At 39.2% G+C, this 143,785-nt stretch overlaps 1 protein-coding gene across 3 annotated transcripts; it reads right to left on the bottom strand.

The window, feature by feature from the left end:
- Nucleotides 1-10,070: 10,070 nt before the first annotated feature.
- On the bottom strand, nucleotides 10,071-112,372 carry HYCC1 (hyccin PI4KA lipid kinase complex subunit 1). Of its 3 annotated transcripts, XM_051962229.1 has the most exons (12): nucleotides 109,479-112,372; nucleotides 70,098-70,176; nucleotides 55,861-55,962; nucleotides 52,152-52,331; nucleotides 47,203-47,283; nucleotides 46,059-46,174; nucleotides 45,552-45,647; nucleotides 42,325-42,441; nucleotides 38,183-38,270; nucleotides 37,567-37,726; nucleotides 15,357-15,652; nucleotides 14,359-14,456 (listed from the first exon to the last, which is right to left on the bottom strand). In XM_051962229.1, exons 2-11 carry the CDS (start codon nucleotides 70,146-70,148, stop codon nucleotides 15,384-15,386), a joined length of 1,260 nt encoding a protein of 419 aa, XP_051818189.1. In that variant the 5' UTR covers nucleotides 70,149-70,176; nucleotides 109,479-112,372; the 3' UTR covers nucleotides 14,359-14,456; nucleotides 15,357-15,383. The 3 variants fall into 3 exon arrangements, with proteins under 3 accessions (XP_051818188.1, XP_051818190.1, XP_051818189.1); XM_051962228.1 differs by lacking the exon at nucleotides 15,357-15,652 and having other exon boundaries at nucleotides 10,071-14,456; nucleotides 109,479-109,573; XM_051962230.1 differs by lacking the exons at nucleotides 15,357-15,652; nucleotides 52,152-52,331; nucleotides 55,861-55,962; nucleotides 70,098-70,176; nucleotides 109,479-112,372 and adding an exon at nucleotides 48,021-49,964 and having other exon boundaries at nucleotides 10,071-14,456.
- Between the last annotated feature and the right edge of the window lie 31,413 nt (nucleotides 112,373-143,785).

Genomic DNA, 143,785 nt, shown 5'->3' on the forward strand with positions numbered 1-143,785 from the left:
GCCTTGGCAGATAGACTCCCAAATATTTTATATTATTGTCAGTTATTTTTAATGGAATTTCTTTTTGTATCTCTTGTTATTGGACTTTATTGGTAATATATAAAAATGATGATGATTAACAATTTGATTTTCTTCTTTCCTTTTTCTCATCATATTAACTAAAGTTTATTTATTTTGTTGGTTTTTTCATAAAACCAACTCTTAGTTTTATTTATTAATTCAATAGTTTTCTTTCAATAGTTCTACCATTTTAAATTTCTCTTGTCAATATGATTGACATTAAGTTGTGAATTGTTTCTAGTAGTTTTTTAGTTGACTCTCTAGAGTTCTCTAAGTATACCATCATATCATCTGCAAAGAGTAATAATTTGGCTTCTTCATTACCTACTCTAATTCCTTTAATCTCTTTTTCTTCCCTTATTACCAAAGCTAACATTTCTAGTACAATATTGAATAGTAATGGTGATAGTGAGTAACCTTGTTTCATCTTTGATCTTATTGGGAATGGTTCTAGTTTGTCCCCATTACATATGATGCTTGCTGATGATTTTAAATAGATGCTATTGACTCCATTTATTCCTATACTCTAGTGTTTTTAATAGGAATGGATGTTGGATTTTATCAAATGCTTTTTCCACATCTATTGAGATGATGATATGATTTTTGATAGTTTGATTATTGATATAGTCAATTAAGCTAAGAGTTTACCTAATATTGAACCAGCCCTGCATTCCTGGTATAAATCCTACTTGGTCATAGTTATTATCCTGAGGATGACTTTTTGTACTCTTTTTGCTAATATTTTATTTAAGATTTTTGCATTAATATTCATTAGGGAAATTGGTCTTCTTTCTCTGTTTTCACCCTACCTGATTTAGGTACCAGAACTATATCTGTGTCATAAAAGGAATTTGGCAGTACTTCTTTCCCTATTTTTTCAAATAGTCTGTATAGTCTTAGAATTAATTGTTCTTTAAATGTTTGGTAGAATTCACATGTAAATCCATCTGGCCCTAGAGATTTTTTTCTTAGGGACCTGATTAATAGCTTGTTCTATTTCTTTTTCTAAAATGGGACTAAGTAATTTATTTCCTCTTCTGTTCATCTGGGAAATCCATATTTTTGTAGGTATTCCTCCATTTCACTTAGATTATCATATTTATTGACATACAGTTGGGCAAAATAACTCCTAATTATTGCTCTAATTTCCTCTTCATTGGTGGAAAGTTCTCCATTTTCATTTTTGAGACTAACAATTTGATTTTCTTCTTTCCTTTTTCTAATCATATTAACTAAATGTTTATCTATTTCGTTGGTTTTTTCATAAAACTAACTCTTAGTTTTATTTATTAATTCAATAGTTTTCTTTCAATAGTTCTACCATTTTAAATTTCTCTTGTCAATATGAATAATAATCAATGTGATCCTAAGAACACAGACTTTCTAGATCTAGAGTTCTTAATGGGGAGAGGGGAAAGAATGGTCAACTTTTTAAAATGTTTAATAATTGTTATTTCAATATAATTAGTTTCCTTTGTAATCTCATGAATTTTATTTTATGGATTTAAAAAATATCATTCTGAGAAGGAGTCTATAGGCTCCCCAGATTGCACAAAGGACCCATTGCACATAAAAGTTAAGAACCTCTGCTATAGAAGAGATGAAGGAAAAGGAATAAACATTTATAGAGCATCTACTATGTGTCAGGCACTATTCTAAGCACTTTGTGAACATTATCTCATTTAAGTCTCACAGCAACCCTGAGAGGGGGATGTTGTTATTATCCTCATTTTAAATGAAAAAAATTAAGGTGAAGTGATTTGACTTAATCAGTTTAGTTAATTGACTTAAATCATCTGCTCCAATTCTCTCAATTTTATAGGTGGGGAAATTGAGGCCCACAATCAAAGAGATAATCTCTCTGGTAGATAATCCAAATATCATTTTCAGAGCAACCAGTAGGAAACATGGTTATCATCCTAGGAATATTTCCAAATGTCTTCTTGACATCCAAATTCACCATATTTTGGCAATTCTGAGGTTAAGAAGATTGTTCTTGAAGTTCTGCTATCTGAGGAAAATGCCCATTTTGCTCATATGTAAATCCAAATATACATAACTTCCATTTCTGCACAGCCCCCATTCTTTTAATCTAGATGCAGATCTTGAAAGGTAATATATCCCATTGATTAAAACACTAATTTGATCGTCAAATTCTGTCAAATGGGAATAAGGGAATTTTAGTTAAATTAATTTTAAGAAATTAATTTTAAATCTCTTAAAATTTGACAATTAAATGTAAGACAAATAAAAGGTGTTACTTCAAATTGTAAATAGATCAGATCATGACTCAGTAGATGGAGTGTGAGACCTGAAGCCAGGAAGTCAAATCCAGTTTCCAACCCTTAAATATTATTTGCCTCAATTTCCTCATCTAAAAAAATGGGGATAATAATAACAATAGCTTGTGAGAATAAAATGAGATACTTATAAAAATGATTTCCTAATCTGAAAAATGCTATATAAATGCTAGCTTTTATTATGATGACTATTGTCATTCTCCTATTCAATTAATTCCTGCAGTCTCTAGGATAAAATATAAACTGCTCTATTTAGCATTTAAAGGCTATCTCAATTTGGCTCCACTTATCTTTCCATTCTCTTTGAATCTTATTCCCTTTCCCAAACTCCAAAATCCAAATGGACTGACCTTCCCTCTATTCCTCACGCACTACATTGCATCTGCATCTGCAGCTCTTCATACCTAAAATGTCCTTCTTTTCTTCCTTCAGGATGAGCCTCAGCACCGTCAGCTGCATAAAGCCTTTTCTTAGTCCCAACTGCTTATTTTCCATCCCCATCCCCAGCTTGCAATGATAATTTCATAGAAATGTTTAAGAAGGGAAATGAACAAATTATATAGCAATGGTGAGGAATCTTAAATAATAATATAAATAATATAATATTGTATACCATAATAACATTTATAATATTATATATAATAATAGATAGCCCAGATGTTGTATGGGAGCCCACAGAATGTAAAAAGATCTTGAAGGCCTCAAGCACATGGACAGATGTTCTGTGAAAGACCTGATGAAATCATAGATCCACTGAAATAGAGATGTGTAAGTACTATTTATTCAAGTATTTGTCTTTAGAAAGTTTCTGACTTTGGTTGCCCCTAACAGTAACTTGACTGATTTCACTTGTGCTTTTATGCACAGGAATATACATTTGTTGAAAATATGATTTTAAAAACTTGATAATTACAATGAATAAAAAAATCCCTCTATTACAGGGGTTCTTAACTTTTTGTATGTTTGTATCATGCACCCTTCTAGCATTCCAGTGAAGCCTGTGAACCCCTTTTCAAAATCATGTTTTAAATAATTAGAAAAAATGCTAGAAGTTAGGAAAAATAAAGATATGATTATTTTCCCATTCACATTTACAAGTCCCAAGTTAAGAACTCTTGTTCTAGAGAATGATGATTTATTGTTGTTGTTTTGAAAAATGACAAACGTGGATCTTTTGGGCATCAAGGAAAAAAATAAGGTTAGCCCTCAGTCTCTGCAGTTTTTCTGGCCAGGGAGGGATTTCTATCCCAACTACATGGGTGATTGTTTCAATATTATCTCTTCTTGGTGTGTGATGACCTTGTCTTTATCACCTTATCAATCTGAATTTCTACTGGTTAAGGTCATGATTGACACCTGCCACACTTTCAGGTGAGGAAGATGCCTTTGAAAGAGATGGTTCAGGGACAGAGGATAAATCTCCAAACTTTAATGGAGGGCATGATTCATGTCTCCTTATCAGGAATTTGGTTTGGCTTTTCTGGCAGAATGCACAGAGATCATTCATCAATGTTAATATTAACATGTCCCAAAGACAGCAAGCTCCTGCATTAATAGGAGTCTCATAGATCTAGAAATGAAAGGAACCCCAAAAGCTGAACCTAATCCCATCATTTTATAAAAGGGAAAACAGGTACAGAGCAATTTAAGTGACTTACTCAGGGTCACAAACTAGAAAAAGAGAATTATAGGACATGGCTTTAGGTGGATTTAAAGTCAGTAATGATAAGAAGAATGACTTGAAGGTGGGATTGAGAGAGAGTAGACATGCACTTGATCTGGGCTAAAAAAAGAAATTTTGGTTAAATACTTTGAAGAAAAACTACATTAAATAAAATGATTTGTGCTTCCATTTAGTTGTAGAAGACCCTGAATGTGAGAATGAAAACAAGTTAAATTTGATGCAAAAGGAACCCAGGGAAGTAGCCAAGAAAGTAAAAGAGAAAATGCCCTGAATTGAGGCAGGATTTTTCTTAGAACACTTTTTATGAGGATTTGAGGATTCCTTAGTTGAATTTAATTCAACCAGTGCTGTCCATGTGGCAGAGTGACAGATGCCCTGGATGGATTTTAGAGAATAAAAAGAAAGAAAAAGCAAGAAAGGAAATGCTAAGTCACCATCACCATCACCATCATCATCATCATCACCATCACCATCATCATCATCACCATCACCATCATCATCATCACCATCACCATCACCATCATCATCATCATCATCACCATCATCATCATCATCCTTATCCACACTTATCTATTGCCCCAACATCTGCAGAGTGCTTTGCAGTCTTCTCTCATTTGATCTTCACAATGACCCTCACAACAAAGGAGGCGCCATCTTTAGCTCGATTTTACAGAGAAAGAAACTGAAGCTGAGTGACCCATGGGGTGTCAGAAGCAGATTCAAACTCAGATCCTCCCAAGTCTCTGTCCAGCGTCCTACCCATCATGATCCACTGCCCCTGAAGTCATCCCAGAGAGTTTTAGGGCCGGAGGATCTTGTGACAAAGTACACGAAAGTGGGGCTCTCAGGGTCCCCGGATTTGGACCGAGAAGGCTGGGCTCTGAGCTCTGTATTTCCCGTTTAAGAATCGAAGGGCTGAGACTAAGGTTCCTTTTACCTCGAAATCTGGTTAAACCAAGTGGACAAACACCAATGTGCGTCAGGTGCCATCTGGCCGGATGAAGCCCGCCGAGCGCCTCAGTTTCACTGGCAAGAGCAACCTCCATGCACAGAACGGGAAAATTTGGGGACAGGCCTCGTGGCACGAGGAGGTCACGCCTGAGAGGGATAAAGTGGCAGCTGGGAAATGGGGGGCCGGCTGTGCTGTTCCCCACACTCCCCTATCCCTAAGCCGCCACCGATAAACCCCAGCCCGCTGTGTTCCTAAGAGACTTAGTGTGGAGGGCCCGAGTGTTTAAGTGGATCCCTCTTTAAAAACCCGCTCGTGGGCCCCAGGTTGGCCTGCAAAGCTCTTTCTCCCCGCTTTCTCGGGTTCATTTCCTGACGCGGGTTTTCCTCTGTGGGGAGGGATGCCATGTGTGCCCAGGGCCTGGTTCTCTGGCCGGCTGCTTCCTCTCTCTGGCCCAGAGAGCGAGCGCCCCGGAGGCGGCTGCTTCCCGCCTGATGGATGGCCGGCCCTCGCTTGTCCCCCGCGCTCCGGAAGACCGGCCCTCTCATCCCACCTTGCCGGGGGGCACCGGCGCTCAGCCGGTGCTGGGGAGACCCTGCCGGAGCGCGCCCTGCTTTGAGCCTCACTGGCAGACAGGGCCTGTCACTGGGGTCACGTCCAGCCTCGGACCTTCTTGGACACGGAGGCCGCTCGCCTCGGTTTCCTCCTCTGTAAAATGAGGATAAGTCCAAATCCAGGGCTCACAGATCTACGCGAGGCGCGAGGGAGCGCAGCCTGTCGGGATAGCCCGTGAGACGGCCATGGCCAGAGCCGGCCTCCGATGCTGCTCCCGCGGCGTGGCCGCGCCATCCAGAGACAAGGAACCCAGAGACCCACCCGGGCAGCGAAGCCACATCAGGCGCGGGAATCGTCCTACCTCCCTGACCCTGGGCGGGAAGCGCGCCCGCTCCCCCGGGCAGAACCGAACTCACGGCCACGGTTGGGCAGCTTCAGGGACTCAAAAACAGCGGCTGCCTCAAGTCCTCCAATATTAGAAGGGAACTCAGCACGACCGCACTGCGCATCACCGAGAAGCTTCAGGGCGACTTCCCGCCTATTATTTTCCACCAGCGCTCGTCTGGACAGCCGTGAGTCAGTCAAATAAACCCCATTGTAGGAAACTGACTTCGAGTTATCCTTCTTATGAAGTTCGCAGAGCCAGAAAACCCAAACTTCCTTTAAAAGCTGCAGAGATCATTGCTCATTTAAAAATCCTCTTAACAGATTTCCGATATACCTCCTTCCCTCACGGAGAATCCGCCCGTCTTCACAGCCTTTTGGGGTTTTGTCCATAGCAGTGGTTCTCAAACTTTTGTTTTCAGTATCTTTATCCTATTAAAAATGATTGAGGGTCTCTCCTAAGCTTTTTTATCTGGATTATATTTCTAGACATTTACCATATAGGGAAAAAAAAACTATTTTTGAATTTGTAGACCCTCTAAAAGGTTTCAGAGATCCCCAGGATTCTCTAGACCATACTTTGAGATCTGATCTAGAGCATCTTGTAGATCCTTTATGGCGGGGGAGGGGGCAGGGCAGATCACGGTGGTTGATTGCCCTATGACAGGCCGGCTCCCTCTCCCCAGCCTCCATGCTAGGTGTGACGGTCCTTATGACGCTCCTTTGTGCAAAGGCAGATCACTGTTGGAAATGGCCTTCAGTCTACTGACATCCACTATGTATTCTCTGTCATCTCTGCCACTGGAATCCCTCATGATTCTGCATCCTTGGGAGACAAACCTATGGCATCCCCAGTAGAAAGGATTCTTATTGCTGGATCAGGCCATTTCCCTTCTATCTTGGCGTAGGGGGCCTGACCAGTACAGTTCCAGCACACAGTAGGCATCATATGGCTATTGGTTGGATGACCTGTCTGTTGTAGGAAATGTCTTAGTTTGCCTATTTTCTTCTCCTTTTCATCAAGAATGCCTCTGCTATCTGTGAAGACCCTTTAAGAAACAAGAACTTGGTCATGTGAGTGGATTGCTAGTTGCTGTTAAGTTTTCCTTAGGTGTTTTTTTTTCCATTCTCCTAATTATCTTCATCCCTTGAGAGATCCAGAAAACTGATTCCTCAGTGGGTTTTAAATTGTTTCACCAAGGGGTTTTTCTATTTGTTTTTAGTCTGGTCTAGTCACCCTTTCCAATGTTATTCTCTTAGGTGCCATTTCTGCTTCCTCATAGAGCACAAATGTGATTCTAATATTACAAATAGGGAGAATAGTTCAAGAAAGAAATGTTACCAAATCAATTCCATTTTAAATTTCAAAGGCTCTCGGACAAGCTGGCTCGGATGGTCTCACACCAAGTTTTTGTCGGGCTTGTTTTTGCTTCCACTGTTTAAGGCTATAAGTCTCTATAAGTTTCAATGATCTTCCTCCTCAGTATCTTATAGATAAACCTAAACTATAAACAACGACTGGTCTTGACTATAAGACTATTTGGTGAGACTGAGGATTTGTTGAAAAAGATAGTTCTGGTTTTGTTTTGGACTCATTGTAGTGATTGTCTTAACACTGTATTAAATTTTCTCAGAAATTGTAATCATCAAAAATTTTACCTTTATCCATTACCTATTTTTCAATGCTAACAACTCACACAGGTTGTTTTTAGAGCTGTTTTAAATAAAGTTCTATTTTCTAATCATTAGCTATTCCTTAACTCAATATTTTGATTTGTCCTAATTAGCCAATCATCTAACTGCAAAAAGTCAGCTTATTCTGAAGGGACACTCATGCTGATAACTAGCTGTTTCCCTCTGAGATGACCAATTTATTGATGTGCGTGTGTGTGTGTGTGTGTGTGTGTGTGTGTGTGTGAGAGAGAGAGAGAGAGAGAGAGAGAGAGAGAGAGAGAGAGAGAGAGAGAGAGACAAAGAGACAGAGAGACAGAGAAAGAAAGTTTGAGATTCTATGTCCACCAGGTCCAGAAGTTTTTGATTCTCTTCTTTCATAAAGTATTCATAACAAACAGATGATAAAGTTTCTGAGTAATATATTTTAGTTTGGACCTCCTTTTTTTTTTTTAATCTTGAATCATTATTTTCCAATCTGTTCTTTGCCATCCTCCCATGTGCCTACTTTCTTACTCAAATCAATAGCTCCATTTGTACTACATCTGAGGATTCTGCCCAGTCCTTGTAGGATTTTCTGTACTGCACCGACTACAACATGTCTTCATGTTGGTCTTTTTAACCTGAACCATACCACAAAGCGATATTGTTGCTTTAGGGTGTATGAAGCAAACAGCTCATTCCCTCTTGGAGAACCTATGAACTATCCTTCCATTTCGCTTTAGCTTCTTTATGCCTTTTCATTTTATTTAGACAGACCATAAAGCTAGTGCTGAAGGGAACTTGGTGCTGACCGAGCCCAGCCTCATTGTGTTACAGATGAGGAAGCCGAGGCCCCTGGGTGCTAAATAATCTGCCCGAGGCCACTTAGAAAGTAAGTATCAGAGAAAAGATTCGGAGCCACGGCATCCAGAGCCAACACTGTTTCTGCTCTACCATGGCGCCTTCCAATGTTATTACTCATAGTCTTTAGTCTCCCATTGGACTAGTAATAGTTAAATTCATGCTTAGTGATGATCTAGAAACTTTATGATTCTTAATCCCCCCTTTTCCACAGCTCTCCTACTGATCCTAAAGAAACAAATGGACGCTACATCTGAGGTGTCATTTTGTATTTTTCTTGTCCAGTAGTCAAAGAATTCATCATTTAGGAAGTGGTTTGCTGGGGATAGTTTCTGAGTACTTAGCTTGGCTGGTCCTTGGGAAATAAATAGGACAACCACATAGGTCTGTCTGTCCAGCTACACATTTATCTCTTCAGCTTGGTAAAAGCTACCAGAATTTGCTCTACTGGAAAAAGCTCCAGGAATTTATGATCATTTCTGGGTCACGATTAGGCAAGAGAGTTAAGCCCTATAATGCAGCTTAAAAATAGAATTTCTGTTTTTATAGCTCCTACCACATCTCTAAAGTAGAAATACTTAATGAAAGATAAATAATTTTTATTCTGGGTGAAATCTAACCGAGCTAGTTAGAAAGGGAAAGAAAAGACCTATCTTCCTTCCCTACCTCTTTCCATTGTTTTTGCCTGGAAAAATGATATGTGGTTTGCATATATTGATATGTTTGGATGTTGAGGACAGACTGATTAATCAGATCCCATCAGGTGATTCATGTTAGTTAAAGCCATTACAGGAAATATCTCAGCTGAACAGTATGACCCTTACTAAATAAATTATACTTGGGAGTTATTTCCAGAATAAATACATTAGTTATAAAAAACACTAATTCTTTGGATAAAAGGTAATTTTTTAAAATACAGTTTTACAATATAATTAACAAAGTACTGTTATGGTACCTAGTTAGAAGTTTCCAATTGTGTCCAGAGATACACATTCATTTCTCCATAAGAATAATACTGTTAGTAGCATACAAGACTCAGGTCCAAAGATGACATTTTAAAAGAATTTCTATTCCCAATAAACTGCAAAATACTGGCTCACACGTCTGCTTGCAACCACCCAAAAAGCATGCACTGAGTCCCTGTAATTTGTAAAGCACCGTGTGTGCCAAGTAAAAATGGGAATATAAGTCATAAATTACGGTCCCTGCCCTCTAAGAATTTACAGTACTCTTAGGGGAAAAAGATCCTTGCATCAGAATTAAGACAAGACAGAAAACACAGTTACTCTACATGTGTTTTTCTAATACAACTTGTCAAGCTTTTAATATTGTCAAGTACTAACAAATGTCCCAGGGGTCATTCAGTTCACTTCCTTTTTCTGAATCAAGGCCCTAACAGACACATTAAGTATGACTCCTTACAGTACATGTCTCCTAGGGTGGAACATCAGTTCAGCCATCTGTCTTATCCCAAAGACCATCCAATGAATGGCTTATCCTGGGAACTAATTCTCCACGTTAACTCAACTCATCTAATTCCTTTTCTTTCTTTCCACTTTCCTTAAATTCTACTAATTTTCAGTAATGGGGATTTTTATAATGAATACATGATCTGGAAGCAAGATTTTAGTTCAACTTTTATTTTATTAAAACCTATTTATTTGCAGCAACATTCTGCTATAGAAAGGACTGTGGATGGAAAACACACAATATACAAAACTTCAAAAAACTAAACTCCAGTTTATTTTCATTGCCATAAAAAGGTAAGTAACACATAAAAAGTATTTCAACTTGTGATTGATTCTTCAGGAATGTAAACTCTAGATATACAATTGAAAACAAAATCTTTACTAAGAAAAGGTTAGTATCACTACACGATCAGAAGAGGTAACAAGGGAAGTGGTGCACAACAAAAACGATATGAGAAAGCAATTTTAAGAAATAAGATCTTAGATCTGACTTATAAAAAAAACCAAACTTCACATCAATGTATATATACTCTTGCACTAACTGGTCCTCTACTATTTAAAAAAGTAACAATACATTTTCCACTTTGTCCCGTGATGTATTGTAGTCTCTGTAGATATGGAGTCGTTATAAAATACGAGAATTACATAGTACAAAAAGACAAAATATACTTTATATCTCTAATGGGGAATTCCAATGTACTTATAACACTGATATGAATAATGGACAGTACTGAGAGTAATTTTACTAAGGAAACCTGGAAAAAATCTATCCCAATCAAAAGTCATCTTCCTTTTTCCCATGACTGGGAAGGTTCCATCATACAATCTTTAAAAACTACGATCTTTAGTAAGAGTATCTAAAGGGCCACAAATTATTTTCTCTTCAGAATCAAAGGACCTATATATATAATAAAACACCTATCTATACCTAAGCTGAGATTTTTAAGCTACAAAAAAAGGTTGAGCGATTTAAAAGATACAGATTTTTGCGGACTCTCAATGGTAACATATCTGTCAAAGTCTTGCCCTTCCACAAAGTGGAACTTGGGGTCAGCTTCTAAATTTGAGTGTCAGACTCCATCACTTTCTCAAGTCTTCATAACTGCAAGAATGCCTTCTGCTCCAGATTACTAATAAAACTGACCACAGTGCTACTGCTCTCATTTTGATTTTCCAAATATCTAATTTCCAAATGTAATCCCTTAAAACTGGGATGGATTCCAAGTGTTTAGGTTCAAATACATATTTCCTTTTACTTAAAACATTTCAAATAATGTTTAAGAAAGAGTACTATATGATGAAAGTTTCAAATTAAAAAGGATAAATATTCCTTCTCTAAAAGGACCTTCAGCCAGGCTTCCAAGGTGAGAGGTCCCTAGGAATCAGCCCTTTTCCTTAAGCCTTGGCTTAAACTCTGATTTCCTTCTGCCCTGAGAGCTCCTGGTTTCTCTGGGATGGCATATAGATCCTGTTCTTCCTAGCACCTCAAAGAACCTGTATGATGCTCTCTTGAATCTCCCACTCAAGAGAGAATTGCTTTATTCTTATACTCTCATGGATCCTCCAAGCTGAAGTGGAAGGAGAGTAGCAGGGTGGGAGGGATATTCCTAGAGCCCCTATAGACTGGAACCAGAAATGTCCTTAAGTCCTTCTGGGTGACTGGGCGGGGAGGGAGATCAGAATCTCGACCCAGTATCTCTGCTAGTTGTCAGAGACCATTACTGTAGGCCAGAGATAGGGTCCTGTAACTATACCCCCATGTCAAGATAACCATAGCCCAGCTGTCATGTTTTATGTCAACTTGCCAAGAATGAGATCTAGGGTACTATTATCCGTTATTTTACTGCTGTAGTTGTTATCATTATATGCTATAAGTTAATGTCAAACAAATGTAACGTATATAAAACTACTCTAAAATTTTCCTATGTTTTACTCTCAAGTAATTTTTCCATGATAGAGCATGAGAATAATGGGATGAAAATACTGAGAATTCTAAAGTGAAAGAGCTCTAATCATTAGCCTACTGACTGATCTGCATTATTATTCCCAATACCAAAATAAGGCTTCATAACAGTGTGAGAATGATGTCAGGCCTACAATTTGCACCTCCTCCATATCAATGCTTTCTTCTGAGAGTTTGCAGCCTGGGGCACCAACCACCAAAACGTCCTTAATCTGCATGAATTTCCCTTATGAGACTCCAGCAAAGTAATAAACTGCTTGAGATTAAGACTAAAGCTATGAAATCATTAAGGATACAACCGTGACAATTATGGAAAAAGCCCTGCAACTCTTTGTTTTCCTTACAGAGGAGGAATAGGGAGGGAATCCCCAGTGATCTTGGCCAAGCACTTGTAATGGCCCCCAGCCCTCCTTGCCGAGGGATACAAATGCTCCTTGGCCCCAGGAGCTTTCCCCCCCTGGACCTCTTCTGTTCATTAGCTGCTCTACAGGCCTAAGAGCTCACCCCAAGTTTAACACCTGAACCTAAAGAAAAGAAATCTCTATAATATTCCAACTCAATGGTATTCAGGGCTGAAAGTCACCGGTTTGTGCTTTGGTTTTTACAGATTTACTTCTGACCTAGGCTTTATTAAATCAGTACTTTAATGGACACTCCTCCCTTCCACAACATGTTCTTCTCATGCTTTTGACCCAGGCCTAAAGAAAGACTGATACAGGAAATATCTAAAGTCATCATCATTTTTCTTTGCAAATGACATTTTACTTTTAGTAGAAGAGGCTCCAGAGAGGAACAGGTAAAAAGCTAGAGGGAGAAGCCCATCATTTTGGTCATTTTTTTTTCCAATAAATATAAGGACTATTTAAACTATAAACAATACATAAAATGAAGCAGAAACAAACACAAAGCCACCACTTGTCCCTATGTGGTGATTTTAAGTTTACAGGCCCAAAGCAGGAAAATGATAAAGCTCAGTTACAGTCACTATGTAAATACCTCATATGTTCTTTTATAGTTTTTTTGTTGTTGTTCTTTATTCTTTTCATGACACTGTGTAATTGTAAAACTTTTAACATCTAAATTCCTTTATTTGCATAGAAACTTCACACCGTACAAGAGTAAAAATGGACAGTTATCTTGCCATTTAAACATTTTTTTTCTTTTCTTTCTTTTTTTAATGTTTTTTGTTTTTGTTTTTTGCTGGAATGATATTCAGAGATTTACAGTGATTTTCCAGCCATCTCCAGAAGGGCATTTTCTTAACTAGAGGATCAAACTAACAGGAATTTCCAAAGTAGAAGAGCTGGACAAACATGCTCCTCCTCAGTTCCAGGGCCTACTACAACATGAAGGAAACCATGAAAAGAAGGTTGACCTGCTCCACAGCAGCAGCAAACACAACAAAGCAATGGGCCCTCAGGCAGGTGCTCTCGGGCTCCAGCTGGAGCCCACTACGGCTACATCCTTCCTTCACCTTTTGGGGCCCGACATCCAACAATACAGCCAGTCCCTAGGCTTCTGATCAAACTCTGGTCCCAACTGAGGGAGAGACTTTCCTGGAGGCCGGAGGCCCCAGCACCGCAGGCTTGCTCCTAGGCCCGACGCCTCTGCCCAACAGACGCACTAAGAGGGAGGTAGGATTCCTGGCGTTTCACTACTGCTTCCCCTTTTCATCACCAGTAAAAAGCATGGGGAGAAGCTGTCCCTCCTCACTGAAGGTCACAATCCAACTAACAAACAGTCAGCCTCAGCCAGGCTGTGGCCAAAGTCATCAGACAACCCGCCAGAACTGCTCCCCGACTTCCTTCCTCAAGCTGGGGGGCCAGGGAGAAAGGGGCGCTGTCCGGGAAAAGCTAAATAAACTAGGCTGTAACGCACTGCAGCGGAGACACCGCTGGCCATTCCAGCTGACCTCCAGAATTCTCAACAGTTGTGACTTCTCAGAAACAGGGATGAAGCACATAGAAGGGAAGGAAACCTCTCAATTTGCTGCCTGGCGGGCCGTGTCCCAGACGCTAGTCACTTGACAGGGTGATGCTGATGCTGGGAGGTCTCGGCTGACTGGGCGGGTGTTTGAGTGGAGCTTGAGGCTCGGCTCTTTCCGAGATGTAAATCAGCTTTTCCTCCTGCAGACTGCAAGCCGAAAACCTATTGGCATCTGTCCCCGACCCTCCACTGCCCACGGCAGCCGGGTGGGGGGCAGTGCCCCCGCTGACTTGTTCAAAGGACTTGCTGAAGACGGTGGCGGCGGTCCTGGCCAGGCTGTGGCTGCCAGGCTTGGGCAGAGACTGGCTGGTGGTCAGAGTGAGCCTCTTCAGAGACAGCAGCTCGAGGTTCTCACTCAGGGCTCTTGGGTTTTGTTTCCGAGCTGAGTGCTCTCTGCCCGATTCCTCCTTTTCTTTTCCTCCGGTTCGGCTTCCTCCGGACCTCCGTGGATTCTTTCCTACACTGCTCTTGCTGGTGGTGGTGGTGTTTGATAAGGCAGCCTGGCTGGTGCTAGATGCAGCCCTGGAATAAAATCCTTCATCTACTTCAGATATTTCCATTAGCTCCTCTTGGCCTGTTAAATCTGTATTACCTAAACAAAGAAACAACATTAAAAAAAAACAAACCATTAGCATTCAGTAATTCACATAGGATGATTGGTTTTTTGAAATCATTGTAGATTTGAGGGTTTTTAGTGAAAATCCCTAAAGCAACAGACTACATACAACAGAGCAAATTTCAGAGAATGAATCAAAACAAGCACTATTCTACTACATTGTGGAAATGCTCCTATGTGATTCAAATGGCAGTGATTAAAGATGTATTTAACACAAAAGCAAAAAAGGCATGCTATTATCACACTCCATGGTATCTTGAGAAAGATCTCTCCTACGATTCATGCAAAAGATTAGAAAGATTAGAAAAATATCATGAGTAAAACTAGGGGCAAAAACCCTACTAATGTATATACTCTGATTAGCAAATCTTCAAAATACCCAATCTCCATTCTTAAACTCTTAGTAAATATTTTAATAAAAGACTGAAAAAAATGGGAAAAGTCTCTTTCTCGGTTAGGCTTGGCTGTGTCAATAGATTGGTATTTCAAATATAGTCTGGCCTATGAAAATCAGAGTTGTATTTATTTGTTTTGGGTTTTGGTTTTTGGTTTTTTTTTTCATTTCCCACCATTATTGAAGGTAGATCCTACCTTAAAAAGTACTTTGAAGCTTTATCTGTCATAATTTGAGACAGACAGCCTTCACAGCAATGGTGATCGGTAATATTCTCGAAAACCGAAAGCAGAAAATGCCCGCTTCCCTGTCACTTTCTGCCCGTGTTTTTCCAGATCGGACCCTTCCAAGAACTGTGCAGAATCAGGGGAAGGTGCTGCCTCTAACCCATGCAATTCGTGTTTAGTGACGACATGCAAGGTGTCTGTGCCTGTGCCAACGCTCTCCAGCATGCAGCAGTGCCCTCGCCACCGGGCGGGTACCTGGGAGGGCAGCTACACAGAGCTCTGCTAAAGCGGCCCTCTGCCGGGTGGGGTCAGTCCATCCTCCATCACTCTCCTCACAGACTTTTGCCTCCTGAGCTCTGGCAAGCCTTTGCTCTCGGCTCTAGGGTCTGGGGCTGGGTCCTGCACCCCCTGCACATGCTGGGCATCATTCTCTCCCAGGACTTTGCTTTTTTCCCCATTCCCCGGTCTCTCTCCGGCCACCTTTGTGACACTAAGCTCAGGTATGACCAGGATGCCTGGGTCAGCAGAGTCCTGACTGTTGTCATCTTGCTCTAGAATTGAAGATGATAAGACAAAATGATGGCTGCAAACAAACAAAACAAAAACGCAGAACGAGGAAAACAAAAGGGACCAAACGGAAGCCGGATGCCTGCAGACGGACGGACTGAGCCTCCATGATTCACGGACTTTGTCACCATCCAACCAGAGTGGGGAGTTTGGACACAGGGTCACACTCGTGCAGCTGTCAGACATGCTCAAGGGAGAAACCCACATTGCACATGAAGAGGAGTTCTTAGTGAAAGCCCAGAAGAAGCTTTGAGCCTATGGGGGCCCTTGGCCTGCCCTGGTCTGCTCTAGGAAACATGTCTTCGTGCACCAGCCTTGAAAAACAGAGCCACAGGGACCACGTGAGAAACGGAGACCTTGGGGGTCACCCCATTCAAGGAGCTCCCTCTGACATGGGAGGAACCTGGGGCCCTAGCCCAAAACTCTCCCAGGCTTCCCACACAGCCTCTTCCCTAGGAAAGTTCCCTGTCATCAGTGATATTTACGGCTCACAGTACTTGAGCCCACCTTGCTGCCTCACCTCTCAGATTTTCTGCTAGCCCACTGAAACATTCTATTTACCCCATATGTAGATTAAGTGCTTTTGAAAAAAAGACAAAGCAGGTTAGAGGGTCTGTTCTCTATTTTAATCTACTTTAATAATCACTGTAAACACTTAAAAAGAATTCCAAGGAGGTTCAGTGGAAGAGTTCTAAGAGATTCACTGACCGATGGAGCGAAAGTCCGACAAAATTAAGTTTCATAATGGAAGCGCTTCACTGCTACATGTTTCGGTCCAACTCACCATACAAACTTTTTCTCCTTAAAATCATCCCTCCAGGATGCTGGCAAACCTCTCCATCAGCTTGTTTAGCACAAGCCCAAAGCTTCTTTCTTCTACCCCTCATGTTTGCCAACACTTTGAGTCTGTTATGGTTTTTCTTTAACGTAGGGGTTCTAAAACCATCTCAACATAAATTCATTTTGTTTGTTTTCCAACATAAATGGACAACCTTTGCTCAGGAACTATGTTAAAGCCCCATTAACTGCCTCTGCCATGCTCCCTGTTAAGGGGCTCATTGCATTGTCTTTAAAAGAGTATAAACATGTCTATTGGAAGCCACACAGCTGCCCCTTAAGAGTGTGTACAGGAATGATGGAGGCCCTATAGTCCACAATCTGATGAATAATGATGAGAAAGTCCGCTCCCACTGGGTCAGCACTGTCAAGTCCAGAGTGCTTCCCACTGACCTTTATGCTGACCCCCAGAGCCACATCGGGTCACAGTCAGGGCTCTCTATTGGCACATGCCCTCCCACCTAAGTTACAACAGCAAATTAACCAAACATAATGAACTTAAAGTGGAAATGAGGTGAGCTAAGATCAAGACTATATTGTAGAAATACTAATCACATCAAATTATATCATTTAAAACAGTTAAACATTTACATTCTCTTCCCACCATACCTAATCAGATTGCTTAGATAGATTTCAATAGTACTGTTCAGCTATTTCTTTAGTTGAAATAGAAAATTTAAGTATTATATTTATTTTTTGTAGATTATAATAGGAGAGATTTCATTTTATTTTTGGCAAGGCAACTGGGGTTAAAAGATTTGCCCAGAGTCACACATCTACTACATGTCAACAGTCTGAGGCTAGATTTAAACTCAGGTTCTACTGAGTCTAGGGCTGGGGCTCTATCCACTGTTCTATCTAGCTGCCCTCGTGGGGTTTTCTTAAAAAAACAATTAAGGCAGTTGGTTAAATAGGCTGTGAGGTCAAAGTTTCTTTAAGGCACAGAGATGAGTATTATTTAAAAACTGATCCAAAAAGTATTTCTACAAAATATGAGTTATGGATGATATTTTGAAAATGAGCTTTGAAGTGAAAATGTTCAATTTTTAACAAATTCTAATGAGAGATGGACAAGAGTATTACCAAATAATTTAATTTTAACTACAATTATCTGTGTAGAGATAAAAAGATCAGGAAAAATAAGAGAGAAGCATCCTTATTAAAAATGAAGCTAATTTATAAGTAGAAACATAAGAATTCCTATGTTTTTCTATAAACATATACATTTAATTAAATGAAAAAAATGTACATGGGAAATAGTGAAGTAGGGGGACACAAAGTAGGCACTTGATTTTTTTTTGGAAATGGTAGTGCCTTTTTAAAAAATATTTTTCAATTTATTTTTTATTTTTAAAATGCTTTTCTTTTTTAGATTTTGAATTCCAAATTCTCTTCCTTCTTCTCATCCCCTGCCCTATCCACTGAAAAGGCAACCAATATGATCTCAATTATACTTGTGAAATCATGCCAAAAAAAATTCCCTATTAACCATTTTTTAAAAAGCAAGAAAAACAAAGAAAATTATACTTCAATTTATATTTAGACTTCCTCAGTTTTTTTCTCTGGAGGTGAGTAACGTTTTTTCATCATGGGTCCTTTGGAATTGTCTTGGATCATTGTACTGATCAGAGTGGTCAAGTCTTTCACAGTTGAACATCATTACAACAATAACAGCAATGTTGTAATGCAAATGTGCAAAATGATCTCCTGGTTCTTCTTATTTCACTTTGCATCAATTCATATAGGTCTTGCCATTATTTTTTTGAAACCACCTCCCTTATCATTTCCTACAGCAAAAGAATATTGCAATCATATACCACAACTTGTTCAGCCATTTTTCAACCGATGAATTTCCTCTCAATTTCCAATTCTTTGCCATCACAAAAAAAGCTTCCATAAAAGTCTCTGTACAATTAGGTCTTTTTTCTTCTTTCTTTCTTTCTTTTTTTTTTTGTTCTCTTGAGGATATAGACCTAGTAGTGGTCTATATATTACATCAAAAAATATGAATTGTTTTATAGCCCTTTGGGCACAGTTCCAAATTGTTTTCCAGAATGGTGGGACCAGTTGACTATTCTACCAACAATTTATTAGTGTACCTATTTTTTCCTTATCTCCATCTATCATTTGTCATTTCTGATAGCTATAAAGTGGTACCTGAGAATTATTTTAATTTGCCTTTCTATAATTAATACTTAGAACATTTTTTCACATAATTATAGTTATCTAGCTTTAATTTCTTCATCTGAAAATTATCCTTTTAAATCCTTTGACCATTCATCAGTTGGGGAATGATTTATTTTTATAAATTTGACTTAGTTCTATACTCCATATATATTTGAGAAATACGACCTTTACTCAGAAAAACTTTTTTGTGACATCGTCTATGGTATCTTTTAGCAAATGTAATTTCCCTGATTATTCCTTTTAATTAGGTCTGTTTTTACTTTTGCTTTATCTGAAATCAAAATTTCTACCCCTGCCTTTTTTTTTTTTAACTTTAGCTGAAACATAAGAGATTCTGCTCAGGCCCTTCATTTTAATTCTATGTGTACTTTTTTTTTGTTTGTTTTAAGTATGTCTCTTGTAAGTAGCATGTTGTTAAGATTCATTTTTAAATCCATATACTATCCACTTCCATTTCATGGGTGAGTTAAACTGGTTCACATGCATAGTTGTGATTACTAGCTGTATATTTCCCTATGTCCAATTTATTTTTGTTACTTCTCTTTTTATGCTGTCCTTCCTCAAAAGTCTATTTTTCTTCTAACTACTGCCTCCCTTAATTTGTCTTTTTTATTGTTACCACCAATCCTCCTCTTTCTCTTTCTCTTACCCTCCTCTCCTCCCCTCTCTATTTCCCTATTAGGTAAATTACATTTTTAAACACACACACACACACACACACACACACACACATACACATACACATATATATATATATATATATATTCTTCCCTCTTTGAACTAATTCATATGTGAGATTCAAGATACCTCACCCCCCAGTCTTCCCTTCACTGTAAAAGGTCTTCCTTGTGCACCTCCTTTATGTGAAAAAAAATGTTCCTCCTTGGACTTCACTTCCCCTTTTTCCTAGTACTATTTCTTTCTCATCCCTTCATTTTTGGAGAGGGAAGGGGGAAAAAATCATTATAGCATAATCAACTTAAACCCATGCCTTCTATGTAAATTCCTTTTAATTGCCCTAATGATGATGATATTCTTGGAGGAGTTACATGTATCATATTCCCATGTATGAATGTCAATAGTTTAACTTTTATCAAGAGCCTTAAAATTATGCTTTCATTTTTATCTTTTTATGTTTCTCCTGAGTCTTGTGTTTGTATATCAAAATTTCTATTCAGCTTAGGTCTTTTCATCAGAAATGCTTGAAAGTCCTCTATTTGATTAAATATTCATTTTTTCCCTGAAAGATTACACTCAATTTTGTGGGATAGGGTATTCTTGGTTATAATTCTAGCTTCTCTGCCTTCTGGAATATCACATTTCAAACTCTTTGATTCTTTAATGTGGAAGCTGGTAAATCCTGTGTGGTCCTGACTAGAATACTTCTACAATATTTGAATTGTATTTTTCTGGTTCCTTGAAATATTTTTCTCTGTGACCTGGAAATACTAGAATTGGGTTTAATAGTCCTGGGAGTTTGTATTTAGGGATCTCTTTCAGAAGATAATAGGTAGATTCTTTCAAGTTTACCCTCTAGAACTAAGATATCAGAACACCTTTCTATGATAATTTCTGGAAATATGATGTCTTGGATCTTTTATGACAATTTTCAGGTATAATTTTCAGGTATATTAATCAATAAAATATCTCTCTTTGATCTATTTTCTAGGTCAGTTATTTTTACAATGAGATATTTCACATTTTCTTATTTTTTCATTCTTTTGACTTGGTTTTATTGTTTCTTGAAGTCTCACTTAATTATTAGCTTCTATTTGTCCATTCTAATTTTTAAGGAATTATTTTCTTCAGCAAATGTTTGTTTCTTTTTATCATTAGGCTAATTCTGCTTTTTAAGGTCCTATTTTCATTAATATTTTTATGCCAAGATATTTTTTCCCATATTTTTTTTTGCATTACTCTCATCTCCCTCCCCAATTTTTTCCTCTACCAGTTTTATCTTTGTCTTTAATTCTATAGGAATTCTTGTTGGCCTTGACTTCAATTAGCATTTTTCTTTGAGGCTTTGTTTATAGCTGCTTTCAAAGTTGTCTTTCTGAGTTTATGTCTTGGTCTTCCCTGTTACTGTAGCAACTTTTTTATGCTCAAATTATTTGGCTGTTTGTTCATTTTTTTCAACCTATTTTTTGATTTTGAACCACATGTGAAAATTGAGCTCTGCCCTTTTGGGATATCCCAAGCTTTAGGCTTTTTCATGCTGGTGTTTTCAGAACCACTTCAAAGGGCTGCAAGTTTTTGGTACTCCCTTACTTGCATTCTGGCCTTTACTCAGAAAGGGTCCCTGGCCCTCTGCAGTCACAAGCACTAATGCTCTCCTTGCCTTGGAACTGTGAACAGTACTCCTGCTTCCTTGTGATAAAATCCAGCCAGTATTCCTTTCTGCCCTGAAAACGAGACTCAGAACTACATATGGCTACAGAATTACCAATCAGCATCAGCTGTACCTACTTCCAGTGCAATCTCTTTCTGACCAGTTGTCCAACCCCCTTGCCATCTCTGGGCTGAGATTTCCCAAAGGTACTGTAGCTGCTCTTATTGATGCTATGTGTATAGGCTCTATACAGGCCTTTACCCTGGTCTCACAAACTTCTCCTGCCCCTCTTGGGTTTTCTTTGGGCTGGAAAAATAGTTCACTCTGATCCTCTGTTGGTTCTGCTGCTCTTAAATTTGGTGTGAACTAATATGTTAAAATTGTTTGGAGGGGAATGATGAGAGAGTTCAGCTGGGCTGCCTCTATTCTGCCATCTTGGCTCCATACTCCGTCCCAAATAGGTACTTAATAAATGATTGTTGAGTTGAATCAGAAAAAAAAAACTTTCTTCAAGGGAAAGAGGCATTGATTTTAGTTATGAAAAGGGAACAGAATTAGATGCAAGAACTTCCATAACAGCACTTTTTGTTATAGCAAAGAATTGGAACCAAAGTAAATTCCCATAAGTTGGATTACAGCTAAAGTGTCAGTCAACAAACATTTATTAAGTATCTTCTGTGTACCAGGTTATGTTCAAAGTGCTAGGAATAGAAAGAGAAACAAAAGAGGGTCTTCAAGGAATTCACAGACTATTGAGGGAGACAACAAGCAACTGAAATATAAACTAGCTACAGAGAAGGTAAATAGGAAATAATCAACAAAGACAGGCACTAGGATTAAGGAGGATTGGGGAAGATTTTCTGTAGAATAAATTGTGGCATATGAATGGCATCTAGAAAGCACTAAACAAATGCTCATTGACTTGTTTTTCTGCAGCATAAGAAATAATGAAATTGATAGACTTAGAAATAATGGAAAGACCTGGTTTGACTTGTGTGAACCTAATGCAGAGTGGAATAAGCTGAACCAAACAACAAATTGAGCAATGATCACAATAATAATGTGAAGAAAAATAACTCCGAAGGATTTTAGAACTTAGGTCACAGCAGTGATCCATCTTAATTTCCAAAGAGCAAGTCAATACAGAGGTAGAGAAGAAAAGATCTGGAGGCATGCCATAAGGCATATTTTTTCAGACATGGCCAATGGGCTGATTTATTTTGCTTGATATGTATGTCTGTTCTAATAGAAAGCTTTTATTTGGAAGGGAAAGAGAAGATGTTATGTTAGTGGATAGTGACAGGAGAAAAGGACATCAATAATTTTTTTAAACCACCAAAGAAAACAAAAAGTATAGAAGAGGACACAGAGTAATTCTGTTACTATCTTGTTAACTTACTACATAATATATATATATATATATGTGTGTGTGTGTGTGTGTGTATGTATGTATATATATGTGTATATATGTATATATATATAGCTTTATTTTTATAAGATTTTTCATTTCAAATTTTTTTCCTTCCCCTCCCCTCCTCCCTAAAGTGGGAGGCAATTTGATATAGGTTATATATGTGATATTATTATGTAAAAGACAATTCTGTATTAATAACAATTATAAAAGAAGAAACAAACCAAAAGGAGGGAAAAAGCACAAAAAAAGAATACAGTGAAAAATATATGCTTCAATTTGCATTCAGAGTCTATCAGTTCTTTATTTGGACATGGATAACATTTTCTTTCATGAGTCCTTTGTATTTTTCTTGGATCATTTTGTTGCTGAGAAAAGCCAAGTCACTATATTATTACACAATATTGCTGATACTGTCTACAGTGTTTTCCTGGCTCTATCATTTCACTTTGCATCAGTTTGTACAAATCTTTCCAGGTTTTTCTGAAATTTCCCAATTCATCATTTCTTACTACACAATAGTATTCCATTATATAAACTACAGTTTGTTTAGCCATTCATCAATTGATGAGCATCCCCTCAATTTCCAATATTTTGCCACCATGAAAAGGGTTGTTACAAATATTTTGCAAACATATGTTTTTCCCCCTTTTTATAATCTCTCTGGGATCCAGACATAGTATGTGCAATTTGGTTGCCCTTTAGGCATAGTTCCATACTGCTCTCCAGAATGATTGATTCAGTTCACAACTCTACCAATAGTCCATTAGTGTCCTAATTTTCCCACATCTTCTCCAACGTTTATCATTTTCTGTTTTTGTCATATTGGCCAATCTGACAGGTATGAGGTGGCTCCTAAGAGTTTTTTTTTAATTTGCATTTCTCTAATCAAAAATGACTTAGCCTACTTCTTCATATGGCTATAGATAGCTTTGATTTCTTCATCTGAAAATGCTCTCTTCACAACCTTTGGACATTTATCAACTGGGGAATGGTTTGTATTCTTATAAATTTGACTATTTTCTATCTATTTGAGAAATGAGGCCTTTGTCAGAGGTCCTTACAGTAAAGACCGTTTCCCTGAGTTCTGCTTTCTGCCTAATCTTGGTTGCATTTGTTTATGCAAAACCTTTCAATTTAATCAGAATTATCTATTTTATATTTTGTAACACTCTCTATCTCTTGTTTGGACATGAACCTGTAATTCTATACCACTTAGTGCATGTATGTTTAGTACTGATATTATTTCATTGTCTTTGGTATTCTTTAGCAAGATGTAAGTTTCCTTCCTCATCTGCTTTAATTAGGTCTATTTTTGTTTTTGCTTTGTCTGAGATCAGGATTGTTACCCCTGCATTTTTTTTTAATTTCAGCTGAAGCACAATAGATTCTACTGCAACCCCTTATCTTTACTCTATGGTGTGTGTGTGTGTGGGTAGGTGGGTGTGTTGCTTGTAAACAACATATTGTAGGATTCTGATTTTTGACCCACTTTGCTATTTGTTTCCATTTTATGGGAGAGTTCATCCCATTCACATTCACAGTTGTGATTACTGTGTATTTCCCACCATCCTCTTTTTCCTCCTGTTTATCTTCTCTCTCCTTTTACCCTTTCTCTCCTTTGACCCTTTCCCTCCTTCTATCTACTACCTTCTCAGTCTCCCCCACTCCCCACTCTTTATGCAATCTCCTCCCTTCCTAGTTTCCTGTTGGGATAAGGTAGATTTATATATTCAACTGATTGTATATATTATTCCTTCTTTGAGCCAATTCTGATGAAAGTAAAGTTTAAGTGATGCCCATCCAACCACCTTTCTTTTCACTGTAATAGATTTTTTTGTACTTCTTCATGAGAAACAATTTACCCCATTCTACCTTTCCCTTCCTTCTGCACACAGTGTACTCCTCTTTCTCATCCCTTAATTATTTTTATGTCATTGCCTCAAATTTACCACATACCTATACCCTCTATCTATGTATAATCTTTCTAGCCATACTATAAAGTGGTAAAATTATTAAGAATTACAAGTATCATCTTCCCTTGTAGGGATGTAAACAGTTTAGCTCCACTAAATCCCTTATGTTTTTTTTTCCCTTTTTCCCTTCTTAGGTTTCGCATGGGTCTTGATATTGGAGATCAATTATTTTTTTCCACAGTATATCAAGTTCTTTATTAATACAGCCAGTGAATAGATTCATTTGGAGACAGAGGATAGAAATGGTTATGTCCAGTAGTCCTCCTGCCCACCCACATTCTTTCTCCACAGTCCCTTTCAACTCTAGTCCTCAGAGTCCAATAGACCCAATAAGAATTCCCAAGATGTATACCTAGAAGTTGGAGGAAGCCAAAAATCAATGAGATTTCCAAGACCATTAGCAAGAAATCCATTCATACTCTACATAGTGTTCTGGTTAGGATCTATTTTCTTTCTTTTCTTTCTTTTTTTTTTTAGATTTATACAGGTGCAGTTATATAGTCATGCAAAACATTTCCATTTCCATCATATTTATGATCTCTCTCTCTCTCCATATATATAATATGTATATATATGTACACATATATACATATATATACATACACACACACACACACACACACACACATATATAAATATATATATGTATATCTATATAAAGACCAAAAATAGAAGGGAAAAAATAAGGAAAAAAGAAAGTTTAAAAAAAAAGAATATGCTTCAATCTGTATTAAGATTCTACTAGTTCTTTTTTCTGGGGATGGATAGCATTCCTGATCATAAATCTTTCAAAGTAATCCTGAATCACTGATTACTGAGAATAGCCAAGTTGTTCACAGCTGGTCATCTTACAATATTGCTGTTACTTTGCATATCACCTCATGGAAGTCTTCCCAGGTTTTTCTGAGAGCATCCTCCTCATCATTTCTCATAACCCAATAGTATTCTATCATAATCACATACCTCAATTTGTTCAGCTATTCCCCAATTGATAGGCATTCTCCAATTCTTTGTCCCAGAAAAGAGTTGCTATATTTTTGTACATAGAAGTTCTTTACCTTTTTTTAATCTATAATCTTTAATCACTACCTGGTAGTGGTATTGCTAGGTCAAAGGATATCCATGGTTTTATAGCCCTTTGAGCATAATTCTAAATTGCTCTACAGAATGATTAAACCAGTTCACAACTCTACCACCAATACAATAAATATTTCATTTTCCTCACACACACTCTGTCCACCATTTACCATTTCCCTTTTCTGTCCTATTAAGCAATCTAATGGGTATGAGGTAGTACCTCAGAATTGTTTTAATTTGCATTTCCCCCAATCAAGAGTGAGTTAGAGCATTTTTTCATGACAATAGATAGCTTTGATTACTTCATCTGAAAACTTCATATCTTTTGATCATTTGTCAAATTGGCCATGGTCTTATTTTTATAAATTTGACTCAACTCTCTACATATTTGAGAAATGAGGTATTTATCAGAGAAACTTCAATTTTTTTTCACAATCACTATTGCTAATTATATTTCTCCCCTATTTATTTTTTTCTCTCTCCCCTTCCCCAATCTGCCTTCCTTTCTATAACACCTCCCCCTTCTCTTATCCCCTTTTCCCTAAATATTCCTATAGGGTAAGATAGATTTCTATATCCAATTGAATGTGTGTGTTATTGCCTCTTTTGAGTCAATTCCAATGAGAATAAGGTTTGCTCACTTCCCCTTAAATTCCCTCTTCCCTTCCACTGTAAAATCTTTCCTGCCTTTTTTATGTGAGATAATTTATCCATTCTACCTCTCCCATTAATTTCACCCCTTAATTTTATGTTTTTAGATATTATCCTTTTCTACTCGACTCAAATCTGTGCCCTCTGTCTATATATTCCATTGTCTAATTCCCCTAATAATGAGATAGTTCTTATGAGTGGCATCTTCCCAAGTAGGAATGTAAACAGTTTAACCTTATTAAGCTCCTTATGATTTCCTTTTCTCATTTAACTTTTTATACTTCTCTTGAGTTTTATTTAAAAGTCAAATTTTCTATTTAGCTCCGATCTTTTCATCAAGAATGCTTTTTTCATTGAATATCTTATTTTTCCCCTGAAAGATTATACTGAGTTGTTGGGTGGGTGATTCTTGGTTGTAATTCTAGCCCCTTTGTCCTTTGAAGTACCATATTGCAAGCCTTCCAGTGCTTTAATGTTGAAGCTGCTAAATTTTATATTATCCTTACTATGATGCCATGAAATTTGAATTATTTTCTTCTGGATGTTTGCAATATTTTCTCCTTGATCTGAGAACTCTGGAATTTGGCTATGATAGTCCTGGAATTTTCATTTTTAGGAACTTTCAGGAAATGTTATGTTGAGTCTTTCAGTTTCTATTTTGTCATCTGGTTCTAGAATATCAGGACAGTTTTCCTCAACAATTTCTTGAAAGATGATATCTAGGTTCTTTCTTTACTCCCCTCCCCCCTTTTTTAAGTCATGACTTTCACAGAAAGTCCAAAAAATTTTAAATTATCTCTCCCAGATCTGTTTTCCAGGTCAGTTGTTTTTCCAATGAGATATTTCATATTGTCTTCTATTTTTTTCCCCATTCTTTTCATTTTGTTTTACTGTTTCTTGAGTTCTCATAAAGTTATTAACTTCCATTTACTCAATTCTAATTTTTGAGGAATTATTTTTTTCATTGAACTTTTCTACCTCCTTTTCCATTTGTCCAATGTTAATTTTAAAAGTTTTTTTCTTCAGTGAATTTTTGTGCTTTTTCCATTTGGCCAATTCTGATTTTTAAAGCATTCTTCTCCTTGGCTACAAGCTCTGTCGTGCTAGTACCCCTCTTCACCCCAGGATTGTCACCCAGAACTGTGATCTGGATCTGAACACAAGCAAAACAACACAGTCCTACCTCAGTGCTATAATAAGAGACCCCTGTAATCTCCTTCTGACCAGCTGTTCAATCCCCTTACCACATGTGGGATGAGAGCTCCTGAAAGTCACTGCTACTGCTAATTCAGTGGCTGCCAAGATCTGCTCCTGGTATGCTAGGGCAGGAGCTGTGTGATCATGCTCCACTCTGTGCTGGACTATGCTCCACTCTTACCCAGGTGTGACAGACCTTTCCTACTGAACTTCTAAGTTGTCTTTGGAGACTGTGCTTGAAAGGTCTGCCACTGATTAGATCACCCCAAGGCCTGCTCCCGGTCCACAGGATTCTGGTCTATGCAGATGCAGCCTGTGCTGGACTGTGCTCCTTTCTCCCCTGGTACAAAAGAGCTTTCTTGCTGCCCTTCTAAGTTGTCTTGGGCTAGAAAATTCACTCCATCTTCTTCTGGAGTTCTGCCAGTGAAGAATTTGTCCAGAGTCATTACTTAATGGTATTTGGAGGGGCTTGGGGGAGACTTCAGGCAAATTCCTGCTTTACTCCACCATCTTCAGAGATGGAATGTTTTTGTTTGTTTGTTTAATTCTGTTTTCCTTATGAAAGCTTGAGATCTTTCTATTTCATCAAGTGACCATTTTTTCCCTTGAAGTATGATGCTTAATTTTGCCAGGTAGATGATTCTTAGTTATAGTCCTAGCTGCTTTGTCTTCTGGAATATTATGTTCTATGGTCTCTGATCTTTTAAAGTTGCAGTTGCTGAGTCTTGTTTAGTATCCTGATATTTGAATTGTTTCTTTTTGACCATCTTCAGTATTTATAGTTCTGTAACTTGGCTATAATATTCTCTGGAGTTTTTATTTGGGGATCTCTTTCCTGAGATGATTGGTGGATTTTTTCAATAACTATTTTGCCCTCTAGCTCTAGGAGATCAGAGCTGTTTTCCTCAATAATTTTTTAAAAGATGCTGTCTTTTTTTGAAAGCTCCTCCTATTGATTATGGCTTTTATCCAATAATTCTGACACTGTCTTCTCAGTCAGTTGTTTTTCCAATGAGGTATTTTACACTTTTTTCTATGTTTTTCATTCTTTTGAATTTATTTGATTGATTCTTGATGGCTCAGGAGTCATTATATTCTACATGCCCAACTATAACTTTTAAGAAGTTGTTTTCCTCAGTTAGCTTTTACACTTCCTCTTCCATTTGGCCAATTGTTCTTTTTAAAGAGATGTTTTCTCTTCAGTGGATTTTCCATTTGGCCAATTCTACTTTTTAAGTAGTTGTTTTCTTTTTCTAAGCTACTGACACTGTTTTCATAATTACCTTTCATCATTTTTATTTTTTTCTAATTTTTCTTCTATAGCTATAATAGCACATATGTTCATTTTAAAAACTCTAACTTGCATGTGAAGGACATTTATTCAGTCTACATCTAATCTATTTATTCATTATAGACTCTGTCCCCCATCCTAGGTCCATAGGCCCTGCCTCCTCTAGAAGATATCCTGCAAACAATGAGGATGAGGCCCTAAAGATTTTCTCAGAAAGGAAAGTTACCTGCATACACATGTGCCTTAGCACAATGAGTTGGGTAGTAACCAATGCATCTTGGTGTGCTTTAGGATAGAGACCTGACCTACTAGGAGCAAAAGTCGTGAGTCCAGTAGAATAATGAAGAATGAAGGGACTAAACAAGGGCAATGGGTGGAAGATGTTTGCAAGAAAAAAACTTAAGGGAATTTTTAGTTTTTAGAGCAGTTCTAAATTTATTTCAGCTGCTTGGAAAATCTGGGGTACCAAAGCACAGGTGTCTATAACATAGAAAATATTCTCTAAAGTTCTCAACTGACTAGGAAAAAATGGGTACAAAACTTGAATCAAAAAAATTGTGTTGCACCAATTTAACTTCAAATTCCCCTCCATACTTAAAAGACTGCCTATATTAGGACCACAGTCACCACCTGCCTAAACAAAGCTAAGTCTAGTAGTGCCTGAAGGGCAACTGTGCAGCCAGGGACCAATGGATTCAGGGACTAAGGCTGAAAGAGTCTAACAGAAATGAATCCAGTTTGCTCTTCTTGCTGCTTTCTTTTTTAGTTCCATCATTCAGTTAACGTTTATGTCCAGGTAGGGTATGTGCATGTGTGTGTGTGTGTATGCATATATACATGTGTGTACTTATCTGTGTGTGTATATGCATGTACATATGTGTGAATGGAAATTAAAGTATTTTATTTTAACTCTATTCTTGTCCCTCAAAACTATACTAATTATTGCCTAGGTAAATAGCAAGTCATCACTAATTATAGTTTGTAAATGGGGAAACTGAAGTACTGAAAGCAATTTTTTTTCTAAAAATTACATAAATACCAGTCAAAATAAATTAAGCCTGATATGTCTTTATTCACTAGAACCTGCTACTCTTTAATTAATATTTTAAATAATGTTTCTAAGCCTGTTTTAGAATGTGTTAAATATAAATAATTCTATTTAATTTTATAAATAAATAGCAGCAGTCATTATAGCTTCATATAACAACAAAAACAAAACAAAGCAATTACAGAGTAGGTTCAAATTTTCCCAGAATAATAACTTTATATAAGTGCCCAGTTTGACCAGTTTATTAATTAGCATTAGAATTTTAATTTTGCGCACATTCATTTTTTTTCTATAAAAAGGAAAGTTTTTTTTTTTTAAATTAAGAATTATAGTGGTCCACATCAACTCCTTGAACAGTACTAAGCTACGTTGGTCCTATAAAAACAGCTGTCAGATGTGGAAAGCATCCCCACCAAGATCCTGAGGTTGTCTTAAGCCTAAACATCACCAAGTAGGAGTCCCTTAGGGAACTTCAGGGCCTTAGTCTTTGCTCCTAGGAGGCAGAGGCAGAAATGGACTAAGCAACTTTTTTCACTTGCTGTTTGAAGTTCTAATTCAAATGTTTTCCTCCAACAACATTTCTTCCTGCCACCAAGGCCTACTCTCCGTGCAAATGCAAGATCCTTGTCTCTTTCAGGGTCTTTTCTCATTTCTTCACTCTTCCAAGTCTGTGCTTTTTCACATTTAGAAGTGTTCACTTCTTTAATCAAGATGCTTTCTGTTTATTATTAGTTCTTTTTATTTTTTATTTTTTGGCAGGCAATGGTTAAGTGACTTGCACAGGGTTATATAGCTAGTGAGTGTGAAGTATCTGAAGTCACATTTGAACTCAGATCCTCCTGACATTTGCCATCACTGCCCCCTTATTAGTTCTTGTGACTGTAAACAGCTGGTCATCCACTGATCATTATGCAGGAGGCAGAGACTTGGAACTGCCTTTAGATCCAGCAGCTCTTTTGATCTGATTGAAATGGTTTTGCCTGTTTTTCTGAACTTCCAACATTCCAGGAAATTAAGCATCCTCAAACTCAGAGAGCTTAGACTGAACTGTCAAATTGGAAAGTAGATTTCTTACCTTTGGATTGCTTTTCCCTACCTGCAACAATGACAATAGATTCCACAACTGTGGTTCGGGCTCCTGAGGTTGTCTAAACCTACACATCCTCCTCCTCTCTCTTCAAAACAACTCAGTTGCACTGAATATAACCGTCAAAGAACAGGACAAAATTCCATATCCAATCATTGAAAAAAGGGCCTCTTTTCCATCTAACTCTGCTCCTGCAGTGAATCCTGCTCCCAAATCCAGACTGCATTTCCTATACACAAGTCCTGTGTAGGCTTATGTTCTTGTGCAAACATGTCACTCACTTCCCAAAAAATGAAGTAATAGATAGGAAAGGATTCTGAAAAGTCATGTGCATAATGCTTTGCATTATAACAAATATTAGATAATCGAATTAATAGGACAATCTCCTCTACAGCTGCAAACATATTTCTACCTAAAAGATCACTACTTAAATGACAATCTTAGTCTCATGCATGGTACTGGGCTAGATGATCCTTATGTGTGCCCTTCTTTAAGCAAATTCAACATATACACATCCAAAATTTCAGAGTGGTGTATTGAATTTTTTTGGTCTTAAAAAAGAATTTACTATAAAATCACTTTGAAAAGTAAGCTTCCCCAATGATTTCAAAATGAGACTTGATTTCTGAATACCTAATTCATAGACCATCTCACAGAAATAACTATACTGTGAAAAACAAAAACAAAAACAAGGCATCAGTGAAACACAGTCTATATTCTAGAGTAAGGGTGAGGACCCTTTTTTCTATCAATGGTCATTTGGTTATATTCATAACATCATTTGCATGCCATACAAAATGATCAACTTATAGAACTCAAGCAGTGAGAGGTTTTTGTACTTAGTTTTCAGTTCATCATTGCCTGGAGTTGCCTTAGCAAATGATTTCATGGGCCTTATACTGCTCACAGGCCAGATGGTCCCACCCCTGCCCTAGAGGCACTGATACACCACAACCACAATACAGATATTAGCATCCAAATTACAAAAAAGACTGAATAATAATAATCAAGACTTGGGGTTCCATTTATTTCCTACGTGAATCTTTTGGCTGGAGAATAATCTGGTAAATAAACATATACCAATCTTTTCTAAATATACCTTAACTAAGGCAAACCATAATTTTGACACTCAAATATTTCTTGAAAATACTTTAAAAACCACAACGGAAGATATTTAGAACATTAGAGGAAGAGAGAGCAGGATTAGGAAAGAAAAATGATTGAACAGGAAAGAGACAGAGAGCACAGAAATGAGCAATAGAGGTTTAGGAGTATGAGGGAGCAGAAGATGAGTGAGGATGACTTTATCTAGATAGTGCTCAAATTGGGAGGCATTTAGGATTAATGCTTCTTTTCTTCTATTTTTACCCTTCTCTCAACCCTTTTGCACCTTCATAATCTGTCTTTCTTGCTACTAGCCTCCCTTCCATCTAGAGCTGCCTTGAAAAGCTAGTCTGGCTATTTCCCTCTCTCCAAAAAGTTTTTTCTCTCCCCCAATCCCTCTTCTCCACTCTTGAAGAAATAAAATAAACAGAAAAGTGTTAATGATAAAGATAACTCTTAAACTGTCATTTAGAGGTAAAAAAAAAAAATGACCATCCCATGTTTAAATGCTATCATTCTGCAAACATCTGCACTGAAAGAGAATTATTTCATTTTAAATAACTTCTCAAATCTTCAAATTAAGAAAAGCTTTAAAAATCAAGATTGAATAGTTATATCTAAACAACATTGTTTGAAAAGTGAAAAACTGATGATGAGTTCAATTTCCTGACACATGGCCCCCAACGCCCCAAAAACTGCTAGTCTGGGTATTTCCCTCTCTCAGAGAAGTTTTCTCCCTCCCCTAATCCCTCTTCTCCACTCTTGAAGAAATAAACAGAAAAGTGTTAATGATAAAGATAACTCTTAAACTGTCATTTAGAGGTAAAAAAAAAAAAAATGACCATTCCATGTTCTAATGCTATTATTCTGTAAACATCTGCACTGAAAGAGAATTATTTCATTTTAAATAACTTCTCAATTCTTCAAATTAAGAAAAGCTTTAAAAATCAAGATTGAATAGTTATAACTAAACGACATTGTTTGAAAAATGAAAAACTCTGATGATGAGTTCAATTTCCTGACACATGGCCCCCAGTGCCCCAAAAACTGCTAGTTTGGATATTTCCCTCTCTCAGAGAAGTTTTCTCCCTCCCCCAAGCCCTCTTCTCCACTCGTGAAGAAATAAAATAAACAGAAAAGTGTTAATGATAAAGATAACTCTTAAACTGTCATTTAGAGGTAAAAAAAAAAAATGACCATTACATGTTCTAATGCTATTATTCTGCAAACATCTGCACTGAAAGAGAATTATTTCATTTTAAATAACTTCTCAATTCTTCAAATTAAGAAAAGCTTTAAAAATCAAGATTGAATAGTTATAACTAAACGACATTGTTTGAAAAATGAAAAACTCTGATGATGAGTTCAATTTCCTGACACATGGCCCCCAGTGCCCCCAAAACTGCTAGTTTGGGTATTTCCCTCTCTCAGAGAAGTTTTCTCCCTCCCCCAAGCCCTCTTCTCCACTCGTGAAGAAATAAAATAAACAGAAAAGTGTTAATGATAAAGATAACTCTTAAACTGTCATTTAGAGGTAAAAAAAAAAAATGACCATTACATGTTCTAATGCTATTATTCTGCAAACATCTGCACTGAAAGAGAATTATTTCATTTTAAATAACTTCTCAATTCTTCAAATTAAGAAAAGCTTTAAAAATCAAGATTGAATAGTTATAACTAAACGACATTGTTTGAAAAATGAAAAACTCTGATGATGAGTTCAATTTCCTGACACATGGCCCCCAGTGCCCCCAAAACTGCTAGTTTGGGTATTTCCCTCTCTCAGAGAAGTTTTCTCCCTCCCCCAAGCCCTCTTCTCCACTCGTGAAGAAATAAAATAAACAGAAAAGTGTTAATGATAAAGATAACTCTTAAACTGTCATTTAGAGGTAAAAAAAAATGACCATTACATGTTCTAATGCTATTATTCTGCAAACATCTGCACTGAAAGAGAATTATTTCATTTTAAATAACTTCTCAATTCTTCAAATTAAGAAAAGCTTTAAAAATCAAGATTGAATAGTTATATCTAAACGACATTGTTTGAAAAATGAAAAACTCTGATGATGAGTTCAATTTTCTGACACATGGCCCCTAACCCCTCAAAAACTATCTCTCTGAAATAAACACATGAATACACCCTCATACATATGCACATACACCCGCACACGTGCACGCACACACACAATGCAGCAGCAAGCTTCAGTTAATGCTGAGAAGACCTGTGAGAACATCGGACACACAAATATATGTTTAGCCAGATAGTGCCCACTGCATCTAATGCCACTTGCCCGGCAGTCGGGACTGGAAAGGGAGAGGTAGGACATACGTGGTCAAAGGATGGAGTAAGACAAAATGTAATATTAAGGGAGTGAAATGCAGAGACATAACAATGATAATACTACCCCAAGAAGTAGGAGCTATAAAACAACATGAGCCCTCCAACACTTCTTGAAATCTGCTGTAAAAAAAGGCTTTTTGGGAGTGATAAATGTGCTTTCCTCTCAGAGACACTGTTTAAATGGTTAAGTTCCTAAAGATGCTTGGGTCTTAACTGAGTTCCAGAATACATTTTTAAATAGTCATGAATTAAAATAATTCATAGGAATATAGTTTAGAAGGTTAAGACTGAAGTACATTTTCAGAAGCCACAATAATAAATGGCTTTTCAGTCCCTGAAAATCACATATCCTCTAATTCATGGACCTAAGTGGAGGACAATCTTTTGTGGTCCTGCAATCTCGGACAGCAGGGCCAAGGCCTCTTTTCAGAGGAAAATCACCTTTTCTCCCTCCTTTCTTTCCCCTTGCTCTCTTCTGGCTGGAATTTTTGTCCTGTCTATCACCCTATCTCTTTCACATACTTCTCACTTTATATCAGCAAATGTACAGCAATGGGTAGAGTCTGTGAAAGGAGGGAGGATGATGGAGAGGGAAAGAGGAAGACGGAGAAGAAATAAGAAGCGGAAAAAGTGGCAGAAGGGTTTGAAGAAAGAGGGAAAGATGAAAGGAAGTGAGGAGAGGGAATCCTTTAACTTCCTGAATAGGAAGTTATCACATCTCCCGAAGCTGGAGCTTAGCGGCTCTATCCTTCAGACCACAGAGATAAAGACCACAATAGAGTCAACTTTTGTCATTCAGCAAAATTTGAGGACCAAAAGGGACAAAGAAAGATCAAAAAAGGGAAATAAGGTTAAAACTCTACCCAAAAAGAAACAGCACAAGGTACCTGGGGAATCAGGAGAAAAGGTCCTGGGTACAACAGAGCAGAGGCTCCAAGAGAAGGAGCTGAATCTCAAGGCCAAGCAGGCCCTCACTGCTGAAGAGCTTCCTGTGCCCCAAAGGCTAATGCTGGACATATTCTGTGGGACTGAAGTCCCCTTAACTGTATACAAGATGAGCCCTCATAGATCTTTACCAGTAGGACTATTACACTTCAGAAGACCAACCTCTGTGCTTCGGCTGGAGGGAGTGACCAGTTAAAAGCAAGAGGGGTGTGGGAGAAAACCATGGCCATTTTTCTTAGGCCACACAATAAGAAAGAGCTGGTCAAGAACTAGCAACGATGACAAGGCACTTACTGCCCTAAAACAGGATCTGTACAAATCTGATAGACAAAAACCAAAAAATACATGGAAGAGGTGACTGACAGAGCAATCTCTTTTCTCTTGAAAAAATTTAGGCTTGCAAATAATACATGTGGCTGGGTTTAAATTCTCTGGGGAGGTAAGGGGGAGGGAAGGAGGGAGCATTTTTTTTTAATGAAGATGTTTAACCTAGAGAAGATTTCCCTTAGCAGGGAAATAGAATGATAACTCAGAAATGCCAGAAGGGATGACATGTGGGGGGAAAAAAACAGTCTTATTTTACTTGATCCCAGAGAAGAAGAGCAGAACCAAAAGGAGCAAGCTTCAGTGAGGTCAGCTGCTCCCACAATGGCACCGGGCTGCCTGGAAAGGTAGGGAGCTCCCTGTCACTAGGGGAGCCCAGACATGGGCTTGCTGAGCACAGGTCAGGAATGTTAAACCTCTGACCAGGTCACTTCTGGGTCTCTTTCAATACTGAGGTGTCAGGTCCTGGTTTCTAGCACCTGGGAAAATTTCACTTGCAATATGATTTTTCTCTGTTCATCTTGGTAAGATGACAAAGCAGAAAGGAAAGGCAACGTTCCTCCTGCGGGTTTCTTTGGTAGAATTTCCAGCTAATCTCCTAGAAAATGAGGCACTTGTGGATCCTGGGGTGGGCAGCTCACCATCACTGATTCAGACTAGATGGAATCCACAGCCATACTTGCCAATGATTACATCAACATGCAAGCCAATCTGCAATGTAATATCCCCAATAATCAAGTGGGTTTCCATCTTTTATTCTGTTTCCTGGGTTTAGGACAACAGCATAGTTTTCTAAAATGACAAATGCTTGCAAGGAAGTATCAAAATTATCTCTAAGAGTATCTGCTGTTTTAGAACCAAGAGTCTCATCTGGCTTGGGTGGTTTAAATCACCAAATGATGTCTTACTAATGGGATATATTACCATTTTTATACCTTTCTTGAAGTGCTTTCAAAAATCTGGGGCACTATTTTAAACTGTGGAAGAATTCATTTTAAAAGAGAAAACTTCTTTACTTCAATAGTCATTTAATCAAGCTACACAGTTCTATCCATTGATCACTGTCCACCTCCTCACTCATTGTGCCCCCCCTCCCCCGGGGCAACCCTTATTTCCCATTTACCAGCACACTCTCTTTTGTCTTCTTTGCTTATTTTTCTTCAGCCCCAGAGAGCAAGACAGCAGCTGAAACCAGATTCACCACTAAAAAGAGGAGCAGCTACTATTACCATCTTGGTCAATAGAAAGAGGTTGGGAAATAGATTATTTCTTTTTTTTTTTTCTGTCTCCAAATAAGCCCTTTCATAGTGCAATCTGGTCCCTAGGAAGGTCTTGTTCCTTCCTCTAATCTGGGATCATTCTTTGAAGAAGAGGGAGGAGTATAATGATGAAGAGGAAGAGAAGGAAGAGGATGATGGGATGAAAAAGAGAAAGAAGAAGCAGAGAAGGAAGAGGAAAAAGAAGAAAGGGAGAGAAGAGAGCCTTAAGAAAGACTGTGGCAAACACCAGCAAAATATAAAAGTTATGAACTACTGAAACAATGATAGATTTTACAAAGAAAAATCTCATTCCAAAGAAATAGAAAGGCTCAAAGCTGCTGTTATATTGCGATATTCTTTAACTGCAAAAAAGAAAAAAAATGTCTCAAAACCACTTCTATTTGTTCTGTCTCGACCCCTATGTGTCTATCTGCAGGTGTGGCTATTTAGCAATCAAAATCATTATTAAGCAACATTGAGTGCGTAATCATTCACAGAAGTACAAAAGCCAAAATATATAATGAGAGCAATTACATTTTTCCATTTGAATTACATCTCTTCCATTTGAAGTAAAAATATTTGTAAAATAAATCAAAGCTAATTTTCCTTCCCAAACATGTTATGCAGAACACACATATGCACAAGGCGTGTGAATTCTCCTGGTGCCTCAGGCATGTTTTGGTCAGAAAGTAAGTAGATACTCAGAGCATCATTAACACTTTCCAGGTCCCTAAGGTGCCATTTATTTACATAGTAACAATATAAGGAAAAGCTAACCGGGCTTATGAATATTTTGCAATTAATAATACTCCTGTTAGAGCACATGTTTCTCACCATGTCTTTTCCATCTATGCCCTCTTATTGACATGCTGGTTACGGCATTTCTGGATATTCTCGAGGAAGTTTGGGTAATTTCAACCTGAATGCTTCTTTTACCCTCCTTACTAGATTTCATGGCAACCGCAGGCAACGAAGTCTTTATTGCATTAGCAACCTGAGGAGGAAAAAAATGACTTCAAATTATCAATATCAAATAAACAAACAGGGATACAATTTCAAGCCCGTTACACTATTAAGGAAATGCATGTGTGAATAAATACTATCCAGAAAACATGAGCATTCAAAGATGATGCTAAAATTTCTGTATGTTAATTAGCTGTCAGTATTTGTGGACAACCACACACACACCCACATGCGCCCGTAGAAAACATAATGGCTTATTACAGAGTCAGGAGGGCCCTCAGTGACAGGCTCAGGACACTTTTAATAATGATGGAGTTTCTTTTCATGAATAACAATGCATTGCCCTATAAGCCAAGGTGCTAAATATCTGAGAATTAATTAACAGTGTATTTCATACTTTGTGAACGCTGGCTCCACTGCTTATCATAATTCAAAGTGAAAAAGTCCCCGTGTCCAGTTAGACTCGACCGAGTCACGAAGCACGTACCAGCAGCGGTTCAGGATACAACTCCAACTGGGCTCTGTACAGGATATCTTCCAGGGCCGTCTGAGCCATATCCCATTCTCCATTATAACTACAAAAATTAAATCCAAAGAATGTAACTCTCTTCATTAATTCTCTCTATACCAACAACATCACAATTAGCCATTATAGCGTTCATCTTCTGTGAGAGTGACGGCTAGCAGAGTGGTGTACTGCCTCTCTATTCCACTTCCTGAAATAGTTTTAAACCTTTGAATTCCTTTCTAACGCAGTAAGAGGCCCGATGTTTTCTTTTTTCGCCAATGTTTTTTCTATTTATAGAAGGAAAGTCAGATAAACAAGGTGCAACTTCCAAAGGGTCCAAAATGTAGTAGATTACATATCTTTTGAATGAACATTCAGAACACTGTGTGGTGCCATCATTTCCCACAGCCTTTAGTAGGATATGATCTGTAAAATTTTGATATTTTTGTTCCTGTTTTGATAAAATCCTTAGGAAGTACACAAGTATACCTTTTAACTGATATACTAATTATTTCAACTAAGTACAAGCTGCAAGTTTTACAGAGATATAAGGGAAAATCCACTGACAGTAGACATGAGAGGACCACCGTCTGCACCTGAGTCCAGGGGCAGTGCAAGAGCAGGCTGGCCTGGCAGCTGGCCTGGGAGCAGAAGGGAACATCCATTTTATGCCCCCTCTTTCTATGGCCATGTGCTGTTCGGGGGCGGCACTGGCAAAGGGAACCATTAGTCACCCACTTAGATTCACTAGGCAGTCCCTGGGTGCCATGGACTGGCAAGCCCATAGGGATAGAAACACAAATGTAAAAGAATCCTCCCCTCATGAATCTTCCATTCTGTTGGATATTAAACTATCTACACACAGAAAAGTAAAACTTAATTTTGGAGGGCAGGGGGAGGCAGTAGAGATGGAAGGAAGCGATGCCGAAAGGCCTCTTGGAGGAGGGGGTGCTTGGGGAGGGGGGAAGGCAGACCCTGGGCCAGGCCGAGAGGCCAGAAAGAAGGCTGCACACAGGGAAGGGCAAGGGGGCCAGCTGGACCAGAAAGCAGAGCTTGTGAAGGGCAGAAGTGGGCACTTAGCCTGGAAGCGGAGGCTGGAGGCGGAGACTGGAGGCAGGATGGAGAGGGCTTTAAATGCCCAACTTAAGAAATGAGATTGGATCCCAGAGGGAGCCAATTAAGCTTCTGAGTGGGAGAATGAGGTGGTTGGCCTGGGCTTTAGGGCTGGCAAATTGGCAGCCATGTGAAGGATGAAGTTTTAACAAAAAGACTTTTTTAAAGTCTTTTAAAAGTTTAAAAAACATTCTCCAATCCTCAGGTGGGGATTGGAAGTGCTCTAGGTGGCAGGTGGGGAGGAGGAGGGGGAGACACCACGAGAAAACCTGGAGGATGATATGGCTTCAGGTGATGAAATGTTTCAGAATTTGTCTGTGGGCCTGGCCCAAGAGCATCTTCTACTGCAGGGTTTCCCCAAACTTTTCTGAGAAGTGGGTTGAAGGTCTGTGAGAGAATGTTGACCCTGAGTGTGCTTTTCCCTGTTAAACAACGAAGCACACCTCTGCCTCCCCTGGCTTCCGGCCAGGCTCAGGCCAAATCCCACTTGCTCTGGGAAGCCTTTCTCCAACCACCTTTATGTTAGCATCTTCCTCCATGGGACTCATTCTCCATTTATGCTTCGTATGGCTTGTTCTATGTTGTCTCCCCCATTGTCACTGCCTGTCTAATTAGACTCCCTGAAATCAGGGCCTGGTTTTTTATTTTCTTTGAGACCCTGGGTGCCCAGCACAGTGCCCGGCACTTAATAAACCCTTTACAAATACTTGGTGACTGACAAATTATGTACCAAAAGTACTACAAACACCCAACAATCTGGGGATACAAAACAGGTTTAATTTCCTCTGTTTGACTTTAAAATTTCTGACTTTCCTTTATGCTCAGGTTATTATGTAGCAAGATCCCCAGGGTAGGCATTTTTGGATGTGAAATACCCTGGACTGGCAGAACTCCACGTGCTTGGTGGTCAGGTTTGTTTGTAGCCGGAAGGGAAACTAGGGACAGTAAAAAGGGAGGCAGGGACCAAGGATGGCCATAGGCGGGAGGGAGGGGGAGGAAAAGAAGGGAGGCAGGACCCAAGGAGCTAACTTCAGTTGTGACAATGGTAAGAATGGTTTGAGGTATTCAGGCTTTGGGGACCTCATGGCTTTATGAGAAGAGGAACAGACAACCCTTTCACACTTTTCATCAGCATCTCTCAATCAGAAAACCCAAAGTCCATGCCCATTATTGCGGGGAGTCAAGGCAGACAAGACTTAGGAAGGATGGGAGAGGTCCTTCTGAGGGTCTGAAACCCCGTCAGGTACCTTTGAATAAGACTTACTCTGCCTGGCTCTAGGTAGAGAGACAGGAACGGGGGGAGGGAGTGCTGAAGGGTGGCAGGTCCTTCTTCCCCAGAGGTCTCTGAGTTGAAATTGGACAGACATTGTTGGGGAGGCTGCCAGAATGCATCCTTATTCAGATGTGGGCTTGACCATCTCTGGTCCTGGGAGGTCAGGCAAGCCCCTGTGTCTTGGAGGCCTTCACTTCTAAGAACCCGAGAGGCAGAATTAATGGAAGGCTGAGAAGGACCCTGCGGGTGGGAGTGCTGGAGGCAGGAATAGGTAATACAGGGGACTACCTAGGGTGTATACTCCTATACCAGGAGGGTCTCTTTGGAAGACAATTCTTAAAATAACTTCATGTGCTATAAGGATAGAAAATTCTCCTCTCTATGTCATGTATAAACCTCATAGGTAATTGATAAATACTGAATTGAGGGGCAGCTAGGTGGTGCAGTGGATAGAGCACCAACCCTGAAGTCAGGAGGACCTGAGTTCAAATCTGACCTCAAATACTTAACACTTCCTGGCTGTGTGATCCTGGGCAAGTCACTTAACCTCAAATGCCTCCGCAGCAAAAAAAAAAAAAAAAAAAAGCTGGATTGACTGATATAGATTATGTTTGCATATATGTTCCAATAAAGACTCAAAACTCCAAATGGACAATAACACAAATGAGGTATAAATTTTCAAAATCTTGTCTAGGGCAAACAAAGGCCTCATCTTGGTTCTGATGGCTGAGTGCTCTAAATACACAGCTCTCAGGGAAGGTAAGAATAATTATAAATGACACCTGTCATATCTTGGGGAGGATCAGAAGATACTTCTACAAATCACATGAAATATGTAAATAAATAAGGTTTGCAGTATTCCCAAATTGCAGAAATATGAAGCAAGGGCTCGTTAGCCCAAGTAAATATTATTGCTCTCAGTAAATCAATGAAGACTTTTTTGCAGACCTAACAGCAATACTTTTTTTTTCCTTAAGCCCTGTCCAGACTTAATTGTGATTCTAATGACAGATCTTCCTCGATATAGCAGGATGAAAGGAATAAAGAGACCAAAGAATAAGATTTTTTCACTTCCACTGCCATACTAATGGTACAATATCTCATTTCCTCCTGCTGGCCAAATGTTCCTTTGTTCAACAAACATTTATGAAGCATTTCTAAGAGGGATAAATTCCAACTAACTAGAAATTCACTTAGGTTATATAATCATGACAAACAATGGATTATAAGCATACTGAACTATTTATGCTCTTAATTTGTTACATAATCAAGAGAGGTTTTGGAAAGCTATAGAAAAGATCATGAAGAGATCTTTGTAAGAAGCAAGGTACTTTTGTGAAAAACTTGTAAAATAAATAAGAGATAGAAAAGAAGAAAAGAGTTGTATGGGTATTTAACTACCCCTTAATAAGACTTATGGTATCCCTGAATGATGCAAGATTTAGATGATTTTGCTTAAAATCCACATCACAAGATATATTAATATTGCTATAATCTATTTCTTGGTGACATATATAATCTTTCAAACATTCTAAAAAAGTTCACTGAAGCAAGCTTTGTCAAGAGCTCAATTCTATATCCTTCTATACAAAAATACTTAAAATGTAAATTGAAGAAGACTAATTGAGTCCTTCAACTTTACTAATATAATCTAATTTAATATAGATTATATTAACTGAGACTATTTTTTCTAAAAGATCAAAAGTTGTATAATTCGTACATGGGATAAACTTACAAGGCAAAATAAACTCCTGTTAACAGCTGCACCATGAATTCTGAAGAAACTGGAATCCTGCTGTTTATACCTTTGTATTTTCTTACATGTTGTCGAGGGTATCCACAAATGCAAATTCTAGAAAAAATAAAATATCATGTTCACAAAATTGACCAATTAGTTCATGCATTCTTTAACATTTATAAGGTAATATACTTAGTACATTTCTATCAGAAAATTAAAATTTATGACCTTTTCCAAAAAAAGTTTATTTCTTAAATGAATTCAATTGTATACATACCCACACATGTGCATATGTACATGTGTGTATAAGGGTGTATAACCATATGTTTTTGTAGATGTGCTAGCTAAGGCCATCTTAACATGTTGGAGGGGACCCAGCCTTTGGTATGACTGATCATTTTGATGGCCTCAAATAATCAATATTCCTGACTGCAAATAAATCAACTGAATGGGGATCAATAATTAATGGATCAATTGAGCCATGACTCATTTCCCATGAGTAGGCAGAAAAGTGAACTCTGCTGGGAAACTCAACATCTTCTGTTCCACACTAGGTCCGGCTCTCAGAAGAAAACTCAGACAAAGGAGAATATCATGAAGTCTAACATACAGGCCTTCCCTAGAATAAGTTCTTTTCCTAACAAGTTCCTGCAGAAGGAGGAGGAGAAAGAGGAGAAGAAGGTTAATGGATGTATTCTCCATTCTCAGGGTCACTATGTTCCTAGGACACATTAATAGAATTCTTAAGTCTTCATTTATTTCCATTTTCTTAGCTTTTGGCATTCATTAAATATGAATAAAAATGTACAGACTATCTCTAAAACCTTTCTTCAGAAATGCAGTCATGAATTTTGTTTACATGATCCATAATATTATATATGCTAAGTAAACTACAGGAGATAACACTTGGAATTTTTTGTTTCTCAAAAAAAACCCCTTTAAAATCAATATTAATTTATTTCTTTAAATGATCCCATCTTGCTTCCTAGAGGCATTATTAAACAAACCCTAAGCGTCCTCTTTCTGTACTTCTCCTTTCTAGTTCTTAAGAATTCTAGAATCTCTTCCTTGTATCCCACTCGCATCTTTCTTGGGGATTTTCCTAGGAATCTGTCCAGTCCCTCTGGCTCCAGATTCTCCATTTCTTCAATGTTTTCACAAAGTATCATAGCCATTTGATTTCTGTGTTAAATTCCCATATGAAGTTCCCAAAATAAAGCCTAAAATCATGTAGTGAAATAAGGCTTTTGGAAAGAGATCTCAGTGGTCCTGCCAGCAAACTCCAAAAAGGAACTTTGGGGGGAATTTGTGCCTCCACAGAAAAAGGGACTCTTCTGGTGATCACTGTCAGCAACTTACCAGCTCTTGGAGCAAGCTAGCAAAGACTGCTAACCGAGTTTTCTATTTGTATATTTGACAAACTCATTTAGAAGTAAGATACATTCCATTCATTTGTGACACAGATAAGAGAAAAAGAGCTCATTGAGACACCAAGATAATGCATTTTCAAAGCAAAAACTGCCTATCTCTTTCTTTTTTGCTTCCCTGGTCTTTATTCTTTCCCCCTCTCCAAAAGAGCTCCTACCCAAACTACCCCATGGGAGTTAGTAAGACTTCCTCTTTCCATTTCTTGACTTCCTCTTTCTATTTCTCCACTTCCTTCATTAAGTGAGCAGTTTTCAATCAATTCCACTCTATAAGCCATTTCTCAAGAGACAGATACAGCCATAGGCCTAAGGCGCAAAAAGATGCTGTCAAGCCAAGCCTGATACCCAATGTCATCTCCCTGGGACTTGCCAGATATAAAAGACAGGGCTGCTGTGTGCAGAAAAACAGCAGTGTCCACCAAAAAGGCTCCTTTATTGTGCGTTCATGTGAAAGTGGCCTGATTCTGAACCCGAGACCAAAAAGCCGTTCCAAAGGAGTCAGTCCTGCCTGCACCTCCTTGGAGAGCTCAGACTCCCAGAGCAGAATCCAGGCTCTTTTCTCAGAACAAACCAGAGGATCAGCACAGGCTATCCAGCCCCAAGCCAGACCTCACAAAGGAGTGGGCTGAGCTTCCCAGATTCGGGGAGAGCAACGCCACCTCAAGCTGTGACTTCAGGGAAGCCTTTCAGGCAGGAGGCTGGCAAAGGCACTGGGGCGACAGTCGGGACACACTTCGGGAGCAGGGAGGAAAACTGCTGAGGGTTTGGGCCAAGACTGGACCACCTGCGTCCTTAATAGTGGAAGAAGCAGAAGAGGACAGACTCATCCTTTGTGGCCTGCTTTCATTTTATAAGCATAGCATCCCCCTGGGACAGAGTAAAGCATGTGAAGGCAAGGGAGCTGAATTCAAAACCTGTCTTGTGACCACAGACAAGGACTCTACTTAGCTACTGGGTTAGAGGTGATGATGAGAGGGAAAGTTCATGCTGATGGAACCATGGGTCCTGGAAAAACTGGCATCCACATATTTGGTAAAGAAAGACAAAGGATGTAATTTCATATCATTTTAAGAAGAGGAAACATTATTACATTCTATTAAGGAATCATAAAAGTTAAGGCATGAATCTAAAAACATGGTGAAGTTTTCCCAAGAGTTTTTAGTTGTTCTTGGCCGCTGACTTCCTGCTTGCCTTCTCCTCTGATCCTCCCATTCCTCGTCCGCTTTCTCTGGATTTGAGTGCTGGCCAACGCTTTCTCCCTCTGGCTAGCGCCCAACGCTCCACAGCCTCCACAAGAATTCCCAAGATCTAAATTATCTGCTCACTCCTTAAACTGACTTTCACCGGTGCCAGGTTAAGACAAATCAACAAGCTTTTGTGAAGGCCCCATTAGGACACTGTGCTAAGCACAGCTGCCAGTGTCCTCCCCACTCTCACCCCTACGGCTCTCTAATTGGCAGGAGAGTTTAAAAAACAAAACAAATACCAGTCATCACCCCTCTTCTCACTTCTATCATGGTTCCTAACAAGCACAAATTGGATCCAAAAACATTACTAAGGGAATACAGCAATCACTCCATTGAATGAACATTTGTTAAGAGAGCCTACTATGTGCTAGGCACAGTGCTAAGCACTACCAACCGTATATATTTGTTATATTTTCTTTATTTAGCTAAATTTATGCCTCTTTTTTTGGAATTTTTAATTTTTAAAATGTTGGGAAAAGTTTAGCAAGGAACTTATCATTGCAAACAGTGAATAAGCACAACATGTAAAAACTGATAGTTTTTAGTTTACCTTGAAGAAATTTGACACAGCGATTGAAGAGAAACACTGGGCATATAGGTTAAGGCAGCATTGTAACACAATAAAAGGAATGTCAACACTTCAAACCTAGAGAAAATAAAAAAGATTTCACAAAATGTTCATTCCAATGTAATAATAAGAAGAATAGCTAACATTTATACAGTGTTTTACATCTGTGTTCAAAACTAAAAGGAAGGAGCAGAATAGTATACAAATACTACATTGAAACTCTTCAAAATTCATGCTAACTTTCTGAAGAGAATGAACAATGACAATTTTTTAAATTAATTTTTTCCAGATGAATTCTGAAACAAGAGTACTATGATTAAAGATGAATTTTCCCTTACAATTCCCTTACAATTTTCCCTTACAAATTTCCCTTACAAATACAATCATATTTAAATTGTTCAAATTAATAGCATGCAATGGACAAATTGTAAGTGTGATGTAAAATAATTTTCTGATTTTTATACAACAAATTCTATTGCTTAATCTTACTTATTCTGAGCTGTTAACATCTCTCTTTGAGGATGAGGTCCACTGTAAACAACTTTTGATAAACCATGCTGGCTTAAAGCACTCTCTGTCAGAGCCATGGAACCAATGCTGGAAGGCTAAAAAAAAAAAAAAAAAAAAAAATCTGAATAAAGTAATCATAACAAATGCTTTTAGAAGATATGTTATTAAAGAAAAATAATATAATAGGTATATTGTGTACTGAAAATAAGCAGATAGTTTAATAATCAATGTTTTACTTTTAAATCTTCTTTGATATTGACTAATAAATACAAACTAAGACAATAAAAATTCCAGGTTGATAAAATTCGATTGCTTCAAAATATAAAACTATCAACTTGACAAAAGATAAGAGAAGATCAAAAAAGTCATCTAGTGTGTGAGCTATTCTTCTCTTAAGCTTTGGCGCATCTGTGAACTGGGTAAATATGACACCTTTGTGACAAACATGCCATGCCTAAGGCATTCTCCTGTATGCTATGCTAATAACTCTCCTTAGGCTCCAGCCATTCAAAACTTTTCTAAATCTGTCTCAATGTATTCTCATCTCACCCATATTCATTTATGTTTTCCGGAAGATGAGCATTATAAAGAAAGATTTTATAAAATATTCCACTAAAAATATGGGGCAGCTCTCCCAGTCTCCTGACCCACCCCCAACGTAGATGATTCTACGAGCAAAAGCACAGAGGCCAAACAAACACATGGCCTATTCATGACCTGAATTTGGTTTCTTTGAGGTGGAGAATATGTTTGAGGGATATGTAGGATAGAGTTGGAAGCAAAATTGGAACAATATCACATAGAGCCGTCAGTGCCAGGCTAACTTAAGAACACTGGGCAGAAGCCATCATACATTTGTGAGCAAGAGATGACAGAAGCATGTCTGGATATAGAAAGAGGTGATCGGTGAGCAGACACACAGAAGAGATTGGGAGAGGGAGACACAGCAAGAAAGTTCACCTACACTTGGAAAGCATTTAACTTTGGGCAAAGCCCAAACATCAGGGCCTTCCTATCATGCCAACGGTGAGTCCCTCTTTTCTGCCCTATCCTGGTCATAACAATGGAATGGAAAACTTCAGAGGCCAGAAATGCTACATTAACGTGGATCAAAGTCACTTACTTCATGATATATTGATGGCTTAGATAAAGATGGGATTGTAAAACTCAACACTTTGTTATGTCCCTGTTTGTCAACTATTTCCTATAGAAAAGAAGAGAAAAAAAAAAGATATGTAAATTAAAGTCTACAAGACAAATATGCATATACAGGCACATATAATTTCTACTTTCTTAGCCTAAATAATTAAAATTATCTAAAAACTTAAAATGCCTTTCCACTCATTGAACCAGAAAAATAAAACTGTTAGGAACTTGCATGTGTATATATACATTCTTTAAGCATCAGAAATAATCCCTTGATTTGTTTAAATTTTCCTGATTTAATACATGTAACGTGTTTACGGTTATTTTTCCCCTTAAATTGGTTAAAAGAAAGTAGCTAATGAACTAATTAGAGAAACCTGACAAGCTAATCACCTCCCTTGAAAAGTAGTAATAACCTATATTCCTTTAAAGGAAGGAGAGAGATTGAAGCCTTCGTAATTTCCTTACAAATAACATAATGTAGAAAACCAAAACCACAAAATTTAATCTGTTCAAATAATTCATGCAAAATTCAGAAGTAATCCAGAGTTTAAGGAATCTGGGAAAGTGTGATACAATATGTAAAGAATTCATAAATATTCACTTCCCTAGAAAGAATCTCAAATACCCACAACCCATGGATCTTTTATTCATGAATTTCATCTGTGAACAAAAAAGGGGAAAGACAAAAATCACAATGGAAACTCAAAGGCTTCACAGATGGAAATATCCATTTACCCTATAACCCTTTAACATCTGATGTGCTCTTTTCTTCTAATGATGCACATTGTATACCTTCACATCACAGGCAGTTTTCATCCATGTTGTCTAATACATCTTCACAAAGGATGTCTCCAATGTGCAGGAATCACAGATGTGTGAGGGTAGATGGGACTTCCAAGAGCTTCCAAGGCTCCCAATATGTTGCTTGAAGAATCCAGTGAGAGCACACAGCCCAAACACTGAAAGGAGGTATCCAGGTGACTCAAGCCTTAACAGGCCTCTGCAGCCAGATTGCTTAGCATGCTACTTCCAGAGGACAAGCAGAACAGGTTGAAGGCTTCTTCTAGGTGACAAACCATGCTTCCCTGGGTCAAGCATCCCCAGCTCCTTCAAAAGATCTTCATTTGGCAAAAAAAAAAATCAAAGTTCATTTCTATCTCCTGGTCTCTTTCTAGTTTATCAATGATATTTCTCAACTGCGACATGCAGCTAGGGCAGGGCAGGGCAGGGCACAGCAGCTTCTCTCTGGCCAATGCTCTCTTAGTACAGTCTCTGAAGGGAAGCTTCTCAAGGCAATCTGGGATCACCTTTGCCTTTCTGGCACACAACTGATTCATATGGAGTTGAAGTCCACCAAAGTCCAGGCTCACTGTCTTCCTTTAGGGCCCAGAGCCTACTCTCATAATAGCTAAGATATTGATGCTGATATCGAACATCCTGAAGTCCATGACCTCCTCTTCTATTCTCCTGGAATCACACACAGGGACAGCCACCCCTTACACCTGCCCATTACCTACAAGTGTTTTACTTCCATAGCCAAAAGTTCTGATATTTCTCAAACTGATCACAACCTCTGAGCATCCATTTTCCCTACGTCTTATCTCTCTACATCCTCATCATGACCCCAATCATTTCACATCTCAGAGTTTTTCCGGAGGTCATCACCCTTTCTAATCTTGACCCTAGAGTTATTCCTATTTGACTATATGTATTCTACTTTCAAATTCCTTGTCCCCTTATTCTATCATTACTCATACTTTGCCAAAACCCAAACTTGGGTTTCTCCCACCAACTGTCTCCTTCATGCTACTCCCATGCTACTAAACAGAACTAAAGAAGTTATAAAGGGGCTGATTGGATCTAATCCTAATTTTGCTAGACATTCTTAACTGGGTCTTCCTCAAAAATGCAAGGCTATCCTTTTACTCCTAACTGATTCTCTATCCCATCCCTCAAACAGGCCATTCCAAATCTTTTATTCCTTCTCAAACCTCTCACACATCCAATTTTTTGACCCCATAGTCTGACAACTTGACTATACTGAGAAAATAATGATTCCCAGTGAACTCCTTTATTCTGCCTTTTTTATATCACAATTCCCTGACATCATCCCCCATTCTCTGTACTATATTACTCTGTATTATAATACCCTCCTTGACAGAGCCAACATCTTTAAGTGCCCTCAATGCCCTCCCCTTCATTTTTCCAGTAGTTTGTCCTTTCTCTCTCTCCATATGCTAGGTTATTTCCTGCTGCTTACAAATAAAAATATCTAAATCTTCATCTTTAAAAAAAAATCTTGATTGAATTCTGCCATTTCCTTCAAGCTATCATTCTCTATTTCTCAACCAAGATCCTAGAGGAAAAAACAAACTTCTTCCACTCTTGCCACCATTTCCATTCTTCTCACTACCTCCTGGTACTTTTCAATCTGATTTCTAACCATATCATTTGGCAGTCAGATTGAATGGCCTTTTCTCAGGCTTCATCCTTCTTGACTGCTTTGCTGGTCACTCCTCTTGCATCATCTCACTTCTCTACACCTTTCCACTGTCTATTCTTCTTGCTAGAAGATTCTCCCTCTTTATCTCTACCTTCTGGCTTCTTTGCAGACTTGGCTCCAAGCCTGCCTCTTATAAGAAGTTCTTCCTGGTCTCCATCAAGGAGAGTACTTTCTTCTAAGGTTACTTCCAAATGACTCCGTACATCATATATATCCCACATTAGAATGTGAATTCTTTTGGATGCTCATCAGTTGGAGAATGGCTGAATAAGTTATGGGATATTGTTGTCCTGTAAGAAATGATCAGCAGGACGATTTCAAAGAGACCTGGACAGACTTGATGAATTGATGCTAAATGAAATGAGCAGAACCAGGAGATCATTGTACATGCCAATAACAACACCAACAACAAGATTACACAATGATCAATTCTTCTCTCTTCTCAAAAAATGAGATGATTCAGGCCAGTTCCAATGATCTTATGATGAAGAGAGACATCTTTACCCAGAGAGAGGACTATGGGAACTAAGTGTAGATCACAACATAGAATTCTCACTCTTTTTGTTGTTTGCTTGCATTTTGTTTTCTTTCTCAATTTTTTTTCCTTTTTGATCTGATATTTCTTGTGCAGCATAACTGTGGAAATATGTAGAGAAAATTTGCGCATGTTTAACATATATTGAATTACTTGCCATTTAGAGGAGAGGGCAGGGAGAAGGGGGTGGAAAAATTTGGAATACAATGTTTTGCAAAGATGAATGTTAAAACTTATTCATGAATATGTTTTGAAAATAAAAAGTTTTAATAAAAAATGTAAAAAGAATGAGAACTCTTTGAGGATATGGATAATTTTTGCTTTTGTTCTCACTCACACATTTAATCTTCCATTTCATCCAGGGCCATAATCTTATCTCTATCTGGCCACTGGATTCCAAAGGAGAAAGAGAGGTAGGAGACCTAGCACAGCCTCTTTGACTTCAGTCCAATTCACTTGCATGTCATGGCATCACCTCCCTGATGTCTTTGAGAATGAAAGACAAAAAACAGCTCTCACACTTAGTAGAGCTCCTGGCATACAGTAAGCACTTCATAAACGCTTGTTGATTTAATTTGGCTTTTGCAATTCTATTTCCTGCTCAGCCACAACTTTAGTGTCTTTTTTACTGGCTCTTGTTCATAGCAAACATGCTAAGGGTGAGTAACTGTCCAAGGCTCCATTCTGGGCCTCTGGTTGCTCCTCAGTACCAGGGGTTGTATGATAAGCTCAGGGGCGATGACTCCCAGCTACATCGAATTGCCGCCAGTCTCCCTCCAAAGCTTGAGTCCCACATTGCTATAGCACCTTTCGAACATCTCCAACTTAGCATGTCCACAACAAAGTTAGTTATTCTCTCTCCCCAGAACTTAGTCTTTTGGGAATGTCTCCAATTCCATCAAGGGCTCTGGTCTCCTAGGCTGAGGGTTACCCCATTGCCTCCGCTATCTAATCGGTTGCCAACATCTCATCTCTCTCTGGCAGCTTGCTTCTCTCTCTTCTCAGCCGAAACCCTGGAAAAGGTTCTCTATGGTTGCAAAGCCCACTTTTTTTCCACTCACTTTGCACCCTGTGCTTCTGCCTTCTGACTGAGTTCCCTCAGCCAGAACTTGTCAAAGGGAATCCCGACTTCTTGGTGACCAGGCTTGGGGTCCTTTCTTGAGCCTCATCCTTCTTGACCATCTGAAGCACATGATGTTGAGCTCCCCAGCCCCTCCTTTCTCCTCACTCTCCCACCACTACCATGGTGCCCTCTCAGTCTCCTCCGATGTGGGGCTCTTTCCAGGGCACACTTTCCTTCTCGACTCAGCTCTTTCTTTTGGTGACCTGCAGGGTTGAACTACATCTGTGCAGAAGACTCCCAGATCTCGCTCTCTGTCTCTTTCTTCCCTGATCCCTGCTGAGTCCCAAAAGAAGCTAAGGAGAAGAAGCAGAAACCAGCCGGGCCCAGAGTGCTATGGCTGAGGAAGAGCAAGGGCAGACGGGTGGCAGAGACTCCCCATTCAGTATAACTGCAGTTAGGTTCACGTTTTGAGACTATCAGCCAATGGGAATTCTTGGCAGTCTGTGGACACTTCACTACCGCCACACTTCTCCCTGCAGAAGCAAAGGGGACTGAGGGCCTTCCAAATACCAACAGCTTACAATTTGCATTAAGACATGAAATTTCAATGTGCTCAGAAAAGAAAAAGCAAAAGATGAGTGGAAACTAATTCTTGCATGTAACAGAAAGTGAAACAAAAGAAAGTCTACAATATGTTCATGTAAATAAAGCTGCTCTCAAAACAAGAAGAAAAAGATGGACACCAAACTCAGAGAAAAAGGGAGTCGTCGGGAGCAGGGATGGCCACAGACTTTGCAGGCGGGCCCTCCCCATCATACAAACCAAGTTGTAAACGCCTAAAAGGAGAGCTTCGACACAGCCCGTGCTCTGCCGCTTCCAGGCAGTGGACATGGTCAGGTAGCACCACATCAGCTCCGGGAGAAACTGCAGAGTGAAGAGGAGGAGCTTCTTCTCTCCACTTCTGTAGAACTCAAAGAGCTGGTGACACACAGGTTCGAGTAACTGAGGAGAAAGAGGAGCGTGGTCAGGGACAGTCAGAGTTAACAGATTGAGTGACAGAACAAAGAACTTTCCCTGCTGGAGCAAGCCCTTACAAGAAAAAGGGGGACATTCAGAAGCAGACCCTGGGGAATTTTCATGGCAAGAGCAAAAGCCAGGCCATCAAGGCTTTTCCCTCTTTCCTATAGAAAAGTGTACAGCATTCCCCTTCAAAAATAAAACAAAACAGAATTGAGACCATTCCCCTTCAAAAATAAAACAAAACAGAATTGAGACCACAAAACATATAATTACTCTCTTAAGCCAATGAAACACCCAAGCCCTCAGTGAGTGCAGGCTGAAGGGGAGCCCCCCTACCTATAGGCTGGGCCCCCCAAGTCTTGGATACTCGGTGGGTTGGCGACCCTAAACTCTAACTTCTCCAGCTCTTACCAGGGCACTTACCTGTCAGATAGACCAGCTCAGAATAAAGACATTGCTAATGGTGGGTCAACAAGCCCAGTTAGTCCATTCCAAGTCAGTCAAACACAACATAAATATATTAAGCACTTACTGTATGCTCAGCACAGTGCTAACCATGGAGGATATAACAAGGATCAAAAATGCTTTGCCCTCAAAAAGCTTACATTCAGATAGGGAGCTATCATGTAAATAGGTACATTCAAGATACCTAGAGAGTAGTTGAAAGGAAATCTGAGAGGAGAAGATCCCAGTAGCTAAGGGAAGGCCAACAACCAAAGGGCAGGTTTGAACTGAGCTTCAAAAGAAGCTAGAGTAACTGTGATGCAGCATAGAAACCAGGAATAGCTAGGGAGTGACAGCAAGAATAAGGAAGAACATCTATAAACATTAATTTAACTATTTGTACTTTTAATATGCAATCACTGCCTAACGACTTCATATCCTACTCTAAACTAGACAAGTTGATGTTCATCTTAGAAAATAAATCTGAACTGACTAAGAAGACAAGAAAAGGTAATGATAAATGTTGGAGAGGATGTGGGAAAACTGGGACATTAATACACTGTTGGTGGAGTTGTGAAATGATCCAACCCTGCTGGAAAGCAATTTGGAACTATGTCCAACGGGTATCAAAATGTGCCTACCCTTTGATCCAGCAGTCTCTCTTCTGTATCCCAAAGAGATCATAAAAGAAGGAAAAGGACACAAATGTGCAAAAATGTTTGTAAGCAGCCCTTTTTAGAGTGTAAAAGAATTGGAAACTGAGTGTTTGACCATCAGCTGGAGAATGGCTGAATAAGTTATAGTATATCAATGTTATGAAATATTATTGTTTTATAAGAAATGATCAGCAACATGATTTCAGAAAGGCCTGGAAAAAGTTACATGAACTAATGCTAAATGAAGTGAGTAGAACCAGGAGAACAATGTGCACAGTAACAACAAGATAATGTGATGATCAGTTCTGAGGGATGTGGCTGTTTTCAACAGCGAGATGATTCAGGCCAATTACAATGGACTTGAGATGGAGAGAAACATTTGCTTTCAGAGAGAGAACTATGGGGATTGAATGTGGATCAAAGCACAGTATTTTCACCTTTGTTGTTGTTGTTTATTTACTTGGTTTTTTTCTTTCTCATTTTTTTCTCTTTGATCTGACTTTTCTTGCATGTTTAACCTATATTGGATTACTTGTTACCTAGGGGAGGGGAGAACTGGGGAAGGAGGGAGAAAAATTTGGAGCACAAGGTTTTACAAAGGTGGATGTTGAAAACTATCTTTTCATATATTTACAAAAATAAAAAGCTATTATTACTTTAGAAAAAAAAAAGAAATCCAAAAATATAAAGAAATTGTAGATAAAGAAAAGAATGACTACCAGAAGAACTGAGAACAGCATGAGTCTCTTAAGGAGAGAAAAGGATTCTTGGGTTAGATATTTAGAGCTTTCAGAGTCAAGGCTAGTCCAGAGCTCCTCTTGTCCAATCCCTTCATTTTTAAATGACGCACTCAAAGTCCTGGGAGGCCAAGTGATTTGCCCAACTCCAGAGCTCTTTCCACTGTTGTGATCTCCCAAAGCTTTTGACTAGACAAAAAGGTCACAGAGGCAATTTTACCATATGACCAAAGGCAATAAAAAACACTTAATAGAGTCCTTGATCATCTTACCTATTTTACATTCACAGTAAGGATAAACAGTATAAACTGTTATATAAACAGCTCATGACTGTTCATGACAAGTCTGTGACATGTACCAACAATGGTTGCAGAGAATGAAATTCTACAAAGAATTTAACAAGATTCTTAAGTCCCCACACATACAGCCTGATACTCAGGGAGATTTTAATTTAAGTACAAGAGATGATGTCTAAAAAGATGCTGAAAAATAATCATGGGCATTTAACTGAAAAAAGCTCAGAGTCTGTCCAGATAGCTCTTGTTGAATGTTTTCAGAAGTCTGGGCAGCACAACAGATGAGAAAAATGGGAAAGCAGTAAAACCCTGAACAGCCCCCACAAAAGAACCTCAGAAAGGGTGAGGGGTTCTGAGTACCAAAAAAGAAAACACCAAAACACGAAAACACGTGGTCAATGCATCGATCTAGTTTGAGTCGTTGTATTGTTACAAAGAGATGTCAGAGTACTCTGTCAGCATGGAGTATATATCAATGACATTTTTTAAAATGAGGCAGCAGGGTAAAGTGGAGGTTCTCGGCTCTCAGCTCTAGAGCCTGGGTTCCAATCTCTCTCTAGTAATCTTGGGTAAGCCACTTCCCATCAGTGGGTCTCTACTTCCTCATATATAAAATGAAAAGGGAGAAGGAAATGGCCTCCGAATTTTCATCCAGCTTTTGATCAGTGATGTTAAAATGAGAAAAAATGTACTTTTAATGAAACTGTCTAGAGACCAACTGGGTGGTTCAGTGGATAGAACTGAGCCTGGAGTCAGGAAGTCCTGAGTTCCAATGTAGCCTCAGATGTTTCCTAGCTATGGGACTCTGGGCAAATCACTTAACCCTTGTGAGCCTCAGTTTAGGAAAATCCGTAAAATGAAGATGAAAACAGTACCTATCTCCCAGGGTTACTACGATGATCAAATGAGATAATAATTGTAAAGGGTTTAGCATATATGCAAATAATTTTGAGGTTTATAAATAATCACTTAGGTAAGAAGTAATTAAAGTCCAAATTAAATTACTGGAATTGAAACAGAAATAAGAGAATGGAGGAGCTTTATCCCTGCCTCGGATGTAGCCAAATGCAGCTGTGGCTGGCTGCAGCCCTTGGAAAAGAACACACAGTCAGAGCCAAACTCAGTCACGGGATTGTCAAGCATCACTTAAGCACCTACTATGGAACAGGCAGAGCCTAGAGGCTGAAAAGGCAAACAAAGATGAGCCAATCCTTGCCTGAAAGGAGTCTTTGGATAAGAGAAAAAGCCAGCAAAGGGCATCAAGTAAGGCTCTCTTCAAAAGTTAAATTTTATCAGTTTCTAAACAAAATCAGTTTAAAAACTGACCCCAATGCACAACATTATGGACACAACTTTCTAAAGAAATCCAATTACCTACCTCACTTTGTGGCTCCTGGATAACTTTATATAAAGATGAAACCAAAGCACTCTTATCTTTCAAATTTCTGGCATACTCCGATATAGATGTTTCTGGTAGTGTCTAGAAACAAAACAAAAGCACACTTGAATTGATAATCACCTTGTTATTTCCATTGTCAGTGTTGACGTAAATCAACTGAGTGATAAAAATAATCTAAATGCCACCGGCAGTCAACTTTTATGTTCACTTAGGCAACCAAAATGAGAAGAGAAGATTAATAATTGTATACAACATGGAAAGCTGCAAGTTCTATTATTTTTATTTTTTATTGAAGTTTATTTTCAGAACATATTCAAGGATAATTTTTCAACATTGGCCCTTGAAAAACCTTATGTTCCAATCCCCCCCCCCCGCCCTTCTTCCCACTCCTTCCCCTAGATGGCATGTAATCTAATATATGTTAAACATGGTAAAAATAGATGTTAAATCCAATATAAGCATATATATTTATACAATAATATTGCTGCACAAGAAAAATCAGATCAAAAGGTTAAAAAAAGAAAGAAAGAAAATAAAATTCAAGCAAACCACAATAAAAAGAGTGAAAATGTTATGTTGTGATCCACCCTCAGTTCCCACAGTCTTCTCTCTGGGTGTAGATGGCTCTCATCATTATGAGATCATTGGGACTGGCTTGAATTATCTCATTAGTTCTATTATTTTTAAACTGAAGAGATTCAACTGCTGTAATTCATGGTATTCAATTTCTGATAATTTTGTAAACATAGAAGTTAGGACTTCAGTTTATTGATACAACTAATATACTTAGAATGTCATATATAAGAAAATTTAAGTTTAAACTCAACGAAAATATCAGATTCTCTCTATTTTAGAGAAAATAAAGATTACAATAGTTATGTCAATTACTCTTCTACTATCAAAGACTGGTTAATAAATCAGGTTGTTCATTCATTTCAGTTGTGTACAGCTCTTTGTGATCCCATTTGAGGTTTTCTTGGCAAAAATACTGGAATGGTTTGTTACTTCTTCCTACAGATCATTTTACAGATGCGGAAATTGAGGCAAGCAGGATTAAGTGACTTGCTCAGGGTCACACAGCTAGGAAGTATCAGAATTCCTCTGAATCCAGTCCTGGCACTCTATCTACTTTGTCATCTCTTCTCAAGGCAACTTCAAAGCAGGAAAAGGTACTTCTGTCACTAGCACATCTTTGGTAGAGCTATGAAATGGCAAGTGACTAAAATTTCACTCAGAGAGGCTATCAATAAGAAAATAGTCCTTATATAATCTAAAATATTTATAGCAGCACTTTTTGTGGTAGTGAAGAACTGGAAACAAAGTTTGATTACCCCTAGATTGGAGAATGACTAAATTGTAGTAGATGAATGAAATGGAAGATGCTTGTACTATAAAAATGTATATGATGAATACAAAGAATCCTGGAAAGATCCCTGTCAACTGATGCAGAGGTGATCAGAGCAATAAAAACAACCTACAGCAATGTAAATGGAAAGAAAAAAAATCACAAGTAAATGGAATACAATTATGTTCCTTCAGGAAAGACTAAACTAGAATATTCTTTATTTTTCTAAATTTTAATAGTATTTTATTTTTTCAATTATGTTAAGATAGTTTTCAACATTCATTTTTGTATGATATTGAATTCTAAATTTTTTTTCTCCTTCCTTTCACCTCCTCCTCCTCCAGACAGCAAGTGATGTGATACATATACAATCATTTTAAACATATTTACATATGAATCATGTTGGGGGAAAAAATCAAGACAAAAAGGGACAATCACAAGAAAAAAACACACACCCTCTTAAAAAAAAAAAGGTGAAAATAGTATGCTTCAATATGCATTAAGTCACCTTAGTTCTTTTTTTTACAAGTAGATGGTATTTTCTGTTAAGGACCATGCCTAAGTGAAGGGGCACAGGTCAATTCTCTGAGAGCCTCCACAGCTGTGAATCATAACACTTGAAGGAGTTACAAAGCAGCCTTCGCAGAAGATGTTGCTTGTGGATTGGGAATGAAATAAGTTGGAGACAAGAGGAGAGAGGTCAGAGAACACAACTGCCTCTCAGTCTCCTTGTATCATCATCATCATCCTCTCACATAACAAGATCCATTAAACAGGTCTGAGTTAGACCTCCAGCAGCCACTGGCAGGTGTTGGAATCTTTACAAACTGCTAAGTCATTAGAGTTGATAGAGACAATAATTATCTAATTTAGCATGGTTCAGTATCACTGATCTGATCTTACAAGGAGATGTTTTGGGCCAGAACTTTGAATGTGGTGTTCTTTTTCTTCTTTAAAATATATAATATGATGGTTCTCTCTGGAAGTGAGCAGGTTTCTCAGAGGAGGTTTACCAGAGGCAGCCTTAGTTGCAGTTGAAAGTAATAATCACCTCAAAATGTAGCCAGGTGATAAAAGTTCAGATCTTTTATTGCCTCCAATATAGCCCGGTTAGCTTAGAGGCCTATCTCTCTGCTTGGTTCCAAGAGCTCCCTCCGAATGTCTCCAAATCCAAAGGTTTATCCTTCAGCCCAGCCAGCACCAAGGTGAATCTGTCTTGCCTCTGAGAGAGGGCTTCTGGCTCTCAATCTTCCAGAGTGCTCCTCTCTGACCCCAGTCAATGCTCTGAAGTAAAACATCTCACTCAGAGAGGGCTTCTGGCTGAGCTCACTTGACGCTCCCCTCTCAATCTAAATTCAGGTGAACTCTTGACTGAGTCCGCTTCTTATATATCATCTCCCAAAAGTTGACTCCTCCTTCTGGAGGCACACCTAAGGGAGGTGTGAATTCACAAAGTTACAAAGTTTGCTTTGTGAATCTCCCATACTTGTGAATTCCAATGAGTACTGGTGTGAACACAAGCAATTAGTTTTACTTCAATTAGTTCTACTTAGAACCTTTCAGGTTCTGGCCCAAAACATCTCCTTGTAAGATCAGATCAGTGATACTGAACCAAGCTAAATTAGATAATTATTGTCTCTCTCAACTTTAATGACTTAATAGTTTGTAAAGATTCCAACAGGCAGGTGAGTCATATACACAACAATTGTCCATTCAAAGACTATTGGAATTATCTTGCATCACTGTATTGCTGAAAAGAGCTAGATCTATCATAGTTGATCATCATACAATCTTGATGTTACCGTTTATAATGTTCTTTTGGTTCTGCTCACTTCAAGCAACATCAGTTTATGTAAGTTCATGAAGTTCAGTCTCTTCATTATCTCTTACAGAACAACCGTATTTCATTAACATTATTTGATGGGAAACCACTCAATTTCTAATTCCTTGTCACAACAACAACAACAAAAAAGCTGTTACAAACATTTATGGGTCCTTTCCCCTTTTTTATGATTTCTTGGTATACAGACCCAGGAGTGACACTGCTGAATCAAAGGCTATGCACAATTTGATAGCCTTTTGGGTATTGTTCTATATTGCTCTGCAGAATGGTTGGATCAGTTCACAACTCTACTAACAATGATTAGTATCCCAGTTTTCCCACATCCCCTCCAAATTATTATTATCTTATCCTGTCATCTTAGCCAATCTGAGAGGTGTGAGGTGGTAACTCAGAGTTGATTTATTTGCATCTCTCTAACTAATAGAGATCTAAAACATTTTTTCATGACTAGAGATGGCTTTAATTTCTTCATCTGAAAACTGTTCATATCCTTTGACCATTATTATTTGAGGGATGACTTTTATTCTTATAAATTTGACTCAGGTCTTTATATTTTAGAAATGAGACCTTTCTCAGAAACACTCAACCTAGAATATTCTTAATAGTTATTCTGAAACACTACCTGTAGCACATCCCCTTTCTTGATACTGCATTGATGGGTTTAATCTAATTGAGAAATTCAATGTCCAAACAGAGATAGATGAAATGACACAGCTGGGAATTTTGTCATAAAGATATTCAATTCATTTCTCATTAAAGGTAAATAGAACAAGAACTCGGTCAAGGAAACTATAAGTATCTACTTTCAAAAGATGATTTAGAAATCCTTTTTTTCATATAACAAAATCAATTCCTGTCTCCCATTCCTAAGATAGGCATTTCTTTACCAGAATGCTAAGTAAATGTGAATTAGTTAAGGACCTTCTGCCTTTCTCCAAAAAAGAGAAAACTGTTTGTTCTGACACTATTTACATAAAGACAAATTAGGACATTCGTCAATATTTCAAAAGCATGTAACAAAAGATCTCTAGGCAACATTCCATTTAAGTCATTTGATCAACGGTAACCTAATAAAGGAGGAATTTATATAAAAGGAAATGGTTATCAAAAAACAAAACCAGAATGGTCGGATCAGTTCAACTAAGGTTGGAAGCCTCAGTTTGCTCCTTGAGCCTAAAAATGTATCTAATTTAAGACTACCAAAAAAAAAAAAACCTGTTACCAATCATAATCATAATTTTAAAAATATATATAAAAAATTAGAGTAAACCAAACAAGGGTTACACAAAAATTCAAAAAATATTAGAGAAACTAAAATTTTCTGTTTGTAAAAAACAGAAAAGATCTTGAAATTAAATTACTTCCTGAAAAAATTCAAAGTTATAATCTCTGGGAAATATTTTTAGCCCAGAATTTATTATCATTAATAAGAGGAAAAGTATTCTAAAATAGATAAATGAATACAGTCAATACTTCCAGATTTCTTGCCCAATTCTGTTATTAATTGACTTTATGAATATGGAAAAAAGATGCTATGAAAAATGAGAAAAGATGCCTGCCCTGATTATACAGTTTTCAGAGTAATGAAAATCTTAAAATGTCATTACATTTAAATATTATAATGATATTATAAAACTTTAAAGCAATAAAGCATATCAAAATTTGTTTCACCAAGTAATTATTATCAACTATCTAGTAGAAGCAAAGCTCTACCCAGAGATAGTGGCCTTTCATATGAAAGAGGTACTTATCAAGATTCAGAAAGCCCAATCAGAAACCTAAAAGTAATGATGGAAAACCATGCTGTAGAAATTAATGCTTGGCAAGATCTGAAAAAGAAGCCAGATGCTCCACAGAAGCATCATTTGGCAGATGGTTAAGAAGCAGACTTAGAATTAATTGCAAGGATGGGGGGGATAGGGGGCATGGTGCAAAGGGTATAGAAAAGAGGCATATGGTAAAGACTGAACAACAACCAAAAAAAAAAAAAAACAAAAAAAAAACAACCCTTGTCAATCAATCACATATATGATAGGGCAAGATTGTTGAGTCTTGCCATATCATCGGCCACCAAGAAACAAGGACAAATTAGAGGGACGAAAACAAGTTAGATGAAATTATACAGTACATTCAAAAGAGCACAAGCTAATCTGAAAGACAATAATTTAAAAATAGATTTTCAAAAAGCAATCACTTTACAAGCTGGAAATGAAATACAAAAACAAATTATGAAGCCCTATTTATATAAAAATTTCACTCACTCATGCTGTGAATACTTAATGGTTTTCCCATTAAGATAATCTATATATTTTGAGCTATTTTTTATGTAATGGAAATGTTTCAGTAGTGATCCATCCACTTTAGCCCTTCAGAGATCCTCCCTGGAACTAAAGACATGCCTTTCCAAAACAGCAACATAAGTCTGATGGTTCCGAACAGGAAAATGGACTCCTTTACCACTTATTAGCACCAGAACTCCATGGCTCATTAGCACTACACTTGTCCCAACTAAGCTACCAGTTCAAGATGTCCCTATTATAGGACCCCGGAGGGTAAATGCTCCAGTCAAAGGCTAGGGTTTTTTTTGTTCTAAGGCTAACAAACTGGGTCTTTCACACATGCAATGACAGCTATGGGCAAAATCCTCTTTTTTGCCCCACCCTCTTCCCCATATCCTTCCCTCTGGCACCTGATTCTGTTCTACATATTCTTTTTCATCTTAGACTTCTTCCTATTAAAGTCTTGCCATTTTCTTGCAAACATGGCCCATCTGGAAACTAACTGCATCCTTTGCTACCATCTCCTGAACTGGGCACATCTGCTCTCATGCTCCCCAAAGTACTTGACCAGGAGGAAGAATAAGCTTATTCCTTGCTTCCCATCGCTATTACCGGACTTCTCCATGTTGTGATCATTAGCAACTTCTCCTCTTATAAGATTTGCTCCATCTCAGTCAGTCAATCAACATGAAGTGCCTACTAAGTGCCAGGCACCATATTAAGTGCTGAGGATATAAAGAGTCAAAGATTGTCGCTTATTTGGAGAAGGCGATCCATCCATCTGTCCATATCACCCCATCCAATCATCAACAAGAGGCCCCATCACTCTCCCTCCTTTCTCCAGAAACTCAGTCTTCTCACCTTGACTTCTGCCCACTTTGAGCAAGAATTAAGCCCTCATTATGTGTCACGTACTGGACCTGTCCTAGAGGAATGCATATTTTATCACGGGAAAATCAAGGTCACCATCTATACACAAGACACCCAAAGAACAGACAAAGTAACTGGGCCAGGAGAGGCCCTAGGGCTATGCTTTTGAGGAGGGGAGAAGGGGAGGCCAGGTACAGGCCGGGTGGGAGCAGAGAAGGGAGGCCAGCTCAGAGGTGCAGAGGGCTGGAGGAGGGCCTGCAGAGCTGGCAGTCTGAGTGGAGAGCCACGTGGAGGGGGCAGGTGGGGAGAATGGGAAGCCCGGTATGCCCCGTGAGGCCGCAAGGCTGAGCCCAGCCCTCTAGATTGCTCCCTTGCTCCACTGCTAGATAGGGTGTCCGTCCCCTCCAGCTCACCTACCCTCAGGGCCGCCAGCCACAGCCCCTGTCCCCCGTGGGCCATAGCAGGTCTCTTCGGCAATATGGCACTCTCCACATTTTATCTCCAGCCTGGCCACCAGATATTCACCTGCCTTGTTCTCAGGGAGATCTCCGGCCCTCTCCCTCTCCTTCCTGTCAGCCCATGACTCCTTCCCCCCAATTCAACTGGGACCCATCCTTCACCCCTATACATTTACTGCTCACATTTTGCCAACCACCAGTTCTAGAGTATCCCTCATCATTGACTTCTATGTTCTTACTCAGCTGTTGAATGTTGATGATGTCCAACAACCATGTCAGCGAGTAAGTGAATAAAGGCTGATTACCTGTCCTGGCACTGTGCTAGGGAAGGAAGGCGGCATTCCCTGCTGCCCTCAGAGAGCTCATGCTGTAACAGGGGAGACAGCAGGCACATAACCCAGGACACCCACGCCCGCCCTCATCTCTGCTCTTTGGAAAGCAATCAGAGGAGAAGCACCAGCCAAGAGGAGAAAGGCTCCTGCAGAAGGGAGGATTCGAGCAGTATTGAAGAAAGCCTGGGGCTTGGCTGCTAGGGTGAGAGGCAGCCAGAGTAAAGCCTGAGGGAGCTAGGGGGGAAGAGAAGAACAAAGGAGAGGGGAGGTCAGAGGCTGTGTTTTGCCTTAATTTGTATCTCCAGTGTTCACAGCTAAATGCCCCAAAATGATGATCAACTGATTGATGTCGATTAATAACTAAAGAACTACTCAATATATTTGGTTGAGTTTTCCTCTTAGAACTTTGGGATTCTCACAAACATCCTTAATAAGCTAAAATCTATAAAAATACTAGAGCTAAGGAGTACTTCGTGAACCCATGTGGAGTCACATAATGTGGGGGCTACAAAATTATGATTTATTATCAGTAAATGTCTGATTTGTAGACCTGGTATATACCTATATACGCAAGGTGGCGTAAAATTTCTGACAAAAAGGATTGAAATTGGAACAAGTTTAAGAAGCCCTATACAGATTTTTACTAGTGGCCAGCAACTAATGGCATCACTGGCAAGGCCCACAAGATTCTGGGGGCTATTTACTATGCAAGTCCAATTTCTCCTGTCCTGAACAAAATGGAATTAAAGTATAATTTATATGTGTTATCCTTTCTAACAAACCATGATGAAATTAAAGTCTGATTTTAACATTTTGCCGCACTGAAAATGAAGTGAATTTAATTTTCATGACTCTCTTCTTACAAAAATGAATGGCTTTTTACTTTATCGTCTTTCAACTTTTCCATCAGTAAGAATTTCTTCCTGTCCCCCTTTCTATTACCTTAGTTTCTTCTGAGGGAAAAATAAACTGCTAGGCCTAAGGAGAGAAAGAAGTGCTGAAAAAGTAATTCACATCCCTCAGAAGTGATCACCACAAAATGACTTCAACCTAGAGATAACTGCAGGAACAGCCCTACTGGGCTCCTGGGGCAGGGGAATATTGACATCCATGACCATTTAACTGTCCAGGATTAGGACAGGGCCAGCTCCCCTGAGAAATGAGGTCATGTTGTACAACTGTAGTCAGAGCATATCACAGCCCAAAGTATCCATCTAAGTATCCATCAAACATGAGTAAGCTCAATAAGAAAAAGAAAGGATAAAGACTAAAGTAAACTACATTTCAATTTTCTATGAGACTTCCATTTTTTAACAGCTTATTAACATGCAACAATAGTTTGGTATCTATAAAGAAAGAACTTCTAAACTAAAAATCACTGCAAATGCAAAACTTCAAATTCAAATTTATAAAAAAGATGATATATGACTTCTGAAAGGTTATAAATCCATATCATCATCATCCATTTGAGTGTGGTTTTAGGTATCCAGTATCCACTAGAAAATACCCCGATCCTTTTCCTTGAAACTTTCAAGCTTCCTTATGCCATCCCAGGAAAAGGAAATCATACACAGAACTACTGCAGCCTGAAGGACATGAAAGCAGTCCAATTCTGCCCTGCAGAATGGAGGGAATTCTGTTTCCTGAAATAAATGAGTATATAACCTTGCTCATTCTGATGATTACGGGCAGATACGTAGTGTCTGAGAATCAAAGAAATGAATTATTCCTAGTTTTCAATTATTTGCATTAATGGTTGCTTCTGTTATTATGAAAATAGATGACCGTCTTTAAGTTTTTAAGTTTCACCACTGCAATAAATAGGAAAATAGTCTAACTAGGATGACATTCCATTGAGCAAACATAACACTTGAGGCAATCTGCACCACTTCGGCTACTGCCAAGAACTCATGATTCTGTTACAAATGAAGCATTCCTGAAGTGGAAAATAAAGACTAATCATACCTCTAACACAGAGTGCAAATATGTAGACACACATACACACAATGTAAAAATAAAGGGGAGGCATATATATGATTTTGCTGAGCAATTAAAAATAGACAAACTCTTCACTCCAGGATAGTGTATGACATACTAGATAGACTACCCCACCATAAGCAGAGGTACAGCTCAGGAACTGGAATGACTCTGTAGTCTTAGCCATAAGACTCAAGAGTGACCTGCCCACTCTCCTGGGCACGTCCTCCCAGAAATCCTCCAAAGGAACACCACCCAATGTTGCAGATCTTTGCTCTAGATCTGTGGAGCCAATCTCAAATAGAAACAAGGGGATACTAACTCATTAAGATAGATTCCTTCAGACACACTGACTTAGGAAGCCACATTTTAACATATCTATGTTTTATTGTATTTTTTTATATTGGGGGTCATTGGTAGATTACTGGGGTACCAACAGAAGCACAAGGGCTGCCCATCAATCATCTGTCTGGTAATGACATGTTCAGCCCATTTTCTCGTCTCTCAAATGAGATCCTTTCTCCTGTTTCTCCCCGTGCAGTGTGCTCATGCCTACCATGGACCTCTCCACTGCTCCTTGAGCAACCCTCAACTTTAATTCTTGAGAGACTGTAACGTCATGCTGCAAAGACATGTGTCCCTGGAAGATGGAAGCCCAAGGTGACCAAACAACTCAGTTTTCTGAAGACAATCCAGCCCGGTCTCCTCCTGCTGCTCAATTCTGGTCCCAGCTCTTTTTCCAACTGCACTATTCATGCAAGATACACAGAGCATTGGGCAACTGTTCTAAGAAGTACTTATCACAGACTAGACAACAAGACCCTCTGCATGCACTGGTGCTTTGCTCTGTGGCTAGAGGTAGGTAAGCCTAATCCCCATAATAGGACTTTGCAAACTTTTAGAGCTTCATACAAACAACACAATGAATCTGCAAACAGGAGGAAATGGAAACTTTAGAGGGAATCTCTCTTCTGAATACTTTTTGGCCATATATCATGAAAATGGAAAATACTTTTTCCAAACTGTCTCATTTAATATTACTAATTGGAGGATGAACTTTTGTTGACATATCTTCCAAAGATTCTTATTTACTTTGGCATATGTACAAGCTAGAAAAGAGCCTGTTTTGATTTGAATTAGATGGACCTTTTTTTTATATAAGCACAAAGATAAAATTTTCTATACTTTAAATTGTGTGACTATAAAGTTGAAGTTTGCTGTATGAATGAATGAAAAAATGCTTATTAGATAGTAAGCAATGGAGATATAAATATGAAAGATAGTCCCTGCCCAGAAGGATAGTCCCCAGATATAGCAGAGAGACAGTCCAGAATAATTTTTGGATCTCAGAAGTTACAAAGGTGGTGATCAAAACGGGGCAACCTAGACGATGGTCATATTGGCTTGATTACAGTTCTCAGAGCAAGAGTGAACAGGGAAGACACAGTAACAGTGAAGAAATGTCAGGTTCAAGATAAGGATGCCTGGTCCCATGGAGGGCATCACAGGGTAGCTTGTGTCTGAAGTCCAATTTATCTCTGAAGGTCCAATTTGGAGCAGATTAAGCAATAGAGTGGGGGAAAAAACATTTAGAACATTTGCAAAAGCCTGCCTGTTCTCTTTTTATGTCTTCATCAACTTTTTTTTTAAGATGGTAAAGGGGCATATGAATTTGTAGTAATTGACATTTTCTTCATTGTCTCTTTGTATAATATTAAGATCTAATATTTTGGGGAATCTTTCGCCTCTTTCAAATACCTTAAGAATCAAATTTTCCATGATCTCAATAATGTCTCCTCCTGCAATGAGCTTCTCTATAAATTTTGAATCTGGCCAATTCTTCCTAAATTTATTTTCTTCAGGGACATTTTTTGTTTCCCTTATATAACACAACCAGGATTGTGATACTAGCATGCACAGTTTTTAATGCTAGAATCACTTATAAATTTATAGGGATCATTCATTTTTTGCCTGTTAATCTTCTTTTAGTTTCATCCATAAATGTTCTTGGAACAAAAGCTTAGTTGAAAGTCTTACCAAATTTTCTATCCACTGACTTTTCTCCACTGTTTCCTCTTATTCTTCTAGTTTTTATTGAGATTTTGCTACTTATATCACTATAGTTATCCTAAATATGCATCCCCCCTCCATGAGAGTCATCCTATATGACAAATTGTATTTTTTTAAGAGAGAAAAATCAGCACAATTGATCGATTCATTGAAAAAGTCTAGAAACATGGGAATTTCCCTACACAAAAGCATAGGCTGAAAGTGTCTTTTCATTTCTCTTCATTGGATTCCTTGTGATTTTTTAGTGGGTCACTGTTCTCGCCATTTACATTATTGTGGTCACTGTGCAGATTGCTTTTGTAGCTTGGATCACCTCTACATCAGTTCACAGAGATTTTTCTAGGCTTTGTATTCATCATACAAATTTGTTGTTATAACATAATCATCTTCCTTTCTATTATATGTATCACAATTTTTCCAGTCATTCTCCCAATCAAGAGTATCAAACTTTGTTTCCAATTCTTTACTATCACAAAAAGTGCTGCTATATATATCTTTTGGATGATATAGAAACTTTTTTCTTATTTCCAACCTCTTTGAGATATAAGCCCAGTCAAAGGATATGAATATTTTACTCTATTTGCCTATTTCTAAACTGCTTTCTAAAATGGTTGCACCATTTCACAGCTCCACCAAAGATGCATTAGTGTGCCTTATCCTTTGAAAACTTTAGTAATTTGATTGGCATAGTTTTTTTAAAGTATAAATCAAGTCCAGCATTATTGTCATTTTTATTAAATTGCTACAGCCTACCCATAAAGAGTGAATATTCCTCTACCTATTTAGGATGTTCTTTATTTAAGAAGCACTTTGTAATTGAATCTACATGAGTCTTTTAGGTGCTATGGGAGTGGATCCCCATATAGTTCATGCATTTTGTAGAGATTTGTATTATATAGATATTTGGAATTTGTCCTTTTTATTACTGCTTCTTGTGTTTTCTTCTAATTACATAGAAATACTATTTATTTTTGAGGATTTAATTTTTAGCCTGAAACTTCGTTGAATGTGGGAGTGGAGTATGTGTGTGTTGTGTCCTTTGGTCTGCTAGTACAGCCCCACTGCCAGTAGCCTGGAAGGTGAGGAGTAAGCATCAGCTCATAAGTTTGATGGGGTATTTTAAAATATGAGTTCTGCATATCCTAGACTACAGATCGTTGAAATTGCTTCAACTTGGGTGCGTAATTTCTTTTTTTTGCAAGGCAATTAGGGTTAAATGAGTTGCTTAGTGTCACACAGCTAGTATGTGTTAAGTGTCTGAGCCTAGATTTGAATTCAGGTCCTTCTGACTTCAGGGCCAGTGCTCTATGCATTGTGTCATCTACCTGCCCCAGTGCATCATTTCTTTACTGGAGAGGTTTGCTATGTTGGAGGTTACAGGGAAAAGATCTAGTCCAGTATCGTGTTTCTCACATGACTCAGAAATTACAATAATCTTCTAATTGGTCTCTCTTCTATAACATTCATTTTTGTAAGATTCTGAGTTCCAAAGTTTTCTCCCTTCCTCCTTTCCCTCCACCCTCCCCAAGATAGCAAACAACTTGACAAAGGCTGTATTTGCGCAATCATGTTAAACATAGTCTTTCTTCTTCTTGTTTTATGATACTGATCATAACTACCCACTATTCTCCTCCATATGATTTTAAAACAAATGTATATTCTGAACTGGTATTATCCTCAGCTGACAGATGTTTCCATTGGCAAAAAGATTAAGCATTTATTTACTGAGAGTTTCTAGATAATTTTGGTCTACTCTTTATGTCAAGTGGTTTGCCCTGGTTAAAGTTCTTTAGGAAAACGTGATAATATGTATTGGTCTCATTTTTTGGCATCAATAGCTCATTTAAAGCTCAAGACACAGTTTTCTCAATTGAATGCCTTATCTTCTTATTCTTAATCTTTCTGCTAACTTGCTTATGGATTTTGATTTTTTTTTTTTTTTTGCTACCAAAAGTCACAATTTTTTCTTCATTTTCTACTGACTACACTCTTGGACTGCATCATTATCTCAAGAAATTCATCATTCTGCAAAACTCTGAAACATCTCTTTTTAAATAGGGGGCCAGTTCACTGTCCTTCAGACTGTTGGAGGGCCGGACTATAGTAAAAACAAAAACTTTGTTATGTGGGCTTTTAAATAAAGAAACTTCATAGCCCTGGGTGAGGGGGATAAACGTCCTCAGCTGCTGCATCTGGCCCATGGGCCATAGTTTGAGGACCCCTGGCTACCTCTTCCATGATACTCACATCCCCTCCCCCTCACTCCCTTACCCATTCTCCATTTAGAAAGGTCACAGGAGTAAATCATCTCCTCATTTTTCTGCCTCATTAAACTCCTCTGGACTTCATCATCCCTCCCCTTTTACCACCTTGTTTTTTTGTGTTGTTTTCTCCCATTAGCTTGTTCCCTCTCTGAAGGAATAGGACTTCCTTTATATCTCCAGCACTTGGTATAGTACCTGGCACATGGTTAGTGCTTAATAAATGCATACTAACTACTAGTGACTGTTAACTGACTTCTGAAGATCTGCGTTGCAATCACAGGTGATACATGTCCACAGTTGATTCCACTCATACATCATTGTGTTTACTACACAGACACAGCAATTAGGCTTAGTGAACATAGCTTGATGAGAAGGGGATGAAAAGAGTAGTTGCCTTATTAAAAGAGGCAAAGTTCAAGTATCAAAGAGAAAGCAGGCAATAGGAAGAAAGAGTTAGTTCTTTCTATTGGTATATGGTTAGTAACATCACCAGAATATAACTACAGAATTAACCAAACTGTAGATGAATACTTTCTTATCCTTGTTGATTACTTCTAGCATCAGCATAATACCGTTATGAGTGGGAGAAAAGTGAAGCAAATCAACTTATTTTCAACCAGAAGGGAAGGAAAAACAATTGTTCATAGCAATTTTCTAGGCACCCACTCTCAGGATTTAGACAGATTCAATTTGCTGACGTCACAAGCAAAATGATTAGCATTTTATTTGGAAATGAGCTTTATTTAGTATGTTTATATTATTGAATAATGAACATTACCTTGAATTCTGACAACCATTCCTCCACAACCCCTTTTTCTGTCGTCAACATTTTTTCACATCTGTTCAAAGCCTTTCACCTAAAATGAATGGACAAAATTGTTAAAACTTGAGTGTTTTTCTTATAGCCAACTGACAGAAACTGTACAATTTAAATTATCTAATTCCAATAATTATATCATGTTATGAAACATAAATTATTCAATCTTTATTGATTTCTTCTAAGGTAAAAATTTTGCCCTGGAGGTTTTAATGCCCTTTAATCTCCTGAACTTTGGCTTTCCTCTACTATTCTCATCTCAACTGGTGACTATGTCACCTGGCAGGTTTTTTCAAGCAGGTTCCAGTCATGTGTTACTTTATTACCTACTTCCTCTGTTTATCTTTTCCATAGTATTATCAGCAATCGTGTCCTCTCACTATACCTCTTTCTAGTCTCTCCATTCCCTCCAGTTTGAGAACCATGACCACATCAACTCTGCTACTAATCTTAGAGAGATAATATGTCAAACTATTCCCCACATACACAGGATCTCTTGAACTTTCGATCAATCCTCCAATACAGGCACTATTTCCTTATGCATGTGGTTTCCCACATTATTAAAATGCAAATTATTTTAGAGTAGGTACTATCTTTACTGTCATAATTGTATTACCACAGCTTAGTGTAGTACTTGGCACACAACAATACTTAAGACAAGTTTTTTCATGCATTCACTATAGATAGATAGATAGTCTTTTTGTAGAGTATTTATAAAATGTATTTCACTGCCACAAAAGACTAAAATATTGTTTTATAAATAGTTTAAATTTCATTAGTACTTGGTTCAAAATTAACTTTGGATGAATGTTTTTCTTTTTATACATTTGTATTTTCAGTGTTTTCCCCCAATCAATTTCATTAAATTTCCAATTAATTCTGGAATTTTAAAATTGTGATCAAGGGAACACACACATACACACACACACACACACACACACACACACACACACACAAGATGGAAAATGTTAGGATCCTGACAAAAGCACCACAATCACCATGCATAAGCTGATCCCAAAATTTTTCAGTAAGCTTCAGTAATAACAGCTGCATGGCATATTAGACATTTGTTTTCCCTTGATAACAAGTTTTAAATTCCAGAATTAATTGGAAATTTAATGGAATTGGTTAGGGGAAAACACTGAAAATACAAATATATAAAAAGAAAAACACTCATCCAAAGTTGATTTTGAACCAAGTACTAATGAAATTTAACCTATTTTAAAAGCAATATTTTAGCCTTTTGTGGCAGTGAAAAGCATTTTACAAATACTCTACAAAAAGACAAAGGACTTCATAACCATAAATTATGAGTTATCTTTTGCCACGCATGTGCCTTGTTACAACTATATCCTATATTGGAATCCATCTTTCCATAGACATTGTATTTGAGGACAATGTGGTCCATGATTTGGGGGAGAAGGTCTTGTACCAACTGGGGCACAAGCCCATGAGTATAGTGCAAATTCTAAAAATAACCAGAGAGAGTTGTTAAATAGTTAAAACTCTGAAGAAAAACTGCTAAAGGCAGAAGCTCACTCTATGACTGTCTAAAAATACTAAACACAAGACAGAATGAATGGCAATAGCCTCTGATAGCAGGCACCTATCAGCAACTACTGTAATAGTTCAGGCATAAAAGTGATAAGGGTCTGCACCAGGATAGGTTTACATCAGAGATGAGAGAGGGGATACACCAGATATGCTACAAAAGTAACAACAAAATTTAGGAGCAAAAAAGAATAAGCAGTTGAGGATGATACCTAGGCTGGGAGCCTTGTGACTGAAAAGATGGCCATGTCCTTGAGAGGAACAGGAAAATCAGGAAGAAGAAAAGGTTTGAGGGGAAAGATAACAAGTACATTTTTGGCAATGCTGAGTTTAAGATATATATGGGCAATTATTTGGTACAGTGATAGATCAGAGTTCTTGGAGTCAGGAAGATCTGAATTGAAATCCAGCCTCAGAAACTTATTGTATGATCCTAGGTAAGTCTTTTGAACTCCGATTGTCTCAACTTCCTCGTCTATAAAATGGGGACACACTGGAGAAGGAAATAACAAAACCACTTCAGTAATTTTGCCCAAAAAATCCCACGGATATGAGTCACATAGAGTCGGACATGACTGAACAATAAATGGGATGTTCCATTTGAGATAGCCAATAAGCAGTTGGAGATGTAAAAGAGAAGCCCAAAAGAGGTTAGAGTGGATAAATGGATATGGGACTAAGTATAAAGATGATCATTGAATTCACAGGAGCTGATGAAATCATGAAACACAGAGAGAGAAGAGGCCATGGACAGAGCCTTATGTGACCCCCATGGTCAGTGGGCATGAAAATGCAGCAGAAGAGAATGAAAAAGTTAGGACTGAGAATGGGGAGTAGAGCTTAGGAGAGAGACGTGTCATGAAAAGCTAGAGGAGAATATATACTGAAGATATAATGATGGGGTCAAAGGCGAAAGAAAGGTTGAGGAGGAGGAGGACTGAGAAGAGGCCAGACAACTGGACCATGAAGAGTTCACCAGTGCCTGGAAAGTGCAGGTTTCCAGGGCTGAGGTCAGAAGTCAGACCACTGAGAATAAAGACATAAGGAAGGAAAGGGCCTGAAGACCGCAGCTGTGAAGGACCCACCCAAGGGGGCCTGGCTCAGCCCAAGGAGGGAAGAGGGAGCCAGGGAGAGGCTGGTCAGCAGCCAAAAGGAGGCCTTGTACTCCAGCTTCTTCAACATAAGCAGCCAAGGTTTTCCTTAACCCAAAATTAAGCAAACAAAGGTGCCCCCATTTTGTGATGCCCTTTTCTAGTACATCCTATAATTTGACTAGGTACAGAATTTCACTGCATCAAAGAATTTGAAACTTGGAAAGGATATCAGTGCTCATCCCACCTCGCCCATACTTAAAGCTTTATGATCCAGCGGCTGTCTATGCTTATAGCATAGGTGAGGACCCTTTTCAAAATGTCTGACTTCTAACCAACCATGTGGTTCTACAAGACTTTTAGAAAACTGATTTTTCTCTTCCCCTATCCCCCATTGTTAGGCTTTTTTGAGATTCTATGCTGTGAAGATTCTTTAAAGATAATGACAGTAAGACATAATGACAGTAAGAGCTGCAAGTTTCTATACTTAAGTGACTTGTCATTAAAAAACAAAGCTAAGCTCTTACAGGACGGGGGCGCAGGGAAAGAGAGAGGAGACAGGAGCCTATTACACCCCCAAAATTTCTTCATACAGGATTTTAATTCTTACAGGATTAGTTAACTATATTACCATATGTCATCTTTCATTTTCAAATACTGTGCTGTGGACATCAACTACTATATCTCTAACACAAAGATGTGCCTGAGAAGACAAGACCGACTAAAGTTAGTAAAGTACATTCTGGTTAAGTGAATGTAGGAGAATGGAGAGAAGACTGTTAAAGGAGACAGAATGGGATTAAAGTTTTTCTCTTTTTTTAATTAATATGCATTGAGAGAATTTAATTTTTGCTGAGATTTTACTCTTCCCCAGTCACAGCCACTATTAAAATGACAGCATGATTAAAGAGAAGTGGTATGTTACCTAGCCATTTAAGAGAAAGCAAAAAGAAAGGATGGAAGCCAAAGATGCGGGATAGGGTATATAAGGAATAAAATATGCAAAGAGATAATGATGATAACCTCACAGTTAACTAGTATGAAATATGACAAATTCTAATTCCATACACATGATTATTTTAATTGAACATTCCCTAGTCATTTAAATAATTTCAAAATGAGAATGGTTTCTCCAAAATGACAGCAAATAACTATTCCTAAAGGGCTATAAAACTGCATAAACTTTGACTCAGCAATACCATGATTAGATCTATATCCCAATGAGATCAGAGAAAAAGGAAAAGGACCAATATGTACAAAAATATTTATAGCAGCTTTTTAGGGGTGGCAAAGATTGGAAATTGAAGGAATGCCCATTAATTGGGGAATGGCTAAACAACTTCTAAACAACTTGTAGTATATGACTGTGATGGAACACTTGTGCTATAAGAATTGAAGGGGATGGTTTCAGAAAAACCTGGGAAGACTTAAATGATGAATTCTAAGTGTAGATTAAGGCATCTTTATTTTTCTTTTCTTTTTCTATAACATAGTTAATACAGAAGTACGTTTTATGTGATACACACACATATATATACATATATATATTGAGTATTGTATTGCTTTTTTTCTCAATAGGTGAGGGAGAGTCCTCAAATATAGCCCAGCTCTGAAGGCACTCCCATTCTAGAAAGAGACAGACATGGAAATAAGACATCACCGGCAAGGAGGAATTGTTCTGTCCCACAGCCTTGCTGCCAGTCTGTCCCCCACAGATATAAGGGGCCACCTTTCCCATCACCACCAATATCCATTGCCCACCAACGAGCAGAAAAACTCACGCGCCAGGGCTGTGTTGGTGCTGGCAGATCACCTCCGAAGATGTGGCTTAGTGACTATTTTCATAGATACTTCCTATGGTACAGCTACCCAAGATCCAAAAGGATCTTCTTTTGCCAAGTTGTCTATTACCAAATCCTATGGCCCTACCAAATGGTTCAATGTCAGAAATTGATATGATTTTATCAATGAAAGTGATATTAAAGAAAAAGCCTGACCATCTGCTTTGTTGCTATGCTCTAAGACCATGGGACCTTTCCATTTGACTTAGTGTTACCTTCTCTATTTGAAGCTGAGCTTTTAAAAGGACTGTCTTCCTTTTCATTTATTCTCAGCACTTAGCATAGAGCTTTCTGAATTTTTTGTTCAGCTATGTCTGATTTTTCATGATCCTGTGCTTCACAGCACACCAATACTGGCCCCAGTGCTTTCCTGGCAAAGAATCTGGAGTGGTTTGCCATTTCCTTCTCCAGTGGATTAAAACATCTGCTTTATAAAAAGTAAAAACTTAATTAACTGCTTTTTCGTTCACTCATCTCATCTGAACCTCAAACAATCCTCTGACATAGGTGCTATTACTTTCCCTTTTCACAGAGGAGGAAATAGTTTTCAAGAGGTTAAGTGCCCAGAGTCACAAAGTGTCTGAGGTATAATTCTAAGAAGAATCTTCCTAGATCCAGTGCCTTAATTATTAGGACATCTCATTTCCTCCCCTTAAAAACTCAGTTAAACTAACTATACCTTAGAGCATTGTGCTCATTTTTTATCTGCTATAATGGGAGTCATAGTCCATTCAGATTTGGTCTAACAGACCAAAGGTAGAGCAGTCAGAATTAATAACTGCCTAATTAGGAATCTCTCTTTAAAAACAAACACCCAAACCAACCTTTATTTGACCCTGCTGTGTCCTTACTCCATCATACTATATCTCTTCTCTCAACTCAAGTTCTAAAAAGGTGGCTATGTGCACCCAGTGCACTTCTCAACGGTGCAGTCAGGCTTCTAATCCCACCATGAGACCACATGTGCTGGCAATTAGCAAGGGGCTTCTTCACCTTCCTTTGGCTTGATTTCTCTTACAGCTTCTGACACACCACCAACCTCTCTGCTACAGTTTCTTCCTTGGCTTCCATGAGACTGTCACTTCCATTTTCCATCAGAATGGAAGTTCCTTGAAGGTAAACACTCTCATTTTGGTCTTTGTGTCTGCCACCAGAATACACAGATGGTGCTTAATAAATACTGATTTTGTCTACATGTCTGATGATTACTTCTTAGTCTTTTTTACTGGATTGTTGGGATTCTTGAAGCACCTAGAGTAAACCCTGAGTCACCTTTCTCTTCCCTCCAAGCTCTCTCCCCTGATTACTTCAGCAGGAAAGAGGGTCACTTATTTTTATACAGATGATTCTCAGTTCTCTCTGTTTATGGTAGAAAAAACAGAAGTCAGCAAAAAAAATCTGATTTGGGTGTGGTCAAGAAATTGGAAGAGACCCAAGGCTTGGAACATGAGTGTTCCAAGCTGAGGCAAATGCTAGAATCTTGCTGCTACTTAATGTCCTTAAATATGAAATTAGGATAATATAATATCTACCTTAATCCAGTAAGATAATAAATCTGAAAGCATTCTAAAAGTCAGTTGCAGGGAGTTGTGGATACAAAGCTGGGCCTGTGAAGAGATGAATTTATATCCAGTCTCAGATGCTGGATACAAGTATCTCACTTTGCTCCCCAGTTTTCTCATTTATATAATGGGAATAATAATATCACTACCTCCCAAGATTGTTGAGGCTCAAATGAGATTATATTTTTAAAGTACTTTACAAACCTTAAAAACTCTACCTATTACACTGTGAGTTCCTTGAGAGCAGGGACCAATTTTTGCCTTTCTCTGTCTCCTAGACACATATGTCTGGAATATTTTATATATTTAAGAAATGATTACTGGCTGACTTATCAATAAAGTATAAAGTCTTATACAAATGTTAGCTAAAAAATGATGGTTAGCTGTTCTCCTAAAAATCAATGCATCATAAACCAAAAGTTCTTTAAATAAGTGACTAAGTTTCTTCTCCTCTCTTTTCCCCATTATCTTCACAATTTTACTTCAGATTCCCATAACAATAATATCCCAAACTGACATCCATATAGTATCTTCAGGTTTGTTAAAAAACGACAACAACAACAACAACAACTTTCCTTACTTTATCTCACATTTCAAAACATTCCTGTCAAAAGCATTACAGTTATTTTTGACCCCTCTTTACTGATGAGGACATTGACACTCAGAGAGGTACAGGTATCCCTCCATCCACTCACCCAACATTAATGAGCCCCACTGAGTAGACAGATAATAAGGGCATTGGGCTTGCAGGGAAGAGCCAGGCTTTCATTCTGGCCCTTCCATTAGCAGGCTACATTCCTCAAAGGAGCTCTTCATTCTAATTTCTTCATCCTATCCTGACAGGGCTGTTAGTGGAAAGCAGTTCTAAAATTCTTAACAATGCATGTTTATGTAGCCTTTTATTATTGTGGTGGTTATCATCCTCACTAAATAATTTAGTTTTAATATATTTACATTATTAGCTAATAGCCTTTATATAACACTATCAAAAGAAATAAAATGTTTCATTCTCCAGCAGTTCAAGTATTTTAAATATTGACTACAAAGGTTAGGCCAAAACAAGAAAAATATTAGAATTTTCATTTCTGATATATTTTGGTTTTGAAAACTAAATCAGTGAACAACATAAAATATTCATAAAGCACATTATTTCCAAATAGCTATAAGTATTTTTATTAATGTTTCAAACAACAAAAATTGCTACAGCAATCAGCATTACTATTTGAAAAACTGTTACAAAATGGTTAAATTAATTGTAATAGTTTCACAATTGAATCAAAGGGAAAATTGTAAATCTCTCAAATTCTTTGATTCAAACGACTGTTCTTGGTCAGCAATATGAACATCAACTCCAAAATGAAGTCAATTTAAATTTTTATATAATCCTTTGGGAAGACATAGAAAAATGGCAGACCTAGGGGGAAAAAAAGTCATTTTAAAAGAGTGTCATGGGTTCCAAATGAAAATCAGTGATGTAAAAATTGGCTAAACCTACTATGCAAATCATAGTTATATTAAATTCTCATTTAATTTTTCACAGCCCCAGTGTAGGACAAGCCACCAAAACTCCCAATTTCTACACTCACCTTTCCACCTACCTATCAAGATTCAATTCAATCAGCAGACATTTGTCAAATGGTTACTTTGTGCCACGAACTGAATAGCTTGCTTTAGTAACTTTATGATCCCTCCAAACTTTCTTCAACAAATGAATCCATTACAAGATAATCCACTAAATCTATTCTTGTATAGCTTCAGTGCTTCCAAGAATCCAAATTAGAAGAGATTGAGTTGAAGCAGAAGTATCTACTACAACTTTCCTCACAATAAGTCCTACAAACCCCACTTAAAACCCTCCAGCCCCAAGAGAGAAACACACAACTTCCACTGAAGCTGCCCATTTTATTTTTGGACAGCTTCAATTACGAGAAATTTTTTCCTTATCTTCAATTAAAACATGCTGCAGAATTTCCTCTCAAGGCAAAAAAAGATATTCATTTAAAGTCATTAGTTTAGTACTTTAGAGTAAGATTTAAATAATCTAAAAGACAGCATTTAGAATCATATTAATATAAAAATTATTGTCCAAAACACACATACAGGCATAGTGGGAAAGGAACTAACTGGGTTTGGTGCAAAAGAACTTGAGCTCAAAATCCCTATTCTACTATTTACTAATTCTATAACTCAGAGTTACATCCACTTACCTGTAGGAAAGTTGGAGCAGATGATTTCTAAGGTTCCTTCTAGCTCTAAAACTATAAGCCTTTGAAATAACTCAGCTAGAGCTGCCTGAGACAAGAACTACATATAACAAGATGCTTACGACTCGAACAATCAACTTATTAAGACTTAAAAGTGTTGAGAAAATACAGATGTAAAAAATGGAATCTAAAATATGAATGCATCATGGGGAAAAAATGGAAACTTCATGTGAGACTTTTCAAGGCTTCTGTAAGGATGGCAAGGCAGAAAATGGTAGGTGATGTGGCACTTACTCATATATGTCTAACACATTACTTTTTTGCACCTGAAACTTGCCTTCTGGTGAACCTGTCCTGTCCCATTCCAGATGAGTAATAGTGACTAAACTGATCACTGGGATGGACAAAAACAACGTGAATTACCAGAATAAACCATATGCTCAATACAAAATAGAAATAAGGATTAATAAACTTTTCGTAATATCAATACTCATCAGAGATTTCTATGACTGCCAAGTACAAGCCTACAAATTCATCTACATATGTTTTCTTAATCCATTAATATACATGAAAAACCAAAATATAAGTTGGTTCTGCAATTTTGGAGCATTTATAAATGTCAATTAAGCAAACTAAGCAACTTAAACTACTGCTTCATGTGAAAAAAAAATTGGGAAATGAATGTTTTCTTCCTGGGAACAAAGAAGACATGAAGAAGAGTGCCTGCTTCTCACTGTGTGATCCACTTTCTATTTCCTCTTTCTGTTCTTTTAGGGTACAGTTTTTCCAGCTGTTAAAAAGCTTCTTGGGTTTCTGATGAGGTACTATTATGAAGTTAATGATTTTTTCCTGTATTTTTAAATTCATATGAAAATATTTCTATATCCATCTTTAAATCACAACCATCTTTATTTAATGCTACATCTATTCAATCGATCAACAAGAATTTATTAAACATTTACGAGGTACCCAGGTATTCTAAGTAAATAAAACAGTTCCTGTTCTCCCAGCCTTAGCAAGAAACAAACAATTCCTGCCAACAAGAAATTTACATTCTAATCCAGAAGCGAAGTATGTATAAAAACATGTGAAGCATAAAAATAAAGTGAATATAAACAAATATGTCACCTAAGAGTCACAAAAGGGGATGTGCAGAAGATGGTGCTTGAGCTAGAAAATGGGCCTCGATTTTCTTCTTTATATATAGAATGAGAGTAGAACTGTGAGATTCTCCTCAAGTTCTAGCTCTGAGAGTGCAACAATGATTCCTGGGGACCCCCAAAAACCATTGTAAAGCTTGTAAGACTGATTTCAGTCTTGTTAATGTAAGCTGAAAAAAACTATTTTAGACTTGCGATGGAGAGAGCCATTTGCATCCAGAGAGAGGACTATGGGAACTGAATGTGGATCACAACATAGTATTTTCACCTTTTTTTTATTGTTTGCTTTTTATTTTCTTTCTCATTTTTTCCCTTCTGATCTGATTTTTCTTGCACAATAAATGTGGAAATATGTTTAGAAGAATTGCATATGTTTAACCTATATTGGATTACTTGCTGTTTAGGGGAGGGGATGAGGGAAGGGAGGGAGAAAAATCTGGATAACAAGGTTTTGCAAGGGTGAATGTTGAAAACTATTTTTCCATATATTTTGAAAAGAAAAGGATATTACTTTAAAAAGAAAAGAAAGTTCTACTTTATAATATAAAAATTACTAGTTTTAAAAATGTAATACTTTTGAGTAAATAAACAGGTAATGACACTGATTACCCAGAATCTGAAAAGCTACCAAGAAGGCAGCTTATTTCCTTTCAAACCAGAAATAATTAAAGTACTGATTTTTAAATTAGTACTGTTAAACTATATACAACACTCATTTGAATTTCAATTATCAATCACAAGTAAGGTTTGTTTATTTGGTGAAAATGTAATGACTTAAAACTGTCATCCTCATCTCAAATTCAGTTTTCATGCTATAAAAAGTATTCCTATGTCTGCAATATAAAAATCCAAGTGTAATGATAATTCATAATTTATATTAAGTTTAAAATCATTAATCAGTCATAAAATTTCATTACTTTTTTTAACAAAAGATATAGTTGTTTGACATAGTCTTATAGAAAATGGCTTTTTCAGATAAAGATTTCATTTCAGAACACAAATCTATATTTCAGAACAGTGTGTTTTAATTTTTAAAAAATTGTTATGTGATAAAATCAGAAAGTAACACATAGGTTCATTTCTAAAGCAAGTTGGGGCAGATACTTGGAAGTCCTCGGGAAAGAAAGGATCCTAGATTTAGAGATTACAATGACCTTTAGCAGTCATTTCTGAAATGACCTCCTGATCACTAGAGTGATCATTAGAGGGATCTAGTTCAATCCCCTCATTTTATAAGATGAAAAAGGTAAAGTATTTTTCACTAGCTGCTTCCCTCCCCTTCACCTCCAGCCAGGTCCTTTGCCTCCAAATCCAGCCTTTTTTCTACTCTAACACTGGCTCTCAATTGAACATGTTAGATAAAAATTATGGAACATTTTCCCTACTCTGCATAGGGCTGATTATCACTAATAAAAATATTCATATTGTTTATTAGTTAAATAAAACTAAATTTTAAAAGTTCAGTTCTAAATGTTAGATATTTTTCTTCAGCACAAAAATTATTTTAACAAAATAACCCTGTTTCAAAATATTATTAAAATAAAATGTTTTACATTAAAAATGAGAACATTTTAATCAAGGAGAGTTTAAAATGCCTTTCAAATTCCAAAATAGATAATGTCTAGCAGACAGTCGGTAAGGCTCAGAAGAGACATTAGGACTAGAGATAAAGATTGAGCTGTCATCTGCAGAGAGATGTGCATTGAATTTATGGAAGCTAATGAGATGACCAAGAACATACAGAGAATGAGGAGAACCCTCACCAGAGTTCAGGTGTGTACTTACTCCTATAGGCGGGAATATGGATGATGAACCAGAATTGAATAATCAGCTAGAGAAACAGCAGAAGACAGCAGGGAACATTGCTTTTAACAACTAAAAAATGCCTGATAACTATAATTGAAAGCAGTCTCAGTCTAGGAGGAGAGTCAGAAGCCAGATCCCAAAGGAAAATAATGAGAGATGAGGAAAAAAATTTTCTTATTTTGGACCATATCCTGTTTACCACAACAGCTGCTCAATCATTAAGACTTTTCCCCCCAAGGAAAAAGGACCTATTTGTACAAAAATATTTATAGCAACTGTTTTTGGGGTGACTTAGAACTAGAAATTGAGAAGATGCCTATCAAGTGGGAAATGGCTGAACAAGTTGGAGTATATAATTGTGATGGAATATCTATAAGAAATGATAAGCAAAATGGTTTCAGAAAAACCTAAAAAAACTTACATGAACTGATGCAAAGTGAAATAAGCAGAACCAGGAAAACATTGAGCACAATAACAGTATCACTATACAATGAAGAACTGTGAATTACTTAGTTATTTTCAGCAATACAATGACCCAAAACATTCCCAAAGGACTGATGAAGCATGCAATCTGCTTCCAGAGAAAGAATTGATATTGTTTGAATATAGACTTGCAACATGCTATTACTTCCATTTTCATTCTTTTTTTTAAATTTTCAATGTTCTTGTACAAAATGACTAACATAAGGAAATGTTTTACAGGACTGCACATGTATAAATTATATTAGATTGCTTACTATCTTAGGGGGGAAGAGAGAAGGCTAGAATTTGGAACCCAAAACATTTTTAATGTTAGAAAACTGTTTTAACATGAAAGTGAGAAAAATAAAACATTAAAAAAAATATTAAGGACTCTGTCTAGGTGAAGGAGCAGATCAATTCTCCAAGAGCTTCCATACTTGAAGGAGTTGCAAAGCAGCCTTTGCTAATGCAAATGTTCTTTGTGGGTTGGGAATGAAATAAATTGGAGGCAGAGGTAAGAGGAGAGAGGTCAGACCTCTCAGTAGAAAGGTCAGAGAACAACAACTGCCTCTCAGTCTCCTTGTAAAAAGTCAATCATTCTCTCACATGAAGAGAGCCACCTTACATTCTCTTCTACAGTAATTCTCTTATTTATTGTTTTTCAGTAGTTTCAATCATGTCCAATTCTTCATGACCGCATTTTAGGGTTTTCTTAGCATAGATGCTGCAGTGGTTTGCCATTTCCTTCTCCAGCTCATTTTAGAGATGAGAAGACTAAGGCAAATAGAGTAAAGTGACTTGCCCAAGGTCAGAGAGCTAGTCAATGTCTGAGGTCACATTTGAATTCAGTGTCTACCCGATTCTAGACCCAGTGCTCTATTCACTGTGCCACTTTGCTGCCCCAATTCTGGGCTTACATCTCTACTTTCCTTTACCCACTTCTTCTGTGGTGCTCTCTGCAGTCCCCACACTATTGTTAATAAAAGTCCTTCCTCTTCATCTCATCTTCTGGCTTTAACTTTAGAATGGTATTCCCTTAAAGACTATACATCCCTCATCATCATCTTCAGCACTGACCACTTCCCTCATGACCCTCAAATCACAACAAGAGCCTGCATACTTCTCATTACCACTGTCCAACAATCCCTCTGTCATCCAAGAGCAATGGAAGGCTCAGACAACAGAGTACAGGCTTCTACAGTCTGTAGTCTGACTTTCAACCAGAAGACTCTCTGGTTTTTTCAAGCTCTAAATCTATAAATCTATTTCACTGAGTAGCTTAGTTCTTTGAAATACAAGTTTGAACAACAGCTAAGAGAGAACATCAAATTCATTCTGCTGCAAGAACTACAAGATATTATTTCCAAAAATGGAAGAAAGGACTTAGTTCAGATGAACATTTTTTTTTCCTTTGAAGGAAACTGGTTCTCAGATACTAATTTAGAGAGTTCTAACAGATTGAGTGGCCCTCTCCACTACCAGACCAACATTTAATGATAGTATTTGTATAAAACAGAACATTCATTTTCACCTGTTCCCCTATCTTCTCTTTAAAGTCCATCATTTTCTCAAAAGACATGAAACACAGCTGGATGGCACTCTTATCTATTGAAATACAGAATCTTAGAGCTAGAAGGCACTTCACACTTCATCAAGGTCAGCCCCTGAATTGCACAAGTTCATAAATGAAGTCCATTTAGATAAAGGCACGGATAAGTCACAGAGCTCATTAGCAGCAGAACCTGAACCAGGCAGGTTTTCTGACTCCCAGGCCACTGCTGTTTCCTCTAAGACATACTGTCTCCAATACTACATTTTTATAAAATTCCCTTTTTACCTTAACCCAGAATTTAATTGAATCCAGATTAGACTGATTTAAAAGGATGAAAATAAAATATCTGAACTTATTAAAGCATGTACAACTTAACAACCAGAAGCTAATGGTTTTATTTTCTAATCAGTTTTGAATTTCTCTATAAAATGAATATACTTTTAAGCAATTTAAAAAGAAACATTTAGCTCCAACAAATCCATGCATTTCTGTATCAGTTTTTTAAGCACTCAAGTTTCTTAGTTAAACTTCTGAAACTGCAGGACAAGTAACACCGCATGATGTTATTTCTAGAATAAGCTATTGCTTATCACTAAGAGGGACTAAGAGGGAAAAATACCCCACATAGCAAAAGCCTTTTTTTTCCCCCGGCCGCCTTTTTAACTGACATGAGAGCTTTACAGAAAGAAAGTGACAGAAGCAAGCTTTCATTTTTCTGCCACTCAGATGGGAAGGACAATTCTTAATGTTGCAGTCACTTTATGCCTCTAAAAATGCTCTTTAAATACAGTAGTTTACATTGTAATTGTTTACTAAATCATAGGAATTAGAGCTAAAAGGAAGTTTAAGATCATCTAGTACAACTCCATCCATTTTCAAGTTTAAAAAAAGAGAGAGATTTGCCTGAGGTCATTCAATGAATAAATGGTAGAGTTGGCATTTAAACCTAAGTGCTCTGCCACAAAGTTCACTGTTCTTTCAAAGTCTTTTTCGACTCTGGTTTCTTCTCTTTTACCCATTTGAAAGCCTCAGATATTTGCTCTGATTTCCCTTTTCACTAAGTTTTTCCTGGTTGTCCCCTCCTTTCCCAGAACAGAGGTTCCCAGCAAGTCAAAAATCTTTCTTACAATTCTCCAGAAAATATCAACAATCAGAGTAATTAAATCAGGGAAGGAGAGTCAGTCCCATCCTTTCCTGCTCATTGAGAACAAGAGCTGGCTTATGTTTCCTTTGCCATATTAATCCATATAGTATAACAGAAAAGCTCTATCAGGCTATAAAAATTGTGTAGCAAAGAGAAAGAATAATACATGGGAAATCAGAATGCCTCAGTTAAAGCCTTGCAGTTAGGAGACTAGGGAAAAGGAAAAAGAAAAACAGACAAATCTCCTAGACAATATCAGCCTTACTAATCATTAGCATAAGCTTTTTCTTTCCTTCAGAGTAGTAAGTTCTTCCCTAAAATTTCTTCACTGTTTTTTCAATATTTTCCTAGGGTCCAATACCAATTTCTATTTTAAAGAAAATTTTTTAATAGACCCATTCTGGTGTGTATATGTGAATGTGCAATTTTTACTCTCTGTGTACTACTTAGTCATCTCATAGAGTTGTAGATAAACATTTTATGGTCTTTAACATTCAAACATCAACAACAATAGTTATAATAAATGCTCGTTTATATTTTAAAACCATATTAATAACTAAATGAGACATATAAGATTGTAATAAATTACTCTTTAAGACTTCTTAATGATCCAAAATTCCACTATGAATATTTTATGAAGTGTTTCATTCATTTATGATGCCGGCCAATTCAAGAACAGGTCTAAGTTGTTGACAAATTATTAAGGAACATAAATATCTATCCATCTATTCTTACAGCAGGAATCTAAAAGAGACAGCATGGTCTTCAATAATAAAATGGGAAAAATTGTAGTATATCCAGCTTTAAGTTAAACTATCATTTTAATTTAAAAAGTACCTTTGCTCTAGCAATAAAAGCTCCCAGGATTAGGCATATAGACCATCCTCTCTGCAACCAAAGTCCAGTGGAAACAGGAGCCTGGGTTTCTAAAACTCCCAAAGCTTCTATGTATTAAAACTGGTTGTTTGGAACTCAGGCTCAAGCTTTCTAGAAAAATAGTGCTGTGGTACTGGGGTTCCTAAACCAGCCCACCAAAGCCTATCTAACACATAGCACATACAGGCACAGCTGCACAATTGGATACATTTCACTCAATGGGAAAACAGGAGGAAAAAAGTAGAAAGGGGAATTAAAAGAAAGGTAGGGATTAATCCTAAGCAAAACAATTTCTAAACATGTACAAAAATATTTGTAGCTCTTTTTACCTTAGGTGGTAAAGAATAAAAATCTAAAGGGTTGCCCATTAATTGGGGAACAGCTAAAAAAAATAGGAGATATAAATGTGACAGACTATTATTGGGCTGTAAGAAATGATGGAGATGATTTCAGAAAAATATAGGAAAATTCGGATGAACTGATTCAAAGTGAAATGAGAACCAAAATAATTTATACAATGATAAAAATATTAAATACTTGAAAGAATTAGAAATTCTGATAAGCACAATGTCCAACCATGATTCCAGAGGACTAATCATTAAACATACTGCCCACATCCTGATAGAGAGGTGAAGGACTCAGTACAAAATGAAGCATTTGTAGGGGATAAGTGCGGGGGCCAATGTGGACGTTTGTTTTGATTATAAAAGGTTTTGTTTTTCTTTCATTTTCAATTTGGGCAGGATTGGGGGAAGGAGAAAAGATAGATTTTTGCTGATTGAAACTATATATATGCACATATATATAATTTTTAAAAATGAAAATGTGTTCAGTTTGGGACATATTGCATTTAAGATGTCTACAGGATATAACATTCAAGATGTCTAATGGGTAATTGGAAATATAAGCCTGGAGGTCAGGAGAGAGGTCCCTTAGAGTTAGATAAATAGACCTGAGAATCATATGCAAAGAGATGATAATTAAACAAATAGGATCCGATGAAATCACCAAATAAAATAGTATAGAAGGAGAAGAGGGCTCAGGAGCCTTGGAAGACACTCTTATTTAGCATCTACAAACTAGATGAAGATTCAGCAAAGGGCATTGAGAAATGGTCAGATAGGTGAAGATTTATTATCTGAAGGTGCAGGGTGAAGTGTGGGGATGGATAGGGAAAGACACAGGGAACTTTTGCTGCTGATGTCAAAGCAAAGTTTAAAGTCTGAGTGAAATAGGTACAAATACTAGATATCAGGAACTCAACTGGTCCTGAAGGTTTTCTTATAATTATCAAACAAATTGGATTAGAATTACTGACATCTAGCTGATGAAGTAGAGAATTTTGATGAGAGCAAAGGCTTTGATATGGTGACAGAATCAGATGATATTCCACAGTAAATCATAAAATTTGGTTTTAAGGAGGAGAACAGACAATGCAAGACAACTTGAAAAACAACATGATTAGAGGACAAATTTTCTTGGCAGCTATCCATTATACCAAGAGATATAATAATGTTCCTCAGCTTATACAGTAGCAGTTATATATTTCCCACATCCTGTACCACACGCAAACACACATACAAATACCCCTACATGTATATAAGCATATACTCCCCACACAAATTTTCACTTTATCTACTTAGAAATATAAATTCGCTGTTGTTAACAGAGCCTCCTCCGGGGATTCAAGAGCATAAGCAGAAAATGCTTTCTCATGCCAGGTTGGAGCTGGGGGACCATGGAAGAAACAGCCTGCTTCCACTAGGAGCTAAAGCAGATCCTTCAAAACCCTCCCGACTACCGATCTGCATGCCAGGTACTGGCCTGGCCACTCAGGGTATAGAGAAAGCTAAAATAAAATTCCCTGTGACAGCAAGGATCTCTCGGACTCATTTCTATTTCTCCTACACCATAGTGACACAATCCTCAGCACTAAGCTTGCTCAGAAGAGCACAGTGGTCCCCCGGACTAAAAAGATGTCACTTCCAAGCCTAAAGGAGCTGCCAGCTTTTCCTGAGCTACAGATACTTCAGTCCCAACCAACAACTATGAAAGAGAGCCTGACTATAAACTCCACCTGTCAATCATTTGGTACATCTTTTACTCATCCTTCCCAAACATGCTGGCATATACACATATTCTCTATTCAAATACGAAAGGCTTTCAACAAGGATACAAGTGGTCATTTTCAGTGCCAGTTTGGGACAAAGGAAAAAAGAAATATTAGGAGATTTAAATTCCAATTAAAGTTTCCACTAGGGTGAGTCATTCTTCCAAAAAAGTAGAATCTCAAAGGGCTCAGATGCTCAAATAACACTGTCACATCCACTTTTGCAAAATAAAAATGATAAATTTAGGATATGGTGAGGGGGATAGGGGAGAGGCAGGGCATTAAACAGGAAAATCTAGTAAATGGCTTAATGCTAATTACAATCTCCCAATCTATGTTATTTGAAAAAATGCATACAAGAATAGGAGGAAGAAAGGAGGCTTAAGAAAGGTTTCATACAGGAGGTAGCACCTGATCTAAAGTCTAAAAGAAACTAGAGATTGTCAGTAAAGGAAGGAAGGAGGATAATCTAAGCAAAGAACAAAGATAACCTGGACAGTTAACTACAAACAGGGGGAAACCAACTACAGACTGCTGAGACATTTTATGCACACATGAAAACCGCTGCTAATCTTGGGGACACAGTAGCAGTCCAATTTGACTAGAATACAGAGTTTGTGAAGGCTGAAAAGAGAGGAACACAAGATCATAGAGAAAGACTCAGAAGGGTGTCTGCCATAAATGCCATCTAGAATAGACTTTTTATTTTTTACAGTATAGATCTTATTTTTTTTCTTAATAGTATTTTATTTTTCCAATTACATGTAAAGATAGTTTTCAACATTCATTTTTATAAGATTTCAAGTTACAGATTTTTTCTCCCTCCTCCCTTACACAAGACAGCAAGCAATCTAATATGTTATATATGTACAATAATTTTAAACATATCTCCATATTTGTCACTGCAAAAGAAAGGGGAAAAAACTATAAGAAAGAAAAAGCAAACAAACCAAAAAAAAAAAAAAAAAGTGAAAATATTATGCTTCAAACTGCATTCATTCTCCACAATTCTCTCTCTGAATGCAGATGACATTTTCCATTCCAAGACTATTAGAATTGTCTCAGATCACCAAATTGCTGAGAAGAGCTAAGTCTATCATAGCTGATCATTATACAGTATTGATGTTACTGGGTACAATATTCCCTTGGTTCTACTCACTTCACTCAGCAGCAGTTCATGTGTCTCTCCAGGTCTCTCTGAAGTCATCCTGCTGATTGTTTCTTATAGAACAATAATATTCCATTAACTTCAGATACCATAACTTATTCAGCCATTCCCCAGCTGATGGACAGCCACTTAGTTTCCATATTCCTCGCCACTACACAAAGGGCTGCTACAAACATTTTCACATATGTATCCTTTACCCTCTTTCATGATCTCTTTGGGATGCAGACACAATAATGACACTGTTGGATCAATAGGTATGAACAATTTTATAGCCTTATGGGTACAGTGGAATAGGACTTCTTAAAGTTTTTCACACATGAACTCTTTTCATCTGAGAAATTTTTACACAACCCTATATAAAATATGTAAACAAATCAAAACACTTATTGATAATAAATCATAATTTTACAACCCCTACATTTAGTTACATGACTCCACAATGAAGGCCCATAGTTTAAGACGTTTCCATCTAGAACAATGTTCACTTTACACTTAAGGGAATTGAGGGTAAGAGTCATTTAAGTGACTAACCTACAGGTCAGGACTTAACTTCAAATCTTCTGACTTTAAACCCAATACTCCTTCCTTTCTAATATGCTGGCAGATGAAATCCACCTTGGAACCATGGAGGGCTGTAAGCAGGAATGTACCATGAGTGAAGATTTTGGCAGCTATGTACGTGCAAGAAAAATTGGAAAAGAGAGTGACTAGAAGCTGGGAGGCCAATTAGGAGGCTATTAGAGTGATCTAGCCAAAAAGTGAGATGAGCCAGAACTAAGATGGAGGCTTTTTGAAAGAAGGGAATTTATGTAACATATTTTAGAGATAAAGAACCTGCATAATTCAGCACCTGATTGAATATGAGGGAATGGGAAAAATCAAGGATCATTCTGAGATTATATAAACCTAGATGGATGGAAAGATAGTGGTATCTTCAGAAGAAGCAGATTTAGAAGTGAAGATATCATGGACTGCATTTTTGAAAAAGTGAGTTGGAGATGCAGGCAGTGTACCTGCAGAACTGAAATTCAGGAAGTAGAACTAGGATTGAATATAGAACTGGGAATAGCATACAGAGAGATGGAAACAGATGAGGTAACTGAGAGGAAAGAATGAAATGGCATGGGGAAGCAGAACAAATCCTAGGGGGAAACCAAGTGATAGATAATGCTCTAACAAAGGAGACTGAGAAAGAATAGTCATATGGATATGAGAAGAAATAGGAGAATACAGGGTTATGAAAGCCAAGAGAAATATTCTGAAAGAATGGCAGTCAACAAGAGTACAAGTAGGATGAGGACTCTGACAACAATCCTAGAAGCTTCAGAGGAGACAAGTGATCAGAAGGCAAGGGAAAGAAATCAGAAGAGACTGTATCAAAGGGAAGACACTGAAAAAAGCAATTAAGGCTAAATAGAAATGGATTGGGAGAGGTGGACATAAGTACCAAAGAAAGTTGATGAGGGAGGGAGGCAGTCTAGGTGAAAAGCATAAATAGAAATAAGGAAATGGAAACATTCCTAACATATTCAAATTAACTAAAGCACAGAGAAGGGATAAGGGATAAGGGAATAGGAAAGCAAGCAGAGGCGATCACAAATGCCAGACAGGGAAGTCTCGATTTTGTTTTACAAGTAAATGGAAGCCACAGGTTTTTTTAGCCAATTGACCTAAAATAAAGGTCTGATCATGTCAATCTGATAGTAATGTAAAGCACAAATTGGCAAATAAGATTGGTAATTATAGGGAAACTAGTTAGGAGGTTCTCATTGACACAAAGCCTAATAATGGTCTGAAGGAGATACATGGCTGGGGGAAACTGGTTCACAAATACCAATGCAGAGGGAAAAAAAAATAAAATAAAATCTCACTGAATTGTTGATTGAGATATGTGGCACAGGAGGGGTACTCAAATATACAAAGTAATCTGTTAAAGATTATTTCCAACTAACTTGGGGAAAGTTAATTTTAGTAAAAAGTCCAAATGATGAAAGGAATGCATTTTTAAAAATTATGTTCAAGCATTTAAAGCAATTTTTAAAAGAGCATGTAAAATAATTTATAATTAACAACAACAAAAAAAAAAGGTGTATAATGAAAGAAGGAAGATTAGGGAACCACAGAAAAAGTATAAAACTGCTAGACAGAAAAACTGGGTTCCAATCTTGTCTCTTGACACTTAGGCACTGTAGGGCCATAAGTAAATCACTCAGCTACTCAATCTGTTTGCTCAGCTGAAAAATGTAGGTAACAATACCTACAGTATACACCTCCCAGTGTTGTGGCAAAACTCAAAGGAGTTTATTAAAAATACTTTGTAAACATGAAAGTGCTATTAAAAAAAAAATCAGTTGTTACTCTCTTAGGCTGTTTTAATGAACATACAAAAGTTAACTTGTAATTACCAAAGTAATTTTTTCTGTTAACACAAATAAAGTGCAAAAATATGTAGCTAAATAATCTTTAAATGATAATAAACATTTCTCCTAACCTTGTTTATTAAGTTGTATTATTTTTAGAATACATGTGTTCTGGGGCAGTTAGGTGGTGCAGTGGATAGAGCACCAGCCCTGAAGTCAAGAGGACCTGAGGTCAAATTTGATCTCAGACATTTCAGACATTTTAATAATTCCTGGCTGTGTGACTCTGGGCAAGTCACTTAAACCCCAATTGCCTCAGGGAGGGAAGGAAAAAAAAAAAAACTTACATTCTTTTCATATCATTGTCTTTTGCTTCTCTTCTGGCAAAATTTTCTTCACTTCAGTATTTTTGTGTTTCAGGTTCATATTTTCTCTCTTAAAAGTTACTACTTTTCTGGACAGATTTTTCCATCATGTATTCAATTTTTCCAACTCTGCTGCTTATGTTTTTTTAACTTTTGTTTTGAAAACTGTTTCCTCTCCTAATTCCCATATTTGTTTCTCCAAGGAGACTGTGATCTATTTTTTCCTCCCTCTTTCTTTCTTCTCTTCCTATCTCTCTTCTCCCTCCTTTTTTTTCCCCTCCCTTACTTCCTTCTCAATGAAAACTTTTTAAAAATCCCCAAAGCATATTGAACAACTACTATAAAATATAGGGAAAAGAACTATTCTGTGAAAGAGAATTGTGTGAACAATCCATAAATGATGGGACAATAAGAAGAAACATCAGATTCAAAAGAGAAATAAAAATCTTAAAAGATGATCTTCAGAATGAAGAAGCAAAAGGAAATAACGTGAAAAGAACATGAATATTCTAAAGGGGAGTGTGCCCAGAACCACTGTGGCAGGCCATCTCCACAGATGGGATCCTAAGTCACAAAACCTAAAGACTTGCTTGTGTTCACTGCAATATCCTGGGAGAATCAATTGGGGCTGAGAACATTAATTATGAAAGTTTTTTTATGTTAATTCATAAAGTTCTTAGCCTGGTGTTGGTGGGAGTAGTGCTACTACAGAGTTCTATCTTCCTATTTTGTGGATTTAGCTGTCATTGTTCTAAATGTGACACACAATTCCTTGATTTTGAGACTAGAGAAAGCTTTTGTAGAAAGCTAGTATTCAACCATCAAGCTGGCCATATGTTCTGCATTATTTTTAATGTTTGATTGGTACATCACACATATCAATCACAAAGCATGTAGTTCAGGTGCTTTGTAAATTCTACAGAGATAGTCACTGTACGGTGATAATTTCTCTGATCTTCAATCTCCTCAATGGTAAAATGAGGGTGATACTGTGAGGAAAATGCTTTGTAAAATTCAGAGTGCACACAGAGCCATTACTCCAAATTCCTGTTTTGTTGCTGTTTTGTTCAGTTTCACTCATGCCCAACTCTTTGTAACCCCATTTGGTGTTTTCTTGACAAAAATACTAGAGGAGTTTGCCATTGTCTTCCCTCACTTATTTGACAGTTGAGGAAACTGAGGCAAAGTTAAGTGACTTGCCCAGAGTTATGAGACCAAATTTGAACTCAGGAAGATGCATCTTCTTCACTCCAGGCCTACACTTTATACTTTATACATTGTGTCATCCAGTTGCCCATTTCCTGTTTATCAGAGTACAAATTAATTGGGACAATCCAATATTGCACAAATCTATTCTTGGCTTTCAATCTTTTGTCTTCCTGCTTTTCAGATTAGAGATGGACAGGAAGAACTTCTCATTCATAACATGTCTGCTGGCAGAACTCTTAAAATTCTTTTTAAAAAACCATAGCATCTACTCACTAAGAGAAAGCCGGGGAACTATATCAATACAATTACAAAACACTTTCCACACAAATAGAGATAGATCTAAACAATTAGAAGAATATCAAGTACTCATGAGTAGGCTAATAGAATAAAAATGACAATTCTACCTAAATTAATATACTTATTCAGTGCCATACCAATCAAACTGCCAAGAAATTGTTTTTCAGAGCTAAAAAGAATAACAAAATCATCTGCAAGAACAAAAGGTCAAGAATTTCCAGGGAATTAATGGAGAAAAAAATACAAAGGGAAGTGGCCTATCTGTATTAGACCTAAAACTATATTATAAAGCAGCAGTCATCAAAACCTTTTGGTAAAAACTAATTGAGTCGGAAATCAGTGTAATAAGCTAGATTCACAAGACACAATAGTCAGTGACTATAGTGATCTAGTGTTTGATAAGCCCAAAGACCCTAGTTTCTGGGATAAGAACTCCCTATTTGACAAAAGTTTCTAGGAAAATTGGAAAATACTATAACAAAAACTAGGCATTGACTAATATCTAATACCCTATACCACGATAAGGTCAAAATTTAGACATAAAGAGTGATACTATAAGCAAATTAGAAGAACAAAGGGTAGGCTACCTCTCAGATTTATGGAGAAGAAAGGAATTTGTAGCCAAAGAAGAACTAGAGAACATTATGAAATGCAAATAGATAATTTTGTTTATATTAAACTAAAAAGGTTTTGTACAAGCAAAAGCAATTTAGTCAAGATTAGAAGGGAAGCAGAAAACTGGGAAAAAAATTTTTATATCAAAGGTTTCTGACAAAGGCCTCATTTCTAAAAAAAAAAAAAAGGGACCGGCTCAAAGTTATAATACAAGCCATTTCCCAGTTGATAAATGGCCAAAGGATATGAACAGATAATTTTCAGATGAAGAAATTTTAGCCATATGAAAAAATGCTCTAAATCACTACTGATCAGAGAAATGTAAATTAAGACAACTGTGAGATACCACTTCATACCTCTCAGATTGGCCGAGATGATAGGAAAAGATAATGATAAATGTGGGAGGAGATGTGGGAAAACTGGGCCATTAATACAATATTGATGGAGTTGTGAACTGATCCAACTATTTGAGAGAGCAATTTGGAACTATGCCCAAAGGGTTCTCAAACTGTGATTTGATCCAGCAGTGTTTCTACTGGGCCTGTATCCCAAAGAGACTTTAAGGGAAGAAAAGGAACCCCCATGTGCAAAAATGTTTGTGGCAGTCCTTTTTGTAGTAGCAAGGAATTGGAAAATGAGTGAATGCCCATCAGATGGGGAATGGCTGAAGAAGTTATAGTCAATGAATGTAATGGAATATTATTGTTTCATAAGAAACAATGCTTGGGATGATTTCAGAGAGGCCTGGAGAGAGTTATATGAAATGATACTAAGTGAAGGGAGCAAAACCAAAAAAACATTGTACACAGCAACAAAATGATTATATGATGATCAACTGTGATGGATGTGGCTCTTTTCAACAATAAGGTAATTCAGGCCAATTCTAATAAACTTCTGATGGAGAGAGCCATCTGCATCCAGATAGAAGACTGTAGGGAATGAAAGTGGATCACAGCATAGTATTTTCATTTTTTTGTTGTTTGCTTGCTTGTTTTTTTTTTTCTTTCTCATTTTTTTCTTTTGCAGCATGATAAATGTGGAAATATGTTTAGAAGAATTGCACATGTTTAATCTATATTGGATTACTTACTGTCTAAGAGAGATGAAAGGTGGGAGGGAGGGAGAAAATTTGGAATACAAAGTTTTGCAAGGGTGACTGTTGAAAACTTATTTTTGCATGTATTTTGAAAAATAAAAAGTTATTAGTTTAAAAAATTTAAAATCCCTAAGATCATAGAAGGATCACCATCTGATAAGCAAAATTCTCAGCTAATTTTTGAGAGCCTAAGCCAGTGCCTGAGTTAAGTTTTACTCTTCTTTCTCTGCCCTTCTATTCCTGTGCAGTGTGGTTAAGAAAATATACAATAAAAATAACAACAATTAACTTTTTTAAATAGAACAGTCTTAAAGAGAAAGAGGAAGGTGCTAGTTTCATTCCTTTGAATCAAGGAGATACTGATATTGAAATACCACTTCTGAAGCTTGACTAGATGAGCCTGGGCAAGTCATTTCCCTTCTCTCAGGCTGTTTCCTCATCTAGAAAATGGGGATAAGCGATGGTCATTTCCTACCTCCCAGGGCTGTTGTGAGGAAAGTGATCTGTAAGCACAAAAGGCTTCATGTGGGAGATGGCCAGGAACGAGATGATCTAAAAGTGAGGCCCTAAGCCCAGACTACCATCTCTACCTGACGGGCTACCTGGGCACTTCCTCACAGGAGCTACTCGTGGCTGGCATTTCCAAGCAAATTCATCTTCCTAAAACAAAGGTCTGTTGATGTATGTTGGGATGGTGACAGTGTGGGGAGGGGATGAGACAGTGTGTTTCCCTCCAGGTGAGGAGCCCTCATGCAGCTGGCACACCTGTGGGCAAAGCTAGCACTGAGGCAGCCCCAGTTCTGCAGGGGAAAAAAAGGAATCCGGAAGGTTTTCTCTCCTTTTCTTTCCACCTCTCCCCCTCCCCTGACAATACAAACACTGGATTTTTTTTTTTTTTTTTTTTTTTTTTTTTTTTTTTGCCTTTTGGGTAAAGTCAGAGAAATGATCTGGTTAGGAGCCAGACAACTAGTGGAGAAAAGGAATAAGAGGGAATTCTGAAGCAACAGCAGGCAGGAAATGAAAACTCTGGGGATCATTCATTGGTCATTTAAGCTGGGAAATCGTTTGTAATCTAATGAGAGTACAAAAGAAACCTGTTGAAGGAAGATCCTGTTCTCCAGATTTCTGGTCCCACAGTCTCTCCACTTGAACCCTCAGCTTCAACGACACTCCTGGAGATCCCAGTGCTGAGATAACATTGAATCCAGCCTGACCCAACAACAAACCCCAAAGGCTGGCTTGTCATAAACCCCTGCTATGTGTTCCAATTTTTTTCTTATTTCACTAAAATAAACAAATTAAAGACTCCAGTTACTTGAGAAAACAGCCCGATTCCCACACATATTCCAGAAAAAATAAGATGAAAAACTGATTAAGACAAAATATAAGTAACCCTCACCTAAGCCAGGTGAGCAAAGGAGGCTGCCCAGAAGCTTCTGACATTAATAAGAGGCCTAGCTGCATGAAAAAGGCAAGCACAGCCCTTGGAGGCCTCCTATTCCAAACAGGAAGCTCCAGGGAAGTGAAGTACTCATAGAGGTCTGGGCCTGGGGGAAGAAAGGAGATGTAAACCCCCCAACCCACCAAGCTCCTCAGCTCCTATCTACAGAGCAGTAATCAATCCTCCAATGTCAGGGAATCTGAAAGTGCCAAAGGAGCCACCTCGAATGGTCCAGAAGACCAGTATCCTTTGATGTGTACAAAGTCTAAGACCTATCAGCATTCATCTGCAAAAGGAGAGCCAAGGGCAGGACACCAGACAATCACCTGGGGAACAAAAAAATGTTCCTATCATCCCATGCAATGTGCAAGAATAGTTAAAACGTGGTCCTGGCCAAAAAAGAAAGAAAAAGAAGTGCAAATTCAAGTGTGAAAACCAGAAATATGAATAAACAAAAGACACTAAATTTCACTAATTCAGAAACATTCAAGACCCAAGGAGAGAGGAAAAGAAGAACACTGTGATTATGAGCAAAACCTCAAATAAAAGTATAATTTGGCTATCAGGTCTATTAGAATTTCTTTAAGAGGTAAAATGAGAAATAAAGATATTATAAAATAAATAAGAACACTATAGGAAAGAATTAGAAGGAAAGTAAACAATTCAGTACAAGAGACAACCACCAAAAAAGCCAAACTAATCACTAAGATAAAAGTTTTGAATATCAAAGAAAAATTAATATAATTGAAAGCAAGAAACATCACTGAACTGATACATGAAAACTAGCTCATTTTTTTTCCTGAGGAAAAACAACTATTAAGAGATAAAGACAATCTGATTTTTTTTAAAAGAGAGAGGAAAATTAAATTTCCACTAAGAAAAAAATGAAAAGAATTAACAACAAAGATAAAGAAAATTATTAAGAATTATTTTATTCAAATATATGGTAACAAAATGGCTAACTCATGAAACAGATGAATACTCACATCAAATAACAGGACTTTCAGATCAAAAAATAAAAAAATTAATAATTCAATTTCCTAAAAAGAAATTGAGCAAACCATATATGAGTTCTATAAGAAAAAAACTCCAAAACCAAGTTTTACAAGTTAATTTCACCAAATATTAGAGTACAATTAACTCCAATATTATATAAACTGTTTGTAAAAATAGAAAAAGATGGGATGTTTTTAAACTCTATCACATAAATATGGTCTTGATACTGAAATCAAGGAAGAGACAAAGCAGAGAAAGAAAACTAAAGAACAATATCCTTAAAGCATATAAGAGCAGAAATAGCAATTACTAGCTCAGAGCTTACAACATATTAAAAATATAATATACTATAACCACATTGCATTTATACAAAGAATGAAAAACTGTTTCAAATAAGGAAAACTATAAGCATAATGAACTATAACTAACAATAACAATAAAATGATTTTATCATAATCAATAAATACTAGAAAAGATTTTGTCAAAATAAAACAACCATGTCTTTTTTTTTTTAATTACAAACCATAAGAATAAATGGAACTCTCCTTAAAACATAGTATCTATCTAAAATCCAGCCTCAACATTATATGTAATGGAGAAAAGCTAGAGGTCCTCCTAATACTGGGATAAAGCAAATATGTCCATTATCACCCCCACAATTTGACATAGTGCTAGTAATGCTAGTTGTTGCACTGAGACAAGAAAAAGAAGTTGCAGAAATAAGCATGATCAAAGAGGAAACAAAACTATCACTTTTGAAGATGCCTTTTTAAGAGAACTCCACAAAAATGAACCTCACCACTCCAAGATTACAATCAATGATGCTGATCAATATATCACAATTTAGTTTGGAGACCTTTTTGTTATTATTGTCAATGAGGTAATAATATTGCAGGTTACACCATAGCCATTGGCCTTAGCAAGTGGGCACTTAAAACTTAAATATACCAAGTTTACGATATTAGTGATCCAGAAGTTGGGTAGGTTTCTTCCCTATGAGATGACAAAGAAAAGCAGGTTCTGAAGTTCATTTAAAAAAAATAAAATCAAAAGTTCTAGTTGCCATGAGGAAGGCCACTGCCAAAAAAGGATTAACCTTCACTACCACGACTTTAATAAAAGAATTGACAACTGGAGGTTGGGGAGTAGCTGTCCAGTTGACAGTGGAAACCCAACCCTTTGATAACTATTGAGCTGAGCATTAATCCTGGCCCATTCCTACTCATCAGTTCCAAAGAGCTCTGGTTATTTATACGTCTGTGTACCAGAGATCACACTACCAAAGGTGAATTTTTTTTTGAAAGTAAGCCAAATATATATAGAGGACAAATCTTCTAATAGAAGAAACCAATACTTCTGAAATGTCCTCCTTAATACCCTCCAAAAGAAAGTTGCCAAAAGACAAATCAGGAAGCTCAGACAATGATATTAGGCAAAATACTTGATTAAGACCTGACTTACAAAGAGTCAATCCTGACTAATCAATTCCTGGAAGACTTCTTGAGTCTTCTACCTACTTGAGTCAAGGCCTCAATCACTTGCATGGGCTGAGCCCACGTGGGTGAACCAAAGCTCATTTCTCCTCATGGCCAGGCTTATTCAATTACCTTATCCCCATGGCTACCTTCCTATTTTCATTTGCCCACTATGCTTTACTATAGAAACTAACTCCAATTGACCCTCCTTGTATCCTCAAGAATCATTTCAACAATCACATAATACAAAAAATGTGGCACTAGCTTGCTGATTGACTCTCAAGGGGATACAAAGGACAGCAAGGAGAAAACCTCACAAGGGTAGAATATTCAACTCGAATGACTTGGGGTTTGATAAAGTTGTTTTAAAAATTCATTTTAATAGTATTAAACAATTCTACCTGCCCAAGGATGATGTGGGTGATTGAAAATTCATTTACTGTGATGATGATGAACTCAACCTTGAACCTTCTTTACATTAAAATGCATACCCTAATCAGAAGTGATAGTACAGAGGTGTCCATGAGGAAGAAAGACATTGTCTAAAACCTCTTTGACAAAAGCTGCTGCAGTCGTAGACATAACCTGATAGAGTAATCCCATATCCTGAATAAACATTCGTCAAAGTTAGGACAAAGCTCTCAGTAATAAGTATTTCTATGGCATGTTAACGTTTACAGAACACTTTACATGTCCTACTTGATCCTCCAAATAATCCTATAAGGTGGGTGGGCTATTATGATCCCCATTTTACAGATGAGGAAACAAAGAAGAGAAATTAAGGGATGTGCCAGGGACACACAGGTAAATCTAAGGAAGGGTTATCCCGAATCTTTCTGACTCCCCCCCCCCCAATGTTCTATCCACTGTGCCATCAAGCAGTTACCCTGAGATGGCGAGAGAAAGCCATTCAGAGGCAGGTCTAGAACCATGCAGGACTCATCCTACTGACCCTCCAAAAGCAGATGCTCCACTGGACATAAAGAAAGTGATGAAGCACTCTCCTTGCTCGAGGGGACAGAGCCACTTTGTAATGTTTCCTGGTTGTTGTGGTCAGCAGGTGGTGTGTGATGGCCCTTAAACAGCTCCTGATCCCAAAGCGGAGAAATGGCTTGCAATGGTCCAGGCTCTAAGATCAGCCAGGCTCACATGCTCATAAGCCAGCCTCAATTACTCCTCTCTCTCACCCCACAAATGCCATTAGTTGCCAAGTCCTGCTGATTTGATCTTCGCAACATCTTTCATCTTCACCCCTTCTCTCCCTTCTGACACTCTACCACCTATCTTGCAATGGCTCCTGGAAGTCTGCCCACCTCAGTTCATCCTCTCCTCAACTGTCAAAGAGATTTCGTAAAGCCTAGATATGAACATGTCACTTTCCCAAGCAATAAACTCCATTGGCTCCTTATCACCCCAGCATCAAATAGAAAACCTTCTGGCATTTAAAGCCCTTCCTAATCTGGCCCCTTCTTACCTTTCTCATCTTTTAACACCTGATCCCTACCCCCACTCAATGTACTCTTTGATCCAATGGCCATATCTACCATCCCCTTATGTACCTGATGCTGTCCCTCCTGTGCAAGCTTGGTGTTCCTCCAATTAGAACCTTGGCTCTTGTAAGGGGGATCACACCAACAGCACCTCCATTTTGGATGCAAAGGCTTAGTTGGTTCTGAAAGAGATGATGGGATGAAAGAAGTCCAAGAGTCCAAAGCTTTTAGGAGATATTCAGGATCTGAGTGGGTCAGACAGAACTTCATTGCTCTAGTCAAAGATGTCATGATAGCATTTTACTCACACCCCAAAAGGTTGACCTTCAATCAATCATCTTGTTTACCTTGTGTTTCAAAAGCCTTACCCAAAACTCCTTACAGGGAAAAATATCATCTTCCACCCACTTAACATGACAACACCCTGAGACTGTCCATGTGTGTGAACAGTCTTGATTGCTGGAGCAGCTGCTGGGACTGCCCCCACGTCCTGCTCAAACTTAACCAGCCCATATAGTGGTGTGGTGGGAAAGCTTAACGGCACTCAGGTGGGACTCTGCCCAGAAATAGGAGAACCATGAAAAACAGAGAAAGGACAGAAACCCTTCCTTGCCATCCCCCTTGGTAACTGGCTGCAAATAGAATTCATCTCTGTAAGGTCAAGTATGCTGAACTTCCCATTTTAGCTCTAAAAAGGGACAAAAGCTACCGCATTTTGAGGCCTCTACCTGATGCAACTGTCCTTGAAGCAAGAGCAAATTCTCAGAAAACTCTCCAAGACTCTTTCTTCTCCTGACAAAAATTCTGAATTGCTTCTATTAGACCAGAGATATCAAACATGCAGCTGCAGCACATTATTTTCATCAAGTTTAGAAGCTGCTAAATTAAGGAGCCGCTCCCAAACATGGCACAAACCAGATTAAAAAATTGGAAATATTTAACAAAGTCAGTAAACATGCAGTGAAACCTTTTAAAATAAAGCCACAGGTGGTCCCCAGGGAGCCTTGCACGTGGTTTGGTGGCCCAGGCCTCTCCCTGCCACCCATGCTCTGACTTCCCTAGGGAACCAGTCCCCACCAGCCCAGATTCTGATTCCTCGTCTTCACCTCTGCTCTTAGCTTCCTCTGCTTCATCTTTCTGGGGTTTAATCTAATACTGGCCCATCTGGGTCAGAAATCCCACTTGCAACCTGTAGCATCAGTCCCTCCTCCTATTGCCTTTTTACTGCCACTCCTCAGCTTTCCAGAGACTGGTCCTCAGTGATCACTCCCCACTACCTCTCATTATCTTACGTTCAAAGACAACTTTTCTTCATTCTCCTGATGCTGGCAATCCAGTTTTTCTAAAGAACAAGAACCCAGATCACAGCATAGTATTTTTCCTTTTGTTGTTGTTGTTTGCTTGTTTTGTTCCTCTGATTTTTTTTTGTCTTTTTTGTGTGAAGCATGTTAATAGATGTGAAGATATGTCTGGAAGAACTGCACCTTTTTAACCTATAGTGGATTGCTTGTTGTCTGAGGGAGGAGGAGGGTTGGTTTGGGGGTTTGTTTGTTTGTTTGTTTGTTTTGGGGGAGGTGAATGCTGAAGATTATTACATGTGTTTGAAAGCTAAGGAGCTATTATTAAAAAAAACTATCTTTGCATGGAATTGGAAAAAATAAAATACTATTAAGAAAACTTACATGCTGGATACCATTGACACAGTTATACCGTGCAATGGCTCAAGATAAAGCCTTTCCAAATCTCAGTCTTTCTCTAGCCTCAGGCCCTGTCCATTCAATGAGAATTTATATGTTTGTTTCAACATAGGGTTTGGAAATAAAAACTTTTGCAAAATGAAAAAAAAAAAAAGAATCAAGGCAAAATTGATTTTTAGAAATACTACAACCCCACTGGATGCCATTTCTTCTACACAATACTTCACCCATTTCAACAATAAAATTAAGCAGAAAATCTCTACCAACCCTACCAAATACTCTGCACCAAGCCTAATTCAGGTGGGCCACAAAAGGTAATGACAGTACTAATAATAAAAGCTAATAATTCCTAACATTATATGATAGTCATTTAGATAAAAAATGGCTTTTTTCCTTCACCTCTCCATTTACCACATCAACTGACTGGGTAGTTAGTAAGACAATAAGGGTATTCCTACAGGTGAATGGGAATTCTGCTAAAACTTCTGATACCAATTCCCCATTAATTTGACTTTTTAATGGCTCAAACAGCAGAAAAGTCAATCTAACGATCCTGAGAACAGCCTTCCCTCTCCTCTTAAAGGGAAATCTATCTATGCAACCTACACATGAGGTGCTGGGTCTTTCACCCCATTTTTGTGGTGGTAGAAACTATCCTCCAGTTAAAAGCTACAAACCAAGAGGGACCACTTTTATCAGTATGTCTAAACTAGCAGGCTTTAAGATCTACTCTAAAAATCAGGTCCTCACTGCAATTCTCCCTTACTGCTTCCTAACTGGTTGACCAGTGTCTGTTCAGAAGAATTACATAGTCTAGGAAAATGAATTCCTTTTCCATCAGAGAAAGATCTGACAGCATTATGTGGTGAGATCTAACTGTATTGAAAAATGGACCCCAATAAGATCAAGTCCTCTGGACTCTCCAGAAGCTAGGGCAAGACAAATGGTTCTGAGTCCAGTTTCTAGTCAGCTAATTTCTTGATCAAGTTTAGAACCAGCTAAATTAATTCTTCAGAAAGCTAAATTATACTGAATCCAACAGTTTTAGGAAGGATAAGTAATCGTGTTTTAGATATGTTGAGCTGGCAATGATACACAAATCTAGCAGACACTTAAAAGACACTAGAGATTCAAACAATGCAACAAGAAGTGAAAGGTCAATGTACAAGTCCTGCTGAAACCTGAAATGCCTCCTCCCTTATTCCTCCTCCTCCACATAATCTTCAGTAATGCTTTTATTCTTTTCTCTGATTCTACAGTGAGTTTCTCAAAGGCAGAGAGGTCAGATCAGTATTACAAGATTCTCTAAGATGCAGTGATTGGAACATTAATAGTTTGGAGTCAGGAAGACCAGAGTTCAAATCCTACTTCAGATACTCACTAATATACTACCCTGAGCAATTAGTCTGTTTCCTCATCTGCAAAATGTAGATATTAATAACACTTGCCTCAAGGGGGTAATGTAAAAATGTCCTGGTCCCTAGTTAGTGGTAGTACTAAATTTCCTCTAAAGCACCTGGTATGTAGATGCTAAATAAAATACATAGATTGGTGATTTAGTACCTTAGTACTTAGATTCTAAGAGCCTTAAAATTTAGACTTCCTTCAGTCACCCTCATGGGGAAGGAAATCCCCTCTGCAAGCCGCTGCTTTTCTGAGGGCCTCCAATAGTGACTGCTACAACTGCTGCCTGGGGAGGCTTTCAGAGCTCCGGTCTGATCATGTCACCCTCCTCCATCAGCTCCTGGGGCTCCCTAATCCCTCGGGAAGCCATGATCTAGCTCATTGAGTTTTGGGTCTCTCCAAATAGTACCACTCATATAAATGGAAAAATTTGACTAGTAAAACAAAAACACAATAGAGAAAGTCAAACTGTTCACCCAATTTCAGTATTTCTAATGTATATCTATTTAAGTCAGGTGTCCACTTACAAGAAAGTTAACTTAAAATTTGTAAAAGCTGAGTTCTGCAGTAATACTTGAGAGTTCAGAATGTGAACACACAGGTATGTACACATATATATACACTCATAAATATATACATACCGTACTTCCATTAAACTGTGTGACAATTACAAAATTAAATCCCAATCCATTTACATAGGCAGGAAGCAGATCCTCAAGTAATTTGGCCTGAGTCTAAAAGTCTCAGTTCTCAAAATTTTGCAGTTTCTAGGAGATAACAAAAAACTTAATGTGAAGTCATCAAGACAATGTTCAAGAAGGTCTTTTGAGCAAAAGAATCTAAGCTCATTTGTCTTTTTATTTCGCCATTGCCAAGTACTAAATGGTAGGCATTAATAAATTCTCAGCATAGTAATACATTTTTCCCAATAAAACACAAACTTCAACAAATAAACCATTTTTAATATCTGCCATAAAAAGACTGAAAAGCAGCATGGCCTGGGAGATGGGTTGACTGCTAGACTTGGCACCTTTCCTACATCTGACACAATAGCTGTGTAACCAGGCCCCAGGTTCTCCACCTTACGTACATTCTCCACTTCCTTCCCACCATGGGTTTCAATGTACCTAGGAGCTGCCATACCAGGTAAATCATAGGAACTTGACCTACTGGGCTCAGCAAAGAGAAATCTTCTAACCTGTGTCCCTCAAATTCCTCACTCTTCAATAAAGAGAGCATTTATAAAGAACATATTTAGCAAAAAGTCTTTGGAACTGGAAGTAATCTCAGATAGCAACTAGTCCACCAATTAACCTTCACTTTACAGAACCTGAAGCCCAGAGCGGAGAAATGAAGTGCCCAAGATCAGGGCCAGAAATTGAACCCAACTCTTGCCGATTCCAGCCCTTTTTGCATCCCATATGCCACGAGGCCTCCCTGTACCAGGCCCACATGACCGAGTGCCTCTCTAACAGCCAATAAACTGAGGTTCTGTAAGTATGTTGTGTAAACATCCCCCTGAGAGGGTTTCTCCTGGCTCTCCTTACCATACACACTCTGCGGAGACCGCTCGCTCTTAAAGCATGACTTCTATGCTGTGTTAAATGCCTGGGAGATTCCAGGGAAGACACCAAGGGAAGCCTGGTCCCTCCTCGGCCACACTCCACTCCAGCTGGGCAGAGAGATGATGGCCACCCAGTCTCCTTCCCCAAAGCCAGCTCCAAAGAGAGACCTCTGAGAGCTCGGTGCCAAGGCCTGCAAAGGAATGGGTCCTTCAGTCACCCTTATGGGGAAGGAAACCCCCTCTGCAAGCCGCTGCTTTTCTGAGGGCCTCCAACAGTGATGCTACAACTGCTGCCTGGGGAGGCTTTTAGAGCTCGCTCTGATCATGTCACCCTCCTCCGTCAGCTCCTGGGGCTCCTTAATCCCTCGGGAAGCCATGATCCGGCTCAGCCTCCACCTGGGCCCTTTGTGTCGGAGGCCTCTCCCAGGGCCTCCAGGAGCCAGGCACCCTTCCAGTGACACCCAGAGGGCTGATAACACAAAGTCATTTACATGGCGTTTCCTCCCTTATCTCCCAGAAGATAAGGACCAGATTTTTGCCTTCCTTTGTCACCTGTGTTTATCTTATTGGCAGGCACACCTGGGATCTCCTGTGCTAAAGCGGGTAAGGGGGGGGGCCTTCTCGGGGGTCTCGTTTGCATAGCTATAAGGACACTTTATGTCTTAGAATTTTATAACTGCACGTGCCACCTTCCCTCTGGGAGACATAAATGAGTGGGTATGGCTTGTTTACTAGCTAAACTTGCCTCCTCTTTGAGAGCAACCCAGGGCACAATGGATAGAATGGTAGGCCTGGAGTCAGGGAGACTCCTCTTCCCAACTCCAAACCCAACCTCAGAGACTTCCAGCTGTGTGATCCTGGCCAAATGCCTTCATGCTGTGTGCCTCAGTTTCCTCATCTGTGAAATGAGCTGGAGAAGGAAATGGCCAACCATCCAGTATCTCTGCTGAGAAAACCCCAAATGAGGTCACAAAGATTCAGACATGACTGAATAATGTCTTAACAAGATCTTGGTAGGCTGGAAGTTGATTCTCAAAAGTTACTGTCCTAAAGGAAAGACACAGCCTTGGACCAGTGGATAAAGAGCTGGGCCAGCTGTGTCCGAGTCTGGCCGATGACGCATGCTGGCCTGGCTGTGGGATCCTGAACAACTCCCAGCCTCCACTTAATAAGACTTTTAATTACAGAGAAAGGAATGCAGGCCTCCACATCTGGTAAAGGAACTTCTAAGCCTTGAAATCCAAAGTCCAACCCCCAGCCCCACAGGACATCACAAAGGGAAATGCAGAGGCCCCTTCCTGAAGTCTTTGATCGGTTCAACAAACAGGAGCTGGCTCCCCTGTACCCTCGCCTAGCATCCCTCCTACACAGGCTTCCATCTTTGCCCCCAGAGCCCAAAAGGCTTCCCTGGTCTTTAAGGTAAACTGTATTATAGCCCTTGCCATTGTGGAGCAGCCCCCCACACTCCATCCCCCCCAGTCCAGTCGCAGACCTGAAGCCCCTCCAGCTCCTCTAGCCATCAGCTCCGAGGACCGTCCTTCCATAAACCTCTTTAGAACACTGACCATAGTCACCGGCTTGCTGCGATCACCCAGATGGAAGAGGAATAAATGGGACTAGAAGACACTCCTCCATCCCATGGCTGCCGTGAGAGGCCCTCCTTCACAAATGTCCCTTCCAACGCTGAATCAATGATCTCGTCCTTCGTTTAAGGAACTGATTAAAGTCTTACAGTTTATAAGTGAAACTGTGCCGGGCCCTTACCTCTCTCCCGACCTCCAGTCTCACATCACCAGTAGCTTCTCAGCCATCCCAAAGGAGGGGCACCTACCGTAGAACTCTGAACGCAAAGCAGAACTTGTCATTCTCCTGCCAAAATGCTCTCCCTTTCAGAGCTCCCTTATGGTCAATGAAGGCGTCTCCATCTCCCCACTCACCTGGGGTCAGCCCATTAGAACGTAAGCCCTTGAGGGCAAGTACTGTGTTTGCTTTTCTTTGTAGCCCTGACTCTTCACACAGTGCCTGGAACACCACAAGTGTGATATCCACTGGTTGGGTTTTGAAATAATTACAACATTAAGTATACTTTAATGTTGTATACTAAAGGCAGTTTAAGCTAAGTTTAAATTGTTTTTAAATTAATAATAGTTCGTTCACATTTACATAATAGTTTGCGAAATATTTTCCACAAACTCGCAGGGGCCTAAATAAAACCTAAGTCTAGAGATACAAACCTCAGTAAAATTGAGTGGTCATGAACTATGCTAAAACTCAGATTTCTAAAATTAAACTTTTCCAAAAATAGCTATTTCCATCAAAATGCCACACCCTCAATAACAAAAAAAAAAAAAACCATTCGGTACATCATGAATAAATCATAATCATAAAATCATAAATAAATCATAATCAGAAGTAATTAATAGGTCTCATGACACTGTAAGCTCTTTGAGGGCAAGTCTCCTTGGGCCTCTGGCATAAGTTACTGAATTATGAATGAAAAAGTACCTCTGTTTCATAGACAATGGTTAGCATATCCTTGATAGGCTCCATATAAATTTCCTGATATTAATAAGGAGGAAATTTTTTTTAATTCCTCTTCCAATAAAAATGACAAATATGAGATGAAGAAAAAACTCAGGTGTGATCGGATTTTTTTCCATAAATAGGCAAGTGCCTTCTGCCCCCAATGGTTTTTTTTTTTTTAAGAGCATGTTAATTAGTTTAACAAACTGACTTCCAAAAATCTATAAATCTATCAAAATACCAACATCAGTTTTTTCCTTTGCTGCCTTTCCCTTGAATTTAAGAAGTCCCTTGTTTTTGGCTATTTATTATAAACTCTAAAAATTAGTAGGCAGTTTCTTTGGGAGAAGGGAGTGTTGTTAAACTCTTGGTAAATTCTTCCTAATGATGAGGGAATCTCCAGGAATCTCGAGACACAGTCAGTGAACTCCATAAATGTCAGGACAACTGTCCTCCCTCAAAGTTAGCTCCATCTTTCTATCTTTACTCAGACCAAGATTCCAGAACCTCTTTATTCATGACCAATTACTACATGACCAAACTTTTCCTGGAACTTTCAGCACTATAATTGAGCACTAAGTCAACCAAGTTTGGCACAAAGTTTCTTGAGGCCTCAGGGGCCCGACTTCCCCATCGGGAAGGGTCTCAAAGGCCCAGGAAGGCGGGACCCCGGCCCAGGAGTGGCCCCAAGGTGACAGGGGGCCTCGGGCACAGGGGCAGGGCTCTTGCTTTGGATTAACCGAGGGCTCATGTCATATTGCTCTCCCTTCTCCAAGTAGAAGACATCAAGTATAGAAGTTGGTCTGAATTCAATGGACTCAGATGCAATTCTAAAACACTGGCAACCCGTTAAAATCCCGAAACACCCACAAAAATAGTACTGAATAGTACTGAAAATAGTACTGGGTCTGAGGATCGCAATTCCTGATGAAAGCACATGCTGGGAATAAAGTCTGCAGACGCAGGGATTCAAAGGCTCCTTTGGGCCATTTACTGCTTCTTTGTCCCTTAACTTGTCCCTTCGGTAACACGAGGGGACTGGCCGGAAGCCCCCCCAGAGCATGGCCTGTGACCCTGGGGGAGGACAGCGGCCCGGTCCTTGGGAAACCAGGAGCCCAGCCGCCCCCCCCGGGCACAGTGCGGGGCCTCCTCGGCAGAAGGACCAGCAGCTGAAGCCCGAGGAGGGCGCAGACTCCCCCGCTCCCGCTGCCACATTAGGGGGCGCCTCTGCCTGCAAGGCCAGAGGCTGGGCAGAGGCCACTCAAAGAAGGCAAGGGTCACATGAAGGCTCTTTTCTCACCAGCGGGTCTCAATGTGGAGACTGGATGAGGAAGCATGGGGGGATTATAGGAGGAAGGTGATAGGGGGAAGGTCATGGGGAAGAGGTCAAAGAAAACAAGGGCGGGGCCAAAGGAAGTCAAGAGAAGCATGGGGTCAAGAAAGGTCAAGGGAAGGGATCAAGCTAGGCAAGGGTGGATGAGGAGGTCAATGGAGGTCAAAGGAAAGAAGTTCAACAAGGCTGGAGTTTAAGCAGGAGCCTGGAGAAGACAAGTGGAGTCAAAGAAGGTCAAGGGAACATGGGGTCAAGAAAAGTCAAGGGAAGGGTAAAGTGAAGGTCAAAGTAAAGGGTCAAGCTGGGAGGTCAAAGGGGCCAAGGAAGATCAAAGGAAAGGGATCCAACCAGGCTAGAGTTTAGGTAGGGGTCATGGAGTCAAGGCAGGGGTCAGATGGGGCCAAAAGAGGTCAAGGGAGACATGGGGTCAAGGAAGGTCAAGAGAAGGGGTCAAGCTAGGTGGGGAGGTCAAAGAAGTCAACAAAGGTCAAGAGAAAGGAGTCCAACAAGACTGGGGTTTAGGCAAGGATCTGGAGAAGACAAGTGGGGCCAAAGGAGGCGCCAAGGGGGTTATGGGATCAAAGGGGTCTACGAAGGCAGGGGTCAGGGGTGGGGCCAAAGAAGGTCAAAGGGGCCAAGCAAGGTCAAAGGTAAAGCTAAGGGAGGGTGGGGAGGCGAGGCCGGGGAGGGTCAGGAGGAAGAGGGGAGGTGGGGTTGGGGTCCGGGGAGGACTGGGGGGGGTCTGACCCAGCCTCGGTCCGGACAGATGGGGGCGCTCACTCCCTGGTTCGGCCCCGCCCCCAGTCCGGGCACGCGCCGCGCCTGGGCCCCGCCCCCTAGCCCTGGCCCCGCCCCACCCAGCTCCACCCCCTAGCCCCGGCCCCGCCCGTCCCGGCAGCCGTTAGTCACGGCTGGGCCCAGGGGCCTCGGGCCCCGCGCGCCCCCCTCACCAGAGCAGTGCCCCGAGCCTGGGGGTTCTCCGTCGCAGCGGCTCCGACCCGCCCTCCTCCCCGACTCTTCCTCCTCCTCCTCCTCTTCCTCCTCCTCCTCCTCCTCCTCCGGCGGCTCCCCCAGCCCGCCCGCTACCAGGACTCCCCGCAAGCCATCGTGCCCGCTCCGCTGACTGACAGACAAGCCGGCCGAAGAGCCGCCACGGCCGCCAGCCGCTCTGACAGGCACGACCGGGAACCCGTCGCCGGGCAGCCAACCACCGCCGCTTCACGGAGCCCGGACCTATCGCCTTCTAGGGGGCGGGACCAGAACAACTTCTAGACCTATAGGAACGTCCCATTGTTGGGCTTGAGGGCGGAGTCTAAAGGAGAGGCGGGAGGCGCTGGAATAGAGCGCGAGCTGGGGGCGGGGCGGGGCCTCCCTTGAGGGCGGAGCCATGCCGGAGAGAGAGGGAGTGATTGACAACTGGATCTGATGGGGCGGGGTGGGGTGGAAGTTCTCTTAGTCCTGAACTGGGCCCCCCGCGTGGAGGAGAGCTGCTTTGCGAGCTCAAATTCACCTTAATCCCATAGGAAACAAATGAGTCTTCTAATCCCTTGATCTGGAGACTTAATCCCCAGCACTGCCCTTCTTAAGGACCCAATTCAGGCTCTCAATCTCACCAGTATAAAATTCCCAAAGGAAATAAAGTCTGGAAATGGACAAGCGCCCCAGTTCCCACGGCTGGGGGTGGGGTCAGAGGTGCGGGACTTGAGGGTCCGGAGAAAGAGCTGGAATCCCCCCGAGGCCTGCTCTGGAGCAAACTTCTCTGCGCCTCAGGGACCTCATCTGTTAAAGGGGTTGTTGTAAAGGACGTGACATCACGCGAGCGCAATTACCAAGCCTTAAGGCTCCATAAATGTCAGTTTCTTACCGACTCGGGGTCGTAACCGTTAGAAAAATCTTCTAGAAAGAAATCCATGCTATCAGCTCCTAAGAGCAGCTCCTCAAAGCCAGCGTCCATGGCCCCCGGACCTCTCTTCGCATTGGGCAAGCGCGCAGGTGTGGGCGAACTTGGCCGCCTCGAGGCTCCGAGAGCCGCCCCGGCTCTGCTGGCTACTGAGCAGGCTCGTCCAAGGTCTCCCCGAAGTCTCGTCAGCCACTGATCATTAAGGACTGAGCCGGACTTCCAGGCTGAGCCCGGGGACGCAGAGCGGGGGGGAGGGGCAAGGAGCTTGCCACCCAAAGGAGAGACCGGACGCAGCCAGCTACGGACACAGAGACACAGTAAATTGGAATCCCAGAGGGAAGGAACCGACGCTTAGGGTCTGAGGATTCTCGAAAATGGGCGAAAAGCTCTGATTGGGAGGCTGGTGCGCACGCGCTGGGGCGGGCAGGTAGTGGTAGGTTCCTACAGTGCCTGGAGCCCCCTAAAGTGGGAGAAGACTGGAAAGGTAGGAAGGGAGCAGGTTGAACAGGGCTTTACAGATGCCGAACAGAGCGTTTTCCATCCCCCCGAAGGCAATAAGCAGCCACTGGGTTAAACCTTCACTTGGAACAAAACGCTTTGGGCAGCTGCGTGGAGCCCAGAGAGGAGTGGGAGAGAGGAGGCAAAGGCCACCCGCAGACCACCGGCTCCGTCCAGGCGGGAGGCGATGAGGGCAGGGGGAGAAGGGAAAACGTAGGCCCGGTGTTTCCAAGGGAGAGGGGCAGAATCTGGCCACAGACTGTTTGGGTGGAGAGGGAGAAGTCAAGGATGACACAAAGGGGGGGCCGTGGATGACTGGACATTAAAAGGAAAGTTCCGAAGAAAAGCGGGTTGGGGGCAAGGGGACATTCAACTTAAAATGTCTGTGGAGCCTTCAGTTTGAGATGTCCAATAGACAACTGCTAGTAAGGAAAGACTCCCGGAGATCAGGTTATAATTTTCCTGGAAAAGAATTCCAGTTTAATGGGTTATAAAGTCATATTCAGAGCTAAAAGATTCCTTATAAATTAGGGCGTCTCACAGCGGCAGTGGGAATGAGGGCTCTCTCCCTCGAAGAGGTTAAGAAATGAGACTTGTTAAGTTTCTCCTGCTCCCAAGGTCAGGAGAGAGCGGAGGGCCGAGAGTCATTTGTATGGACACGACCATTGACTCCATGGGAGCTGGGGAGGTCCCCAAACAGGATAATAGACGGGAAGAAGAGGATCCAGGCCTGGGGGGCACTCAAGGTTGGCAGGTCCGGCCTGGAAGGAGAGGCAGACAGAAGGAGCACCGGGAGAGCGTCTGTCCCCGAAGTAAGAGGTGAAGGGGACATGCCGTGTGGAGGAAGCCGGGCCTCCCTAATCCAACACCCTCCCACTGCCCCCTCTCTTGGCTAGGTCTCGTTCAAGGCTAAACCATCACAACACACAGCGACAGTGGGAGGTGGCACCAACTTCTCCCCTTTGGTCACAAGGTTTTCGCAAGCAGTCCTGAGACCACGCACGCCCCCAGGATACCTTAGAATCAGCGGAGTCAGGATAAGCAAAAGTCCTTGGGCTTTACTCTGGGTCTTTCAGGGTAGAAGTGAAGGGGATGGAAGCAGGATCTCCACAAGCTCCTTCTTCCTCCTCCAGCCAAAGTGACCCCGGCTGGTCTTACTCCGCCCTCGTCCCTCCTACAATCCTCTGTATACACCGATCCTCGAGCCCGCACGGGACAGTGGGAGGGGCCATTCTCCAAGCACGTGCCCGTAGAGTATCATCCAATCGGTATAGCCTCGAGTGCTGGTGGGTCCTGCCTCAGTGCATCCACCCAAGAGTTTCGGCCCCTACAAGTAGTGGGGAACTTCAGGGCTCCAGAAAGCTGGTGTAAGTCTGACAATCCGTACTTGTTAAATAGCCTGAAAAAGGAGGCGCTTGTCCCGTTTTGGGAAGACAAGTCTCACTTCATGGGATCAAAGATTTGTACCAGGAAGAGTACAGATGAAGGAATTGCAACCTGGGGGTGAAAAGCAACTCCCCTGAACTTAGGAAAGTTTGAAATATTCTATAAATGTGGGTAATTCTTGATGCTCTTATTATTGGATAAGTAATATCTGGGAACATTAAAGAGACTAGGAAGCCTCCATCCCAAAATAAACAGGAAGCCAGGTCAGATCAAGCTAGAGCTGGTGGCGGAACCAAAATGCGGGGAGGAGAGATGTTTTTGGAGAACTAGTCCTTTTGAACAGTCTCTAAATAGAGGCAAATATGGGTGTTGTTTACCCCATTAGAAAATGGCTTTCTTAAGAGCCAGCAGTTTCACTTCTGTATTTGCGTCCTCAGCCCTTTGTTTGATACCGTCATATAGTAAGGATTTAAGAAATACTTTTTCAGTGATTCATTGTTTTTTTCTTCAAATATTTTCTTTGTGTGATGAACAGAGCCACAAAGGTCCAAGCCCAAGCCTGACATTTTAGATAACCCTAATCTTGAATGAAGTGGATCTCTCTCAGGAGAACCCTCTTAAATCCAATTAGAATTGCCTTGACTGAAAGAAGGGGCAAATATTTGCAGGCTGATGGGCTAGCTTCACAGAGGGACTGGGAAGGCTTAGGCATCTTTTCAACATCATTAATACACTTCTCTAGTGGCCCTGGAAACCGTATTAACTTGGGTTGCAATGTACACATAGCACATACACTTGCAGATTGGTGTGTGTGTGACAGATGGACAGATAGTTTTAGAAAAGAGGAGCATAAGCTACAGAGCTACAAGATGCCTCAAAGGTCACCCCTGTTTCAGAGGATTTAAGTTATTTGAGGGAGTGTTGCTCAGTGGATATAGCCCTGGGCTTGAGTCATAACAACCGGACTCATCCTCACGGGTTCAATGATGGATTAGAGTCAATATCCTTTAAAGTCATTTCTGGCCCATAATCTGTCTTCTATGATTGTGGGTCAGGGGAGCAGTAAGTTCCAAGAGCAAAAATCACGCCCTTTGACTCTAAAATCAGAATGCTTCTGGCTTTTCATATATGGGGTCTTACACGCATTCACTAAACAAATAGGTGGCCCTTGCGTACAGGAAAACTCCCTGTCGTGATGCCAGTTTGTAAGCCAATGAATGTTTTATCCTGCGCTTCTAAAGCCGGGGAGGCAGGATCTGCAAGCCTTACAACGGGTTTTTCCTGGAGGAAAGATGTAAACTGAGGCCTTCTGATGGAGGGGGGGGTGATTTCTCAGTGTCGTGGTCTCAGAGTCACATTCCAGGGCAGAAATCTCAGGAGATGTTTCATCACAGAGCAGAAGGCCAGGTGCAAAGGTGCAGGTGAAATGGGGCTCAGGGACTCTCAGCAGCTTTGGCACCCGGTCCAGGCCAGGAGCCAAAGCTGTCCTTCTCCACCAAAAAAATATTGGTGGAGCTCTTATACAGAGGAAACTGAGAATGGTCTCCTGTCCAAAAGCAACAAAACCAGGGAAAGAAACAGTTTCAAGAGAAGGAGGAAGAAAAGGATGGGACAAGGACTCGGGAGGATATTGGTAAGAAGCAGCAAATCAACACACTGAATACACGGCTAGACATGGAGTTAGGAGGCCTTGAGGACGGATCCTGCTTTAGAGCTTTTGGGGCTCTGGGCAAATAATCTCTCTGTGATTCATTTTCCATAAGTTCAAAATGGTAATAAAAGCACCTACCTCACAGGTTTGCTATGAGAACCAAATGATATAATAAAAGCAAAGTGTTTAAAAACTGCTACATAAAGACTAATTATTGTGGTTGTGATGGTTGCTGTTCTGAATCTTGAAGGAAACCAGGCATTTTCAAAGCCAGAGGCTGGGTGGGAGAGCTTCCCGAGCATGAGAACATCCAGGGCAAACCCATGCAATGTCTTCTGTGAGGAAGCACAAGAAAACTGGCAGAGGAGGATGTTAGAGTGAATCCAGAAGAGAAGAATGGGGAAAGGATGGAAATGTAGGAGAGGGGCAGATTGTGAAGAGTTTTAAATGTCCCAAAGAGGAAGTTATGTTTAATCTTGGAGCAAGAGAGTACCACTGAGTTTGTCGAGGAGGGGAGTGACATGATCAAACACATACTTTAGGAACTGAGTGGAGAATGAATTGTAGTGTGAAGGAGATGAGGCAGGAAGAACCATTAGAAAGCTATTGTCATGGTTCAGGTGAGAGGTGATGGAAGATCTGAACTAGATTAAGATCTCCATCATATTACACAAACATTTCAAGCTCCCAAGTATTTTAGAGATTGTGAAGTTCAGTCTGCTCATTGTACAGATGAGAAAACAAAACAGAGAGAAAAGTGACATTTGTATAATAAAAGGAAGAAAGGAAATAAAAATTTATTAATTTTTTAATTTATTTATTTTTAGGATCTCTCTTTCAAAATTTTGAATTCTAAATTCTTTCCTTCCAGTCTCCTCCCAACCCACTGAGGACATAAGCTATATGAAATCAGTTATATGTGTGAGATCATATAAAACGCATTTTGCATATTAGCCATGGCACAAGAAAAAGGGCATGGAAAATAAAGTGAAAATAATCAAACTTCAGTCTGCGTTCAGATGCCATCAGTTCTCACTCTGAAGGTGGAGAATATTTTTCATCATGAGTCCTGTAGAATTATCTTGGATCATTATCTTAATCAGAGTAGCCAAGTCTTTCACAATTGATCATTATTACAATATTGTTCTTATTGTCTAGAGTGTTCTCCTGGTTCTGCCCACTTTACATAAGTTTATATAAGCTTTCACACATTTTTCTGAAACCATCCTGCTCATCATTTGTTATAGCACAATAGTATTTCACCACTTTCACATACCTTAACTTCTTCAGCCATTCCCCAGGTGATGGACAATCCATCGGTTTCCAATTCTTTGTCCCCACAAACAAAAGACTTATAAATATTTTTATACATATAAGTCCTTTTCCTTTTCCCTTGATCTCATTGAGATATAGACCTAATAATGAAATTACTGGGTCAAAGTATGCGCAGTTTTATTGCTTTAATTTTATCTTCATTTGTGATACATTTACCCTTTTCATTTTTGACACTGGAAATCTGATTTTCTTTTTAAATCAAATTAACCAATGCTTTATATCTACTTTATTATCTCTCCCTCATAAAATCAGCTCCTAGTTTTAATGATTATTTCAATGGATTTTTTTACTCTCAATTTTATTGGTCTCTCCTTTAATAATCAGAATTTCTACTTTAGCATTTAATTGGTGATTTTTAATTTGTTCTTTTTCTAGTTTTTTTAGTTGTACACTCAATTCGTTGATCTATTCTTTCTTTTATTGATGTATACACATATGTATACTGCTTTGACTGCTCCCACAAATTTCATAATGTTGTTTCATTGTTATCATTACCTTTAATGAAATATTTTTTGATGTATTCATTGACTCATTCATAAGGATTAGATTATATAGTTTACAATTAATTTTTAATCAATGCTTCTACATCCCTTTATTAAATGTAATTTTTATTAAATTATAGTCAAAAAATTTAATATTTCTGATTTTCTGCATTTGTTTATGAGGTTTTTATGCCCTGACAAATGCTGAATTTTTTTAAGGTACCATGTACAGCTGAGAAAAAAATATATTCTTTTCTATTTTCATTCAATTTTTTTCAGAGATCTATTATATCTAACTTTCTATAATCTTATTCCACTCTTTAGCTTCTTATTTGTTTTATAATTAGAGGCATCTAGCTCTGAAAATGGAAAATTGAAGTCCCCTACTAATATCGTTTTACTTTCTAATTACTCCTATAACTCATTTAAAATTCCCTGTAAGAATTTGGATGTGATGCCATTTGGTATTTATATGTTTGTATTGATGTTACTTTATTGTCTGTGATATCTTTTAGTAAAATGCACTTTTCTTTAAGTAGATCTATTTTTGCTTTTGTTTGAGCTGAAATTATGATTATTATCCCTGCCTTTCTTACTTCAGTTGAAGCATAATAAAGTCTGCTCCAGCCCCTTGTTTTAACTCTGTCTTTTTCATTTCAAATGTGCCTCTTATAAATAATATACTGTTGGAATCTGGATTCTAATCCATTCTAATATCTGCTTCCATTTTAAAGATGAGTTCATTCCATTCACATTATAGTTAATAATTACTAATTGTATAATCCATTCCTTTTTTTTTTTTTTTTTTTTTTTGCTGAGACAATTGGAGTTAAGTGACTTGCCCAAGGTCACACAGCCAGGACGTGTTAAGTGTCTGAGAACAGATTTGAACTCAGGTCCTCCTGATTTCAGGACTGGTGTTTTATCTACTGTACCACCTACCTGCCCCAATCCATTCCATTTTCTTCTGTCTATTCTTCTCTCACTTTTTGACTCTGTCCCTCCCTTTACTGCTGCTTCTTTTAATCTGCCCTCCTTCTTATCACCTCTCCTTTCTTTTATCCCCTTCCCCTCCTGCTTCCCTGTTGGGTAAGATAGATTTCTATTACCTATTAATTATATTCAGATGAGATTGAGGCACAAGCATTATTCCACATTTTCCATTCCATTATAAAAGCCCCTTTGTTTCTCTTTTATGTGAGATAATTTTCCTCATTCTTTCTCTCCCTTCCTTCTTCTCCCAGTACATCCCTTTCTTTCACCCTTTCTTTTTCAGTGTTTTTTGGGGATTTTTTTTTGAAGATCATCCCAACACGATTGACTTACATTTGTGCTCTCTTTCTTTGTAGACTTTTAACTGTTCTAATAATGAGAAAATTCTTAAGAGTTATATGTATCATTTTCCCATATAGGAATGTAAGCAGTTCCTATACTTTATTGAATCCCTAATGATTTCTCTTTCATATTTACTTTTTTGTGCTTGTCTTTAATTTTATATTTGAAAGACAAATTTTCCACTTATATCTATTCTTTTCACTAAGTATGCTTGAAAGCCCTCTATTTTTTTAATATCCATTTCCTCCCAAAGGATTATACCTAGTTTTGTTGGGCAGATTATTCTTTTTTTTATATAATAACTTTTTATTGACAGAATCCATGTCAGGGTAATTTTTTTTTACAACATTACCCTTGCACTCGCTTCTGTTCCAATTTTTTCCCCTCCCTCCCTCCACCCCCTCCCCTAGATGGCAAGCAGTCCTATATATATTAAATATGTTGCAGTATATCCTAGATACAATATATATTTGCAGAACCGAACAGTTCTCTTGTTGTACAGAGAAAATTGGATTCAGAAGGTAAAAACCAACTCGGAAAGAAAAACAAAAATGCAAATAGTTCACATTCATTTCCCAGTGTTCTTTCTTTGGGTGTAGCTGCTTCTGTCCATCATTTATCAATTGAAACTGAGTTAGGTCTCTTTATCAATGAAATCCACTTCCATCAGAATACATCCTCATACAATATCGTTGTTGAGGTATATAATGATCTCTTGGTTCTGCTCATTTCACTCAGCATCAGTCCATGTAAGTCTCGCCAGTCCTCTCTGTATTCATCCTGTTGGTCATTTCTTACAGAGCAATAATATTCCATAACATTCATATACCACAATTTACCCAGACATTCTCCAATTGATGGGCATCCATTCAATTTCCAGCCTCTGGCCACTACAAACAGGGCTGCTACAAACATTTTGGCACATACAGGTCCCTTTCCCTTTTTTAGTATTTCTTTGGGGTATAAGCCCAGTAGAAACACTGCTGGATCAAAGGGGATGCACAGTTTGATAACTTTTGGGGCATAATTCCAGCTTGCTCTCCAGAATGGTTGGATTCGTTCACAACTCCACCAACAATGCATCAGTGTCCCAGTTTTCGCGCATTCCCTCCAACATTCATCATTATTTTTTCCTGTCATCTTAGCCCATCTGACAAGTGTGTAGTGGTATCTCAGAGTTGTCTTAATTTGCATTTCTCTGATCAATAGTGATTTGGAACACTTTCATATGAGTGGAAATAGTTTCAGTTTTTTCATCTGAAAGTTGTCTGTTCATATCCTTTGACGATTTATCAATTGGAGAATGGCTTGATTTCTTATAAATTCGAGTCAGTTCTCTATATATTTTGGAAATGAGGCCTTTACCAGAACCTTTAACTGTGAAGATGTTTTTCCAGTTTGTTGCTTCCCTTCTAATCTTGTTTGCATTAGTTTTATTTGTACAAAGGCTTTTTAATTTGATGTAATCAAAATTTTCTATTTTGTGATCAGTAATGGTCTCTAGTTCATCTTTAGTCACAAATTTCTTTCTCCTCCACAAGTCTGAGAGATAAACTATCCTGTGTTCCTCTAATTTATTTATAGTCTCGTTCTTTATGCCTAGGTCATGGACCCATTTTGATCTTATCTTGGTATATGGTGTTAAGTGTGGGTCCTTGCCTAATTTCTGGGCAGGTTATTCTTAACTGTAACCCTGGTCTCTTTGCCCTCTGGAACATCATATTCCAAGCTCTCCATTCATTTAATATGGTAATTGCTAAATTTTAAACGATCCTGACTGTAAGTGTCCTTTAAATGGGTGGCCACAGTGCAACAGGAGATTTGAATGGCCCAGAAGTAATCTCTGTGGGTATAGGACTGCCCCTTGGGTGGGATCCTGTCCATATGGAGATAGCTTCTTAATGGGAGAAAGCTCTCTCTCTGATTGGCTGTGTGTGACCTCACAGACCTTCTAGAAGCCCACGATGGGCAGCAAGTCGCTCCCTTTATCCTGGGATAGCCGAGCCCAGTGGATGGACAGCCAAGAGAGGTCAGGAGCTTGATAGTGAACACGTGGGTCTTTGGACCACGTGTTCACTAGAGAGTTAACAAGTCAGGGCATTATGTGAGTGCTATAATAAAGGCTTTAAGTTTGCACGTGGCTGTTCTTGAGCGCAATATCGGTTATTAAACTACAATTCAAGAAATCGTGGCCAGAGGCTTCTGAAGGCCTCAGAGGCGAGTTGGTAGAATTAATTGACACTGCAAAGGTCAGTGGCCAGAGGTTCTCTGAGGGCCTAGGAATCAGGAGAAACTGGTAGTGCTATGAGAGCATGTTACACCTGATTATGGCTTCATGGTATTTGAATGGTTTGTTTTTGATTACATTTTTTCTTTGAATTGGGAGCTCTGGAATTTGGGTATAATATTCTTGGAAGTTTCCCTACAGGGATTTCTTTCAATGTATGTTTTACCCTTTGAACCTTACATATCAGAGAAAGTTTTCCTTTATAATTTCTTGAAATATGATAACTAAGCTCCTTTTTTATCATGGCTTTCAGACAGCCTAATAATGCTTAAATTATCTCTCCACAAGATAAGTATGTATCACATTTTCTTTTATTTTTCATTCTTTTGACTTTGTTTTATTAGTTTCTTGATGTCTTGTGGTCACTAGCTTCATTTGCCCAATTACAATTTTTAAAGAGATTTTTTTTTCAGTGAGCTTTCATATCTCTTTTTCCATTTTGCTAACTCTGTTTTTTGAGTTATTTTCTTCAATGAAGTTTTGTAACTCTTTAACCATTTGGCCAATTCTGGTTTTTAAGATATTATTTTCTTTTGTATATTAAGATGCCACTTTTCCCAAGCTGTTAAATTTCTTTTGATAATTTTCTTACATTGTTCTCATTTCATTCCCCAATTTTCCTCTACCACTTTTATTGGATCTTTAAAATATTTTTTTCTCTTTCTTTAGTTCTTTCCAAAATTCTTATTGGGTTTATATCCAATTTGCATTTTTCTTTGAGACTTTGTAGTTATTTTTCACATGATTGTTTTCTTATATCTTGATCTTTCCTGTCACTACAGTAGTTTTTAATGTTCTGGTTCTTTTTTTGGTTGTTTGCTTATTTTCCAGCCTATTTTTTTTAATTTTGAAATTTATGTTAAAGTCAGATTTGCTCAGTCTGAGATGGGTGAAGCTCCATCCCAAGCTTCAGGCTTTTCCATACCATTGTTTTCAGAGCTAGCCTTAGAAGTTTGGAAGATTTTGGTGTTTCCAGGTGATATGCTCCAGGGACAATTGTGGTTACACAACTGGTGTAGTGATCTGTATCCTGATCCTTACTTAGGAAGGGCCCTGATCCCTTGCAACTGCAGGTATTACTGCTCATCAGGAACCCTGTTCCCTTGTGACCACTAGCACTCTTCTCCACCCTAGAACTACAAAATGGAAATGTGTATAGACAAAAGAATTGTGAAATAGTATTTGATCCTCTACCCAAGACTGGCACAGGATCCTCTGTAATCTGTGACTAGTTGTCCTATTAACTTACCATCTCTGGATCAAGACCTCCCAAAGCTGCTGCTATCTTCAAAGTCCACAGCTGGTGTTGCTACCACATGTACTCTAGGCCAGTGTCACAGACCTCTCCTGCTAATCTCCTAAATTATCTTGGGATGAAAAAAATGTCTCACCCTGACCTTTTTTGGTTCTGTCATTCCAAAATTTAATCTGAGGCATTATTTAAAAATTGTTTGGAAGAGGATGTTGGGAGAGCTTGGCTGCAAAGCTTCCTTCCCTCTGTGCTTATTAAGGACCTACTAAGTGCTAGGTATTTTATAAATATAGTGTTATCTCATTTGATCCTCACAACAACCTTGTTAGATAGGTGCTCTTATTATGTTTATTTCGCATATGGGAAAATTAAGGCAGACAGAGATTAAGCGACTTGCCAGAATCATTCAGCTACTAAAAGGCTGGATTTGAACCTGTCTTAACCCTAGAGCTGTATTCTCTCAACCACTAGCCTATCCAATAATAATAGTACCATGTAAGTTACCCATATAATAATAATTGCATCATGTACACTTTGCAAACCTTAAAGTGATATATAAAGTTGCTTCTTATTGATTTTGGCTCTCAATCTCACTATTATAAAATTTCTAGAGGAAGATAATGCATATTATAATTGTTAGGAATAGCTACTTTTACTTTCCATAGTCCTCAAACCTCATCTTTTGCTATCTCACCCAAAAGCCTGAACAGATCCAGATTTAGAGTTGGAAGGGGAGTGTGTCGTCAAGGTAAAGTTGAGGAAACTGAGGTCCAGAAAAATCAAATGAGTTGTATTCAAAGTCATACGAGTGTGAGCAAGCCAGAATTAGAACCTGGAGCCTCTGATTCTAAATGTGGATGGCCATGCTAGGAAGGGAAGCCTTCTATAAGATTTAGGCAAGATAAGATATCGTGAATTGGATTGTAATCTGTTGGAGGGCATCCCCATAGAAAGAATATCATGGGTCTATTAAATTTATTGCTAAAGAAGAAACCATAGTGAGTAAATAGAATTTGTTTCTATTTATGGGAATTTATGATCTTGTAGGGGAAGTTGATACAAAATAGAATGGAGAATTTCAGCATTGGAAAGGATCTCAGTTCCTCAAATCCAACGTCTGCTGGAATAAGAATGCTCTCTACCATACACCCAGCAAGCGGTCATCAAAATTGTCTGGAAGACATTTAATGACCCATTCCACTTCTAGATCGCTCTAAATGTTTGAAAATTTGGCTTTCCCTCAAGCCTAAATATGCTTTTTTGAAATTTCCACTCTAATTCTGCCTTCTGGGTTCAAAGAGAGCAAGTCAAATCTGTTTTCCACATGAAAGCCCTTTGAATCCCTCAAGAGAGCTCTGATGTCCTCTGAAATCCTCTCTTTTCCAAGTTGAGTAGCCCTGGTTCCTTTGATTCCCATAATGGAAAAATCCAAGGCCCTTCACGGTAATCCATCAATCAACAAACATTCATCAGGCAACTAATATGTCCCAGGCGCTGCTAAGTTCTAGAAATACAAAAACAATAGCTACCCTCAAGGAGCTCACTTTCTACATTCTCTCAGAAGAAAAGACACATGTGTCTACGTGACATATGTAGTCAGAACACAAGAAAAATAAAGACAAAGTAATTTGAGGAGGGAGAGAGATCAGAAAAGACTTCACATCGGAGGTGGTCTTGGAGGACACTAGGGTTTCCACTAGGATGGAGATAAAGAAAGAGTCCATTTGAGACAAGGTGAAAGCAAGCACCAAGGCAGAGACACAAGAGATGGAGGGCCGTAGGACCAGTGAGATGAACAGTCTGACTGGATAACAGAGTCCTGAAAGAAGGAGAAATGTATATGAGGGCTTGAAAGGAAGGTTGGAGCCAGGTTGGGGGGGGGTTTAAAAGCCTAGCAGAGAGCATTTACATCTTCTTTTTTAATGATTGGACAGAAGAATGAGCTATTATCCAGTACAAGAAGATGCAATGGACACAAGTATGTCAAAGAAGCACCTACTATGTGCAAGTCATTGTAAAGACCGAGAGAGTGGAGTAGGTCAGAATACACAAGATTTAATAAGAATCTTCTTGATAGAGATAAATACCAGAAAAGCGAAGCAATAATTACTAAATGAAACAACCATAGATAGATGTAGCAGAGATGTCCTTCGGCCAGACAAGAATGGTTCCTAAATATAGTATCCTGGGTCCACTCTTCCATCGTGCTGGCCACTTGGACTCCTAGAAGAGCTACTGTTGCCTCGGATTCTAAGAGTAATCTTATGGATGACATCAAACATTTTAGCTTATTAATAATAATAGCTAAATTCATATAGTGCCAGGCCCTTTAAGCACGTGACCATGATTATCTCATTTGGTCCTCACAACAGCTCTGCAGGATAGATGCCAGTGTCATTCCCCAAGCAAACTAAGGCAAACAGGAATTAAACAAATTACTTGAGGTCACACAATAAGTATCTGAGGTTGAATTTGATCTCCAGGCAATGTGCTTTCTATTAACAATCAGCCAATAGAGTCAATTATTGCTTAGAAAAGCCATCATTTACTCAAATAACATAACAAAAACCGTAGCATTTTTCCAAAATACAAAGCATTTTCCCCCAAGCCTGGAGCATACTCTCCCACAAAAATACAGAGTCCAGGATTTGAGGGTAGAGAAAGCAGGATAATAGTGTAGTGATCTCACCTGTGACTCCATGACTCTAGCACAACCAGATCTTTTTTTTTTTTCCTTTCTCTGGAAAGTCACTGCATTGCGTCTCCCAGAAGCTGGCTCCTATAGAAAGGTTTCTCTGCTCACAGGTGGCTCAGCTGAGCTTGTCCCTCACGAGGTATGGCTTCTCTGCTGACCTTGTCACATGTACCTGAGCTATTTAGCATCTCAGACCCTGGGTTATGAGATCCTTATGGGATCCCCCTGGGTTTTGCCCCTCAGGCCTTCAACTAGGCAGAGAAGTTACACAAACCTTGCACAAACACAGGGATAACGTTGAATGCAATAGATGTTGGGAGAAGGAAAAGATCTTTCCATGCCGGAATAATCAAGGAAGACCTTGTTAGAGGCAGAGGGCTAGAGGCTCTATCTTGAAGAAGGGGTTGGAGTTATGTGAACAAAAAATATTAAAAAAATTCTAGGAGAACAATTTGCTTGAGTGAAAGCCCATAGATACGAAAGTAAAAACTTCTTTAGGAGGCTACGAAACTGTGCTTACCGTTTGATCCAGCAGTGTGTACACTGGGTCTGTATCCCCAAAGAGATCTTTGCAAAATGTTGGTGGCCGCCCTTTTTGTTGGGGCAAGAAACTGGAAACTGAGGGGATGCCCATCAGTGGGGGAATGGCTGGGTAAATTGTGGTACATGAATGTTATGGGATATTATTGCTCTGTAAGAAATGAATACAGAGAGGACTAGAGAGACTTACAGAAACTGGTGCTGAGGGAAGTGAGCAGAACCAGGAGATCATTGTACATTGTACACGGCAACAACAAAATAATACTCTTTTCAAGTGAATTATTTCAGACCAGTTCAAATGATCTTGTGATGGAAAGAGCTGTCTGCACCTAGAGAGAGAACTATGGAGACTGAATGTGGTGTTTTCACCTTTTTTTGGTGATGGTGTTGTTTGATTGTTTTTTTTTCTTTCTCATGGTTTTTTTCTTTTAATTACATTTTTTCTGTTCAGTATAATGAACATGGAAATATGTTTAGAAGAAATGCACATGTTTAAGCTATAGTGGTTTGCATGCTGTCTAGGGAGGAAGAAAAAATTGGAATACAAGGTTTTGCAAAGGTGAATGTTGAAAACTACCTTTGCATGTATTTGGAAAAATAAAAAAAAACTCTTATTAAAAAAATAAAAGCAATGGACTTATAAAAAAAACAAAAACAAACAAACAATCAAACAAAGAACCTCTTTAGAGTCATAGTGAATAGACCCTTCTACCTGGAGTGAAGGGTTTAGATAATATAACACTTGGGGAATGGAGTTTAGCAATAGTTTGTAAAGGCTTTGAATACATGTCTAAAAAGTTTGACATTCATTGTACAGACAGTAGAAAAACTGAGGGTTTTGATGCAGAGCTGTTGGTCAACAAAACAGTGTTTGGGGAATATTAATTTAACATAAGCAAGCATAATGGATTGGATCAAGGAAGAAACAAGCAGCTTCTCTCTCTCTTTGTCAGTCTCTCATCGTCTCTGGGTTTTTTCCCATTATGTCTGGAGCTGTCTTTCTCTGTCCCTGTCTCTCTCTGTTTCTGTCTGTCTCTCCAATTATCTCTTTCTTTAATATATCCTCTTCTGCATAATATATCCTTGTGCAAAGGAAAGGAAAAAATTTTCTATATTTCTGACTTCACTTCCCATTTCACATTGACATAGATTTGGGGGGAGAGTAACAAAAGCTATGGTCCCCCCACCACTTCAGGCAGAAGTAGACCTAAAGATGAGCTGCAGGTGTCCATTATCATCAGCCTTCAAGCTCTTGAGTAGCTCATCTTGTTAACACCCAGTTAAAATCCTTTAGCTTCACACTGTCATTAACTAAGAAATTGAAGCATTTATACTTTCATACAGCCCCTAAAAGATGCTTTTTTCTAAAGGTCAATGCTTTTAGTCTAGTTTCTGGAAACCAGAACATTCCAAACCTTTTTTCTTCCCCCTAATAGACCTTAGCCTCTGTAGAAGGAGGTCTTTTGTAAATTGCCTAGATTAACAGAAAAGGAAATAGAATACTTAAATAACCTCATCTTAGAAAAATAAATTGAACAAGGCATAAATGAGTTTCCTAAGAAAAAATCCTCAGGACTAGATGGATTCATAAGTGAATTCTGCCAAGCATTTAAAGAACAACTAATTCCAATCTATAAAAATTATTTGAAAAAATAGGCAAAGAAGGAATTCTACCAAATTTTATTTATGAAACAAGTATGATTTTTTATACCTAAATCAAGAAAAGCAAAACAGAGAAAGAAAATTATAAACTAATATTCCTAATAAAGACTGATGCAAAAAAATTAAATAAAATGCTAGCAGTATAGTATTATAAAGATCAAATATTATGACCAGGTGAGATTTATATCAGGAACTCATCACTGGTTCAATATTAAGAAAACTATCAGCATAATTGATCATATAAATTTTTAAAAATCATATAATTATCTCAATAAATGCAGATAAAGTTTTTGATAAAATACAACACTTATTCCTATTAAAAGCACTAGAAGGAAAGAAATGAAACTTTCCTCAAAATGATTAGTATCTACTTAAATTTATCAGGAAACAATATTTGTAATAGAGATAAGGAAGAAGTCTTTCCAATAAAATCAGGAATGAAGCAAGGATGCCAATTATCAGCACTATTATTCAATATAGATACAGTACTAACTCCAGAGAAAGCAATCGAAGTAAATAGAATAGAAAATGAGGAAGTAAAACTATTACTCTTTGCAAATGATATGATACTATACTTGGAGAATCTTAGAAAATCAACTAAAAACTAGTTGAAATAATTAATAATTTTATCAAAGTTACAGCCTACAAAATAAACCCTCATAAATCATCAGCACATTCATATAGTATCAATAAAACTCAGCAGGAAGAGATAGAAAGAGAAATTGCACTTAAAATAACTACATACTATATAAAATACTTGGGAGGTTATCTGCCAAGACAAACTCAGGAACTATATGAACATAATTACAAAATATTTTTCACACAAATGAAGTTAGATACAAATGATTAGAAAGATATTAATTGCTTATGAATAGACCAAACCAATATGATAAATTTACTTATTCAGTGCCATGCCAAACTACCAAAGAATTATTTTATTGAGCTAGAAAAAGAATAACAAAATTCAATGGAAGAACAAAAAATTTAAAATGTTAAGGGAATCAATGAAAAAAAAAATGTGAAGGAAGGTTGTCTAACCATACCAGATTTCAAACTATATTGCAAAGCAATAATTATCAAAATAATCTGGTGGTATCAAAAAAAAAAAAAAAAAAAGAATAGTAAATATAAAAAAAAGCTATCAAAAAAAAACAGAGTAGTAGATAAGGGAAATAGATTAGGCATGCAATACATTATAGTAAATTAGCATAGTTATCTAATATTTGATAAAGTCAAACATCCAAGATTTTGAGTCATGATAAAATGACTACTACTTGACAAAAATTGCTCGGGAAACTAGAAAGCACTTTGGCAGAAACTAGGTATACACCAACATTCACATTATATACCAGGATAAGGTCAAAATGGGTATCTGATTCAGATATAAATGATGATATAAACAAATCAGGGGAGCATGGAATAATTTATCTGTCAGATTATAGACAAGGAAATAATTTATGACCCAGTAAGATAGAGAACATTATGAGAAGTAAAATAGATAATTCTGATTATATTATACTTTTAAAAGTTTTGCACAAATAAAACCAATGAAGCTAAGATAATAACAAAAGCAGAAAAAGTGGGAGGGAGTTTATAACAAATTTCTCTAATGATGGATTCATTTTTCAAGTGTGTATGAAACTGAGTAAAATTTATAAGAATGAGTTATTTCCCAATTGATAAATGGTCAAGGGATATAAACAGGAAGTTTTCAGAAGAAATCAAAGCTGCTATAATCATATTAAAATATTCTAAATCACTATTACTTAGAGAAATGCAAATCAATCTGAGGGATCACCTGACACCTACTAGCTCAATTAATATGACAGAAAAGGAAACTGTTAAAAAGGATATGGAAAAACTGGTAGGAGCTATGAATTTATCCAATGATTATGGAGAGCATTTGGAATTATGCCCCAAAGACTATAAAGCTGAATTTATCTTTTAACCTGGCAATACCATCAGTAGGTCTGTATTTCAAAGAAAACAAAGAAAAAGGAAAAGGATCTATTTGTATAAAAATATTTATGCCCTTTCTTTTTTGAGATGGCAAAGAATTAGAAATTGAGGGGATGCTCTTTTATTGAGGAATAACTGAAGAAGTCATGGTAGATGGTTGTAATGGAATACTATTGCACTATATAACAAATGATGAGCATGATAATTTCAGGAAAACCTGGGAAGACATGTGAACTGATGCAAAGTAAAGTGAGCAGAACCAGGAGAAAGAACATTGTACATAGTAATAGCAATATTGTAATGATGATCAATTCTATGATTGACTTAGTTACTCTGTTCAATGCAATGATTCAATACGGTTCCAAAGGACTTGTGATGAAAAATGCTATCTGCTTTCAGAGAAAGAATTGATGAAGTCTGAATGCAGATTGAAACATAATTTTTCACTTTTTGATTTTTTTTTACAACATGGAAACATTTCCTAATATGGAAATATATTTTGCATGATTTCACATATATATAAAATTGATATTTTTTTGTCTTTACAATGCGGGGAGAGACTGAGAGGTGGGAGAAAAGTTGGTACTCAAAAAACTTTTTCTAATGAATGTTAAAAACAATAAAATACATTTTTAAAAATAATTTAAATATAAAACTAACTAGTCACAAAAAAGTCTGCTTCCACTGTTGAAATATATTTTCATCTTTGCCACTGGCTTTATTAAAAAATAATCTTCCCAGATGTCTATTTGCATATGCATATTTTGCCACTGATATTTAAATTTAGATTCTTTTCTTAAAATTTGCTACTTTAGCCTTAATATATTTTTCACTAAATTAATGAATGTCATGAAAGACAGTGTTGTGAGTGTAGTATAGAAGCATAGAAATATACTTCTATATATAGTGTATATATATATATATATATACTAAGTATATAGTGTGTATATATATATAGAAGTACATAGTATAGAAGTATACTATATAATATAGTATAGAAGTAAATATAGAAGAAAAGTATAGAAGCATATACTTCTAAATATAGAAGTATAGAGTATAGAAGAAAGATCTGGGTTCAAGTGCTGCCATTGACAGAATCTCACTGCATGACCAGGGGCCCCTACCAGCTCTCTAATCTATAAATCACAGAAAAGGTGCAACCTGCATTGACAGAGGAAGTCTCTGAAATTAAACCACAGGTCGGTTCCATAAACCAAACAGATCAACACGTCTGGCACCCGTGCCCAGCTTGCTGAGATCACTTCTTTCAAATAAGAAGCTAAAATATTTTTTGCCTCAGATTTTCAAAAATGAAAAGTATCTTAATTCCCTCCTTTAAGTGTTCTCTATTGATAAGATTAACAACAAAAACCAGCGAGCCTCAGCTTTTGCCAAGAAGTTTTCCAAGAGCAGTGTGCTGGAAGAATTCAACTTCAAGCACAGGATTTGGTCAGAGAGCCCCGGCCAGAAGGACTCCCTCAGAAAGATATGAGTCACGGTGTAAAAAACACTCCCCTTTTCTGTCTTGACCTTTAATCACTGGGTCCAGCTTCCTGAGGGGTTTTCACTAGAAAAAATGTACTTATGGGTGGGTCTCTTTGTAGTGGCCAGAAACTGGAAACTGAGGGGATGCCCATCAGTTGGAGAAAGGCTGAATAAGTTACAGTATATGAATATTATGGGATATTATTGTTCTGTAAGAAATGACCAGCAGGAGGATTTCAGAAAGGCCTGGAGAGACTGACATGAACTGATGCTGAGGGAAATGAGCAGGACCAGGAGATCATTATATACTTCATCAACAATACTATATGAGGATCAATTCTGATGGACGTGGCCCTCTTTGGCAATGAGATGAACCAAATCAGTTCCAATAGAGCAGTAATGAACTGAACCAGCTATGTCCAGCGAAAGAACTCTGGGAGATGACTATGAACCACTACATGAATTCCCAATCCCTCTATTTTTATCCCCCTGCATTTTTGATTTCTTTCACAGGCTAATTGTACACTATTTCAGAGTCCGACTCTTTTTATGCAGCAAAATAACTGTTTGGACATGTATTTAATTTATACTTTAACATATTTAACATGTTTTGGTCAACCTGCCATCTGGGGGAGGGAATGGGAGAAAGGAGGAGAAAAAGTGGAACAAAAAGTTTGGCAATTGTCAATACTGTCAAATTACCCATGCATACAACTTGAAAATAAAAAGCTATTTTTAAAAAAAAGTATACTTATGAACAGGCTCTTGACAGAGAGTGGTGAGACCCAGAGATGCCGAAAGAAAAATCTACCCACATATGTCCCCGAGGACTTCTTAAAGAAGCCCTGATGGATGAGTTCCCTCTCCTTCCTTCACTGATTGACTTCAATGTGGGATTATCCTTTTGAAAACCAGATGAAAAGAAATGATGTGGAGAATTACTCACTGTTTTTCCTACCTAAATGAAGCTCCAGAGCTGGAGTTCTAACTAGGGTGGAGCAACTAGTACTTTCCCCCAGAGCACTGAATTTTAGTTTACAGCATCAATTGTGCTTCCTCAGCTAGAAATAACAGAATTTAGCATCTAGTTAGCAAAAAATATTTGCTGAAATAGGAAGCAACCAGATGGCGGCTGTGATGAACTCCTCCCCTCTCCAATGGCAGTTTCATATCACTACAGCCATATCTCAGAATCCAAATCGTGTTTCAGTATCCTGCCCCACCCAGCTGAAAAACTCTTTCCTGTAGCTCAGGAGAGGTGTGGTTTGTGGTACTTGTCCCAGACAGGAAAATTCATCGTTCTGGTTCTGCCCACAACCACAGAAACCAAATCCCCCAAACTCTGGAGCCGCTGCGAGCGAGAGCAGTTAAACAGTTAGACACTTCCTTGTAGAAACAGGGCCTTTCATCCTCCTCAAGCATTCTGACCCAGCCTTCAGAGCTAGCTGAGCCACTAGTAGCACAGTCTTCCGGCCAGGGTTGGGAGGGTTTGTTGTTGTTCACTTGTTTTTCAGTCACTCTTCGTGACCTCCTTTGGGGTTTTCCTGACCTCTGAGATACTGGGGTGCTTGGCCATTTTCTCCTCCAGCTCATTTTACAGATGAGGAAACTGAGACAGAGTGAAGTGATTCCTCTGATCACACAGCTAATGTCTGAGGCTGGATTTGAACTCGTGAGGATGAGTCCTCCGGACTCCCTGCGGTGTCCCTTAGCTGCCCCAGAGCAGAAGATGGAGAAGTAATCCTCATCAAAATCTGAGGACTTAATTGAACAATTATTCATTAAGCATTATTCATTTTATGATTTAATGAATTTAATTATTCATTAAACAATCATCCTTAAGCAAGGATGCTAGACCATGGGGACAAAAGAACAAAAGCACACTTATTCCTGTCCCCAGTGAACTCAACCCTGACCTTCCTTTCCTCCCTGGACATTGTTGGTCACTCCCTCCTCCTGAACACTCCCTCCTTTCCAGGTTTTCAGGACACTTCTCTCCTGGTCCTCCTCCTACCTCTCTGACCTCTCCCTCTCCGTCTCCTTTGGAAGCTTCCTCCCTCTAATTATAGGTGTCCCCCAGGTTGGTCTTGGACCTTCCCCTCTTCTCCCTGTCTTCCATTTCACATGTTGAGCTCATCAGCTCCCATGAACTTAATTATCGTCTCTATGCGGATGATTTCCAGAGATATTTATCTCTTTATCTATAAACGTATATCTATATCCACATCTATCAATATCTACATCCACCTAGTCTCTCTCTGAGCCCTGGATCCCCATCACCAATTAGCTTTTGGACGTTTCGAACCAGGCGTCCCTGATGTGACTCAAATTCAGCCTGTCCAAAATAGCTTCTCTTTTCCTAGCTTCCCTCTTATTGTCGAGGACACCACAAGCATTTATTAAGCTCCTACTACCCATCAAGAACTATACTAAGTGCTAGAAATACAAAGAAAAGCCAAACTGGAAAAAAAACTGATTCCTACTCTCAGAGAGTTCACAGTCTGTTGTGGGGACAACATACAGACCACTGGGAACATCTGAGACACATGTGTGATAAATGGGAGCTCAAGTTAAGGATGATGGGGAAAGGAAGGTAGTGGAAATTTGAAGGAAGATGCGAAGCCAGAGGTGAAGATGAAGAGGGAGAGAGGGCCGGATAAAGGAGGCAGCTGGTGAAAAGAACTAAGTCTGGAGTGCCAGGGGTATTTTGTGTGAGGGACAACAGGGAGCTCATTGTCCCAAAGAACATGAAGATAAACAAGACATAAAAAGACTATAATAAAAGGAAAGGGCCAAGTTCCAAGGGCTTGGGTACCAGAGGATTTTATACGAGATCTTAGGAGTCAAAAAGCAAGAGGATGCCAGGAGGAGACCGTGGGCAGACCAGTTTGGCAGCTGGGCCACGGCAGGAAAGAGATGCTCTTCTCAAGTTCCCCCTTCTGCAAGTCTTCTCCGATCTCCCAGCCAACACCTCTCCAAGACTGGCTTTCTAGCATCTCTATCTTACATGCATGGAATAATGTTCGTGTTGTTTTATCCACCAGAACACGAGCTCCTTGAGGAAAGGAATCAGGACTTGGGGTTTTGCCTTTTTTCTTTATTTTTTATTCCTGGCATTTAGCACAGTGTTCGGCACACAGCAAATACTTAGCAAATACTTGATGACTGATAATCAGGAAAAAGAAGAGCGAGATATACAAGTAAGGAGAACAACCATTCTCTCTAACCATTCTCCTGCCTGAGTAAATAGAGATCCATCAATTCGGGAGCAAGGCTCAAAAAGTGTATGTGTGGGAGACACCTCTTCAAGGATCCCAATTCTCCCTTCCTCTCCCAAAAAGTCATTTGGGCATTTGATTATATTTCATTTAACCCCTTCCTTGAGTAATGGCACATATTTTTTTTCACTTTAGTATATACTTCTTAACTAATATTTCTCATTTTAACCTCCTAACAGATAATTTCACTTCCTTTAGAGTCTACTTCAAGTGCTCCTGAATATAACTTCATGCCGCTATTGTCACAGACTGTAAGCTTCTTAAGGGCAGAGATCCTGTCAGATAACTTTTTTTTTCACATATCTACACAGTATCTTCTTAAGCATACAGCTGGCACTTAATAAAATCAAATTAATCGAATGTGGTTTTATTTTAGCTATGAAAGAGATGGAAGAATTTAGGTGAAGAGTTTGTGTTCAGTTCATAATAACCTCAATTCACCAAAGCTCTGTTCAGTTACAATGGTCACCGTAGCACACCAATGTCAAAATGAAAGACCATTTTCCTCTGCTCTGTTGATTCACTTTAAAGAAAATGCATTTTGTGAGAAGGTTTCTCTCAGAGCTGATTGGAAAGTGTTTTGTCATGGGAAAATATGTCAAGACATTTTAAAAACTAAAATTAAGAAGTCTCCGTTGTCTGCAAGAGTCGGGCCCATCTGCTTAGAGTCTCTGGTGAGACTTTGGTTAAGAGAGATCTGCTCCCCGCAAGTTCTGTTTTTCATTTTGTCATCACTGACTTAGTCACCATCACCACGCCTCAATTTTAATACCAGAAAAATCCAATGACACAGCAAAAAAAAAAAAAAAAAAATTAAGGGAACATAACCTGCAAACTGTTCTGAATTGAAAGGAAATCTCTTCAAATGGTCATTAGAGATGATTGACAAATATCTGAAAATCAGCCTGACTTGATCAGGAATAGGTCAGAGCAGACTCACCTCATTTCCCTTTGTAAAAAGATAACCAAACCCATCAGTGAGGGAAAGGCTATGGATAGAGATGATATTTGTAAGAACAATTAGCACGGGGCTTGCTTATAAGTGGTCATTTCCTTCCTTCCTTTGCTTAGATTTCACCAAAGTGCTTGATCAAACACCTACTACTATAGTTGAAAAGAAGGTGGAGAATTATTGGGTTAAACAGAAGCCAATCAAGAGATTTGGAACCGATTCCATGGCCAGACTCGAGGAGTAGATGCTGGGGATCCACAGTGTCGGAATGATGGGAAGTCTCCGGTGGAGTGAACCAGGGCTTGGCTCAGGACGGTCAGCTCAGGGACGTGGGTTAAGGCAGACAGGACACGCTCAGAAAACTCGCAGGAGACAGAAAGTTCAGCGGAATAAGCAACATGGCAGGGGATACGTTGTCAGGCTAGAGCACTAGGCTCCGTGTAACGCAAGTCCTTTCACAGGGAATAAAAATCACTTTTACGGACGCGAAATGAGGGAGACCCAATTTTTCACCAGATGTTCTGAGATGTGGACTGTTTTTAACAGCACAGAAGCTCCCTCCAGGTTGGTGGAAGCTGTGAAAGCAAAGTCAGTCTTGGGCTACATTAAGAGGGATTGGAGCTTCTAGAAATAGGTAAGTGATCATCCCAGGATCCACCTTGTCCCCTTATCCAGATCATTGGGTTCAGTTCTGACATTAAGAGAGACACTGATTAGCCAGAGAGTGTCCAGACAACAGCCATATCCTATGAGGATGGTTCAAGGAAATAGGTGTATTTATCCTAGAAGAGAAGGCTGGGGGAGGGAAGACACGAGAGCTGGTTTTGAGTGTGGAGGACAGTTAAAGCTTTTCTGCCTGACTCTAGAAGGACAGAAATAGGAACAAGGGAGGAAGAAAATGCCAGCCTCCCGGACCACAAGCTGTCCTTGAGAGGAATGGGGGCCTTGGAAGGGGAGGACTTTCCCTCTGGCTTAAGGGAATAGAGGGGGTAGAGGAGTGCAGACCATTTATAGAAAGTGTTACAAAGGAGACTCCTTCCTCAGAGATCCCTCCTGAGGCTCAAATTCTGTGAAAACTTGGGAGAAGATAAGAACATGAAGGATGGACGTCTCCTGATATTTTTGTCTTGGCAAGTAGAGGATAATTTCTTCTGCCCTCTGTCAGGGAGAAATAAGGAAACGTGGTCCAGAATTAAAGTAGCAGCATGGATCTCTGCGCAGACTCTGGATCAGAGTAGATCTGAGTTCAGATCCCACTCCTGACACTTACTATGGGACTGGAGCAAGTTGGAGCTTTCTGGGCTTCGGGACGGCTTCGAAGGTGCTGTCTAGCTCTAAATCTATGATTTTATGAAATAACAGAATGGAAAAGCCCCATTGGGTACAGGCAGACACTGACATCTCCAGGGATGTCATACAAGGAACAGCCCTAGAGGGGAGCTTCAAGGGAGCTAAAGCCTGATGAAGAAGTGTGTACCAGATGGGGGGGAAGGGGCCTGGGAAGCCCAAAGGGCCGTCTACCTTCTTGCTCACAGGCACATCTCCTCCCACCACCACCACCCCCCGCCCATCAAGGTGAAATCTCCCACATGGGAGCCCCCTGGAAACACAGACACTCCGAGGACCAGAGGGACCCTTGGAGATAATCAAACCCAACCCTCATCTGCCACAGACAGGAATCTAAGGGCCTGAGGGGGTGGTGACTTTTATTATAATTCAAGTACTAATTAAACATCTATCATGTATTATGTATGAAAAATCATATAGTCCCTGCCCCTGGGATGGGGGGAAGGAGGGGGAGGTAAGGAGGAAAAGGAAAGGGGAGGAAGGGACATATCCTGTAAACAGGGCAGCATAATACAAAGTTGCCTGGGAAAGGGCCAAAGAAGGAAGCACTGAGGGATAAGGAAATGGGAAATGGGGAAAACTCCCCTGCACAAAGGTGGGGCCCGGGGAAGATGAGTCTTGAAATAAGGAAAATATTTTAAAAGACAAAGATCAAGGAGAGTCTTAGCATGAGGAGGACAGGCTAAGTCAGAGAATGGGCAGATCCCTCTCATGTCACCTGGAGCTGACATGGTCAGAGAAATAGCCTGGATAAAGACTGTGGAGGCTGAAAAGTTCACGACACATCCTTGAGGCAATAGGGAGCCATGGAGGTTTGTAGCCGGGGAGAGACCTATGTATTAGGAAGGTTGTTTTGTGATACCTGTGAAGGATAAACTAGAGACAGCGAGCGTGACAAGATGCTAGAGACCAGACAGGAAGCTATTACAATAGTGCAGGCTGCTAGTCCACACATCTGGGGTAGTCTAACATGACCCAAAGGGCCATATCTACAATCACCTGCCAATTCTTGGTACTTCTGATCCAATCAGTCTATATAAATGCTGTTATCATTGGTGTTGTTTATTGCTTTTATATTTTATATATAAATATATTTATATATTTATAATATTTTATATTATATTATATATTTTTTGCTTTTATATTTATATTTTTGCTTATTCCTAGGCACCTCCTTTGTTTTCAGTTCTACAAAAAGTGTTCCTACAAATATAATAGTCTCTTGGAGAATTGTCTATCTTAGACATTTCAGTAAATGCCTCACACTCTGGGTCAAGGGTTAGGGGCATCTTATTCGCTTTGGGGTGAATTCCAAATTGCTTTTGAGAATGATTGCACCAACTCCTAGCTCCACCAACAATGTATCAGCTACCTAGTTTTTCCCAGCATTAACTGTTCCCCCTTTTTGTCACTTTTGCCAATTTGCTGCACTGGGGGTGGAATCTCAAGACTGGTTGAATTTGCATTTCTCTATTATTGGTTTGGAGCATGCTCCCTATTATTCCTGATAGGTGCCATTTTTCTTTTGAGAACTGATTATTCATATGCTTTGGGGAATGGCTCTTGGTTTCCAGTGGAGGGCACTTTTAAGATGGGCATCCTTTTCAACAACAATACTATATAATGATCAATTCTGATGGACGTGACCCTCTTCAGCAATGAGATGAACCAAATCAGTTCCAATGGAGCAGGAATGAACTGAGCCAACTACACCCAGCGAAAGAACTCTGGGAGATGAGTGTGAACCACTACATAGATCCCAATCCCTCTATTTTTGTCCGCCTGAATATTTGATTTCCTTCACAAGCTAATTATACACTATTTCAGAGTCCGACTCTTTGTACAGCAAAATAACTGTATGGACATGTATACATATATTGTATTTAACTTATACTTTAACGTATTTAACATGTATTGGCCAACCTGCCATCTGGGGGAGGTGTGGGGGGAAGGAGAAGAAAAAGTGAAACAAAAGGATTTGCAATTATCAATGCTGAAAAATTACCCATGCATATAACTTGTAAATAAAAAGCTAAAAAAAAAAAAAAAAAAAAAAAAAAGATGGGCATCCTTGAGCCCTTTTACAAGAACCTCAGGTTCAACCAGAACCATGAAGGGAAGGGAACAGCACAGATTTACCTGGGGCGGGCAGGCTTGCAGGGAGAGCCAAAGCTTTGGGGCTGGTGGGCAGGTTGCCACCAGTGAGCTATTCAGAGCCTTTTGTTCTGTCCCCTAACAAATACTGGGTGTGGTGAAGGAGCCTTTCTTTCCAATTTTCAGTGTAGAAATAGCTTTATGACTCAGTAATTCTATCTATTAGCTTCCAGGACTGTGTAGAATAGAGAATCACAAGGGTACAAGCTGGGGGCTATTAGAGAGCCCTGAAAAGTGCCCTGACATTCTCCAGTTTGGCCCGTGAAGTAGACTGGAGAATGGACGTGGACCTGGGGTCGAATCCTAAGTGCTGGTGAAGTAGCGGGACACCCTGACCATAGGATGCCATGTGGTAAGAAGGCTGATGGACTGAAGAGGAGAGAGCAAAGGAAGGAGGACTGTTGGCTTCTGGAACAGCCTTCGCCGGGGCGAGAATGGTGGGAACGGAGAGGAGACAGATTCCAGAGCCGTTGTGCAGATGGAGTTGGCAGTGTCTGGGGCCTGCGTGGGAGGGGTGAGAGAAGCGCAGAGAGCCAAGATAACCCCGGGGTTACAGGTGTGGGAGCGGGGTGATGGTGAAACCCTCCGAAGTCAGGAGGAGGCGCGAGCAGAGGGTGGAAATGATGAGCTCAGCTGGGGAGCTGGCGGTGCCAGTGGGACGTCCAGGGGAGATGTCCTGGCAGGTGCGCGGGCAAGTCTGGAGTCATCCCGGACAGTGCGGGTCAGGAACCGGGTCCGCAGAGGCAGGAGTGATGGAAGCCACCATGTGTCTGGGATTAGACAGTTGACTTCAGTGTTTATTGACTTAAGCCAAGAACTAACACCCTTTCCAAAGAGTCGTTCCATTTAGTCACTTCAAATTAAGGTTCGGGGTCCTGGTAATGACCGTTTCCACTCCACACCAGCTCTCCTTCCGCCCCCAGACAAACACACACAATCGCTGGACGTTGAGATTCTCCATGTCATCCCCAGGCCGAGGGAAACGAAGCCTAATTTTACTGTGGATTATCTGCTAAAGCTTGTCTGGAGAAGGCAGATGGCCTGGCAACGCTGAATGGCGTGACTCACTGACACATGCTTAATGTTCTCACCCTTCCCTAAACTAACGGCCGGTTCTAGCCATGTTCCTCTCCCCCAGGTGTGGGAATTCCGGGGGCTCCAACCTCTGCCGGGGAGGGATGATGGGGCACTTGCCACTGTCCTTGGTGCTAGATGGAGCGTTCTGCGGGCACTGGCAGGAGCAGCCGCAGAAACTGTAGCTGGTGGGGTTGGTGATGTACGGGCTGAGACCCCTCGGGTCCTCCATGTGCTCCCTTCATCATCACTCTTCACTAGCACAAGCCGGACTCCGGAGCCGGGGGCCGTGTTCACTGGTGCGTTGGCCCCGGGTGCCCTTAAGCGAGTGGCCAAAATGAGGGCGTCACCTTGCTGGCTTCCAAGGCATCTTCCTGCTCTAAATCTTGACCTTAGATTCCATAACCTTCGCCATATGGGTCAACCTGAGCCCTCTGGGGACCCGTACCTCCTACACACCCCAGGGAGCCTCGCCCCACGAACTGACAAGAGAAGGGACCACAAAGGCCACTCCCACTCTCCCCACTCACCTCCCCACTTGGGCTTTCTCGCCTTCCACCGCCATGGCCCTCTCCAGTTGCTCTCGTTCTCGCACTCACATCATCATCTCCTCCTGCTTTCAGTATTCACCCCATGCCCTTTGTCACTAACTTCCAACAACTAACAGCTTCTTAACTGCCCCCATTTCGTGGATTCCCTACACCAGGAGAATGTCCCATAGTTCCCTTGTTCTTGTGCATCTTCTCTGGCCCTTGTGGCCCTAACGGGAGTTTTCTTGGCAAAGCTACTGAAGGGGGTTGTTATTTCCTTCTCTGGCTTATTTTACAGATGAGGAGACCAAGTGGCTTGTCCAGGCTCACAGAGCTAGAAGAGTCTGAGGCTGGATTTGAATTCAGGGCCTCCTAACGCCAGACTCTGCTCTACCCACTGACCCATCCATCTGTCTGGCAGCCCCTTGGGAGCCCATGGGCACTGCCCTAGTTCTCAGCCTGATTCTGCTGGGAGGGATCTTGCGGATTGCACAAGTCCTCGGCACACCTGCTAAGAGCCATGGGCCGTGGCAGGGCCTGGGAGAGCCCCCGGCCCTGCCTCGATGGGATCCATGGGTGGCCACGGGCAGCTTGGCGCTGCCTCCTCCAGCTGCGCCTGCCAGCTGCTCCCTCTTCTGCCTCTGTTAGCGCCGAGAGGCTCGTCTGGAACGGGATCAAACCGGCTCTTTGGATTCCAGCGGGAGGGCGGCTCAGAAGTACCTCCCAGCACCAGGGCGGCCCTCTCTGGCCAAGGGAGCCAGGTCGCCAGCTCTGCTCTCATTGTACAAAGTTTACTTCTGAAGCTTGAACTAATTGCCTGGCTTTCCAACCCCAAGTAATTTGGTAAAAATACAGACCTTGAAATCCCAAACAAAACATTCTAACAAGGGCTTGTGTGTTTGTGTGGAGGTGTGATCATTACGTTACCCGCAGGCAAAAGGGCTGAACCAGGGGAAGAGAGAAAGACCCGCAGAGCTGGGCTCTTAGGCCAGTGTCAGCCAGCCAAAGCACCTGCTTCAAATCTCCCCACGGCTACTGCTTAGCTGACTCCCCTTCCACAAAACATTGGATTTCTTTACCTCTTTTTTCTCATTGTAAAATGAGCAGATTTGAATTAAGTGGCCTTGGAGGCCTTTTCAATTCTAAATCGACAGTGTAATAATCCCAAGCCAAATAGTGCAGAAATGGAGAAAATGCTGCCTTCTTCCCTGAACGTTTTTCCTTGATCTGTGAGATAAGGGAGCCTTGTCTGGACCTGTTCTCAGCAGCAGCCACGGACTCTCCCAATTCAATGATCACAGTTCCTCCTTAGTACCTAAAGACAGACCCCAAAGGTCACAGTGGAGCTAGAAGGGTCTATACGTGGGCTTTGGACCCTGAGCTTCCTGGGAGAGCAGCTCCTCTGCCTGGCACCTGGCGAGGAACCTTTCACTTTTTATTACTCTCCAAATGTTAATTAATTACCCAACCTTCTTCTTCTATTGTTACCATGTTTTTTTTCTTTTTTTTTTTTTTAATAATATTTTATTTTACCAAATACACATAAAGATAGTTTTCAACATTCGTTTTTGTAAGACTTCAGGTTACAAATTTTTTCTCTCTCCTCCCTCCCTCCCTTACCTTCCCCTTCCCCAAGATAGCAAACAATCTGATATAGGTTAAATATGATCTGATAAAGGTTAAACGTGAGCCACCATGTTTTGCTACCCAATTCTAATACCGGCTTTGGCAGTCTCTTCAATATCTTTTGTCTCTGCATTTCAAACATAAGCCAAGTCAACAGGCATTTATTAAGAATCTCCAATGAGCCGGACACTGGACTAAGTACTGGGAATTTAAAGAAAGGTGAAAAACAGAGTTCCTGCCCTCAAAGATCCCAAGAGTAGATTTTCTGTGCTTTATTTACAAAGAACTTTGCTGGAGTCCAAAGGTTCTTACGGAGAGGAGACCCTAGAAAGGAGCAGAAATGCAACGAGAAATCCCTAGTGGGGTGAGCCGGAGATTCAGACAGAGGGACCAATTTCGAGTTATCCCACAGTGGGTGAGAGGGGAGTTCCCTGGAGCACATAGTCCTGAGATTCCCAGCTGTGAAGCCACATTGTTCTGACTCCAAAGCACCTGGCTGACAGCAGTAGGCGACAGTAATACACGGACTGTGGGCCAGGAACTGTGCTCATCCAATACCAATGCCAGCTCACTTATTTCTCCCAGCATCTCTGGGAGGTAAGTGCTGTTATTAATTCTATGTTGCAATTGGGGAAGTTGAGGCAAACAAAGGGTAGTATCTTCCCCAGGGTGACAGAACTGGCAAGTGCGTGAAGCTGAATTAATTCTCCCCACTGTGTTAATTATCTCTAATAGCCCTGGATGAGAATATGGCTCCAGCTCGGTCCCCCACACACCTGACACACACTGGCTTTTTCCTGGCTATTTCCCCCTTTCTGGAGTGAGAGCTGCCTTAACCACCCATACCCTGTGGTAGACATAAATGCATCTGAAGTTGTTTACCTCTTGCTAGTCCCCTTTGTCCACAGTCCCAACCAGGACCGGACGCCCAGGGCTTTTACCAAGAGGGGAGAGCACTGATAGTACCATCCTGCAGCCTTCTTACTGATCTCCAGCTCAGAATTCCCTCTCTTGCCCCAGGCAGAATTCCTAGTTCTAACTCTGCCTTTGTCCTGTAACCACAGCCCTTCCCTGCCATCGGTTGCCACAAATTTGTTGCAATTACCACGAGTCTGTTTTTACATGTAAAAGAACTGAAGACTATGTAAACTTAGGTTGAATTTTAATGGGGAAAAATTTTTTTGGCTCCTGCTCCCTGCTTCCCAGCCAAGGACATACTTCCTCGTCCCTCTTCTTTTGAATTACAAAACTGAACAGCATCCAAGATCCCGGGAGATCTTGCAAAATTTAAGCCCTGAACTCTCTCTACTGATAGCCTAGTTACCTTAGAAATGAAATAAATAGAAAATTGTTCCCTTTTGTGTTGCAGCAATAATCGCCTTGTTGCCTAGGAAGATAAGCTCCCACCTTTGACCACTCAGCTCAGCTCAGAGGAAAATGTGTATTCTCTTCAGTCTCATGCCTTAGCTCACTTTCCATTCTGCTTTTAGCTTTTTCTTCGCAATTAAGAAATTACTCTCAGGGAATCTATAAACCACTGTGTTGCTCCAGATGCCTTAGGAACCAGAGCATTCTCTTCATCACCGAGAAGCATAATGTAGGTCAAAGTTTGCATTGACTCAAGGCTCATTTTGTGGAGTTGGGGTTTTTTCCCTTAAAGTGAGCCAAACAGGAAGTTGTTTCCGGCCATTATTTGTCACTTTCACATGCCCAGGAGCCAAGAGGGAACTGGGACTGAGGAGTTCGGCCTGTGGGATGTGGAGCCCCATTCGCCCCCTAATTGAGTTAGAAGTGACTGAAAGTCAATTCACTCTGAGACCGAGGACAAAGAACCCTCCTTTTCCCCTCTTGTCCAACCTCTCCTCTGAGAACGTCCCTTCGAGTACTTAAAAGCATCGATGATGGCCCCCAAGTCTCCTCTTCATCAAACTAAACATACCAAGTTGTTTCATCCAATCCTAGGGAGACGTTGAGAGACCATCCTGCTTTGCCCTGCTCTGCATCCACCCGAAATCCCTGCGCCGACGCCCTCTCAGCCTTTTTAAACTTAGAATCCCAGAGGAAGTTGCCCGGAACTTAGTCCATCTGGCCATGGCTATACCAAGAGTCACTGTCAGAGATGTACAGGACCGATGTGGTGGCCGGGGCGGGACTCCGGCGCGGGGAGAAAAATGAGACCCGCCAGAGACGAAGGAGAACTGTGGGAATTGTTTGTGGCCGGTGGGGAGGATTTGTGTATTTTTGTGTATCTGTTTATGTCTGTCCTATTTATACCTTGTGCATTTTCTGTGGGATGAAATAAAGGCTGTTCTCTCCCTGGATTCCATTTCTCTCGCAGTGCCGATATTGGGGCTGGGGATCCCATTGCCCACATTTGTGGAAAATTAGACCCAAGCTGTAAGCGATCCTCCATCGTGGGGAAGGTCCCGTGTGCTTCTGCCCCAAGGCTACCGTTAAAGGTTTCTGGGGATGGATGGGCAGAAATCTCTTCCCACACATACATCAGACTCTGGAAGAAAAGCAGAAGGGAAATATTCCCAAAAAGCACTAAAGAGGTTCAACACAATTATCGGCTCCCTTTTATAAGCCAAAGCAAAGGTAGGTATCCTTCCATCCTCCCGTGTATCTGAGAAAAAAGTTGTAGTATGAAGGGCAGTTTGTTAAGAATGGAACAGATGTCCCAAGGGGTGCCATGGGAGGCAAAGGAAGAGTGTGAATAAGGAGCTGGAGAAGAGCGGGGCTGAGATGAAAGGGAATAAGGAGACAGGAATAGGAAGAGAGGCAAGAAATTTTCACTTAAGTAGGCTTCAACTCTGAACCATAGGGAATAGATAATGAAGAAAACAGGAGGTTGCCATACATTTCCCAGTAAGCAAAGCACATGCCGGGTCTCACTGTCCCCGGGACTGGTTTGCTTTTTTCTCTTTGCAAAGGCTCTTGGGCTGGATCGTGGCAGGATCAGGAGCCTACGATCTGGGTCTCTTCCCCAAGATTAACTTTGCCCTAAACCCCAGCTCAGATGTTGATTTGATTTCCTCCCACAGGGAGAAGGCAAAAAATAGGTGCGGTTTTGCTCTTCAACCAAAAGACCAGGCTGGGTGGCTAGACAGGTTGCAGGGAGAGATGGCAAGAACCTCCAACAGGGTTGAAGAGAATCCTCTTCTACTAGAAATAGATTGATTATGTGGCCATATGCCTTCTTCCCAGCGCCATGTTGGATAAAGACAGGATGCAGAGGAAATATTTTCTATGTCATAAAACATGAAATTGCCAGTCTTGACCCAGAGACGAATGGGCTACACTCATCCCCTTGATCTTCTATTCCCTACTGGTCATGACAAAAGACATTTTAGGAGCCCATTCCTCGAACAAATCACCAGACTTCAAGATCCAACTACCGGCTAATGGTCATGCCTTTGGAATACATGAGGTTTTAAAGGTCTTCTCTGATGGAATCAGTGTCACAGGGAAGTGGAAGCGTTTAATAATTCCAAAAGCCATTTACTGCAAGTTTACTCCAAAGTCTTCATTAAGCCTCCACAGTGATAAGATTAAATAAACCTACAACTGATGGAAACGCTGACATTAAAAGTGAAATGGAATACCCTTTGTGTTATTGGCAATGCGGTGGGTGCCGTGGGAAGACAGTGAGCTAGAAGATCAGGGCATAAATCCTGGCTCAACTATTCAGGGGAAATAAAAATATAGGATTGTGATCACCTTATAAATATATCAATATGACATATGTAATATATATTCATGTGAAATAAAAACAAGACTATCATCTTATACATGTTATAAATACTACAGATTATATTACTCATGTAAA

The sequence above is a fragment of the Antechinus flavipes genome, chromosome 5 (assembly GCF_016432865.1).
Source record: "Antechinus flavipes isolate AdamAnt ecotype Samford, QLD, Australia chromosome 5, AdamAnt_v2, whole genome shotgun sequence".
Classification (NCBI taxonomy): Eukaryota; Metazoa; Chordata; class Mammalia; order Dasyuromorphia; family Dasyuridae; genus Antechinus; species Antechinus flavipes.

What these genes read in the sequence shown, in the direction of transcription:
- HYCC1 (XM_051962228.1), bottom strand. Translation starts at nt 70,148, where the DNA reads ATGTTGACGACAGAAAAAGGGGTTGTGGAGGAATGGTTGTCAGAATTC. An exon ending in AATGGTTGTCAGAATTCAAG is followed by an intron (nt 55,963 to 70,097) that starts GTAATGTTCATT and finishes TTTTGTTTCTAG; the next exon opens with ACACTACCAGAAACATCTAT. An exon ending in GCATAGATGGAAAAGACATG is followed by an intron (nt 14,457 to 37,566) that starts GTGAGAAACATG and finishes TTCTTTGTTTAG; the next exon opens with GTAATACAGATTTAACAGGC.